At 42.2% G+C, this 144,179-nt stretch overlaps 1 long non-coding RNA gene across 1 annotated transcript; it reads left to right on the top strand.

Annotated features, from left to right (window-relative positions):
- The first annotated feature begins 130,163 nt into the window (after positions 1-130,163).
- Positions 130,164-133,183, top strand: LOC114208850 (uncharacterized). The gene is made up of 2 exons (XR_003609160.2): positions 130,164-130,486; positions 132,158-133,183. It is a non-coding gene; the product is annotated as an uncharacterized LOC114208850 (long non-coding RNA).
- The last annotated feature ends 10,996 nt before the right edge of the window (positions 133,184-144,179 follow it).

Below are 144,179 nucleotides of genomic sequence, written 5' to 3'. Positions count from 1 at the left end.
GATCTCTGCTGAGCACAGAGCCCAACATGGGGTTCTATCCCACAACTCTAAGATCAAGACCTGAGCCAAAATCAAGAGTCAGACTCTCAACTGACTGAGCCACCCAGGAGCCCCAGTCTTTTCCTTAAGAAAACAAAAAGCCATTGATAAAATGTCCCTAAGTGTCTACTTCTTAACCACTTTATATTCTTCCAATGTTCCTCCCTAGTTTTTTGTTAGGGTAGAGCGGTTTGGATATGTTACTACAGGGTCAAAGACAGGAATAACACAGACTTTCTGAGCATGTTCCACAATGTAATTTATTACTGGTTATCGTATGGTTGATACTATAGAAGGCAAGCACTGATGTGAGAGTCTGCCCCTACAGGTTCCTGCTGCCCAGATCTCCCTGTGTTCTTGCTGTGTGCCTTCCCTTGACCTGACCCCGTCTACCTCCTCCAGCTGCTCCCTCCTGAGCTATTTGCCCTTTTCTCATTCGAACTTATCAAAAGCATTTCTACCAACATTTTTTCTTCTAATTTTGATTTGATGAAATCAGGTACTTTTTTATTATTTTACCTGCAGTATTCTTTTTCTTGAACGATTTGCATTTTATATTCTTTCACTTTTGGTGTCTCAACTGGCATTTCTTACACCATGACCCTGTTCTCTCTCACACCGTGTTCACATTCTGCTGGACTAGGCACTATCAGGTTTTAAGATATAAAGTCAAGCTCTGGCTATCTCTGATGATAGGGGTTTATTGTAAAGACACCAAGGGAAAGAGTGACCATACGATATACTGTCCTTGTCCAAATTAGGGCTCTTCTGCGAGTAAAAAGAGGTGCTATTAACCATACCATGCCACATACGTAACTAGGACTATCCTGGCCAAATGGAGACAGGTCTTTCTTTCCTTTCTCCTTCTCTTCCTCCCCCAACACCTCCTTCTTGCCCTGCTAACTCCTGCTCATAGGGGAAATACATCATTTCTCTCTCTCTGGGTCTCTTATACCTATCTATCCATCCATCTATCTATCTATCTATCTATCTATCTATCTATCTATCTATCATCTATCAATCATCTATTTATCTCCCAAATGTAAACACTGGATCACCAGTCAATAAGTCCCCTTATAAATTTTTGATACTAGAACAACCCAATGCTGGGCTTACTTGCTAAACTCTTAGATAACTTCACAATGAGAAAGAATAAAGTTTTAGGGATCAAGTTAGGATATGGAGTAAACTGTGGAGACAGAAACACAAAACAATAGTGGCTTAAACAACGTAGAGATGCAGTCCTGTCTGACATAAAGATCTAAGCTGGTATGGTGGCTCTGCTTGGCGAGGTTGTATGGAGCTCAAGCTTCTCTGATTGTACCTTTTCACTCTCTGAGATTTTGTCCTCTCCGCATGATCCGAGATGATTCACTGTCATATGCACTTTCCTGCCAATGAGAAGGGGGAAGGGTAGGTGTGAGCACACTCCCTGTTCCCCAATGTGTCCTCTACCATTCGTGTGCCTTCTATTCATATCACTTGACTTCCATTCATACCCTGTAGGCCAGAATGTAGCCCTCTGCCCTCTACTAACTGCAAGGAAGCCTGGGAATGGTGGTTCCTCCTCTGAGAAGCCAAAATTGGCTAATTCCATTAATAAGAGAGAGGAGGAGCCAATAGGCACTTGGGTCAATCAATGGTTTCTGCCACATTTAGTACTAAGATGCTGGGGGATGTATTCCCATTGAGACAGAAAATTCTTGCTGTTTTTTTCCTCTCGGTAACTACGCTCTGTATTTTGCGGTCTTCAATTTACCATATTTTGATATATACTATGTAGCATCTACAAGAGCATTGCTATTTTAACTCAGCAGTTATTAAGAATCATACAAATCTCTAACTGTGAAAGTATTATTTTAGTAAATCACATGAAACCTTACCAGATATACCATTCATTTCCTTACCATGACATTTTATTTAACTTAACCACAAAATCTCAAAGTGTTTTTAAGAATCTAAGACTTCTGAGGTTCTTTTCATTTTGTACATTCTGCATTATAATTTATAGCTGAAATCCACCTTTTTTAGTCTAAAAGTCTGTAAGTCTGAATTTATCTTTTTTTCTAACCTTTCTAAACATTCCATCATATCAAGGAGATGATGGTGCTCATTATGGCCATTAGGATTCTGATGCAATTAAGTTGTATTCCACTTAAGTGATGGGGTGTGATCCCTTCTTGGAACGGGACACTTTTCTATAGGCCCACAACTGCTACATCCTCATTGATTTGCAAGGCTGTTTTAGGAAATACATTCTTGACCCTGAATGAAGTACATCTCCCAACTTTAAGCAAGTCATTGCATTAATGCTCTCAGATTATAACATCCATTTTAAAAAATCTCTCACCATTGTCCCCAGGCGTCTATAAAAATGCTTCTGTGCTTTGTTTGTGGTCACTTAGATAATAGGAGAGCTCCCCCTACTGATTGACATTGGGGAATTGTGGAGGAGGGGCTAAACTGAGGCCCTGAGCTCTTGATCACTTCGCTAATGCTCAAGCACAGACCTAGATGAAAATCAAAAGAAGCCTGTTTGACATTGGCTTTTGAAATACTTAAAAACATCAGCATTTGTCAGGTAGAAAGATTTTCATTTCAAAGTTCTAGCAGGTTATTATTATTCCAAGCAATGGAGAGTTAAAAAAGGTTGAACAACTATAATAATGATGGTGTCTGAGTGTGGGAAGTGATCAAGTTTTATTGTTTGTTTGCATAAAACTATCTCACTTAGCTTTGTTTGGGGTACTTCGAAGAAATGTAGGCTAATTAGACCATGCAAATCACTTTGTTTTCTGAAAATTAATTAAGCTTTCATGGCCTTCCCAGGTTACAGGGCCAGGCTCACATCCCACACAGTTCCTCTGGAGTTACGTAGGAGGTGAGCCTGTCTCAGGCTGAACTGTCAGATGATTCCATCATGGAAAGAATGGAGTTTAGTAATGTGGCGTTTGAAAGCTTGTTCAAGTTGTAAAATGTTAGATTCTATTTTTATTAAATCACTTAAACTTTCAACATAGTGAAAAGGATTTATTTAACATACATTTCACAAGCCATTTTGAATGCATACTTTTGGGGGAAAAGTACAGCAGGGGACGACGTTTTTAAAACTGAAGTTATTGTCCTGAAGGGAGAAGACAAATGAGTTAACCATTGAAGTCCTATTGTTTCGTCAGACTGTCCATAAGAGGATTTAAAATTTTATATTCGTAGCATTATGAGGAAGCTATGTCCATCTCCTTCAGATATACAGATGCAAATTCTCTTTATTATTTGGGAATATTGCATATAATCTACATAAAGTTGTAGAGATTGAAAAAAATGCGTTATTGTAAGAACCCCCAAGTAGAGAAACGAAAGCAAGCATCTGGAGAAGCATGTAATGTGTTGAGCTGGATAAAAATGCCAGATCTGTGTGAAGAAGGCTGTTTTTAGTAATCTCCTTTTTGTGTCTGTATGTTTTTTAAAGATATGATATTTATTGAGATGTGATTCATGTGCCATAAAATTCTCCCACTTAAAATATACAGTTCAATGTGTTTCCTATATTTACAGAATTGTGTAATGTTTCACCACAATCTAATTTTAGAAAATTTCATCATCTCCAGAAGAAACTCTGTACCCATTAAGGGTCACACCCTATTGTTCTCTCACTCCCGCGAACCTCCACCCCAGCCCCAGCCAGATACTGGGTCAGATCAGATACATCAGATCTCTATGGATTCACCTATTTGGACATTTCATATAAATGGAATAATATAATATTTGATTTTTTGTAACTGGCTTCTTTTAATGATGTAACGTTTGTTTATCTTTGTAGTCCATACACCTATTTCATTCCTTTTCTTTGTATTGCCAAATACTATTCCGTTGTATGGACATACCACATTTTGTTTATGCATCTAACAGTTGATGGATATTTGGGTTGTGTCCACTTTATGGCTATAATGAATAATAACTACTATGAACATTCATGTATGAGTCTTTGTATCGACATATGCTCTCATTTTCCTTGGGTAGTTACTAGGAGTGGAATTACTGGCATATATGGTATTTCTATATTTTACATTTTGAGTAAACTGTCTTCCAGTGTGACTCTGCCATTTTAAATTCTCACCAGCAAGGTGGGTTCTAATTTCTCCACCTCCTTGCCAACATTTGTTCCTGGCTTCTTTTTTTTTTTTTTAATTACAGTCTTTCTGATGGATGCGTACAGGTGTCTTGTGGTTTTGATTTGCGTTTCTCTACTGGATAATGACAGTGAACACTTTTTCACATGCTTTTTCACCATTCGTACCCCTTCTTTGGAGAAATGTCTGTTCCAAACCTTTGCCCATCTTATAGTTGGGTTATTCTTTTTTAAAAAAATTAATTGAAGTATAGTTGATATACAGTATTATATTAATTTCAAGTGTACAATGCAGTGATTCAGCACTTATATACCTTCCTAAATGCTCACCATGATAAACACAGTTACCATCACCATGGTTACCTTATTCTTATTACACTATGAGAGTTTTTTAAAAAAACATATTCTGAATATAATGATATTGAAAACAAGAAATCAATAGAGAGATTAAAAAAAACAAAACCTGGTTCTTTGAAAAGATAAATGAAATTGATAAGCTTCTAGCTAACTAAGAAAAAGAGGGCATAAATTACTATTATCAGAAACGAGAGGACATCACTTCAGATCCCGTGGACATTAAAAAGATAAGAAAGGGACACTATGATCTCTCTTCCTACAAATTTGGTAAACCTAGATGAAACAGACCAATTCCTTGTATGACAGATCGTGCCAAAACTCACATGAGGGAAAACGGGCCATCTGAATAGGCCTATATCTATTAAAATAATTGAATCAATAATTAATAACCTTCCAAGGGCAAAAGCACCAGGCTCAGATGAGTGCACTGGTGATTTCTACCAAACACTTAAGGAAGAAATGATACCAATTCTGTACTGTCTCTTTCAGAAGAAAGAAGCAGAGGGAATACTTCTTAATTCATTCTAGGGGATGAACATTTCCCTAACATCAAAATCAGACAAAGACATTACAAGAAAAGAAAATAACAGACCAATATGTCTTATGAGCATAGATGCAAAAAATCCACCCCCCAAATATTAGCAAACCAAATGCAATAATGTATAAAAAGAATTATACACCATGACCAAATGGGATTTAATGCAGGTATCCAAGACTGGTTCAACATTAAAATACCAGTTAATGTAATCTTCATATCAACAGGCTAAATAAGAAAAATCACATGATCATATCACACACTAGATGCAGAAAAAGCATTTGATGAAAATCCGACACCCATTCATGATTAGAAACCCTGCAAAACTAAGAACAAGGAAACAGTCAACTTGATAAGGAACACTAGCAAAATCCCCCTGCTAAAGTCATATTTAACTTCACTAGAAGTTTTTTTTTTTTGTTAAGATCAGGGACAAGGCAAGGATATCCCCTCTTACCATTTCAACACTGTCTTGGAATTCCTAACTATACAGTATGGCAAGAGAAGGAAATAAAAGATAGACATATTGGGAAGGGAGGAAAAAAAACTATCTTGGTTCAAAGGTGACATGATCATCTGTATAGTAGATCTGAAGGAATCAACAGGAAAACTGGAACTAATAAGCAATTATAACATGATTACAGGATACAAGGTTAATATACAATAGTAACTTGTTTTCCAATATTATCAGTGATGAACAAGTGAAATTTGAAATTTAAAACACAATACCATGCACATTAACATCACCTCAAAATGACAGAGTTAGATGTAAATCTAACAAAGTACGTAAAAAATCTACATAAAAAACTGCAAAACTTGAAACAAATAAAGAAGAATTAAATAAATGGAGAGATATTCTATAATTATATATAAGAAGAATCAATATTTTTAAAATGTCAGTTCATCCTGAGTTGATCTATAGATTCAATGCAAACCCAACCCAAAATTCCTGCAAGTTATTTTGTGGATATTGACAAAGTGACTCTTAAGTTTATATGGAGAGGCAGAAGACACAGGATAACCAACTCATTATTGAAGGAGAAGAACAAAGTTGGAAAACTGACAAGACCTGACTTCAAGGTTTGGTATAAAGCTACAGTAATCAAGGCAGCCTAGTGTTGGTGGAAGAATAGACAGATTAATGGAACAGAACAGCGAGCCCAGAGTTATGTCAACTGATCTTTGACAAAGGAACACAAGTAACACAATGAAGACAGGATAGTCTTCTCAACAAATGGAGCTTGAACTGGGCATCAACATGCCAAAAAAAAAAAAAAAAAAAAGCATCTAGACAAGACCCTGTACTCATTACAAAAATTAGCTCAAAATAGATCGTAGACTGAAATGTAAATGGAAAACTATAACTCTCCTGGAAGGATCATGCAGGAGAAAACCTGGATAACCATGGGTGTGGTGATGACTTTTTAGACACAACACCAAAGATACAATCCATGAAGGGAAGAATTGATAAACTGGACTTCACTGAAATGAAAAACTTAGAAAAAATATTTGTAAGTGACAAATCTGATAAATGACTATTATTCAAAATACACAAAGAACCCTTAAAACTCAAAATGTGAAAATAAACAGCACAATTAAAAAATGAGCAAAAAATCTGAACAGTCACCTCAGCAAAGAAGACATACAGGTGGCAAATAAGCATATTAAAAGATGTTCTTCATCATATGTTCTCAGGAGACTGGAAGTTAAAACAATGAGATACCTCTGTACATCTAGTAGAATGGTCAGAATCTAAAACGCTAACACCACCAAATACTGGTAAGGACGTAGAGAATCTGCAAGTCTCAATCACTGCTGGCGAGAATATAGAATGCTGCAGCCACCATGGAAGACAACCTCGAAATTTTTTACAAAACTAAACACACTCTTACCATATGACCTAGAAGTCATGCTCTCTGTAATTTATCCAAAGGATATGAAAACTTATGTCCACACAAAAACCTTCACATAGATATTTATAGCAGCTTTATTCATAATTGCCAAAAGTTGGAAGCAAGCAGGATGTCCTTCAGTTGGTGAATGGATAAATAAACCGTGGTCCATCCAGACCATGGAATATTATTCAGTGCTGAAAGGAAATGAGCCATCAAGCCATGAAAAGACATGGAGGAACCTTAAATGCATATCACTAATATCACTAAGTGAAAGGATCGAGAGTGAACAGGCTACATAATATATAATTCCCACCATGACATTCTGGAAAAGACAAAACTGTGGAGACAGTAAAAGGATCAGTGGTTGCCAGGGGTCAGTGGGGAGTGAGGGATGAACAGGAGGAGCACAGAGGATTTTTAGGGCAGTGAAATTATTCGGTATGATACTGTAATTGTGGATGCATGTCATTATACTTTTGTTCAAACTCATAGAACTGTATAACACCAAGAGCGAACCCTAATGTAACCTAACTGTGGACTTCAGGTGAGAATGATGTGTCAATATAGGTTCATTGATTGTAACAAATGTTCCACTCTGCTGGGGGCTGATGAGACTGTGGGAGGATACACATGTGTGCGGGGGCAGGGGGATCTATGGGAAATGTCTGTACCTTCCGCTTCATTTTTCTGTGAAACTAAAACTGCTCTAAGAAATAAAGTCGATTAAAAAAAGCTAGAGTCAAAGCATGATAGTTGACAAAAATAGTGGTGTTGTACGTCAAGTGCTTACAACTGTGGTGAGCACCGAGTCCACTCTGGCAATTATTATAATGTCAGTCTCCCTCAGAATTCTGTTGAAGCTGGCAGTTGAGGCCACTCCTGATGGCAGTTCATTTTCCCCATAACCCTGGGCAGAGAGAATTTGCACAAAGAATTAAGATGAAAAGTCTGATTTTGTAGCAATAAACCTCTTCTTTCTTCCTACATTTCCCCTCCATGTCCTTTCTCATAATGTATCAATGTAGACATATTTTTTTTCTGTTATCTTTCCTACTTAATCAACCATTTCCCTAGATTCAGCCCACTGGAAATCATTCCTATCAAAATTAATGACAATATATTTTAGCTATTTCAATGAACTCACATTTTTGTGAGTTTTTTTTTTCTTTTTGTCTGAGGATGTTAAAGCCTATATTAGCCATTTAATGGTGGACTAAACTATCAGAAACTAATTTGCATTAATAAGGGCCCTATGACAGATTTGGGGTTGTTGACAAAATTTATGTTGATTAGCAACATAGAAATCACAATACCTGCATTTACTTCTCTTCCTGTCATTACTGACAGTAATATTACAGACGTCTTGCCAAGCATTTCCAGGCTTTGGCTTCTACAATGCATAAAAACCTCCCATGGCTAATAGGAATATTCAAGGTGTCCACTGATGTTGCTAGATTACAGACGTGGGATTCCACACTCATCCTGTCCTGAGATGGTGGGCACAGAATAGGGAAAGAAAACAACGTTGTCACCTGCTATCAAGTGAGTCCAGGGCTTTCTGAGTTTGTCCAAAGCTTCACTGTATCGCTACAGTGTTGATGCACAGAAGTTCGGGTAGAGTAGTCATGGAGATGACAAAAGTCCCCTGAAATCCGGAGGAATGTGGGATCCCAGCTCTTACCTGAGAGAGGGAAGAAGATGAGAGAGAGCCCAGAGGAGATAAGCGAGAACTGCTGGCTGTGCATGTGGCAGCCCGAGGGTGCCAGTGCTCCCCCTGGGTGGTTGGGGTGCTGTGGTCCCTGCACACTCTCAGAGGTCCCTGTCCCAGCAGAAACCAACAGGGCAGCACCCCCTCAGCCTAGCAATGCGGGACCCTTGCCAGCAACGCCTCGCACAGCAGACCTTTGGTGGGTGGGTGATTGACGTATCACTTTGGTAAAGTCGAAGTTATTAATGTCTCTCAATCTTTTGTTTAGCTTTTATGTTCTGTCACTGTTGGTTTTTTTCACAATGTGTTGAGTCATACTTCATCACGGAGCTCCTGCTCTTTTAGGGCAAGAGAGACAAATACGCAGGGCGTGAGGCACTTCCAGTTAACCATGATCGTGGTATGTGAGCCCTACACACTTCATCCCAACCTACTTTTGTTGTCCCTAACAGCTACTTCCAAGTTTGGAGTCAGCTGGGTGGAAGAAGTCCCATCTTTTTAGAAGACTTTTCCTTGGTGTCACATGAGCTGTACCTTCCTTGCCCTACCCTTCCTTTTTTGTCATTAGTTTTGTGGTAATCTGTGTGTGTGTGTGTGTTTGATGCAATCTACTAGAAATGTGACAAAAGTCTTGGTTTGCTAGTAAGATAGTATTCGTGAAATTCCAACCCTGGGCTACAGCCAAGGGATGTTTTAATTGCTGGTTATTTCCTTATTGTGATAGTAACTCAGGAGACAATTTCAATGAGTAAGAATTTAGTGATGTCACCTTTTGCATTTGGCCTCTTCTTTTCTTGTCCAGGTAAAAATATATTTGGAATGGCTCTTTATAAACCATTGGTTAAAATAAGACACCAGATCTATTGCTTGAAATAAATTCAACGTTTTATGTTTCTTCAATTGTTTAAGGAAGAAGTTTTCCTTTGACTCAACATCAAATATGATGTACTTGAAATCAAATGGGTTTCTTTCTATACTGTATGAATAGATTATAAATTCTTTGAAGAAAGGGACCATGTCTGAATCATGACTTTGTCCCTAGTATCCAGCATAATGTATGTTTAATAGTATTTGCTTAGTGATTTCTGAATGACTGCATTATCGTAGCTGTAAAAATGCTCCTATAAACTGTATAATTCTGCTGTATGCATTATTTTCTTTGTTAATCAGTGATAGTAAGCATACTTACTGGTATGGTAAACTGGTAAAACTAATTTAAATTTAGTCATTAAAATACACAAATTTATTGAAAATTAAATTGACAAAATTTGGACAAAATGGCCTTAGATCTCTTTAGGAAAAAAAATGGTATTTATCTTGACAATAAGAGGATCTCAGTGTGGTCTAGCATATCAAACTTACCTTCCCCACTTTACATGGCTCCAATTCCTTGCCATTATCTATCTATCTATCGATCGATCTATCTATCTATCTATCTATCTATCTATCTATCTATCTATCTATTCTCCCTACCTGTCTATCTATCATCATCATCATCTACTATCTTATCAATTTATGACCTCACCATTATTTTGGTAAGAAAATACTCCAGAATATTCTCTTGGAAAATTGTAGAATCATGACGGTTTAAAATGAGCATTTTGTAATCTCACTGTAAGCAAAAGCAATATGATGAGTCATACATTTTGAATAACAATAGGCTGGAATTTCTAAACCAGATATTAAAATATTTATTAACATGCATCTGTGTCTGCCTATGGATCATGTTTTCATTAAGCATGACTCTTAATTCCCGCTCAAATATTTTTGGCTTTTACTAGGCCTAATAAAAGTCTAAAGGTATTCACACAGCTATTGCTGAGAAAAATGTACCAAAAGAGAAAAGTAAGTGTTCATTATTTCAGGATTCTGTGTAGCTAAAATGGTGGGGGAATGGCAGATAGTGAGGGGAGCAGCATCAGGTGGAATGAAAAACAGTTTTTTCATGAACACCTTACAATGATTTTTTTACTTCCTTCTTTATTTATGTCAAATATATAAGCATATTATTTATGGGAAATAATGGGGACAGGGTCAATAATATGTTCTATTCCTTTTTAAAAATTATTTTAAGCACAAATGTCATGATATAGACTGTCATTTACCAGAATATTATTCTGGAACACTAGAACTCAAATAAATTTGATGGTTTAAAATGTACATTAATAATAAAATTGTCTACATTTGTTCAAGTCAACGTTTCTCACACTTATCTGACCAAAGCTATATTTTTTCACCACACCTTAAATATCCTATAGATCCAGTATTCCAAGAACACAATCTGTGGAATGCAGGTGTGCAGCAGATGTATGCCTGCCTCAGACCCTTGTCCTTGATAATGTATAGTTTCCTTGGTGTGTGCATAACACACACACACACACACACACACACACACACATATCACACAAGGATAGATTTGAGTCAAATGTTAAATATTCTTTGGTAAATAATTTTCTCTAGCTCTCATGTCTGAAACTTTTCTATAAATGTCCTCCAAAGTGTCCCCTACTGAAACTTTCATCCAGTTTGATTGCTTCCTATCCACCCCACTGGGGAGGGAAGGATCCCCCACCCTCAATAGTATCAGATGGCCAAGTACAGGATGCTCAAGACTGCACAGATGAACTCAAGCAGAAGTTTATTAACTAAGCATATCCACAATATACCATGCAAGGCCACATGGGAGTTGCACTGGGGAGCAGAGAACCCGCGGGAACTGTACAAAGCAGACTTTGTAGTAACAAAAGGGTAAGGTGCCCCCTGGTTCCTGCAGGAGGATGTCATTGGCTTGTTGGAATAATTTTGTGGGCTGGGAAGGAGGTGAACTTGTTAGTTGAGGACGAGGGGGGTGCAGCTGGGTCAGGTGATAGAGGAACTAGCTGGGTGGGGAGGGTTTCCTGCTGGGTGTGGGTCATATCTGGTGAGAGCAGGTGAGCTCGCAGTTAAGTGTTTAGCGTCCCATGAGACTCAAAGGTGTCAGGGCAGCACGTGAAATGTTAGGCCTTACAGTACTACCTCCCCAAGTGTCTTGAGATCTGTGCTCAGTGTGCTCTGAACTCCTCTCCTTCCTTCTCCATGGCAGAGTGCCTCTCACAGGCTGTCAACTTTCCCCATACCAGATCGCAGTGTTGATTCACTTGGTATTCAAAGTCAGCCAGATTTTTCTCCAATATAGTGTTCTGGCGATCCCCTGGTACTGCTTCTTGCTGTCCCAATTGATGGTGGCCATTATCCTTGATTCATTGCATGCCATTGATCTTCGAAATTTTGATTAATGACAAGGAAACCTGAAAAGTTCAGAGTTTGGCTTTGGTTCAAATGAGCACCCAGAAGTTCAGATGCTTAATTCAAGCTGTCTAAGTCTCTTGGATAAGCAAATGTGGTTATGCAAAATTACTCTGAAAAATCTCCTGGAAACAGCCCCTCTCTTGGAAATTTCTGGTATTTCCTGCTTCTACTTAGACTACAGACTATAAATACTACAAAGACATTATTTCTTTCTTTCATTTGTTCTGCTCATTTACTTCTGGCCAGAGCCCAGGTTTCTCAGTTTTTGGGGGACAGGTAGCAAATCATGGTGGGAAAGTTCAGGGTGGCATTGTTTGGCTGTCGTATTACACCAGACATACATACATTTTCCATGCACCTGGGCACACAGAGAGATACAAGCCCATCAACTCCCGGGGTTCCGGCTAAAGAGTTATCTATTTATCCCTGGCAAACTGACTTCTTTTTCAAATCCATGAGAATGTGCTAGTACTGTGTGAATACTTGGGTGTCATCTAGACAAAGCAGGAGGTTGATAAATGACAGTGGGAGGAATTCCCTCCAAAATGCACAGTTAACTCTTCTCAGCATTCCCTGGCTTAGTTCAGGCAGGCAGGCCAATGGAACAGATAATCTGAGGGCTGCTTTCTGAAGGTAGAAAGGGATGCATACTTACAGGGTCCTAAGGAAGGACATTTGGAAAAACAGGCTCTTGAATGAGAATATTTAAACCTTACCCACTCCCAGCCTCTAAACACCCTCATTAAGTTCAAACCAATGGTTCATTAGCCAGAGTGCCCTGGTTTATCTGGGTCGTTCATCTCGGCATGCTGAAAGTTTAAGTTACCAGACGGAATATGGCACAATATAATTCCAAGGGGCTCACCTGGCATTTGATGCCAATCTATGTTTTGTTTGCAGTAAGTGATCTATTTCAATTCTTTTGAGATCAACCAGTATTAATAATGTGCACAATAATGTGTGCAATATAATGAGAAATTCAATTAGGATTGGGTTTATCCTGAATTATTTAGAAAATAAATTATACTTTCTGATCTTGGAGATACACATGTGTTTCGTGCATGTTGCAAATCCCAGGAAGCATTGAAACATGCATTGACCATAAACCCTGCAACTCAGAATTCTGGTTGAGTCTTCACTTTGCTCCTCACTCTCTGTCACAGACTGTTCATCTGGATGTAAATAATGCCTCGTTTACACCTGGGGGTAGCATAGGAGACTCGGTAATCCTATATACTTTCCCAAATTGCAAAAACAAAACCCAAAGTCTCCAGCTTCTGCTAATTAAAAAAGCAATCCCATTTGAAGACCAAATATTTTTAGTGTACTTATAATACTGCTGTTATGTCCATGTCATACTTCAAATTTGTTAATTGAACAATAAAATATATAGTGGCTTTGGATTTTAGGTACATGTTCTTTTAGAAGGGAATATACAATTCCATCACTCAACCACCAATTAGGCAATTCCGAATGATTCTAGACAGTTATGGAAGAGCAATAGAAAATTTTACATTGATCTTACTTAAAAATTTAGTTTTTAATTATTTTGAAATTAAAAGTTAATACTTGAGGACCATGCATTTCCAGTTTATTTTTATAAACATAAAAAACTTGGAATTTTATTCTTCTGTTTTGTATTAAAGTATAATTATTTTTTAATTATAAATGCTCAGAAGGCTAAGGCACTGGCAAACATTTAAAGAGACATTTCTGTGCCACACACTCAGTGGGCTCCATTCTATTATACTGAAACTGTATTTGCTTAAATTATTAGACTTTTACAATTTTTTTCCTCAGGGTCTTTCTATGGTGAAATTTATTTAAGTAAATGGACTCTTACTGGATTGGCATGTAGCCATCTTTTACACAAAATTACCCTACCTATTAGGGTGTAAATATGGCCTGTGAATGGTAAATGTCAATATTCTCTAAAAGTCTTATCGTTCTGTGGGTCTGGGCCGCTGAGGAACTGCGACCTCACTGCCTTTCCTTTAGAACCATGCTCTCCTTCCATAACATAACCTTACGGGGAGCTCGTGGCTAGCACGTGTCGGTCCATCCACAAAGAGCTTCGGGGGTCCCCAGGTGGCCAAAGAAAGCTTGTTTTGTCTGTTTTGTCTTGTACAAAGGCAGGGTTCTCTTTTCAGCCTGGTGCCCTTTGGCACTGACTTTCATGCTTGCTTTTCCAGGTACTGACCCTGTAAGCAGTGGATACCGAGTCGGGGAGGGAGGGCTCTGGGAAAGCATGCAGGAAAACAACCTTGTATTCAGAGGAAATATTACCCGAGGCCAACAACTTCTTTAAAATGGAAAATCAGGCTTCTTTTATGTAAGTTTTAGACCGAAATGAAGAAGTTGGGAAATAGATGTTTCTGATATTAACTATATCTCTGTTTCCAAGTCATTTCGTGGAAATACTAATGGCTTAAAAAAAAGTCATTTTTATTTTTGCCTCTGAAAACTCACTTGTTATTCAGGCAATGCAGAAGGGTCATAAGTTACTTTGGAACAGAAAAATGAAAATAATAAAGTATTTGTTTTTCCCTCAGCTGCTACAGCCAAAGAAATGGTGGCCATATGAATGTTCACAAGAGAGGAATCATCTTATTTTCACAAACATAATTACTGTTTTTTAAAACAGCGTCAGATAGACCACCATTGCACTAAATCTGTGGGAGGTTCTGAAAAGTATAATAACCGAGTTTATAGCAGGTTCATTTGTTCTGTGACACACGGAAAGACCTCTAATTCACACAGGTGAGCTCCTTCCACTTTCCTGAAAGGTCTCTGAAGAGACGAAAAATGGAATTGATCACGCATTTGGTGTCCAAATATTTTCTTTCATTGTAGAGGCCAACATGCTTAACTTTGGTGATTCCTGTTTTTTAATTTTTATTTAAATTCAATGAGCCAACATCTAGTACATCATTAGTTTCAGATGTAGTGTTCAATGATTTACCAGTTGTGAAAAATACCCAGTGCTCATCACATCACATGCCCTCCTTTGATGGTGATTCCATCAAAGCTTTTGGTGAATGGTTTCCTGGAACTGTAGATTCCTTTCAACGATGACTGCTGGAGGGGAGTTAGTTAGCAGAGGGGCTTCCCCGGGGGCAGGAAGAAGGCATGAAAGGGCGGGCATCTACCTGGTCTTGCTCCTACCCCTTACCCATCCTACCATTTGAACTTACGTCTATCTGACACTTCCAGAGTTTGCTAAAATTTTAGTCCTCGCTATCATTTCAAGGCTCAAAAGTCTTGCTTAAACAATCTGTGATTCTAGGATTGAGACTGTAAGTTTGGATTAAGGTCAATAGGAGATGAGTGAGCAACATCTATAAACCTCAGGGTCCGCGAAGTCCCCCAAAGTACTCTTTTCTCTGATTATGGACATAGAAATGACTATTTCTAGTAAAATACCCACACCTCTCTGTGTATTTCCTTGTTTTCCTTCCCAAAGGGTATGTTAGAAATGAAAGCCTGAGTCCACTTGATGGATGGCCACCCGGTATGGAGCAGACACAGGGTAGCATCATCTCCAGCATAGGGGACCTCTGGTAGCTGTCGTCCACAATTCTGAGAATTTGGTCCATGCCGTGCATTTCTTATGTGACGTTAGTCACACCCACTCTCACACAATGAGTTTGTTCCATGTTGTTTAGCATTACAAGATTTGGGGGAAAAAAAGATTTGGGGCACTATTATAGGTCTTGCCTTGATTTGCTCTCTGAATCTTCATGTGTCCTTCCGGAATTTCTTTTTTTCTTTCTACTAGTACATGGAAGTCTCTTTTTCCAGCATCAGCGTGACAGTGAACTCTGCCACAGAATGATTTGCATAGGAATTAATACACTCAAACCTTGAAACAAAGCTGAGGGAGCTTAAAATATCACTCCCAGTACCTGCTGACTATCACATGTATATAATTAAACACCAAACATTCCTTCTTTCGTCTCACTGATAGAACAAAACAGCACAGTATAAATTCATATTGTTAGAAACCCAAGAAAATGGTCAGGTAGCATTATGTTCGACTTGTTCCACTGTGCTATGAAAACTTTATATGTAATAAATGTTAAATATAAAAAACGACCTGGGTTAAAGAAATATAAGCTATTTCCAAATATCATTTGTGCCATATCCTGGCATCCAGGAGTGCATCCCATCCCAGCTGATGACTCCCCATCTTCAAGGAAGAAATAGCTCTCACCATTATTAGGAGTCTATTTTAGTGTACAATAACCTCAACCAGACGACGCTTGGATAAAGAATAATGAGGTCGTTCCGGAGAAACAATTTAGAAACATGAACACATGCTTAAATTTTACTAAAAATAAAGTGACCATAGGTTTAGTTTTGAATGGAACTGTAATAAAAAAGATACCAGAAAAACATGGTATAGTTTTCTGGTTTCTCCAAGTGTAAAGTTTTCTGTGGAAATCAGGACCATTCCAAACATTCCATTGACACTTTAAGGCTGCCAGTGTGCCCCTCAGTACCCAATGGAGCATTCTGATCCCATCCGAGCGTCTCTGGGCTGAAAGGGATGGTAAAAGCCAGCACTCCACACAACTCAGTGTCCGAATGTACACAGCGACTTGCCAGGTTTAGATAATGCAGCTGAGATTGTTTATATGTTATAAGTTGTCTGAATTAATAGGTCATAAAAGGAATTAATAAGACATAAATACTTCGCTCAGATCCCTGCCTTACCTAGTAAATAGTGAAACTTGGATAGTTGTAAATTCTCTCAAAAAATAAATTACATTACAGATGTGAATTTGAATGGCAAGACTGATTTATGGCTACTGCTGATTTAGAGCTTTTCTATATTGCTTGGTTGGTCCATCTGGTTATTTTGCAGATTCAAAGTTTTATCTTACTTTGGTTTGCGTGAGCTCCTTTATTCCTGGAAAATCAAATATAACATTTTAATCAAAAAGAAAGGAAAACAATATCATGTGATTTCTATACAAGTAAAGAAGAAGAGAAAGAGAAGCATATTCATCAACATAAAAGCCAATACTGAGATAAAATTGGAACTTCCTGGCACTCATGCATTTTAAGATGAAAAGAGAAGAGTTTTAGAAAAAAAAACTTTATGAAATAAATACGTTTGAGGATATTAAAGAAATAATGACATTTTACCAATGAGTTGGAAAAAGTTCAGGGTTATAAATAGAAATATAGTTTCTTAAATTAGGATTGAGAAAGTAGAGTGTGACATTATTTACTTTTCTTGGTCTTTCCAACACTAACAAATTTTTATCAGTATTCATTTGCATAAGTTCAATATTTTAAATTATACCTTATTTCAAATTAATTTGTGTGTGTGTTTGTGAGTGTGTGTGAGTGTTTTGTGAATAAAATGTGGGTATTGCCAATGTTGAACCAATATGATTCATTTAGTGGCTTTGGAAGTTTGAGATTTATAGGTAGTTTGCTACTTTAAAATTGAATATAAATCTTCCCTTGTTTGGTGCAGCCCGTACCTTTGGAAATGGTTTTCTCAGTAGGCTTGTAGTCACTCAGAAAAGGAGGTATGCCATGTCACAGTTGAGTATTTGTAGCTACAGAATTTCATAAAATATTGGTTTGAAGTTTTGAATTAATAAGATCAGTGAACACATTTTTAACAAAATTATTTGCCTGCCCATAGGTAACTGATTCTTGAAAACTGGGCCTTGATGTTAAGTTGTTTCATAGTGGGGGGGAATAGGAAAAAAAGTTAACATTTCCATTTCTCTATGAAAATTCAGTGCAGGTCATTTTGAAACAGAGTGGAATAAAGAGTTAAAACTAGATGAGAAGATGTTTGTGTAACATTTCATAACCATCACATATCTTTATCCTCATATATGATTTTCTAATAAGTGGATTTACAGTCTGACTAGTTTATAGATTTCAGATGTGTCTTTTGGGGAGCTCCATGATTTGGTGACGGTGCTGCCCTTCTTTACAAGAATGTAGTGGTGCCTGAGCGGGGCTGTCTTTGTCTTGACTTCCCTTGGCTGTGCTTAACACAGTGTGGTCACCTGCTAGTTGCATCTAATAATTTACACACTGATACCTCCAGAAAAGGTACTATTGGGGGAGCTTTCAATTAGAAAACACTTCCTGCCTGAAAAAGACATAAGAAGAGGAGGGGGAGGAGGAAAAGATGAAGAGCTGATTAAAAGATTCTCCGTGGTTTTCAGTGACATATATTTTAGGTCCGTTTTGGTAGGTGAGTAAAAATAGCTTTTATTACGCAAGTCTGTTCATCCAATCTAGAGTGCCAGCTCTCCGAAAGGTAAAGGGGTGAGTAAGAAACCTCACAGAACTGAGGTCCCAGAGTTAAACATCGCAAAACCTTGCAGTCACAAAAAGTGCTTATCATGCTTTATTTAAACCATGCTTCCTTGAACATACTCTTCAGACATCTTTGCATGTCCTAGCCCTTACCCTGCCGTAGTCGCTCTTTCTTCTTTTCTATGTCTGAATCATCCCATCAAGGACTCAGTTGGAGGTGACACCTTAGGAGACACGGAGAAGTCCAAACTTTTCTGCCTAAAGGGTGGTCCATGAGCCAACAGCATCAACATCCCCAGGGGGGCTGGTTAAAAACAGAGGCTGGTAACCCCACTCTGGCTCCACAGAGTCAGAACCTGCATTTCAACAAGATTCCTGGGTGACTCCTGAGCACATTCATGGTTGGAAGCACTGATCTCACTTCCTCTCATATCTTCCCCAGCAGGGATGCCTTCACCCAGAGATTGGCATTAATGGGAGAATTTAATGTAGAAACCAAGTTGTCTGATTGGAACGTTTAAGATGCACATGCCCTATTTCCAAGTCATGAGGTTGTTTTGTTATTTATGTGCAGTCATAAAACACAATAGGATTTTTAAAGTCTATTTATATGCATAAAGCTGGCATACATATTCACAGATCAATGCATTTATTTTCATTATCCTTGTTTGATAGCCAATAAGCCATAAATTATCAATCCTGACATTGCAAATTTTGCAAATCTTAAAACAGGGTATAATGAACTTTCTAGGTGATTAAAATGATTACCCTAATAACTTAATTAGTTTTATCTCTGACCCTTGGATTATAAATGATCTGCTTCTTCCCAAAATCGGTAAGAAAATCATGCCTGTAGGTGTACACACCAACATCAAATCAGAGCCTGTCCCATCCACTAGATTATTTCAAACCTCTTGACAATAAATCCTAGTTTCTGTGTCTGTGTCATGTAGTAATTTGTATGAATCATAAAGGTGATTTGACTGTGTCTGCTGCGATAACAGAGACCTACCCACGGAGATGACTGGTTGGAATGTAAGCACATTGTTGTTGAAAGGGTTACATTAGGCAATTTAAAGATTATTTAGGGATGGAGAAAATACATCCATTGTATTGCAAGACCAATCAAAATTCCTACCAGTGGATGACTTGAGGGAAAGGATGAACTGAATTCCACCATCAGAAATTCAAAGCTGAAAGCACCTGCAGGAGTTAAATAAAATGCATTTACATTTACAACAGCCCTCCCCCCCCACCACTATGTATAGAGCCCGAATGGGAGAGAGGATGCTTTGGTGATGGCCTGCTGTCTTTCAGACTTGCCAAGTTTTTTTTTCTCTGAGATGGTTTGGACCAAGTCTAAATTAAATAAAAAATGGCTATCCAATTAAAATACATAAACCATTTCTGTATTTTTCTTTGCTAGATTTCAATATCAATATAGTACCAAAATAATTGATGGATAATTTCCTGCCGAAGTGGAGAAAGAGTAAGTGATTGAAAATGGATTTTTTTTTTTTTCTGCTCCTAAGAGTGACCAGTTAGGAAGCTAAGGTTGTAGGAGCAGCAGGGAAAAAGTGAATAATGTATAATTGTCTTCTTATTGTTTTCTTTTTAGTATTGAGCCCATAGCTGGCATTCAATAATTACTTATTAACTGGATTACACCTCTTAGTTGAATTCCTACCGTTGCTGTATAGGCACAGACGTCCTCCGGAGGGAGAAGGCAATCAATGCAGGCTGTTCTCCTTCCTGGGTCCAAACGCTGGCATTCGTCCGGGGGGTAGAGAGGACAGCTACATGATTCCCTAAAGCCACATTTCTTTCTCATCTATTAAATGGGGCTACGCTCATAGCACAGGGTAATTTTAAGGATTAACAACTCTATATCAAAGTGCTGAATCAGACTATGGCTGGGATGTAGTTTGGCTCCGCACACAGCAGCGTCTGTCTTAATGCAGAGGTGTGCGCCAGACCAGCACCCACGCTGCCTGCCCTCCTGGGCGGCTGAGCAGGTGGGTGCATAGGAGGCCAAAACAACACCTGTGTGAGCATGTCCTAACTGTTCATCTCTCACTGTTGCCTTGCGTGTGGCCGGTGAGGGCAGCTCGGCAAGGGGAAGGGAATGTTAACGGGCGACTGTCTTCCCAGGACCCCAGGACACATGCCACCCACCCCCTCGAATAAGGCTTGTCTGCAGCAGCCAAATCCTGGCATCCCATTGACACAATTAAGACTAAATGGTGCCGCTGCAAGGTCTCTGCATCCTCAGAGATCTCAGGAATGTGCTCCAGAATTCAGTCCCATCTTCTGGCGTATTCAGGAAAACTTCCCTGGCTGATTTTCAAGTCCTGGAATTTTCTCAGTTGGCAAAAATGAAGAAAGTCATTTCGAAGAGAATGACTGGATGGATTATTTACAAAGTGAGGAGGTTTGAAGTGGAGGGAGGGGGGAAGAGGAAGGACACCCGTTCACTGCTGTTGGAGGAACACATGCTTTGTTTCATGTTTCATGAGAAGTAGAGCTCATCCATCAACCACCGAAGGTGTCACTCGGCGAGGCAGTTCTGTCCTTCTCCTTGGTTTAGAGTTTGGCCCTGTGAGGTACAATTATCTGTAGTTTGAACTCTGGGGACTCTATGTGTGGCTTTTAGAATGGCCTCCGCTCTACCAGGCAACTTGTATGGACCACCCGTCAGCAAAGCATTTTGAATCGTAGAGATAATGGCAGCCTTGTTTTTACTAGCCTTGGGGGAGCCAGGCATATAGTCCTATGGAGTCTGTGAAATGAAAATAAAGCTGCTTGAAATTATTATGTTGACATGTGTATGTTAGTGTGTGGCTCCGTCGACATGTGCATCTTATATAGTCATCTGGTAACATTCCAGCAAAATCATTACAATTCATCATATGTTGTCTTTCTCCTCTTACTATTTCAAGATGAAAGTTTTCAATACTAATGCTGTAAAGTGGGTATTATGTTGATTTATGCTAATCGGTTTCATGGATGCTGTCATATTACATTGTTAAGCAATGACAGTGGTGAAATATTCCTGTGTCTACTGTTATCTTGCAAACAGCCCAGTAGTGCCATAGTGGAGGGTTCAGGGACCTACCACCTTGCCGCTTGGTGGCTTCTGTCCGGAGCGGGTCTGAGAAGAGGAGTGGGAAGGGAGGCAGGGAGGGCTGTGTTGGCTGTTATCTGTCCTCTTAAAGAGCAAGCAGTGTGAGACAGGGTCGATGCACTGTACTTGCATGAGTGTGTGTGAATTTATAGTGACTTCATTGCCGCATACTGTTTTGACCGCAGTACTTCTGTAAATGGTGTGTTAGTACCTCCTTGAGGAGCTTCTGGTTTTAGGATTTTACCGTTTGCTCATAAACCAGTGAAACTCTACCGTTAGAGCTAAAGCTTCAAGAGGCAGTTTTCAGAGATAAGTTTATTTTAAAAGCAAAGTCTACAAGGGAGATCGATTTGGTGGTTTTAAATGCTGCTTCTGCAAACCTTCTTGTGCTGTGCTCCCCCACCCCTCTTTGTGAGCATTTGAAGCCACTTTATAGGGAGCTAGAGGGCTGTGTGGACAGAGGTATTCTACCTGGAAATAAAGATATACTGCCAATAGAGTTGGCCCACAGAAAGCTGTTGGATAGTCAAGGGTTGTCTTTACTGCCCTTCTGCCTGTGGGCAGACCCCACTTCAGAGCCTCTCCGTGAGGTGTCCAGCGTCCCCGTGTCCCTGGGGCTGCCCTGTGGGTCCGGACTCCCCCACAGAAGTGCATTCCATTCCCACACACTCTACCCATGTGCCATCCACTCAGGATCTATTTGGGTAATTGGCTATATTGAATCTAATAAGATAATTCAAAAGAAGTATTCATAATAGGTAAGAACTCAAAATGCTGCTACTCAGAGATTCCATGTGCCTTCGCATGACCTGTCCATGTCTTTCGAGCTGTGATAACATGGAAGAAAGACATACTCTCAGGCAGCCTCAACACCCTTCCCGTGTTACCATACGAGTGGCCTACCAACTAATCTGTGCCCGGAGCTCCCCCCGCCTGTCCAGGTGAATGTTCTCATCGCTGGACAGCATGGGACACCTACCAAATGCAAGTGAGCTCAGACCTGTGGGTCCAGGATGCGAGGAATAGCCTGTGTCTCTCAGGAGCTAACATCCAGAGAGTCGTCATGTTTTAGTGTGATTATCGGTCCATGTGTGTATGTGTATGTGTGCGTGCATGTGTGCGTGTGTGTGTGTGTGTATGTGTGTGAAGACTTGAATCATGTTTTCTTTATCTTTATATCACAAGAACCTCTATCCAGAGCTTTTGGCAAAGTGGATACTCCATATGAGTTAAACAAAAACCAATAATAGTGTAAAGAAGACGATGATAACTCTGAAACTAAGTAGTTGTAAGCTTCTTGCATATTCCCAAAACATGTACAAATATCTAAAGGACGGGCCTACGGTCTTTGGTAACAGTGGCTGAATAAATAGATATCAAAGGGTAAAACATAATGCTGTGTCATGGAAACATGGGTCCATGAGGACCTCTTCTTGGAATCCAGTTTTCCACTTTAATATTTTAAGAGTCATTTTCACACAAGATCTGTTAAAATAGCATAGTCATTCTTTGGTCTTCCTACCTGATGTGAAGTGTCACCTCAAAGCCTGGAGTTTAGTCACTCACTGCTCACACGAGGCAGCCGGGGATCAACAGTCTGACTGAGCTTGCTCCCGGGGCTCTCCTCCTGATCACTATCTTGTAACAAGAGAGCTTCCACTGAAAGCAAAGCCCCCTGGGACCCTGGACATGGAGGATGCCACAAAAACCGTGACTCGAGACCTCTTGGACAGAAGCATTGCCTGAAGAAGCTTTAGACCTTGTATGCTTCATATTCTGCATTTGGAGAGAGAGGGCAGCTTTTGGCCTCCTCCTCAGAAGTGCTCTTTGTTTAAAATTGAACTGAGTTTAATCAAAAGAATGCACTGATGGTTTAGTAGTGGTGACTTAACATTGCAAAACATAAAAATAATCATAGCTGACACGTCACTGCCAGTAATCTGCGGGGAAAATCACTGTCCGGCAGTGAGGGGCGCACTCCACCCCATTCCAGCGTCTTCCTTCCCTCCCCTCTGCCTCCTGCTTGGACTCTAAGAATAATCACGATGTGAGGGACCAACTGGAAATTAAACACACTACTTTTCTTTTGACATCCGTGATTTAGTTTCCTAAGGAACATGTTTTTGGGCGGTTGGTAGGGCTTGGGGAGGGGAGATTGAGGAATAGGGTCTGGTATTTACCTCACGGATAGTGTTATTCAAAGACCAGACAAGAAATCCAATGTTTGCTGTGGCTAAATGACAGTATTTATTATGTACTCACAAAAGGGTAAAAAAAAGCTACTGTTGATTATTTTGACATTAAATTGCTTGCAATACATGAGGGATTAATTATGACATGGCACACTTCATCCTGCCACCTGAATTAGCTAGAGTTTTAAAGAAGGGTCTGTATTCACAACATCATCTGTCACATGGGGAGAATACAGATTTCTCTGTGCTCTGTTTTTTACCAGAAAGTTTGATCATGAACTCGGGGGCCTCATGGAACAAAAACATTCCTTATTCAGATCAAAGAAAGGTGTATAGCTGGTCTTTATAGATAATCCTCTTGTGTACGGCCAGCTTTCCTAAACTCTGACCAGGCTTTGGTTGGCTTGGTTTCTAAAGGACACATCTGTGTAGAAAAGTTTCCATCTCGTGGTAGGAAGGTGATTAAGCCTCTTTGTCAAGTAGCCAGTCTCCCCAAATACACATGTTGGATTGTAGAATGGGAAGTACCTTTGGGTCCTGGATAGACAGCTATTGAGTTTTGTAGGTGGAAGTGCTGAGGTCTAGGTGTGGAAGACACGGAAGAAGGGAGAAGAGCGGCCACCAGGTAGTAATGGATGGTGATGGCCAGAAACACCTTTAGTGCCCGCTGTGCTGTTGGGCCCCAGAACGATGCTTGCCTCTGTCTTGCCACTCTACAGACAAGGAGATGTTCTAGCCTGCAGGCACGGAATAATTGTAATATCCACAGTTCCCAAGGGAGAGTATAGAGCAGCCTCGAAGATTTGGCATGTCATTCTCAACATGAAGAACCAGAATGCCAAAATCATCCCCCAAACAGGAAAGAATGGCCACGTGGAGTGACATGAAATGCATGGGCATTCCCTTTCCTGATCCTGAGTCTCCTTCTCCTGCAGAAATGAGAGCGCAAAGACCTTGGAAGCAGCGGGAGAGGGTCGTGTGGTTGAGGTTGAGGGTAGGTATGAGGATGTTCTGGGGCCTTCCTTTGCTACAGTTAGGACCTGATGCTTTCTGACCACTAGACTTTATGGGTTCTTCCAGATTGCCTCCTGGTAAATATGCCCCTAGTTCACTGAAAGAACCTAGTTATTAAACACAAAAAACAAACACACCAAACTCCTGAAGTGCTGAACTATACCAAATAAACATGATGAGGGACTCAGCTTGTAGCTGTGGTGTGAAATACTTATTTATGGCTTTTAGAGCACTCTACATTTGAAAAATGCTTTCCAATCCTTTTGAGTAATTTTTCTTTGTGACAATCCAGCGAGGTCACCTAGGATTGCTGCTGACTGATAGATGGTGACACCTGGGTGAGGGGACGTTGCAAGGTCACGTGACAGGCAAATAGAGAGATGTGCGACCAGGTCCACAGTCTCTGTGGTCCTGAATGTGTTGGGTCCCATTGAGCTCAAGGTCCCTCTTCTGAGAGGGCATGGGATACTGTGTTGGGAAGAGCACGAAATGGCTCTTCCAGGCAACTCCAAGTTCATTTTATAGAATGTGACAGAAGCTTCCCTACAAGCCAGGTTACTGTGCCTTCTGATTTCCGAAGCCAGTGAGAGGGTGAAGTGCAAACTTGCCAGCTCAGAGAAGGGGATTCTAGTTCCAGGATTGTGCCGGGGGCAAAAATCCTGTGTAACAAAGAGCCTGAGCCTCAAAATAGTTCTCAGGGATCCAGTGTGGTTTGTTCATTCCACCCATGGGAATTTTAAATCTCATGGAAAATGTACTTATTGTAAATGTGTGGGGTCATTTATTTAGCAAGAAAAATGATCTTTTGTTTATGAACTCTTACTGCTTTGAGGGAAATACTAGAGCATCTTACCTTGGGGTCCAAAATAACTTTGATCCTTGAAAGAATTTCCCTGTCCCATTTCTGTGCATCTGCACAATTTCTATATCTAACATAAAAGAAAAATCCAATAGCATTGAAGTTAAATAATACATTTTTTCCCTCCTAGAACCAATAAATCTGTTTAAAGATGCATTACTACTTTTCTTGAGGGATAATTTAGACTATGTATCAAAAAAGGAAAATCAATAGTTTTTTCTATTACAAATAATTGCCTGTTTGAGTCTTTTCCACTTTTTCTTTTTTATTTATTTTGTCTTCAAAATATTTCTACAGAAAACGTCTCATGCTTTAAGTCTAAACTAGCATGAGTTTTTCTACAAGACAATGTCTATCTGTGTCTATCTCTCCTGGATTTAATAAGATCCCCATGTATTGTATCAAGGGAATAAGAGCAGGCCCAGGCACTCATGGGAAGCAAACTAACAGAGCATGCCCACGGGGGTGCACACATCCCATCTGGCTAATGCCAGAGTGCAAGGCTTCAGTTGTCTGTGGTCCCATGAGCATGAAGGAGATTTATCCTTTGTACCCAGGTTTGAGATCGTTAATTATAAAACTGCTTCTTGTGTAAACTTTGGTCTGACCAACGCAATCCAGGGTCCCTCTTTAAATAATTAGACATGACTAGATGGTTATCTGAGAATATCTGGTTTGAAATACCAGTATCCATAGGAAGTCAGGTTTATAATACATAATGGAGTTCTTTAATTTCTGACTTTTTTTTAAAAGAGAAGGAATTATTTGAGAAGAGCCAACATTACACTGGCTGAATTATAGAGAAATTGACTAGACTAGATAGATGTTCACCCGTTGAACCACAATAGAAATTTCTAGGTGTTCTGTGCCAGGCCCAGAGCATGACAAGACTGCTTATACACAGGTCATGGTGGGTAGCCAGGGGAGACTGAAGGAAGGCCTGTCTGAGGAAGGTGGAAAGGCTTTATTGAGGAAGTGACAGCTGAGTGGAGCCTTGCAAGGCAGATGCGTGTTGGTTAAGTGGAAAGAAGTGGGACGGGAGGCAAAGGTGTCTCCAGAAAAGCCTGCAGGGCAAATGCTCAGGAGTGTGAGGTAGCATGGAGTGCTTAGGGATGCAAGTAATTCAGCGTCATTGTTCGGATTATTGTTTGGCCAATACCCCTTCTGCATTCTTCTCACTATGGGCAGAGTGTATGTTCCTGCTTCACAGATGCTGGGTTTGGCCATGTGACTTGCTTTGGCCGGTAGATTAGCAGACATGATGTGGGAAGAGGTGTCAAATAGGCTTGCTCAGTTTGGCAGATCTCCTGCACTGTAGTGATCAGCCATGAAAAGAGCAGGCACCAAGTTGTGAGCCTGGGCCCCAGAACACACACAAATGGAGCAAATTTACACCCAACCGTAGCTTGAGGCCCACATATCAGTCAAGCCTATCCTAACCCATGGACCCAAATCAGAGTGAACCACACACAGACCTGTAAGCATGGGGATGATTGTTACATGATGTTACTGAGGCAAGGGCTGACAGCTGCATCTGGCCAAGTTGAAACATGGCCTAGGGATAGTGAGACCACGCTAGAGGGTATACAGCCTACTCATGGATAGACTTGTACTATCCGAGGGTGTTTAGACAACTCCTACAGTAAAGGAGACCAGGTTCAGGGAGAAAAGCAGTGATCGGATTTGCATTTTAGGGAGAGAATTATGGCATCGGTGGCAATTGGCCTTGTGGATGCGTGAAACCAGAAGTGTTGTGAAAAACAATGGTTGACATCCACTGGGCACTACTCTATGCCAGGAACCCTGTGAAGTAGCTTACCTATTTCATCTAATTTAATCCTCAAAGTAACCACATGAGTCAGTGCTCACATCACTTTTGTTTTATAGGTGACATAACTGGGGATCAAAACGGACGTCTGTTCACTGGATACCATGAACTTTTAACTGGGAAATCAATCTCCTCGTTGCTAAGTTGGAGTAAACATAGGTTGGAATTATGGCATGGTGGTGGAAGGGGAGGAGATCGATATGGGAAACTGAGAAGGAGGAAGCAGCCAGACATGCTGTTTCACGGGTCACATGTGACACATGGGTTTGGAGAAGGCACTGTGTCTGCGGAGCTCTAGAGTCCCTAGATTAGGGAACAGTGCAGAAGATGGTGGTTTGCTCCAAAGGAGAGATTACAGGAAGGGAGGCAGGTGGGTCAGGGTGCCTGTGGGATATCTTTATGAAGATACATAGTGAGCAGCTGGGGGCTGGAAGTCTGGAGCCATGAGAGAGGGTGAATTGAAGATGTGGTGCTTAAGTGGACAGCACATCTTTTGTGGAAGTGGGGCAGCACTCTCGGAGAAGTGGTAGAATGGGAAGAGAACAGAGCCAAAGGCAGAGCCCCGATGACACCCATGTCAAAGGCCAAGAAAGACAGTCCAGCAATGACGTGTCCTTGTAGGTCCATCCATTGTAGCAAGTGTCCTGGCGGCAGGGGTCTGTGGGGCATCTCTGTGCCCTCCTCTCAATGTTGATGAGAACCTAAAACTGCTCTACAAAAATATCTATTATGATGAATGAATGCATGTGGCAGGAAAACCAGGAGAGGGTGGCTCCCCGGGGAAGCAGGCAGCAGCGAACGGTCATGGAGACCCTTCGGTTTGGGGCAGTGGGGGAAGCTGGTTGCTAGGTTTTGTAGAGCAATGCTAATAGCACATTCAGGGAGAAGACTGAGTGGAGGGGGTAGAAAAACAACTGGGTGGGGGGTGGGAAAGGTAAAAAGAAGGAAAAATACTGATAGGTTTGATCCTGTACAAATTTTTAAAAATCACTTCCGTAGATAAGAAATGGAAAAGCAAGAGACAAACTGGCAAATGTACTCTTAACAGATAAACTGGAAAAGAGTTAGTATTCTTAATGCATAAAGAGTTTTTTCTTTTTCTTTTTTTAATGCGCACATAAGGAAAAGATAAACACTTTAGAAGAAAAGTGAGAAGACACAAACAGACTTCCGATAAAGGGAAAGAGACCAATGGCAAATGCAAACATAGTAACATAAAATTAAAATGCTAAACTGTTCACTTAGCAAAGTAGCTATGATTTAACAAGAATATAGTGAAATGGAAAATGTTGCATGTTGCTCTTGGTAGTACATGTTGATTCAACCATCTTTTGAAAACAATTTACCAATATGTTTTAGGAGCCTTTAAAAATGTGTGTGTCATTTAGTATGGTGTTTTTAATTGGCATTGATCTCACATAAGTAATCAGAATGTATATAAGGGCCATGATCCATGAAGTGCATCCTATTATTTCGTAGATCTACAAAAATCGAAATGCCTGGAATGCTCAGCAGTGAGGATATGGCCAAGTAAGTCTTGGCATTTACATAAGGTAGGACACCAAGAAGCCACTTAGAAATCATGTTTTTGACAAGTTTCATGACTTAGCATTAACTAGAAACAACAGAAAACAGAAGTGTCATCCTCATTTTATTCTTAAAAAGTGCACATATAAAAAAATTGCACCTATGGATTAAAACTACTAGTTACCACCAAGTTGTAGGATTACATGTGATTTTTATTTCCTTTCTGTATGCTTTGTTATATTTTTCAAATATTTTATAATGAATGTGTGCTTTTCCTTTGTATCTAGAAAAAGGTGAGCAATAAGCAGTATTATCTTCAAAAAGAAATAACAATGAATGTTTGATTTCTACATCGCTTGACTGGTGGTGGGGGAAGGGGTAGGACGGAGCTGGGTCTCAGATGATGAGGGCAGAGGGAGGGTTCTAAGAAATGGCTAACTGTTCTCAGATTCATAGGCTTTTAGAAAACAGGCATTGGAGAGGAAAGGCATTGAAAATACTGGAAATAACTCGTGTCACACCATCCGAGATGGAAGGGAAGGGAATGGAGTCAACCAAATGGAGGGCTTGGCCTTAGCAGGAGGAAAGGTGGCCCCTCCTCGGAGGGGTAGGGTGTAAGTGCAGCAGGCAGCTCATTGAGGGAACTCATGGCTGGGTTGCTCACAAGTTTGGCACAGCGGCTGTGCCGAAAGTGATTTCGTCCACAGAACCAGGACCCTGAGGCTGGGGATGAAGACCATGGACTGAATGCAGGACTGGGGATCTGGTGCGGGGTGGGGAAAACACAGGGAGGGGCACTGGGGTGATGGCAGGCAAAGGGTTCAATGCAGCTTGGCCACTCCCTCCCAGTGAGAGAGTGAGGCTCTGTGTCCAGAGACTCTGGGAGAAAAAGGGAAAGAGGCATGTTCTCTAAGTCAAACTCGGAGCACAATGAGAGAGTGGGGTCAGGGCCAGTGGAAGAATCTGTGGTCAGACCCTGACATGCTGGAGCTTGACATGGCAGAGAGGGGGGCCATTCACAGAGTGGAGGGCAACCCTTAGTGACCTAGCCCATTCATTAGGGCAGGTGCTCACATAGCTCCCCTAGTCATTCTGTGGGATGTTCCTCAGTCCACAGTACTTCTGTAATCTTGGTTATATCTGAATTTGGGGCTGGACACGCTCACCGTGAAATTATATGGAGGAGTATATACGTGAAGAGTCACATGTTTCATACTGCACACATTAAGGTTGGGCATTAAGTAGAGATTCTAGGACTTGCTCAGCCTGTCAGGGTCATTCTCTTCTGCAATCAGCAACTATTGATGCTTCATCCCAAGGACCATAGACTCAGAGGCCTTCAAGGGCCAGACAGATCACAGACAGGAGGGACGAGGCTGGAGTGATTCAGGAAGGAATAGTAGGGCCGGTGGCAAGGTGGGGTGTGAAGGATGCCCTGCCTAACGTCCCTGGAACAGAAACCACTCCAAGCACTGCACCCACCCTACCACGTTTTGGTGGGCTTGGAGCACTTAACTGCTTTCCTGGGTGGCCCGTGAGCTTCCACCTCTCAGCAAGTTACTGTGGTCTGACTGCCATTCCCTTTGAGACTACACCAAGTTCCTCGGCATTGGGAACTTGACGATCCAGAAAAGAGAGCTAAGTATGTATTTTCCAGCAGAGAATAAGTTCTTTGTAAGGTACAGCAGTGGGATGCTCATGATTTTGGCCATAAGAGGTGAGCAACACTTAATCCCTAGGGTCACAATCCATGTGTGAGCTCTATTGTCCGAGAAAGAGGGCTTCCAGTCCAACCTATGACCAATGTTATGCCCACACTGTTGACAGGTTGACCACAAAGTCATCATGATCTCCACTACTCTAAGTGTATCCCTGAATTGTTGCAATTTCTCAAAATAATGCTACAGCACCTTATGGATTTGGGCCGGGAGGACCAGAGCTCTGAGCATCCTGCCTCTGCTTACTCTTCTACTTGCGAACTGCGTGACGGGAGTCCCATGGGCGCCACAGCTGCTGGAAACCTCCCTGCCCTAGTTAAAGATGAGTGTACACACTCGCAGTGGAGCTGCGACATGGCCGCAGGTGCTTTGCTCTCTCAGAATGACCCTGCGACTGATGTGGGTGCAGGTCTGGTTTGGCAGCCCCAGGGCAAGGACAGTTCACCCAGGGGCCAGGGCTGAGTAGAGAGGAGGACACTCCCTGAAGCTGTGCCAACACATTTGGAATGACCCTGGGGATCAGTCCAGGAGGGTGACGGCCGCATGCTGTCCTCCCTCAGAACGCAGAGGGCTGCTTACAGTGTACTTTGTCCTCTCTTCCAGGACCATAGTGACCTGGTGATGGGGTGGGTAAGATGAGGGACATTCATTCTGAGATGTGCTCAGCCAGAAGGCAAATCCTGGATTCTCCTTGGAAACGTGGCAATAATCTCATTCTTCCTGTATGTTCACTTAAAAAGAGTGACCATTCATGCCAAAATGTAGCACTTGGGAATGAACTGAGATTTTTCTATTCTTCTAGAAAAGCAACAGATGTGTTTGGTAGCACAACACGCCCCATATCAGAAATCAGTTTTCAATATTCCATCAGGCAAGTAGGGGAACTTCTGAATATTCTGTTTGGGGGTGCAATTGAATGCTGAATTCTCCCTGCGGGACACTCCCCCTAGCAGCCTGATATTGGGCACTGTGTCTGGGCAGTCGTAATGGGGGGGGGGGTGTGAGTCACCTACTCAGAATTATCACATGAGCAGTTCACAAAGACTGGAGGAAGATGTGTGTGCTTATTTTCAAGGTCTGCACAAAAGCCCTGATCAGAAAAATCTCCTGGAAATGGAATACACTTTATTCTGGCCGAAACATCTAATACTTTCGATATACCTCATGGGAATATATGTTTTACAAGAGAGATGAATATTACCTCACAATCTGCCACAATACCTAATATCTATCACATTTCAGAATGAATACAATTACTGCATAAAGCTCAGCATTGGCAATTTTCCTCTCTCTCTGGAAATGTTTTTTAATTGAAGGCATTTTAAGGTTTGAGAGAAAATGCACCATTTATTTCCGTTAGATACTTTAAGTGTATTTGGTTACTTGGGAATAAAGTAGCTCCTCCTTCAAAGAAAAAAAAAATCCTTTAGGCTTATGTGGCAAATGTATTTGGTAGAACAATGAACTGCAGTGGGAGTTGCCAGAGTTTGCAGAGTGAATGAATGATAGCACAGTCTATATAAGAAGATGCAAAGTCAAATTCTCAAGAGAGGGGGATTTCTTTCACAATTATGAGAATGAAAGCATTTATGTAGAAGACAATCTACATAGATGTGCCTTCCTATTCATATTGTTATAGCCATGCAGTGTTAGAAATCTTGGAAGAAATAGTAACAAAATAAATTTCAGTCTTAGCCATGAAATTTCTACATGAGAGTTTACCTTTCTGATAAAGATTAACTCTTATTCCTTTGGTAAGGTTGAGCTGTTAATACAGAATTCCCTAATTTAGGCAGAGGGAATTCAGTTCTTGCCATGATTCCAACATCAGCCATATTTCCTTTCAACCCAGTTGAAACTGTATTTTTCTTTGAAAATTGCAAATTACTCAAATTGTAAAACTATAGAAACTACTGAGGTATCTTTTTTTTTCCCCTTACAGGAAAATAATACTCAGGATACACAGAGCAATGTCCTTAAGTTAGACAACTCAATTTAAATTTCAGGTGACAAATGAACTCACAATTTCACCTGCTACCCTGGTTTTGGCCACGACTCTGGAAAGTACTGCAAATTCTTTGCTCTCCCATAGTTGATAAACAATCACTCCACTTTATACCCAGGCCAACAGAAGCTATTTTGATTCATAACAACCACTCCTTGGCCCCGGGGTGTTGAAAAGGAAGGGAAGAGAGAGCAGTGAGCTGTTGGAAGAGTGGTGTGTTTGGAAGCCTGCGATGCCAGAGAGCTGCCTTCTGGAGTCACAAGCTGGGAGGACCAAGTGCAGCCCGTGGGAGGACATAACGAAGGCACACGGAAAGCCCTCCTCTCCTTTTCACCTCCTGCTATCTCTTTTGATCCCATCTTTCATTCATTCTTCACAACAAAAGTACTTTCAGAGGAATAATGTGAGGATTAATAGGCAAAGGGAAGCATCAGAGTCCAGGAACACCTCTGGAGGATTGGCACTTCGCAGCAGACAGAACCGTGTGGAGTTCTGGTCTACCAGATTGGCCCACGGACACTTAGTAGAGGCGTTGGCACTTCCGTTATGTTTCTGACTTTACATTTCTTCGACTGTAAAGGGAAAATTCTAAAATCTGCTTTTCAAAGATCTTTGGAGATTAAATAAAATGATATGTAGTGTGCCAGATACTACCAGGATTATTTTTGGAACTCTGTAAAATAATTCAAAAGTGCAGCTGGAAGAAAAATAAGAGATGTCTCCATTAGTTGAAGTTCTCCATAAATCAAAAATTAACATCACAATGGAAACATTTTTTTTTTTTGGTAAACAGATTAAAAAACTGAACTTGAGAAATTTAAATGAAGATCTAAACTATGGTAAAGGATGCTTTGTAAAAGAAGAGAAAACGGGGATTATCCAACAAATAGCATTGAGAAATTAGCAGTTCAGGGGAGACCAATAAAGTTGTGTCTTCTCCTCCCTATGAACCACATTCCCAAAAATTTCTAATAAATTGAGGATTAAAGTGAAAAAAGAAAACCATACAAATATAAGAAAAAATATGTTAACTATTTAGCAGGGTCCAGGACGGGGAAAGACTTTCAATCACATAATTAAAGGATACAATGAAAGAATGACTGATAAATTTGTGTGAAGGATAATTATTTTGTACATCAAAAGTCATAGCCAAAAATAAATACACATGACTCATAAAGAAAAGATCCGCAGCAATCATGCAACTAAAAGTTAACATCCTTAATATATAGATAGCAAATCCACAGGGAAAACACAACCATTTTTTTTTTTAAAGAGACATAAACTGATATTTTCCTGGGCAAGAAAATGGAAATTTATTAACAAGTGGAACACCCATCATTTAGGGAAATTAAAACAACATGCCATTTAAACTCATCAAACTGGCAAAGAGAAAACACTAAAAATCCTCGGCGCCAGAGTGGGTGTGGGGCACAGGCACTCCGCTGCTTTGCCGTGGCGGTATGTACAAGCTGCTACCATGAACTGGAAGTGCTGTTGGCCGAGTGCGGTCAGAACCTGGACGCGTTCCATACCTGTGGATCCAGCACTCCCACTCCTCGGGTATCCCAACATCCCCGACCGCTTGGCCACCCAAGCAGGAGCAACCCTACCTGTACCTGCTCGCATACCACCTGCATACAACCTCCGGCCCTGTGCAAAGCACCTTCCACCAGCAATTATTCCTTAAAGACCCCAGAAACCCTGCACCAAACCAGCTAAAAGCCACAGTTACAGTTACCATGGAGACCATAAAACCTCTGCTTTCTCCTGTGCTCAAGAGGCGTCTGAAAGGCTGCACGCCACTGCAGGCCTCACTGGAGATGCGGCTCCCCTGAGAGAATGCTGCTGTCCGGCTAGGGACACGGTCTCCAGAGAGAACGTGCAGCTCAGACCCCAGGGGGCACAGGGGTACCTGTCCCCGGAGGCCCTCTCAACAGCAGCTTTCTCTGTGGACTCCTGTTGGGAGTCAGGGTCAAGTTCACGGGGCTAGGCAGACAGGCTGTGCTACCCAGGCCCACCTACCCCACTCCCAGGAATGGGACCTGAAAAGTACTCCTCGCTCTCCCTCAACCCCGACCTCTTCCAGCAACAGCACCCATGAGGGGCTCGGTCCACCTGCATCTGAATTCCAGTCTGGGCTCAGGCTGTGCCCTCCACCGTGTAGGGCCCTGGTAGTTCCCTATAATGTCAGAAATGCCAGATAACCTAAACGGCTAACAACGGAGGGATGACTATTCCCATCACGGCACCATGTATCTGCTTATAGTTCCTCATTCTCTCTTCTCTCTGCCCCTCTGCTCCTTCTTGTTCCGGGCACCAGCTCCAGGACCCAGCCCAGGACCTGGCACCTAATGAAGGTGGATTATCGGTTGACTGAGTTAGCCAGGGTATCCACGAGACAGAATATTGCATGACATTAAGAGAGTGTTTAAAAAATGTTTAATGATGGTAGGCGACATTCAAAATGGAAGGTTGTTTTAAAAGTAGAATAAAAAGTATATGTAGTGTTATGCTAATTTCATTAAAAATTTGGCGCATGGAAGGACTGGAAGAAAATGCACCAAAAATGTTGGAAGTATTTATGTGCAGTAGATGAAATTGCAGGTATTTACAAATTTCATTCTTTATAATTTCTGTATTTCTTGTTTAACAATAAATAAGTATTTTATAGGGAGAGAATTACATATGCATCTGTATAAAGCCTATTGATGTACCAATAGAATTTAAGACATGTACCTAAGGACGCAGGCAAGTGGCAAACAAGGATCAGGGTATTCTTTCACTGCACTGTTGTTTTCTTCCTTCTGCAGTCAGCTGCCATGACCCTACCCAATGAGTCAGCCTTGAATCTTCTATACTCTCTGCCAACTATAGCCACCACTGTCTCCTATCAGCTCCTTCCATCTACCGGAATGCACCTGATTTGTAAAGATAATCTTCTGTCCCTTCCAGGTCAACAGCGCTGGATGGTATCCAAGTGGACGTCACTGTATGTGAGCCTCGGGTCGGCTCACGTGGCTCCCCTGGAACTGGCACAAAGAAACCCTTTCTCACCTTCCCCAGTTCACAGCGCAGGAGAAAGCGCGCATTGGAAGGAGGCTCGCGGGTGAAGATGGAGCCCTACCTTGGGGGGCAGTTCACGCGTCTCCATGCTCTCTGCACGTGCTGTTTTCATACACATTCTCTTATCAGTTTTGGGGGTCTCCTGTGATGTTATCCACCCGATGTGCATGGCACTGTCCTTTGTCACAAACTGTTCTGTATTAATTTTGCCTAAAACACTGCATATGTGCTCTGTCGTTGTGGAGCATTATTTTTTCTGTTCTCATCAGTGATTTTTTTTTCCCCCCATCAGTTTTCATAAATCCTGCTTCACTGACCTCTGGAATGGGAAGCGGGCCCTACACCATTCTGGTCTTTGTAGTCTTATTTTTTGAACTGGAATTTTCTCATCTTCCAGATACCTCTGCCGGTTTTTCTGGCTTCCGAAAAACTAATTTCAGCTTTGCCATTGTGTACACAGAGAAGGCGCTGTCCCACCCTGTGTGTCTCGGCCTCCCTCTGATGCTGCTGGCCGCTTTCCCTCTCCTCCCTGCGAAGTCCTGACTCTTCATAGACTTCAGCTGCCTCTCTCCAACCTGCGGCCCTGGAGATGAGGAGGAAAACATCTGGAGCTGAGAGCGCAGGGCCTGGTGGAGGGCTCTGGGCTTTTCTGCGGCTGTCTGTGTAAGCTTGGCCACAGCGAGCAGGAGCGAGCCATCCCGGGCTGCAACCCTCTCCCCCAGCAAGGGAGAGGCTCAGTGTGTTCATGCATCAGCACGTGGTCTCCAGCTCCAGCTCCCCCTTTTTCCCAGCTAACCATGTGCCCGCTGCGTCCTTTGTCTGTCTACTCACGTCCTCGGTCCCTCTGCAAATGCCTGTTGAACTTGGGATTACTGACGGCACGGATAGTGGGGAAGGCGGGCCATACGCACACGCAAGCATAGCCCACCGTGACAAGTGTTTTAATGAGGTTGTCCTCCACATGCTCATGCTATGCATGGGGCGCGGAATGGAAGAACTTGTTCTGCAGAGGATTTGGGAGGTCGCTTTATAGAGGTAATGGGCCTTAGAGTGTTGGGTAGGAGCTCACCATGCAGAGAGAAGTGTGTTCTGGTCGAGGAAGATGCCTGTATGAGTCCCACAGGAGGGAAGTAGCCAGAACTATCAGAGACCGACGAGGGAAGATGAAAACTCAGGAGTCCACCCACTCCCGGGAAGCAAGGCCCCCTGCTAGAAGAGAAGCCCCATGAAGGAGGGTCCTGGGTCAGCAATTTCAGCCACAGTGCACCCCGGTGCCTTGCATGTAAACAGAACAGCACTCCGTGGATCCCTGGTCCCTCATGATCCAGACGCAGGGGACCCTTTGTTTGTCGAGGGGTCCCTGGTTCCCCACCCCGCTCCTTCTATGTGGAATGCCCTTCTCCCTTCTTTTCCAGCTCCCACTTGTCCCTCAGAATGCACCCAGACATCAGCTGTGTGCCACACACCCGCGATCCCTTGTCTCTGCCCGCTGTCCCCGTGGGGGCTGCCGTGGGTCTGCCCGTGGATTTGGATTCGTATCAGCCGGGAGCCTCTCCCTGAGACTGGCACGTGTCTGGAGGGAGCAGTGGCCCCAGGGAGAGGGGTGCAGGTGTCCACCATGGCAGGGATCGGGTTCTGACGTGGGACCCCCACCTGCCCGGGCCCTACTCTTTGCTGCAAACCTTCCATTCCTGGGGGCACATCCGCTTCCTTTTCCCATCGGACCTGCGGCAAAACACCACAGGCTGGACTGCGGAAGCAACAGAGATGTATTTATTTGCTCACAGTTCTGGAGGCTGGACGTCCAAGGCGAAGCTCGCTCCTCCTGAGGCGTCTCTCCCTGTGTCCTCACGGGGCCAGCACTCCGTGTGGGTCTGAGTCCTAATCTCCTCTCCTCAGAAGGACACCCCGATGACCTCATTTTAATTTAATGATCTCTCTGAAGACCGGCTCTCCAAACGCAGCCCCGTTCTGAGGTCCTGAGAGTTAGGGCTTTGACATATATGTTTCGAGGGACACCTTTCAGCCCCTAACACCTGCCGGTGCTTGTTACTGATTTTGCTTTTTCACTTATTCCGAGTCCTTGCTTTGTTCTTTTGAGGAGCTTTCCAGAATCTCACCCTGCCATTTCCCGACCACGTCCCAGCTCAGGGTAGCCACGCTGCTTTTGTTCGATTCTTATGTTTGAGTCCACAGCTTCTGTTTTCCTCCCTCATCTCTGATCCCCGTCTCACTGCTTCCTCCCCTTTCACGGCCCCAGGTGACTTCCCTTCATTTATTTATCTTGGCAGGTGTTACCAGCTTATTTCTTTTATTTCCCCTTTGCCTCTGGTACTTAACACCAGACCATCTGTGCCAGTCTCACTGATTATTTATTCACCAAACATTTCCCAGCCCCTACTATGTGTCGGGCACTGTGCCGGCAAGGCCCTGCAGTCAAAGATGAAGAAGACCTTGATGCCGGGCTCAGAGTGTCACCGGAGTGCTTAGACCTATCACCAGGCACAAGGGAGGCTCTTGAAGTGGTGCGATTTGCAGGGCTCTCAGAACCTGGCCGCTTCGCCTGGATGCTTGGGAAGCACACACCTCATGCCTGAGCCATGCAGGGGGCCGTACTCTGGGGTCCACATGGGTACAAGAACTGCAGGGATCGCCGTGCATGGTAAATGTTAACTATGGCTTGACTGCCACAACCAACGAGGGAGCAATTGGTTGATGCCACCATTGTGGCGGCAATATCCAGAGGAGATGCAAAGAGGTTTGAGGTTGAAACGTGACCTTGAAGGACAAGTAACAGCTCACCAGGGAGGCAAGAGGTAGGAGGAAACCCTAGAAAGAGAATTAGCAATAACATATGCCTATGAAGATGCATGGCGAGCTTCTGGACCAGCAAAGGGTCTAGAGCTGGAGAGAGGCCTGGGGAGGAAGGAGGGAGGTGGCCGATGGAAGGCTGGGCAGGTGGACCGAGCAGGACTGGGCAGAGCTCTATGCGTGCTCCGGGTAGCTGGCAGGCTCCCAGCTGAGGGGTATCTAGGATGGGTCACAGGTCACCTCCTGGAGGCACATGTCCCTCTTCTAAAACCCAAACCTGCCACCACTGCTCCACCTGCACAATAGAATGGCCTAAGGAGCTTTCTAGAAAGCGGAACACCTGGCCCCACCTCCAAAAGTTCTGACTCTGTAGGTCTTCAGTGGGCCCAGGTGTCTGTCCACGATGGTGGTAAATGACAAATGACATAAACTTCCGCTAGCTGCCCCCCTCTACCTCCTTTGTCCCTAGTGATGCTTACACAAGGTTGCCCTTCAGAGGGATCTGCCTGTTGCCCTCTGCTCTCCTGAAAGCTGGGCCCATTCTCTCTCTCCCTTCTGCCCTTTCCTGCAGCAGCAAAGAGGAAATGAGGACATATAGTGGGAGCCACATGAACACTTGCTTCAGATACCATCAGGGTACATCCCCGCTCTCCCTGGAAAGGGAGGAAGTTTCTTTTAACCTTCCTAATCCTTCCGTGTGAGAACATCTCGGAATGGGACGGCTTCTCTTCCCACTCTTCTCCCTCTGCCTGAACATTCTTCTCCGTGTGCTTCTACTTTCCAGATTCCCTCTGAACCGGGCTCCTAAGCGCATCTTTCTCTGGCGCACTGTGAGGGAAGTTCGTCTGTCTTTGTATGTCACCTTGCACTGGTCAGTGGCTGTTAGCTCCGGCCATGCTGCAGCCATCCCCAGCTTCCCTCTGAGCTCTGCACGGTGCAGCCTCAGGCCGTGCCCTGCTCCCCTTGCTCCCCTGGGAACTTCCTGACCTCAGCCTCCCCGGGTGCTGCGCACGTGAAGTTTGTGCAACTCTGCCACCCCCAGGAAATACACTGGATCGTTCCCTGTCACGGGAGGGAGGCACAGTAGCTATTATGTCCCATTTTAACAATGGAGAGATTGACTCGATGTTACGTGATGGCTCTATCCAAGGCCACACAGTGAGATTTTCTCACTCTCTTTCCTACTCTGGGTGCTCAGAGAAAATTTAGCATTTCTCTGTCTTATTTATGAATGGTTTTCTAGAGGATATTCACCACAGGCACTGTTGCCAAAATGGAAATCCCTGGGGGTTTGTAGTGAGGGTGCTTATTTTCCTTTCTTTAATAGAATACCCGCATAAGGAGTGGTCCACGCCAGAAGACGGGCAGCCGTTGTCAGGGCGGGGTCTTGGAAGGCATGGCTCCGTTGGGGAACTCCTCCAGCCATTCAGCAGACACCTTGCTTCCTGGTGGTCCTTGCTGAGCCCCAAGAAGAGCGATGAGCTCTCTGATGTGCCGTTAGCCCATACGCCTGACCCAGGCTCATTAGGCAAGACAATTACTCCTGGCGGGAGCAGGATTATCCTGTTGGAGGTGATGCATCTGGAGCCACACATTTCAGCACATCTGGAGAGTAGAGAAAAAAAAAATAACCCAGAAGCAAGGCATTGGTAAATGTCAGCTGTTTATTGACTTTCCTATTTGGAAGCAAAATACTAAAGCAAAACAACTGGAGTTCGACTCTGAAAGCCCACGGCTGGTGGCCGGCAGCTGTGGGAAAGTGGCCCAGGCTTGGAACCGTCATCACCTGGGTGGCTGAGCGTTTCCTGACTCTCTTGCCCGCGAGAGCAGAATCCTGTGATAATGAACTCACTGCTATGGTTACACTAAACACCAACAGTACGGGTTATTTTAATGGACATATTGCTTTAAACTGAGCGTTCGCCATCTGTTCAGTCCCTCATTTTGAATGCAAAAAGAACATATTTCACAATTACATCTGTAAGTAATGATATAAGTAATTTAAATGCATGTATATGTTCACACAATGCAGTAGACAGCTGGGATATCTCCCCCCCCCGCCCCCCGCAACTCTTATGTTTCGGGCACAAATCAAGGGAGAATATTCACTGTTCCTTATATAGTACATTTTCCCGTTTATGCGAAGGAAACAAGGTTTTTCTGCCCTCACTGTACCTGGGAGTTCAAGGCAAGCTTCATAAACTAGATCACAAAGTCATTTTTACGATGCTCTCCTTGTCTCTGTCCAAATCCCCCCTGGCTTGAATGACAGCTTGGCAGATGCGAGGCATTAGATCAATCAGTTTCAATAGATGTTCATGAGGGGCCAGGTCGGCTGTGTGGGCCAGCCTTTCTTCCACTTCTTCCCCTGGAGACCAGCCTGCGAGAAGGGCCTGCACAAAAGGAGGAATCTGAGGCCAGTCAGCGTGCCCACTGGATGGGGCATCCAGGACAGGGGAGCACAGAGACCCTGCCAAGAATAGCCAGGTTGCTGGGCGGAGGCTTGGCACACTCATGGGAATGAGCACTCACTGGGGCTGGGGCTGGGGGTGGGGAGAGTTGGGGGGGGTGGGTGCCAAGAGAAGATTGTCGGGAACCGGAGGTGAGGAGACGTTGCACCAGAGCCCTAGAGGTGGACGCCCCGTGGCTCACGAAGGCCATCCGCTCGACATCGGGTCCAAGCCCAGAGGGTGACGCCCCAAATGTGGAGCACTGCAATGTAACTAATGCTCACACAGGATTCCAGGGTGACTTGGACAGGGAATCTGCCAGATGGCAACTCTGATACCTACTTTTCTCTTTTGAAAACTCGGTCTTTGAATACCAACGTGTTATAGATAATGCAAACTGCAGTTGCTTTTTTGAAAGAGATTTTCTTTTTTTTTTACCCGTCACCAACACAAACAAAAAATATTTGCTTTTGTGATGTCCCATGACCCCGTAAGAAGAGAGAATTGTTTAAAGGCTTTTGCATTGTCCACATTCTAAGCAAGGAATGGAGGAGCTTATAAATCCTCCAGCGTGACATCATTGCCGTTTTATATCTATATACTCCATATTTATTGTGCCTGCTTTTTTTGGCATCTGTGACATAGCTGACAGAAGTGGATTTGCATGGGGACTTATGTTACCATTTGCAAGGACTCCCTATAGAGATGCTTCCTGAGCTTGCCGTAGTTTTGATTTTTTAACTGCTTGTATGCGATGCATTTATTATTTTTTTTCTCAGACAAAGGTGCTAGCTTGAACTGATGGAAGGTTTATTTTTGGAACATTATTAGCAGCTTAAAAATTTGGAAATGTTGTGCAAAGGGATAAAATTGGATTAAGTATTCTGCATAATACATTTTTATTGACTGTTTCTCACAAGGACCCATGAGAGAGGTCAACCCTATTTGCTTTGATTTAACAGATGTTATTGTGGGCATATATTTAGATAAAAAAACGTTTATAATCTTGGCCATTAAAGGGCTACCTGCTTTTCCCCAATATTGATTTATTTAGAAGAACTTCCAATTGCGAATTCATTGCTAATTTAGTATTTATTATAAACTGGATCAAAACTGCCAATGAATTGCCTCCTCAAAAAAAAATTGAATTTACTGTCTAATTAGACAGTCCCCACAAACGAGATCTAAACCACACAGAGTTCTAGACAGTGACAATGCAAGCATTCCTCAAGGGGCTCTAAATCGAGTCATAACTCGGTCCACAGTCAGCTTGCCATGAGTTTTCAGGTGAAGGCTGCCTCAAGATGGTTAGAGAAATGCAGCCATAAAAGTTTGCCAAATTTTCCGCCTTTAGAAGGGACGTTGCTGATCCCATGTCTTGCACAAATCCTACTGGGTGCTCCATCTGCTGGTGTGGCCATTAAACGTGTACCTTTTTGCACTAGACTCTCCAGGTTGGTTGATCTCATCTGCCTCAGTTTTCTCAGCTGCAGAATGGGAACAAATGGGAACACTGGAGTCCTGTGTGTGCATTACTTGGGAAAGTCTGTACATCATGGGGGCGGGCTGCCTAACTATTGGTCATTGTTGACCCATGAGGTGGGGAGCGTTTGTGGTGAGGAAGCTTGATGCTTCATCACTGTTTCAACACTGACATTTTAAGAAATTCTTATCAAATCCAAAAGTTTGCCCTTCAGCTCAGACACAAAGGAAAAAGGGTTGTGCCTTTGGTTTGTCCGAGCTGCCATCGGTAACGGGCGAAGACGGCAGTTCCTGCGGCAGGACATGGGAATCCCATCTGGTTGCATGAGCTGTTGAAATGCAAGGTCCACATGCCGCAGACCTGGGGGAGGAGGTCACAGGTCTGCACAGAATGCTTGTAGGGCTGAGAGGCCTGGACACCGTGACCGACATATTGCACCTGTCACTCAACGTCTGCCCACATTTGAAAAAAAGGCAGAAGCAATGTAATCAAATTAAGGAAGTGAATAAAGCAAAGAGTGTGAGTGAAGGTGGAGGAAAGACACAGAACACATTTCCTCTCTGTATTTTAGGCAAAAGGAAAAAAATATGCTTTTTAAGACCTCCTGAATGATGTCAGGATGTCCGCGCTCAGGTCAGGCCCAGGAAAATCTCACACTTAACATCTAGAAGTTTTTGCAGTGTGGGAGAACGTTCTTCTGGGTGAAACAGAGCTCAAACATCAAATTAGTCCTTTCTGATGTCATGCTTTCGACTTCAAGAGTGGTCCTCATGTGATTTTAGCAAGGTGAGACAACTAAGCAGGAGTATTTGTGAGTTTGACAGTGACTAATTTACCAGTTTGTGGAGAAGGTAAGCCATCAACAGGGGCATAACTCTTTCAGAGTGAATATTTGCCTTGTAGTTTAATGTTTGATTTGGAACTTACACTATATCCAGAGTATTTAACATTCTGAGTTTAAGTGTGTTTCTCTCTGCTGCTGTTGAATTGAGATGGGATTTTCTTTCTTTCTTTCTTTCTTTTATTCTAAAACATAAAGGGAAGGTGAAAGAAATTTCTAAGCTCTGGGAAGAGCCAAATCCTAGAAATCCTGTGACCTCCCCTGAAAGCACATCGGATTTGTTGCTGGCTTGAGGCCATGATGATAGTGAGCTGATACGAGTTTATCCAGACATTCTAGCTGTCTGGCCTTTTAAGCCAGTGACAACAGAGAGCTTGGAGCAGGTGAAGTGTGAGTCCCTGTAGATGGCAGAGCAGCTGTGCCTACTTACCAAGTGTGTCAGGGCTTGTGCTGAAGTCCGGGGAAATGATGGATGGCTGTCTGAAGGGGAACCCACATGAGATGGTGGCCCCACAAGGTCAAGGACCCACTGACTTCTGTGCCCAGGGAGGGTGGAAGGGAAAACAAGCCAGAAACAGACTCAGTAAATACGGGCATGAAAAGCACACTAACAAACAGCTGAAGCCCTCACCAACACCCAGTAACCCAAAGCTGCCAGGGAGACAGGGTGCCATGTAGGCAGTAGTGAGCCAGATGCAAGTTTACTGCTAGAATGAGATGCTCACTCAGGGACCTGAGTCGAGTGGGATTGTCTGAGTTTACTAATTAAGCAGCCATTAAGAACACCTACAGTAAATAGTGGATTCCATACGGAAATCTGGAGCTGCCTGCCACAGGGCAGCTTCTTATCTCCCACGGACACATCCATTAGTTTTCATATGGCAAATGGGAGAAATCCATGGGGCAGGATGCCGCGCAGAGTCGTAACCCACATCACCCTCCGCGTTTGTGCTGGCTTAAATATGTGTGGTTAGGGGTGTGGAGGGCCATTTGAATAATGAGTTTAAGGAATGTGGTAAAGAGCTGTAGAGGGAATTTTGGTCCATCCTCCCCATGTACACAGATACTCAGATCCGATGTAATGAGAATTTCACATACATAAAGGGAACAGAGGATGGTATTGACTTGATGGCATTCTTCTTTTGATGGGAATACCCACTGGTTATCTTAATAAAGAATGATCTTAATGATCCCTAAGTATCTCATATGTCCCCAATTTTTAGATTTCTTTTAAGATTTATTTATTTGCTTTAGCAGGGGAGGAGCAGTAGGAGAGGCAGAGAGAGAACCTGAGGCAGACTCCTCACTGAGTGTGGGACCCAGCCCTGAGATCATGACAAGAAATCCGGAGTTGGCCACCTAACTGACCATGCCACCCAGGTGCTCCTTCAGTTTCTTTCTTTTAACAATCTCTGATTGTCTACACTCTTCTAGATATATTGCACACCATAATTTTAATACTGGTTACAGAAAAAAATGATATCAATGAAGTTTAAAGAATTTTCTTCTTCTAGTCAATGGATTGGTACAATTTAGAATAGAAAATACTGCAAATGAATTCAAATATTTATGCTTAACTACATGTTGTAAAAAAAGATAGTTTCAGATAATTTTGCCTTTGTTTTAGGCTTTGGTCAATAAATAGGTCATAAAATTCATTCATCACTCAAAAATGCAGGTAGTGAATGTCCGTCAATTGTAAAAGACCATTGATTGAAACCAATGTGAATGTGTGTTTAGGGGTGGGGTGGGGGAGAGATTGAGAGAAAGCACATTTAAAAAAAATCAATGAAAATTGTTCTGAGATGGAATATTTTGGGTAGTATCGGGAGATCTAAATACAGGAATATTACCACTGAACCCAAATATGACAAAATGATATTAGCAGGGAATAGAAAATAAACAGATTGTTCCTGCCAAGCTGAGAGAAGCAAATAATAAACAAAATTATTGGTAAAGAGGAAAGGGATTTCGAATAATTCATGTTCTGAGCGATAGAGGGACACATGACATATTTTCCCCGTCCTGGCTCCTGTGTTGAATTCTAGGTCTGCAGTTGAAGAAAGGTTTAGTGGAGTGAGCCTCTGAAGGCTCCCTACATGTGGGTTGCCAGGAGTCCTTAGGATTGCAAAGGCCCTGACCACTGTGGGTGTTGGAAAAGTCCTCGGAGGGGGCTCCAGGGTGGCTCAGTCAGTTAAGCATCAACCTGCAGCTCAGGTCATGATCTTGGGGTCCTGGGATCAAGCCCCATGTGGGGCTCCCTGCTCAGAGGGGCGTCTGCTTCTCCCTCTCGCACTCCCCATCCCCCTGCTCTTGTTCTCTCTCATGCGCGCTCTCTCTCTCTCAAATAATAAATAAAATATTGTTTTAAAAAGAAAAAGTCCTTGGAGGTGGTCACTTTCTAATAACTAGATATTAGAAGATTGTGATCAGATGCTGAATATTAATTATATTAGTACCTTTACTATATTTAAAAATACCCACTAGCTCTCCTTAGTCTCAAGATTAAAAATGCCATCAAAACCCAAACGGCCTCAGAAAAAGCATCAAGCATATATGTCTTTTATAACTTTGCATTGTCACTATATATGCCATATACATATTACATATAGATATTCACATACCAGCACATATAGCCATATTTATATCATAAGTATACTTAAAAAATGCTCAAAAATTTGCTCTGTGATTTTTTTTTGTTGTTGTTGTTCTAATGATAGTTTTGGATGGTTCCTCAAACTCAGGGTATGAAGGAATTCCCTGTAAAATGACATCAGAGCAAGCTTGCACGTGAAGGGCCTGACAGCTTGCACTGGCCACGTTCCCTCTGTGCACACATCAACTGCTTGTGCCTCCCAACTAGCCTGTGTGGTGGGTGTATAACGGAAATGCTTTCTCCCTAAGGCAATTCTTATAAATATTGGACTTGGCCATGTGGTCAAACAGAGCAAACACTGAAGATATTTATGCTTTTTGTTATAACTTGGGCCTTTTAAGGGTACACTGAATGATTTTGTTGTTTGACTTTCCTATCCTGTGCTACTTTTGGCCAAAAAGTAACATTTCAAAGCAATGAGCAAACAAACATTGGATGAAATACACTTCTAATTTGTTCTATTCCAATAATCGTTTAAAGAACAGAAGCTCTGCAGGGGCAGGTGTGCTCCCTTTTTTCACTGGTATACCATGTTTCCTGGAAAAACACCTCTACCCATGCAACCCTCCATAAGGACTTGGAGAGGGAATGCATGACATGAGGTTCAGTGTACTCATCACCATGAGATCTGTGAAGGACATTCCTCTTTAAGACAGCGCCAGGTAGAATTTGTTCAATCTTCCTCTAAATTTTGAGCCTCTGGAAACCCAAACAGACTTGATGTTCCCCCTTTACTCAAAGTACGTACTTAAAAATATTTTAATTTTAGGGCATTCTCTCTATTTTTTCAGTCACTTGTTGGGACCTGTACCACCTTATGCTCCCTTGTGGGAGAGTCTCAAGCAGGCTTGAAGGATTCTTCAAGAGGAATAATGGCCCATGCTCAGCAGCATTTGGACAACCTCTGTGTCTTTCTCCAAGTTTCAGAAGTAGAAGTGGGGGCTGAAGGATGGGCAGAAGAAACTCAGTAGGGACTGGTGAAATGGTTGGCTGGAATAAATATTGGACACAGGATCAGGGTCTTCAGCCCGGGAGGTTCTTTGGCTCCCAAGAGCAAATGGACCACAGCATACAACGTGTGAACTTGGATAATAATAGCTTAACGTCCGCAATGGCTTTTCACACCCATTACCTTATTCAATTCTTGATCCAGTTCTGTAAGGGAGATTGAGCATTATTATCTTGGGATTCATAGTAGAAATGGAGACAGAAAGAGATTAGCTTGTTACTGTCCTTTTAGAGATGGGGGAAGCACATTTACTGTTTCCTCAATATTTGTTTACAGAACATCTATTGTGGGCCAAGTCCAGGTGGAGGGGGGATAAAAAGACTGTCTTTTAATTTGTTTTTAATTTAAAAAGTCAAATTTATTGAGACAAAATACAGTTTAATTCACTTTTCTAGTTGCATGACTTTTCATGAATGTGTCTAATTCACAAACATTCCCTCCAACCCCACTGTCACCAATGTTCTTCCCCACCCACCAGTCCAGGGACCCACTGATCTGATTTTTGTCCTTATAGTTTTCCTTGTTTCAGAATGTCATATAAATAGATCATATAACAGGGAGCCTTTTGTGTCTGCCTCTTTACACTTAGCATAATGCTTTTGAAATTCATCCAGGGTGTTGCATGTATTAATAGTGGATTTCTTTTTATTGCTCAGTAGTATTCCATTGTGAGGAGGTGCCATGAATTCATACATGGATCTGTTGATAGACATTTGGGTTGTTTCTAGTTTTCGTCAACTGTGAATACAGCTGCTGTAAACGTTCATATATAGTTCTTTGGGTGGGCATATGTTTTTATTTCTCCTGGATGAGTCATAGGAGAAGCACAGATTTAACTTTGAAGAAAGAGCTAAACTGGTTTCCAAAGTTATTACACCATTTTACATTCCCACCAGACATGTATTAGGCTTTGTGTTGCTTTGCATCCTTAATAACTCTTGGGGTGGTCAATTTTAGGCATTCTAATAAGTATGCAGTAGTATCTCTTTGTGGTTTAATGTGGTCTAATGATGAATGATGTTGAACTTCCTTCCATGCACATATTTGCCTTCTGTATTATCGTCTTCTGTAAAGTATCTGTCCAAATCTTTTTTTATTATTTTAAATTGGATTATTTGTGTTCTTATTACTGAGTTTTAAGAATTTTATTTTTTTAAAGTACATTTTGGACATGAGCCCTTTAACAATTATGTAATCTGAAAATATTTTATCCCAAACTGTGGCTTGTATTTTAATTCTGTAAACAATTTATTTCAAAGACTAGAAGTTATTAATTTCAATGAATCCAATTTACTGATATATTTTTTTCTTTCATGGATCATGCTTTCGGTATTGTAATTAAGTACTCTTTTGTAGCTGAAGAACTGAAAGATTTTATTCTGCTTTCTTTTGAAAATTTTATAATTTATGTCTTACTTTAGATATATGATCTAACTGGATTTATCTTTTTGCAAATAGTCTAAGGTATGAAAAAAACTCTCTTTTTCAATATGGCTCTCCAATCTTATAATACCATTTGTTAAAAAGTATCTTTTCTCTGCTGAAAACCAGTTGGCTATAGATGTGTATATCTATTTCTAGAAGATTTGTTCCATCGATCTATTTGTCTATCTTTAGGCCAATACCACATTGTTTTGATTACTGTAGCTTTATAATAAGTCTTGAAATCAGGTAATGTAAAGCTTGCAGCTTTGAAATTTAGAAACCTTCTGTCAATTTCTACAAAAGACTGCTAATATTTTGTTTATAATGGAATATCTCTTCTTATATTGATTATTTAATTTTTCTAAGCAGTAACATGTAGTTTTCAGTGTACCCATTTTGTATTTATTGACATTATTATAAATTGTTTTAATTTTAATTTCTAACATGTGTAGTTAGTATTTAGAAGTACACGTGCTATTTTTAAAAATTTTTTTATTGTTATGTTAATCACCAAATATTACATCATTAGTTTTTGATGTAGTGTTCCATGATTCATTGTTTGTTCATAACACCCAGTGCTCCATGCAGAACGTGCCCTCTTTAATACCCATCAGCAGGCTAACCCACCCCCCTACCCTCCTCCCCTCTAGAACCCTCAGTTTGTTTTTCAGAGTCCATCATCTCTCGTGGTTCGTCTCCCCCTCTGACTTACTCCCCTTCATTCTTCCTCTCCTGTTATCTTCTTCTTTTTCTTTTTTCTTAAAATATGTTGCGTTATTTGTTTCAGAAAGTACAATTGCTTTTTGTATCTTTATTTCATATCCTGTGATCTAGCTAAACTGACTTATTAGTTCTAGCGAGATTTATTTTATTTTATTTTTTAGATTCTATAGGATTTTCTATATATATACTTTCATGTCATCAGTACATAAAGATAATTTTAATTCTCCCTTTCCAGTTTGGGTGTCTTCTACTTCTTTTTATTGCCTTATGATTATAACCTCCAGTACAATATTGAATAGAAGTGATGAGTGAATATTCTTTCCTTGTTACTAATCTTAAGAGGAAAGTATTCTGTTCTCTATTATGAGGTCTGAGAATAGCTATATATTTTAAATAGATGTACTTTATCAGTCTGATGAAGTTCTCTTTTGTTCCTAGTTTGTTTTATGTACCAGAATTTGGTTTGTCTTAGTAAATATTTGTGCACATTAGAAAAAATGTGTACTCTACTTTTGATAATGCCAATTAAGTCAATTTAGTTGATAAAGTTGGTCAAGTCTTCTGTATAATTATTGATTTTTTTGGTCTGCATTCTCTCAATTACTGAGATAGGGGTGTTGAAATCTCCATTTATAATTTGTCTATTTTGCCTTGCAGTTCTTTTAGTGTTTGCTTCATGTATTTGAAACTCTATTATTAGATGTATAAACATTTAGGATTCCTATATCCTCTTAATGAATTGATCTCTTTGTTATTATGAAAAGACCATTCCCGAACAATCTTTGTTCTGAGAGCTACTTTGATATTAATATAGTCACTCCAGTTTTTAAAAAAATAATGTGTGTATGATGTATCTTTCTCCATTTTTAAACTCCTCCAATTTTTGTCTTTATATTTAAGCTGAGTTTCTTGTCAGCGGAATATTGTTGGGTGAGTTTCTTTTTATTATTTAATCTGACAATCTCTGTCTTTTAATTGGAGTGTTAAGATCATTTATACTTAATATAATCACTGACATGGCTCAGTTTAAATCGACCGTTTTACCATTTGTTTTCTGTTATACTATTCATCATTTTTTCCCTTTGTTGTCTTTTTCTGTCTTCTTTTGGACTATTGGGCGTTTTTATTATTCCATTTTATATTTTTTGTTGGCTTATTAATTATAATACTTTGCTTTGTTTTTCATGGTTGCTGTAGGATTTGCAGTATACATCTTTAACTTATAAAAGTTTACTCTCAAAGGATATTTTCTCACTTCACATAGAGTATAAGAATCTTATAAAAGTATTATTATTTTCTTGCAGCCTTGTGTTGTTGTTGCCATGTATTTTATTTCTACATATGTTATAATTCTCTGACTACATTATTATTTTTGCTTTAAATAGTCAATTATCTTTTGAAGAGATTTAAATAAGAAGAAAAATATCTTTCATATTTACTCACACAGTAATCGTTTCCAGTAGTCTTTATTTTTTTGTGTGTTGACCAGTAATTCTCCACCTGAACAATTTTTCCACCTCCAGGGGACAACTGATAATACATGGAGACTTCAGTGGTCACAACGGGGGAAGGGGGAGTGTTGCTGACGTCTAGTGGGTAGAGGCCAGGGATGCTGCAAAGCAGCCTATAGTCAACAGAAATCCTCCATAATAGACTGTTTTCTGTTTCAAACATAAGTAGTGCTACAGTAAAGAAACCCTAATATATAACCAGATTTCCACCTGGGATCATTTTCTTTCTGCCTGAAGGACTCACTTTAACATTACTTATATTCAGTTCAACTGGTGATGAATTCTTTCAGTTTATGTATTTCTGAAAAAAAAATCTTTGTTTCATCACTGTTTTTTGAAGGCTATTTTTATTGGTACAGGCTCTAGGTTGACCATTTCTTTCTTTCTTTTTGTTCTTTTTTTTTTTCTTTGCTTTTCTATACTTTAAAGATGCTCCCACACTCTTTTCTGGCTTGCATTGTTTTTGACAAGAATTTGGCAGTAGTGCTTATCTTTGTTCCTCTGTACATTGTCCCACAACTCACCAATGCTCTTGTCACTTAAAAAAATCTATTTGCTCTATATGTTTTATTTTAGATTGTTTCTATCACTGTGCCTTCAAGTTTACTGTTTTTCTCTTCTGAAATGTCTAATATGTTGTTAATCCCATCCAATGTATTTCTAATTTCAGACACTGTGAAGTTTATCTCCAGAAGTTTTATTTAGACTTTTATTTAATATCAATGTCTCTACTTAATATACTCAAACTTTCTCTAGCTCCTTTAACATATGGAATATAGTTATACTAACTTTTTGTCCTTATCTATTGTTTTTACCATTTGTGTCATTTCTAAGTTTTGATTGTGTGAAATTTCATCTTAATATTGGTCATATTATATATCCGTTTTTCTTGGCTTGTATTATTTTTTTGTTATATACAATATAGTGTAAATTTTACTGTGTTTACTGTGTTGAGTGCTGGATATTTTTGCATCCCTATAAACATTCTTGAGTTTTATTCTCAGTGTAGTAAAGTTACTTGGAAACAGTCTGATGCCTACCTCTTTTATATTTTTATTTTAATCTTTGTTAAGTAGGATTCGAGTAGCATTTAGTATAGCATTTTCCCCAATACTACCAAAGAAATCATTCTGAAAACTCTTCCAATGCTCATCTAAAATCATGGATGCCAGAAGAAAGTAGAATAAAATTTTCAATTGTGAAAGAAGAAAACTGTCAACCTAGAATTTTATATCCAGGAAAACTGTCCTTTAAGAATACAGGGGAAATAAATATATTCTCAAAGAATTGAAAAACTAGAAGATTTTTTTGTTAGAAGGCCTACCCTTAAATATTGACCAGAGGAAGTTCTTCCAACAAAGAGAAAATTTAAAAGAAATGTCTCAGATCATGTGGAAGGAGGAATGAACAACAGAATGAGCAGCAATATGGATACATACAATAGATTATTTTTTTCTCAAAAGCTTTCAAATCTTATTTCATGACTGAAACGGAAAATTTAACACCATCTGTTATTGAGGACAATGATATTTTAAAGCGTGGGAGGTTAAAAGGACCTAAATGGAGGTAAGATTTCCCCCCGTTAAAGAGATACAATGTTGATACCAGTATCATCACCAGACTGTGATGTCACATATGTGTATTTTAAAACCAAGAACTACCACTACAAAAGCTATACAAAGAGATAAATGAAAAACACTATAAATAAATAGAGATATATTTCCAAAAAACTGTATAATTTATAGAAAGTCAAGAAAAGAGAAACAGGAACAAGGACTAGAGAAATATTAAACAAATAACACAATGGCAGGCTTAATCTCTAAAATATCAATAATCACTATAATGTACATGGACTAACTGCAGTAATAAAAAATCAGAGATTTGTAGAGTGGATGTGGAGTGTTATTCAAGGCTAGTTCAGCTTTTGAAAATTAATTAAGGCATTCTACAATGCTAAAAAGCTAAAGAACAATCATCTCATCATGTCAATTGATGCAAAAAACCTAGAAAACCAAAAACAAAACATTCACATTTGGCAAAATGTAACACCATCCATGATTTTTAAAAATACTCTCTGCAAGTTAAAAATAGAAAGAAATTACCTCATCTTGATAAAAAGCATGTATATGAAACACCAACAGCTAACATCATACTTAGTGGTGACTTAATGCTTTCCTCCTGAGATCATAAACAAGGCGAGGACGTTTGTTCTCACCACTATTATTTTACATAGTACTGGCGATACTTTGCACTGTAACAAGACAAGAAAAAGAAACAAAAGACATTCATATCAGTAAAGAAGAAGCTAAAATGTCTCTATTTGAAGATGAATGATTGCCTCTGTAGAAAATCTGAAGGAATTTGTGCATATACATAAACTTATATGATAAGTGAATTCAGCAAATTTGTAGGGCACAAGATCAAAACACAATTCTCTATATGAACAATGAACACGTGGAAATCTAAATTAAAAATAAATACCATTTATAATTGCCTCGAAGAAAATGAAATAATAAAGCATCCACCAAACAAAACATGTACATGGTCTGTATCTTACATATTAAAAAATGCTGATGAAAGAAATCAAAGGAGATTCAAATAAGTAATAAACCATACTACATTAATGGATTACTCAAATCAACATAGTAAGTTGTTACTTCTCAATTCATTCTTGGGTTTAATGCAATTCCTATCAAAATCTCAGCAAGATATTTTGCAGATATAGACAAACTCGTTCTAAGATTTATGTAGAAAGGTACACGCTCTTGAATAGCTAAAATAATATTGACGAAGAAAAACAAAGTAAGAAGAATAACTATCCAATACCGAGTAGGAGTTGGTGGAAGGATAGGCACATACATACATGGAACAGAATAGAGAACTTAGAAATAGAACTGCAAATATACAATTAACTTATTTTTGAAGGTAGAAAAACAATTCAATGGAGGAAGGAGAGACTTTTCAAAAAATTGCTTGAACAACTGAACAACCATGGGCCATAAAAAAAGTGTCTTGACTTAAGTCTCACACCTTGTACAAGAACTAACCTAAAATGGATTATGGACTTAATGTAATACACAGAATTATATAACTTCTTTATAGGATGAAATCTTAAGATCTAGGGAGAGACAAAGTGTTCTTAGACTTGACACTAAGAGCTCAATTCATAAAAGAAAAAATCGATTTATTCGTCCTTACCAAAATTAAAGCATTTTGCTCTTCAAAATATTGTATGAAGAGGATAAAAAAACAAACTATAGACTGTTAGAAAATATTTGCAAACCACATATCCCACAGAGGACTAGTAACTAGGATATAAAAAGAACTCTCACAACTCAAAGGTAAAAGGGCAAGCAATCCAATTAGAAAATGGACTAAAACATGAATAGACATTTTACTGAAGATGATATTAGGCAAACACAAATTAAAATAACGAGCTGTCATTACATGCTTATCAGAAAGGCTAACATTAAAAACAGTGATAATATCAAATGCTGGTGAGGATGTGAGTCATGCATGCATTGTTGTGGAAAGGTAAAATGGTGTACCCACTCTGGAAATGAGTTTTGCAGTTTTGTTTTTCTTTTAAAGCTAAGTATATAATTACCATACAGCTCGGCAATTGAAATTTTCAGCAGTTGTCTCAGAGAAATGAAAAAAAATGTTCAAAGAGCAGTACATAAATATTCACATCCCCTTGATTTTTTGGATAGCCCCATACTGGAAACAGCCCTGATATCCTTCAATAAGGATATGGTTAAACAAACTATGGCACATATATCTCATGGGATACTACTCCTCAATAAAATAAACAAACTATAAGTACATAAAAGAACTTGGATGAATGTCCAGGTAGTTATGCTGAGTGAAAAAAGGCAATCTAAAAGGTTACATACTGTATGATTCCATGTATATAAGCACTTTTAAATGACAAAATTTTCGAAATGATAAAAGATGAGTGGTTTCTAGTGGCTAGATATGGAGGGGGAGGTGAGGAAGGGGTAGGTGTGGCTATTACTGAGACCCTTGTGGTGATGTCTGTTCAGTATTTTGACTGTGGTGATGGAAACAGGGACCAACACATGCGATAAAATTGTATAGAACTAAACACACACACGTGAATGAATATGAGTAAAATTAGCTAAGTGTGTGGTAATTTGTTATGGAAGCAATAGGAAACCAACATGATACTATATGATTCTGCATGAAGTTAAGAACAGGTGAAAATCATCTGAAGGAAAGCAGAACAGTGCATGCCCATGTGGATGGGCAGGGATTGGTCAGGAGCAAGCATGACAGAATTCTCTGGGTGATAGAAACACTTTTTATCTTGACAGAGTCTTGGGTTACACAGATGTATGCATTTGTCAAAACTTATCAAACTGTACACTTGAGATCTGTGCATTTCAGAAAATGTAAATTATACCTCAGCAAAAAAATGATCTCATTATAATTTGAAAATTGGATGAAATGTTCTGAATATTTTGTAGCTAAATGAAGTCTGGTAGACCTATTTCTCTAACTCATAATGGATATCGAATTCAAATTTAAATGCTTTCACTCAATTGTTAATATTTGTGTAATAATTTTGTAGGACCAAAATATTTAAATGAGAACAAGGTGGTGGTGAGGACCAAGTACCTGCTTGCACTTGATTTGTGGTTCTTTGATGTATGGGCTCTTGGTTTTCAGCAAGTTACTTAGCTTCTCTGAGCCTCGATTTCTACCTTGACGAAAGTGAATCTTAGTGCTGACTTTGCAAATTTATTGTGAGGGTAAAGGAAAACATATGCAAAGCTCTTAGTATACAATAGGTCTTCAACAGGCTGGATGGCTCTTGTTATTTCAAATCATAGGCATTTCTAACAATTATGTTAGATAAATAAAAATTAATTAATCTAATGGAAATCTAATGGGGAATAATAGGTGAGTAAAAACTCTTATCCTTAGGATTATATTGGCTCTTCTTCTTAAGGTACCATCTAGTAGTGAGAACGTCTTATGGTCAACTATAGACTTCCATAGACAATGGGATTCCCACTCAATCCATTTTGGGAGTTGCAAGTAGTCATGACACCAGAGTGTTAAGTGAAATGCCTACATGACTTACAGCTAACAATGGGGTAGTTCAAATAAAACATGTCACCACTGCTGGAAATAACAGAACATATACTGGGACTCTGATAGAAGACAATCGGATGTCCACAGCTGTTATAAAATAACTTAGCCATCTATGTGTGAAAAGAAGGAGATATATTTTGCTGCTTGAGACTCTGGCCTGTCGCAGCATCGACTGGAGGGTGGGTCCTAAACCCTCAGTCCTCAAGAGTGGTCTCTCAGCAAACTCCCCCTGCAATTGGGCCATTCTCAATTGGAAAGCCAGCCAGCAGGAACCTGTTACCTGTTTCTCTGAGATAACTTGGCAAGGTTGCTGTGTTATCATCCAAAAAGGAATATGACTTGCTAACTCCAACCAATATTTTATATTTTATTCCAATTGTAGAGAAATACATCATAATGTCTAAAACACCTGACTTATTTAGATGGGTCGCACACTTCCCTCAAGGAGGGCCCGTCCTTTACGAACGTCTTGGAGTTTCAAAAAGCCCACCAGCCTCACGGAGACACAGATGTTCGTTTGCAAACTCCCCGCTTTGCTGTGCCTGTATGGGCAGTTAATAAATATGCTGAATTGGAGAATTAAAATATTTTCCCTCTATGTGAAATGAGGACTTTAAGAGAATAAACAATGGCTATTTCTTGTACCATTAATTAGCTACAGAATGAGGCATCTACCCGCAGATGTGTCTGTGGGTCTGTCTCAGCACCAGTTTCAAGACTTCAATCAGCCTGTGACTCACAGTTAGTGAGAGAAAGACCATTGAGGCCATACAAGAGGAGCATAAATATTACGTGTCGCTTGGTATCATAATTAACTGCATGCTTCAAATATTTCTTTCATGTCTGCTTCTACAATAGGTAATATAATTTACCGTTAATAGGATTAAAATGTCTTTTTTTTAAATAAAAAAGGTAAATACTTCAGTGGCTTAAACTGTTTTCTATTTGTTTTGTACTGATACATATTTTACTGCAGGCAATCTCTTTATACCCTGCAGAAGAAAATAATGAGGAAAATTGGAGATAATTTATGCGGTCCAGAAGCAAAAGCTTTTCACGATTATTATTTTTGCTTTTGCTCAATAATAAAGCAGTCTCTTTCCATGAAACCTTTGGGGAAAGCCATCCTGACTCCCTAGCTGTGGTGCAATTTTAAAGATCTGAGGCAAAGGAAGAAAAAAACCCCCATCACTGCATGAAGACAGGAAGTTTACCCTGGAGAATTAATGCTAACAGTTCAGAAACCTCCAAACAGAAGAGCACCCATGTTCAGGCTACTTTTCAAAACTGATAATTGAGAGAAAGGGAGGCTTACTTAGATTTTTTTTAAAGGCCGTTCCATTCTCTATCTCCCGTGGCATGCTCAACACACTGTCACAGAGGCTGACACAAACCAGCGCAGGTTAGGAAACTCATTACAACTCTGAACTTGTGCAGTGTTCCAACGGGTCAGAAATTAAAACCCATAACCTGTGGCATGATATCTCCCAAAGAGGCAAGTTTTAATTTTATCTGCAAAGGATGAACCATTATTTAATGAGACAGATGTCTGAATATAAGATATCATGCGATGGAACATATGTAAACACTGATAACTCTTAGAAAGGGATGGGTGTGTGCTGGGTGGGGAGGGAGAGGATTTAATTACAGATCTCGGGAGAACGTTAGGGGTAAGCCAGCCGACTCGCCTCCTCTTGCAGAATACTTGCTCAAGGTCACCCAGCCACCCAGTGGCAGAGCCAGGTGTACAATCCCAGGCTGCAGACATCCGCTCTGGTGCTTTTCCCATTCCACGATACTGAGTCCAAGTGTCTCTTTGGAAGTGATCTCGTCTTTCCAGTCCTTACAGCCAAGCGGAATTTGGCATCAACGAGTGGATGTGCTCACTTCACTGCCGATCTATCTATTGACGTTTCATTAGGGAGCCATGTGCATTTGCCAAGGATGAATGAGTTCATTAGCACTGAGACTAATAAACTTTAAAAAGTTAATAATGTGAATATGTTTGATTTGGAATTATGCACACAAGCATTAGGAGTTACAAAAAAATGGCTTGCTTCATATGCCCAGCTTTCTGATTTCAGTGGCGTGACAGACTTGGATTTTCTGAAATCTCAGGCTAACCCTCATTCTCAAGGAATATATATTACATCCCACCCTTTGCCTTCTCAGCAGTGTCTCCAAAACAACCAAAATTAACAACAAAAATGAATAATCACACAACAAAACAGTGAATCTCAACTATCATTTTCTTTCCGCATTGTTTTGGTTTATATTCTTATTGGACTCTACCCCTTATTCTGTTTATTGATTTATTTAGTGAGAGATCAGGGATGGTGGTGATGGAGTCTCGATCTAAACAGTTCAGGAGGGATATTTATGGTTGGCCTCGCTAGGACACTTTTGTGAAGGGTAGGCAGAACTGTCCCAAACCACCACACTTGCCCCAACTCAGGTGAATACTGAACAATTTGGTAGCGGCTAGGGCTCTGGGTTGGCAATGCTCACGAAGTACGTTGGATCTTCCCTGCTCTGCTGCTAACACCTGGGTGGTGGGAGCAGCCCCATGAGGCATGTAAGTGAACCCCATGAACATGGAGGGGTTCTTGGGATATGGTACTCTCCTCAAGACCAGCACAGGCTATACTTGCTCTCCCAGGGTCTGCTGACTGTGCCCCCTGTCACTTCTAACCCAGCACGCGGCTAGGCCCACGGGTAGTCCACGTGGGCTCTGACATCAAGTGAATTGGAGTGCTACCAGTTACCGGCAATGGACCAGCAGCAAGTTTCTAAATTTCTCAGAGCCTCCGTTTCCTCACCTGTAAAATGAGGGGAATGTTAGTACCTGCCTCAGAGAGTGGAGTTGTGTGCAGGAGGAGAGACAATTTATCTGAAGCATATGCCACCGGTGCTGGGTCTATGGAAAACACTCAATAAATTATTATTATTATAACTCCCATCATCACAACCACCAGGAGCCTCTTAATTTGTCTGCATCCAGACTCTTGCCCTTCTGTTCTCCCAATGCACCACTGCTGAGCTTAATTCATCTAGAGCACTCTGGATGAATCTTATTTTGTCACTCTGCTGCTATAAGCTTTACTCAGATGCCCATTGTGATGCAATGAAGTCCAGACTCACTAATCTGGTCTGACATTGTGCGGTATGTGGAATACACTGCAGGTGCACAGCATCCGTTCCCACTCACTCATTCATTCGTTCCATGACCCTTCAAATGGGGACCGGGAACCTGCCAGATCCTGCATCCTACAGATGCCCTGATTCCATAGAGTATTTCTGCTGAGGAGTTAAATGGATTACCTATGATGATTTTGCATTTGCACCCTTGCCCAGCCCACCTCACCCAGCTCTGTGCCTTCTTGCCCTCCATCCACTGTCTCCCTTTTGCTTTCTCCTCCCAGCTCCTGTGGGGAGGTGAGGCCCCCTCCAGCACAGCTCCCTGAGGCATAGGCTGGGGAGCCCGTGCCCTCTCTTCATTCCTCCAGACCTTGCTGTAGTTAATGTAGTACCGGCTCTGCCAGTTCTAAGACCTTGGGCGCTGCACCATCCTGTTTATCTGCTGGTCCCATACCTCATCAAGTGGCCTCTTCTCTGAACTGTTTCCACTTCAACTGTCTTGGGTGTGGCCTCTGTTTCCCACCTCACCACCCCATTCCCAGTTTCAGAGAAACTTTCTCTGTTTTTCTCTCTGTCAGTTCTCTGCCTTGACCAGGACTCAGCTCAAGGGGTGACTTCTTGGTGAGATATTCCCCACGCACAGGCCTCCCATGTGTCTCTGAACTCATGGCTGTTCCCCTTCTGTAGTTCTCACCCACAGTCAATCAAATAGAGCTCCACAGCATCTAACATGACCTAGTGTTGTGATTTTGCTATTGGATAGTTAACTTTCACATGTTTATGTGTTAACTCTGCAACGTGGTGGTGAGCTCCCGGAGGCCAGCGTCTCTGTCTGCTCATCATCCTCTTGTTCACTGACCTGTAATTATTAAGCACCATCTGTTGTCCTAAACTGTGCTGGTCCCTGGAACACAGTTTCCAACAAGATGATGCAATTTCTGCCCCGTGCATCTTCTGTCCTGGTAGGCAGTCAGGCATTGGATTATTGATTATAATGCAGTAGGATGACCATTTTGATAGATATGAAAATAAATAAATGGGCGCTCTAACCCAGTCTTAGGGAGGTAATGCAAAAGAGACCTGAAGGGTAGGGACAAGCCTGGTGAAGACAATGGTGGGAGGAAATGAGCGGTTGGGTGACCCCCATCAGCTCAGTGCAGCAAGGGCAATGGGAACCCAGGGAACCCATGGGAAGGCATGCACAGGGAGGGACATGATCATATTTGCATTAGGAGACAGATGGCTGCACCATGGAAAATGAACTATAAGGGCGAAGGGCAGAGGAGCCCCTGTGATGCTTTCTGAAGCAGGACTAAGATGATGATGGTGGCCTGACCTCAGGCGATGGTGAGGACATTGCAATGATGTGAATGGAGCCAAGAGCCATTTCCAAAGGAGAAGAAATAGGTCTCACTCTCTGGATGACCGATCAGACCCACAGGGTGAGGGAGAGGGCGCCTCAGAAGTGATTCTAAGGTTTACAGCTTGGACACACCAGGTGGAAATGCCAGGCAATGAGATATGGAACCCTGGAGAAGACGGTCTCAGGAATGAAATGGTTAGTTCAGTTTTTGGACATGTTGAATTTGTGGTGCCTATGAGACTTCCAAGCATAGGTAACCAGCAGGCAGATGGGTAAATGCATGTGATGCTCAGTGGAGAGTCTGAAGTAGAATTTATCAGCATAGATTAAATGATGTAGAAAATGTCACTGTATTAACAGCTGTCCCCATAAGGCTCCCAAGAAAGGCACTGGGTTTATTTAGAAAGAATTCTTGGAGAGGCCCCCATGGGTTCCACATTAAAAGCTGGAAGAACCTGGCCATGGGCAGAGCTGTCCCTAAGGCAGAGAAGGCAGTGTGCTTTGTGTCCTGGCCCGCCCCTTGGGAGATAACCCTTCCAGGTTATCCATATCTGCACACTTAATTCTACTGGGGTTTGGAGAAAACACTCATCAAGGGGCAGTGCATCACACACACATTGTTTGCTGCCTAACTGAAGAACCAGAAGGTTGGTAGCTAGAGAGAAGCATGAAGGAGGAAGGTGGGAATTTGCATAAATCTTTGGGTGGTCTCTGGACCCCAGGTGAAATTGGGCCACGCAACCCCAGCCCATTCTCATTGTTGAGCTCCAACCATGGGCTGAGAGCTTTTATCCAGATTGAGGGGAAAGCAGTGAGCAAAACAGACAGGCTCCCTGACCACATGGAGCTTGCATTTTAATGGACGGTGTATCTATGGCTGTGTTACTAGTTATCAAAATCTTAGCAGCTCAAAGCAAAGTCCATTTATTGTCTAAGTGTCTGTGGGTCAGGAGTCTGGTTACCTGTTGGCTGTGCTCTCTGCTCAGGGTCTCACAGGCTGAAATCCAAGTGTTGGTCAGGCTATGTTCTCATCTTGGGCTCGGGGGCCTCATCCAGGATCATCCTGATTGCTGGGAGAATTCAGCTCTGCCAGCTCCTTAGGTCCTTGACACATGGCTTTCTCACAACATGGAGGCCCACTTCTTCAAAGCCTGCAGGGAAATCTCTGTCCAGTCTGCTATGGCAGGCATGGCTATCCCACCACTTTGTCAGCATAACCAATCAAGGAGTGACCATCCCCCTGCATTTAGAAGTCCCTCTCATCCAGGGAGAGGATCATAGCTGTGTGTACATCAGAGGCGGGAATCTTGGGGACCAGTTTAAGAATGTGCCTGCCACAGGAGGATTAAAAACAACAAAGGAATAAACAACAATTATGTAATATTACAGGTGGCGTAAGAAGCCAGGAACCCAATGAAGGAGAGTAAAGGGAAAGTGAAGGGTAAAGGGATGAGAGCCTAGGGGAGGTGGCATCATGGCAGACACCTGATGGAAGAGGGGAAGTGAGTTTTTATGTGGGTATCAGGGGAGAACCTTCCAGGAAGAAGAAACAAAAAAAGCAGTTGAGTGGGAGGCAGCTTGAGCTTCCTTAGGGATTGCAACTGAAACCAAGGGCATCATCACGTAGGGAGCATGCAGAGAATGAGAAGCTCAGAAGGGTTCCTAGTCAGAGAAGTTACCGGACTGACGAAGGGCTGGGAGAGGAATGAGAACACCAGGCAGTAGTAGACAAGCAGAGAGCAGGTGTGCTGTGATGTTTGCAACGTGTATGGAGAAAGGGGTGACCGACTGCATTCACGGAAGAGCAGACATCCAGCAAAAAAGGACTGGAAAATGCCTATCAGACCCAGAACATTCAAATAATCGGTTCTTCCTACGAACATCGGGGGAGCGTCAGGACAGCTGAGGAATAAGACTGGTACCTCTGATCCTCATTATTCATCTGCAGATGTTTTCCACATTTTTGTGGGGTTTCTGTGCTGTAATTTTGCTGTTTAAAATGCCCCCCAAATGGCCCCAAAACAGTGCTTAAGCACCGTCTGCTGTTCCTAAGGGTGCCTGTGATGAACTGTGTTAAGTGAGCATCATTGAGGCGTGAGTCAGAGTCCTGTTGGCCATGAGTTCAACGTTAGTGAATCGACAATATATAATATATATTAAATAAGGTGTCTCTAAGCAGAGACACTCATAAAGCAAGGCTATATATGGGTTGGTGGATAAAATGCTGTGATGAGAGAGTTGTAGGAACCTAACCCTGTAGTTCTCCTAGAAGCAATGCTTCAGGTTTTGCTAGCTCAGCTTCCAAGGTGGCTTTAGACAACTGTATATAGACTTCACAGAACCACCGTGAATAATAAATATCAACTATATTTTGTTGTGTTCTCTATATTGTCTAATAGGTTTCACATATTGGTGTTTAAGAAAGTTTTCACCCAGTAACAGAAGCATGGAATAGCAGTGGTATCCACACATCGCCTACAGACTCCGTTCAGTGTGGAGAACTGCAGAATGGTGTGGAAAGGGAAGAAGGAGGAGGGTGGCCTACGGCAGCAGGGACCAGGTGACCGCCTTTCAGATCCCACTCCATCACGTAGTCTGCTTGCTCTCTGGCGGATAACTAATCTTTCTGTGACTCGGTTCACTTGGCCATATTATGGGGAGGGTGGTAGCATTTATTCCTCAGCCTGTGTTAGGATTAGGGGAGAAGCGGTATGGGCACACTTAATCCAGTGCCTGTATACAGTAAGGATTAATAACAGCCGTTGCAATTAGACCAGGTTCTCAGAAGAATGGAGGGGTGGGTCAGCAAAAAAGGGAAAGGCCGTCCCCGGGTGTCTGTAGCGGGAAATCCAGTTCAGCCGTGCAGGAAGTAGATAGAGACTCGGAGCAGATGCTCTGTGCAAGAGGAAGATCACATAATTAGCTTGTGCTTCACCTTCACTGGATCTCCTAGGAACCAGGAAACCACCAGGCAGATGCGGATGGAGGAACACTTGAAACTTGCGTTCAAAAGAGTCATTAAAAACGAAAACATGGCCCCTAGCCTCGCTTTCCTATAAGAAAGTATTTAATAAAGGAACTTGGTTTCCTTGCTTTTGAAGCCTTAAATATTGTCTTTCCTACCTGGAAGCATTATCTTACCTGGGCACTAGGAACTGTCAACTTCATATTGATCTATTGCCAATGAAGAAAATGAAGGGCATCATTCTTTCCCATATTGACCAGCAACTCTCCTCAAATAAAACAATACGTTCTGCAATTGACTATGTGCTCAGCACATAATCAGGTTTTTTCCTTTTAAAGAATAACTGTAATGTGATCAGAGACTGACGAAACTTTTGTTTTACTGGGTCCCTTCCTGGTGGAAATGTAATTTAATGGGAGCCACACAAATCTTTAGCAGAGATGTGTAGCCAATATTACTGTAGTATTTTTTTTAAAGATTTTTATTTATTTATTTATTTATTTGAGAGAGAGAGAGAATGAGAGATAGAGAGCACGAGAGGGAAGAAGGTCAGAGGGAGAAGCAGACTCCCTGCTGAGCAGGGAGCCCGATGCGGGACTCGATCCCAGGACTCCAGGATCGTGACCTGAGCCGAAGGCAGTCGCTTAACTGACTGAGCCACCCAGGTGCCCAACTGTAGTATTTTTTAAAGGATTTTTTTTTTCATATTGCCTGGGATCCTCTGTTGATCTAATTTCAGAAGACTCCTGAAGCATAGCTTAACTCCCATACAGAAATGGCTAAGCCTTCAGAATCTACAAAGGCTGAAACAGTTGTTATAAACCCCTGGATTTCCATTTACCAAAACGGGTCTGCCAAAGTTATTAAAATATTGGTGCTATTGTCCCAGTACTTACCAACTTGAGCATGCTTAAGAATCATCTGGAGCGTTTGTTCAAACAAAGCTTTCTGGGCCTCACAAGCAGAAATTCTGATTTAGGGGACATGGGTGAGACCTGAGAACATGAGTTTCTGACAAGCTTGTGGATGCTGCTTGTCCGGACCACGCTCAGAATTGCAGTGCATCAGGACAAGTGGTCTCAGGGGGAAGAGCTCACCTCCGCCTTCTTTACCATCATATCAGCACTGCCCGCTGGTGCCTGGTGCATGTGGGGGTCCCATTCATTCTTGTGGAGAGACTGAAAATGGAGTGATCTGAATCAGCAAACTCGTGGTGATGAAATCAGCCAAAAAGCCTAGACCGGGAGGACCAGAAGCTATTGTTCCGATTGTTTTCTGGTACATGTGCCTACCTTCTGCTCTACTATATGCACGTGTGTATGTGTGTATGTGTACGTGCCCACCTGTGCCCAGGCCGGTGGAGCTGCAGTCAGATAGGCAGAAATCAGATTTTGGCAATCTTCTCAAGCACTGAATCACTGATTTTGCTGTTTTCCCCCTTCTATTCTTCATTTCACTTGGGGGTCCTTACACAGTAAACACAGTTAGAAGGTTTCAAATCTCAGGGCCTGACATGCTAATTCATAATTTGCCATAATCAGCACCTTCCTAAGAATAACGTTTGCAGACTTCAGGCATGGAGTTGGGAGATAATTTGCATCTTCCGTGTTTGCTGGTTAATAGGCCTGGGTCCGTCCTGAAGGAATACCATAGGGTCCAGCTCTGGCAGGAAGGGGGAACCACAATACGATGTGGTACACAGCATGGCCAACTGGCAGAAATCCAGGAAATTTACTAGCCAGTGGGAAGAGGTTGGTTTCCTTTCAAGAGAGCTTTGTTTGGAACATCTTTTCTAAGAGTCTCATCTGATTATAAAGTGGGACTACAGAGAAACCTATTTCCCTTAAGCACTGTGTATATTGTGAATGTAGCATTGCAAAGAATCTTGCCAAATGAATCGGGAGGGAGATTTTGGGGGGGGAAAGGGGCCAATGGTTAGAGACAACGTCATGAGTATTCTTTTTCTCTGTATTTTTTGATGTTAGACATGGCTTGATGACGGCTATGCATTTCCATCCTTGCCTGCGTACTTGTGGAATTCCCATTGTGGTGTTTCCTGTGTATATGATATCCTGGCTGCTTGCTGGATGTGTTCTTTATTATAAAATACAAATCCAGTCCCAGTGCTGTAGAGAACAAAAGCTGTTTTGATGTAAATAGTTTAAGAGACTCCTCGGGAATACTGACATTAACCCCACCATTAATTAACACACAAACCTCACCCACAGGAAGCAGTTGGTCAAAGATAACCATTCTGCATTTTGCTAATAGAAACCTGGTCAGTGGGTTTCTGGGGTTGCTTAAGTCATGCCTAGGCCAAGTTCAATCTTGCTTTAAGACTTCAGTGTGAATGGCTTCTCCCTCCCTCGACCCTTTCATATCCTGGTAGAATGTGTGTTGCATGGTCCTGGAGACAGCGAGTACACTATGATGACAAAAATCTTAGCTTGGAGTAAAGAAGACTTGGACGTGAATCTCTGCTCCTCTTCTGACAGCTGGGCAGTGTCTTCAGCAAGAAGCTGAAACTTTGTGTCTACATGGCGTCAACTGCTAGGAGGATTCTGAGCTTCTTCATGAAACCAAAATATAGGATGCTACCAAGACTGCAAAGCACATCGGGGCAGAGCCTGGGATTTGGGTGGCCCTGGCTTTCATTGCTGGTGAGTCTGCTTTCTTCCTCAGTGCCCCTCACCTTTACAGGTGGGCCTTCTGCCCTGCCATGGTCTACCCAACAGAAGATGTAACAACTCACTGTTCCCAAGCTTTACATTTCTCAGCCCAGGCACACAAAGGGAGACTGATTTGACTTTTTCAGGCCCAAATCGAACACATTTCAGTGAAGGACTCAGTGGTTAGCTTCCCCCTTACACTGATCAGCTATAGCTGGTGTCTGACACATTGTAATATTGCTACTTCCACTGCAACCACACAGGTGAGGGGCACTCAGGTGAGTCTTGACCAAAGGATTGTGTGCAAGCCACGCCACGGGTGCCATGTTGTGAGTATCCAAAGATCTTATAAGTATAATGTTTTAAAATACCTCAATGAACAGTGTCCTTTATTAAAAAGACTAGGTATTAGGAGGGGAAAGGAGAAGTGTTCAATAACCACAAACAGAGCCAAATCTATGGTTTTAAAACTTGCAGACAGATCTCTTTAATCTTTAACTTTATATTTCCTGTATCTTTAGTCTTTAACATTATGACTTTGACCTATCTCACTTACAGAGAAATTACAAAGAGGTAGATGTTGAGTTAGCTGAAAATTAAAGATTTTTCTGAGATTACCCAATCCTGTTGTTAATAAATGTGCTGTCTGTGTCCATATGTAACAGCTGGTAGCTGAAATGTTCACTGATGAGACACAGGGCAGGGCAGACTTGGTAGATTCCACGCCATATTCTTCCTCATCCCCCCTCCCATCTTCTCGCCTCCTCTCCATCTCCCCCTCCTGCCTAGGAGTGGACAGGACTGCAAGAAGAGGGCTCATTGTGTAAGGTGGCCCAAGGACATCTAACTAGGAATAATGGGATGGAATTCAGCAAGGGACAATTTATGCTAAATTATAAGAGAAATTTCCTAACAGCGAGATCTATTAGACTGGAGAATAGGCTCCCAAGGGAAGTAAGTGCCATTGCTGGAGTCATTTAAGCTCTGGCTCAGGTCCATAAGTACAAATAAATTTGGTTGTCTCATTTTATTCTCCATTTGTGTGGAATCTGCATCACCACTGAGAAGTTCGGTAGAAAAGACATCAAATAATTGGCTTAAGGGAGGTCTGGCAAACTGGAAAGGATTTATCCCTCATTTTCCTGAAGAGATATATCTCTTCAGGAAAATGAGAAAATGAAAAAAATGAGAAAAAAAGACTTTACCAAATATATGTTTGGTAGCCCTTGTAAAGTCTCATCAATTAATTTTAGGTTATTTCAGCAGATGTCTCTGATGTCTTCAATATGTGGGCCCTACAGCTCAGTTTCCCTGACCATACCACTTCCGGTGATGTCCGAAGGTCAACAAGCAAGAGTTAAGTGAGCTGAGAAAGAACTGAGTCTCTGATCCTGGCTGGTGATGTCCCACCAAAAGTACTGCCACTCTGAAAGTCAGAGTCCCCACCTTGTGCTGTCTCTCTCCGAAGGCCATGGCCTTTGCCTCCATCTCTTGGAAATGGGTAGAAACAACACATCCAGAATTTGGAGTCAGGAACTGTTCTCATTAATTATCACTCCGGTTATGATTTTTTATGAAGTGACACACATAATGCTTCTCTCTTAAGCATTTTAACATGATGGGAAATATTTTCAGAGCTTTTATACATTAGCAAAGCTCCTAGATAATTTAAGGCAGTCTAGTCTACCAGTTAACCAGTTAAATCTACTGGGCACCCAAAAGGTAAAAGAACTTAACAACATGGAGAAATGGAGGTGGGTCTGCCTAATTCATTTGCAGCTTTCTACACATTTAACAAACTTTCACCAGGAAGGTTACACTCATGTAACCATATTCTTGAATATTGGAAAATTCCTTCTGTAGAATTTTTACCTATTTGTTTTTTAGGGTTCCTGGAAGTGTCAGAAACACAGGGAGATGAAGAAAAAACCAGCTACCTTTCTCATTCATCAGAGCTCTTATTGTAGAATTGTGCTTTTGATAAGTGTTTTTATTGATTAGGATACCAGTTTGTAAGCATGGGCAGAAATCCGAAATAATAGTGGGGTAAACAAGACAAATATTTCTCCCATGTAAGTTTCCCTGTTGATGTGGCTGCTCTAAATGTGGAATTATCAGGAGCAGCCTCCACCTTGTTGTTTTATGTCCCCAGAGTGGCCAGCATGGTCCACCCTTCATGACCTGGCCCCATGGTTCACACCTCCTAGCTACCATTTCTGTGTTCTGGAGCTGGAAGGGAGAACAACCAGAAGGCCATACACTACTCCTGCCATATTCCTTTGGTCAGAGCTACTGGATACGGCCATACCTAGCTGAAAAGTAGACTGGCAGGCAGCATAATTTTTATTCTGTATAACCATGTGCCTAACCAAAAATTCAACTATAAAACAAAGGGACACTTACCAGTCTTCCAACGGGTTATGGAGACAGCATTTTTGTTTGTTTGTTTGTTTATGTCCTCTGGAACCATCCGTTGGTAGGGTGGCTGAAACCATATTTTATAATATTTCTAACATAACTTGTGGGGGAAAGGTATTAAATCATCAATTGCCACTTTTTATAACATCACATAGAGTAGTTTTATCCCAGAAAACCAGAATTCTTCATGCTCATGAATTGCCAGACCAAGTCTTTCAGTGTTTTGTAATGATATTCTCAGATAAAAATGTGTATCCAGGGCCTTGGCCATTTGGATACAGCTTTCCTTTCTGTATTTTACAACTTCTGTTTCAGGAGTGAGAGCTGGGATTTAACCAAACAAGTACAAATATAATAGGAAGTACAAATCTGGCTTTCTAATAGTGGGTCTGCAGCTGCCGGAACTGTAAATACATCTGTTTTCGAGCTGTTTGGAACAACAAAGTATCCATTATGATGATTTGACATAAATTCTAGCATCTCCTTCTGGGGCTGGCAGGTCATTTACAAAAACTCAGGTATCTGAGGTTATAAATTTGCTAAGCTTCAGTTAAATGAAATGTCATTTAAAAATATAGTTTCCTATTTTTTTGTTATTTAAACAAGTGTATTGAAGTCAACAATATCTTAGCTACAGGGATAAATGGTAGGTGTATTGGAGACATGGGTTATTGATGGACTCACTGCAAAATACCCAACATTATTTCCCAATAATCACATAGTAACTGCCCGGTAATTCCATTAAGCACAATGGTAACTGTGGCGTAGGTTGCACATAGGACAACATGGCAAATTGCGGGAGTCACTGCTCTAAAATCTCCTCACAGAAGGAATGCATCCCCCAAGCTTGTTAGTGACAGAAGAGCGAGCATGAGGAAATAGTGAACTGCACTCAAACCAGAAGTGACCTCGTAAAAGTGCTCGATGGCTCTAATCAGCATTTTTTTAATTTTAATAAAATACAGATTGATAGTGCTGTAGAGAAAAGATTGGCTTCCAGAAGACTGTATTTAAGGATTATTATTATCCCCAAGGGCCCCAAGCACTGTGTTGGGGTAGAAAGCTCACAAGTATGAAATCATGCACAACTGGGTTCAGATCCCAACTCCAACTTAGCAGCTATGTGAGTGAACCCCTCTGGGCATGTGAAATGGGGATAATAATACCTAGAGGGCTATGAAGTTTCAACTGATAACAAATGTGCAGCATCCACCACGTGGCAATTATTTCTAATACATGTAAATGTACCCTACACCTTATCGACGATTTGTTAATGTTAAGCAGTAATATCTTTAATTCTTACTGCCAAGGAGTTGTCCATAGGAGTTGCATAACAATTGTTATGATTTTGCCCAACCAGATGTTAAGCAGGAATTAATTCTTTCCACCAGCAGGCGTTTAAAATATTGCTCCCATTACCACAATACACAGATTCTGGGGGAAAACGAAGCAGGGAGAATAAGCAGAACCAAATACCAAGAGGGAGAGCTTCAGGGCTGGCCAAATGGAGGGAAGGGAAGAAAGGGTCTGTAGAGACTTACATATTGGGAATTGCAAATTTCTGCTGATGCAGAGCCCACAGCAATTGACAAACAGTGAGGTGGAAGCAGGAATCCAAGGCTGGAACTGGGACGAGGGGCTCATTAAGGTGTCTACTAGAGTGAGGGCAATTAAAGGGTTCTGGTTGGGATGGAAGAGATCATCATGACCTTAGTCTTGCTGGCTTCGGGTTCTCACAATCATGTGGTCAGAATAATGTTAGAGTCCCATTGGGATGTTTCTATGGTTTGTTGGCTATAATCACGATGAAGTCTTATGTATAAAAAATATACACGTTTCTAATTCCAGCAAAAGGGTTCAGTTATTCTTGATATATCCTGCTAGAGTCTGAATGTTTGTATCTCCTCTCTAAATTCATTTGTTGAAATTCTAACTTCCAAGGATAGTATTTGGAGCTGGGGCCTTTGGGAGGTGATTAGGTCATGAGGGAGGAGCCCTCACAAATGGGATAATGTCCTTATAAGAGAGGTCCAGAGAGCTCTCTCACCCCTTCCACCACGTGAGGACACAGCAAGAAGTCTGTGACCCAGAAAAGGGCCCTGACCTACCAACTATACTGGCATCCTGATCTCAGATTTCTAGCCTCCAGACTGTGAAATAAATTTCTGTAGTGTATAAACCACCCAATCTGTGGGACTTTGTTATAGAAGCCTGGATGGACTAAGACAAATCCTTTTCCTATTTTTATAAAGTACAAAGTTGAGAAAGCCCTCCAAGATGGGAAAGCTAGGCTGGTACCTCCCTTGTAGCTTTTTCCTTAACTGGGCTTGTTTCCCTTGGAATGTGTTCTGTGGAATGAGAAGCACCATGCTAGCAACCACAGGCCCCAAAATGCAGGGGACAAAAGTTCTCCTCCCTGCTGGTTACGGGGGGTGGTGTAAGCATAAATTACTAAAATACTAGGCAGGATTTGTCACCATTTCCTCTTCCCAAAGTGTCTCTCTTACCATATTATCCTGGCCAATAGCATTATCATCCTTATCATTTTTCCAGCAAGATTGAGGGCATTCCCATGGAACTGGCTCAGCTCCCATTCCCTCATAACCAAGGACACATCAAGTCTGGTTGTTTTTACCTTCTTCAAATATCTTGCATCTGTTTCTTTTTGTTCCCTTTGCTGAGCCCTTAGTTCAGGGAGAAACCACCCTCACATACCTCAGGGACTCCTTCAGCAGCTGACTGGCCTCCATGTCTCCTGTTTTAAGCAACTCCAACAACTTATCCAGTGTCACCTTTATAAGAGGTAAGTCACATCATGATTTTCCCCAGTTAACACCCTTCAGTCAGCATGGCTTAGGAGCCCTGGATCATCTGACTTCTGTGCTTGCAAGTTAAGTCTTTGCTGTTTGGGCTGCAGCCATAAAGACCTGCCATTCATGGAAAGTCTATTTGTCTCTCTGTCTCTCTCTCTCTTGCCTCTAGGCCTTCGTACATGTGGTTACATCCTGGATAATTCCAACAAACGTTTTTTGCTCTCATCTTATAAGTGGCTTCTTCTGGAACTGTACTTGACTCCTGCAATATTAGGTTAGGACCCTCCCATACAATCCTTTTGTATTTTTTTATTTAGCCTAATTATCGCACCTAACTCTCTCTACAACAATTATCCCATTATGCAGGCGCTCTCATTGGCTAGACTGTATGCTCATAGAGTCAAGTGCTGTGGTCATTTCCAATGTTTACCATCACCTAGCACAGGGCATTGCCAATAATCACGATGGTTGAATGAATGGGTGAATGGGTGAAGAAGCATTGGCAGTGTCCCAAGAGCAATGTGGATGAAATGCTAACTCAGCATAAGGATGACTATTTCTTACTGGGGGTGAGGAGGGGTGGGCATGTTGTGCCTTGTGGGTAGGATGGGGGGCAGACTCAGAGGTTTCAGTGAAATAGGAAGGGCGCGTTCAGTGGTCAGTCAGGAATGTGGAGATGGACAAGAGGTCTAGACGTGTGATGTCAGTGCGTATTACCCCTGGAGGGTAATGATGCTGCAGAGTAAGTGAAGTATTCATGGCAGAGGGAAGCGGGTCAACATCTAGTTGTGAAATACCTAAATTCATCAAGTGGGAGGGGAGAGCGTGCAGAAGAGAAGACAAGAACTGATAGTAAAATGTAAGAGACGTGTGCATGTCGTTGAAGCCAAGGGAAGAGGAGTGGTCAGGAATTCAGAACATACTATCAGTACAGTGATCAGAAAACAGAGGGAGAAATACTGGAGGGGTAAAAGAGAGCGGGGGGGCGGTGGGGATAAAAATAGGGATTCATTTAGAGATGGAGGGAAGGCGAGTACTACCCTAATATGGCACATCTTTTCTTTCTGTGAAGTAGGAAGTAAAATGATTTGACAAAGTTCAAGGCTGAGGGGAGTGTACAAGGCTCTGAGAAGTTACCAGAAGTGTTGATGGGGAGGGTATGGGGCTGAATCTCCTGTTGATGACCAGCAGTAGACCCCATGGAGGTGGACTGCATCAGCTACGGCAGAGCCATTTGCATGGCCCGCCAGCAGGTCAGTGGTCCTGGTGGTTGAGGGGACAGCCCATGGGCTAGTCAGGCTGAGCTAGGGCAGGTCCAGGAGGCCAGGCCCACAGCCCAAAGGGGTTTTCAAGAACCACAACTTTATATAACAATGTACCCATGTGCTAGTTGGGTGAGGACAAAAGAGTTCCAGGAAAAAGTATTACTTAACGTTTAAATCAAAATAATGAGGTATTCTTCTATTTTCAACATTTTTTATTAATGTGGGCTGGTTATTTCCACAACTGTTTGCCTTCTTAGAGAAAGCATCATTCCTGTTGTAATTCTTCCTGTAACTGGTTTGTATTCATTTGCCTCGCTGTGCTATCAATATGTGTTGATAATGTGCATTTTATAAGTCTTTCAGCAATGTATGTTGGTTCTTCTGGTCTCCAAGGTATGATACTTAAATGTGATATGTTAACTATGCAACTCAATTTTATTCCTATGGAAAACACGTTCGATATACATTTCCTTGCAATTTAATGTTCTCGAAGGATATTTGTGACCCCGCGCGCTTCTTTATGTTGACATATTGTTCATCGAGTTTCATTAGTCAGATGATATGTCACATCACATATGGAACATGAGGAAAAGTGACATTAATGACAATCTGGTGACATTCAGTACTCTGCAACACATCAGGTTAAAAATAAAGCAGGAAAAAAGGGTCTTTCTTATTTTCAGTAAGGTCTTCCTTTTTACTTTTTCTTTTTCTTTCTTTCTTTCTTTCTTTCTCTCTCTCTCTCTCTCTCTCTTTCTTTCTTTCTTTCTTTCTTTCTTTCTTCTTTTTCCTCTTGAAAGAGCTGGTATATGTTTGGATCAGGCAGTGATGATCATTGGGGAGGTTTTGTGGGTAACTAGTGATGTAGATATCAAGACCCCTGCATTTGTAAGGGAAGAGAAGGGGGATTTCTGCTTAAGTGTTCACTGCTTCTCAGATCTCGAGGTGCTCAAACCACTCGAGGATGACACTTCATCCTGTGTGTGTCAGCTTGTGTGGCACTCGGCTTAACAGAGGGTTGGTGCTGCGAGAGGTAGGGGCACCTCAGACCAGAGCAAGGTTGTCCCACAGAGCACAAGCAAGGAAGACAAGCGTGAGTTCACAAAGAAATCCCGGGCACACGGAGTATGGGCTTTCTTTAATGTGAGGGCGCTAGTCTCTGGGATCAAGTGAAGCAAACCAACAAAACGTGAAGACTTCAGCTGCGGGCTGCCCAGTCACAGAGCCAGAGTGCGGGGAAGTAAAGGACTTCTGGAACATCTTCCTGGAGAGGACATTCAGTTCAGTACAGACACCCCAGACTCTGGGGACCCCACAGGAAAGAGCTGCCCCTGAATGAATGAATGAATGAATGCACTATCGTTCAGAGGATTTCTGTGTAAAAAAATGTGACATCTGGTTAACTGGAGATTGGAAAGTGAGTGAAAAGAATAGAACATTATATTCTGAATGTAAGTCAACCCCTTAATTTTCAGGTTGTGTTTTAAAAAATGCAGAAATAAATTGAGCTCTTCATTTAAAATGTAGGTATACTGTAATTTTCTACTTTTTAAGTCCATGTACCTCATTCTGATACTGTATTTATGTTCATCACAATGTGGTTTGGACAGCCTTTAAACAACTGGTGGTTTGGATTTCTGAATGCCGCTTTGAAGAAGCAGGTTCTTGGTTGTGTTTACTGCTCCTGCCTACGGCCAAGGAAACGCTAACATGCTCCACACACCCCTCTGCTCCTTCTTGGGGGCTGCGTTGTCTCCATCGTTTCCTCCACCTTCTTGTAGGAGACGGCAATAAACGAATACTTGGATTTTTCTTCATTGGCCATGGATACCGGCAGATAGATCCACTTTATACATTCGGTTGTAGCTGCCAACCTCTGTTTTCCCCTTTTCTTAGAGATTAGAGACTTGAGATGAAGAGGGACAGGAATCAAGTCATAACCTGGAGGTCCCTGGGCCTTTGTGAAATTGGTGCATGTGTCAAGGCCCTGTGGTTTGTCACTAATGCTTTGGTTCCCTTTTGAATCTCTATAGTCATGTGCAAGTCATCTGGGGGGAGTTAGTTCAAAATCATGTTTGTCTCTTTACATTTTGTTTGTTTGTTTAACATCTACTTCCTGCTGACAGCCTCTTTGGTGGCTACAGACACCACGAGAACAATAAAAATGGTTTTTAGGGGGAAAATTTAGGCCACAACAATATGTAATTTAATTGATTATAAACAGAGAAATTATAGACTCAAAACAAATATTAAGCTAGAAAAAATAATATTGTCTACTTCTGTGGTTTGTGCCATCCCATAGCCGAGTCCATGCGTTGCCTTATCAGAAGCTCTGAGATGTCCTCCTCCCGGTGTGCCTGTTTTCTAGGGTCGCCGTAACAAATTACCACAACCCTGGGTGTAAAACGTTGGACGGAGTTCAGGAGGCCGGAAGTCTGACATCAGTGTTATGAGGGCCATACTCCTATGGGAGAGAATCCTTGTTTTGTCTTCCAGATGCTTGCCGGTAATCCTTGGCCTGCAGGGGCTTGTAGCTGCATCCCGTCCAAGCCTCCTGTCCTTGTCACGTGGCATTCGTTCCCTGTGTGTCTCTGTCTTCCTGTAGGGACACCAGTCACACTACTGTCAGGGTCCACCCCACTCCAGCGAGACCTCGTCCTAACTAACTGCCTCTGCAATGACTCTATTTCCAAGTAAGGTCACGTTCTGAGGCTTGCGGCTCAGGATAGGGGGACACGATTCAGTCCGCGGCGCTGAGTGCTCTGCTCGTCCATCCCCATGAGCAACAGACCCAGGAGAGAGCAGGTGCCACTTACCCTATGACATGCAAGCTCTCCCTGAGCCTGGCAGGTATCCACATCGGCCACAGTTCCTGACGGACCCTAGGGTCCACTAGTGTCAAGATATTTTGATTTCCAAAATAACTGAAATCACTGAGTTCAGAAGAGTTTATGGAAAACTAGTAAGTGCATAGTGGATAGACTTGTTTATAAGTTTACAAAACAGTTAGACTAGACGTGCAGGTGAAGACCCGCTTATCCTCAAACCTGGGGGCAAGTCCTGTTCATTCTCTGTCCTTTCCTCCTTCGCCGTGGGCAGGTGTTGTGTCTCCCCAGCTGGAGGCTGTCCAGGTCTCCCACTCTCGTCATCTCCTACACCGACTGTACAGCCTCCCCCCGCTCCCGCTTGCTTCTCGGAGCTGGCTAGGCGGGGGCGACCTAGACTCTGGCTGCGAACAAGGACCCACCTAACTACCTCTTCTTTCTACCATCCCGGCTCTTCCCTCTCATCCAGCTATACCGTCCTACTTTGGCCAATGTCAAAACCATGCTGACCACAGAACAGGGGACATGCGCTGACCTTCCCCTCACCAGGACCACAGGTTCTGTTCAGTTAGAGCTAGTTTTCAGCGTTCCTTCCAAGAAAACTAAGTAAAACACAAGGCAAAGCATAAAACAAAACAACAACCAGATAAATTTATTTACTTATTTTTTAAAGATTTGTATTTATTTATCTGACAGAGAGAGACCCAGCGAGAGAGGGAACACAAGCAGGGGGAGTGGGAGAGGGAGAAGCAGGCTTCCCGCGGAGCAGGGAGCTTGATATGGGGCTCGATCCCAGGACCCTGGGATCATGACCTGAGCCGAAGGCAGACGCTCAATGACTGAGCCACCCAAACGTCCCATATTTTTTTTTTTTAAGATTTATTTATTTATTTGAGAAAGAACCTTCGAGCAGACTCCCTGATGAATGCGGTGATCTAGATGGGGCTTGGTCCCAGGGCCCCAGGATCGTGACCTGAAGTGAAATCAAGAGCCGGCCACTTAACCGACTGAGCCACCTAGACACCCCGACAACCAGAGAAATTAAAAATGCGACTATTTCTCTTCTTTATGCACAGATCTATAGGATACCAGGGAAGGGGTTTATAGTTGTCGTGACTGGGGCTAGGTCTTTTAAGGACTTCTTGTCCTCGGTGAGTGAGCTCTATCTGCTATGTCGAGTACTCCAGTTGAGGTGCACTGGGACAGATATGAACTTGCCACCATGGGTCATGGGTTTTCACTTGCCCAAGATAGGGCCAAAGGAGCAGAGCAGGCAGCTGACACTCACTGCGAAGGTGAGTTAAGACCGGCCATGGGGATGTCTATAACCTCAGTCAGAGTGTAGCCAGTGTGGCCAACACTGGCCAGAATAAGGTCAGAGGTTCCAGGAAGTGAGAACTTAGTAAGGAGAATCCAGGGCTGGTGAACCTCAGAAAGGTCAGGGTCATTGGTAGTTCTTCCTCACTGGGCTGTTTTGCTTCTAGGGATGACCAGCACCCAGTGGAGCCCCTGCTGTTCCTAATGAGGAGCAATGGGACATCTGGGCAGTATTGGGATGGGAGAAACTATATCTTGGGGTACAGTATAGGATTTTAGTATCATACACCTAAGACATTCTAGTGTCAAAAAAAAAAAAAAGGCTTTTAAAAGGTAGTTCACAGTTCACTGGGAGTGCCAGAGACACAGCCAGGAACAGTGCCCAAGCTCATTGCAGGGACTTCTAGTAGCAACCGTGGTCCCTTGTCCCTTGGCTTCAAAGATTTCAGAAGTGAAGTGCAGACACACCTTAAAACATTGCTTCCATACCTGTCAGATGGTGGGTTCCTGTGCTTGTTGCTGCCTCTACCTAGCACCATTTCCTTTCTGATTGGGGGCACCCAAGTCACCGACAAACACACATGCTAGCCTATGAGGTTTTGGGCTTCTGCCTTGAGAAGGTGGGATGGTGTTGTAACTAAAATTAAGGGAGCGTGGACAAAGATGTTGGGTCCCAAAGATGAGAGTCATCTTCTGCAGGGGCCCCTTCCCATCACCCCTACTGGAATCATGACTGTTTAAAATTGCTGCTATCCATTTCAGATTGGTCTGGGAACTGAATCTTAATTCATGGGCACTTTTAAAAGCAGAGATAGAGAGAAAGAGGTGTGAATAACTTTGGCACCCCATAACTACTACTACAGGATAGTACAAGGAATCCCTGATTTATGAGAGTCTCAGTGCCAGAGTGAATTTGTGACTGAACTATTTAGGACCTAAATTTATTTTCTTATAGAAACAAAAATATACAAGGCACAGGTTTCCTTAGCCAGCCCAGGTATATTCATCTAAGCCACATACTGATAAGACAGAGTTATTAATGCTAATCAAATCATAAGATCGATATTTATATTGTAAACACGTACAATGTAGTTATGCCGTAGTTATGTTATATTATTTCATTCTCTATTTATATTCTGGGCCAATCCCAACCAGCAGCTCAGATTTCTAGGGAAGACTTGTTGCTCAGTGTGAGTGAGATGAAGAGACTCTGGTGCACACTCACCTCCTCTCCCTGACCTCCTGATGTTGTTGCTCCTCTGGCCTGTTTTCCCTGATCTCCATATGACACAGCTGCCTGCTAAGAGTAGGGAGGAAGTGCCATAGTCCTTATGAGACAAGCCTGACCATGTGGGCTGGAAGCTCAGAGCAGGCTTCCTAGACAAAGTGGTGCCTGCAGAGAGCTCAGGCGGCTGAAAGGGCCATGCCAAGAAGTCGGTGTGCAAGGGGAGGCACAACAAGTCCTCTCTGTGATGGAACCCACCTGCCTTGTTTGTTGCTACCTTCAAGACCTGGCACAGGGCCTGGCATTTAGTTAGCACTCAGTGTGTGGTTTTTGAATGGATGAACAGATTTTTTTTTCCCTTTTGGTGTATTCTTACTTTGGATATTTTGGGATCATTATGAAGTCAACTGTAACCATATATCTACCAGACATTTTCTCTATAAGCGACATCTTAGACATTTTGGTGTGGATGAGGTCTTCCTCAGGAAGCAAAGAGTGAGGGACAACTGGAAGCCTAAGCTGGAAGTCTGAATCTATTGGATGTTACTCACACTTGAAATATAAAACCAGTGAAGGGAAATGAAGGGAGAACTAACGTAAGAATTTTCATGGAAGCAAGCAGGGACATCACAGTGCCCAGAGGTAATAAGTGCAAGTTACAGCCTTGGGATTCACTGCAGCAACAGGAACTATAGGCCACCCACGAACCCTCTCCTCGTATGTCCCCTGGAATGGTGACCAACCATCCTAGTGGGGATGTCATGCAGGATAAAGTGAGATTACTTCAAGTGGGTTTGAAAGAAGCAAGGGGTGGACCGTAATAGATATTGCCAGTGCTTCTCGTGGATTCCTGAGTGCCTTCCTTATGGGCTCTTTGCCAGCCGGGATGTTGTGCCTTCAATGACCACTATCTACACTACTTCTTTGGACAACTGTCCTTAGTCCACTGGGACCATTTTGACCGCATATGCAGATAGCTGGAAGTACCTAGGAGTTTATGTTCCCTTGATGCAGAACTTAGCCAATGACTGCCATGTACAAGAGTATGAAAATCCATTCCCTTTGCCTTAGATCATTAGGTGTAATTTACACTTCACGATCATCCTAGGGATCAGGCTGATGCTACTTGCTGCAAGATTTTGCCTGAAATCATACCCTTGCCTGGACTTGCCCTATTCTACTCTGCTTGGTTCACTCTCATCAGCTTCCCTGGGACCACTTCCTTCACAAGCAGATCATTGCTTATGTGGTCTCACCTCACGTACTGCTCTGGCAGGCCTGATCTTAGCCAGAATGTAAGATCCCAGGAAGTTGAGTTAGTTTTTTATAATCCTTGGTTTTCTAGTCATTGCATGCAGCACACACATAGACAAAGTAGACCATGTAGATTCTCAACAAAATTATTGAATCACTTTAACAAATTGTAAGTGACTATATACATATATATAATTTACAGAAAGTGGAATATTTGCTTATTAAAATTGAAATATAGTTTGCCCCCCTTTTGTGCAAAATTATGGGAATCTCTTCTTTTTTGAAATTTTCATTTTATTTTGACATTTCCAGCATGATTCAGATACTACTCATTATGAAGGGTCCATCACATTCTTGTTAAGGTGAAGAATGACACATAAAGAATACCTTATGGCAATAAAATTTATTTTTAAAGTAAAGTTTGATTTTCAAAGATCTCACAGCATACAAATGAATTTCCCTTTCCTCTTGGCTATCATAATATTCACAGGAAATTACAATAAGATGAATCATTCACATCAGTCAGAAATTCATGATTTTAAGATCTCATACAATGCCTCTGATAAGATAATGTATAAGGAACGAACATAATTGAAGTAGCAGACAAGACTCTCTTTGATAAAGATGACAAAACCCTCACATCGCAAATATGGAACCCATCATTCACCGTGCCTTTTCTCATTCCAAACATACTTAAAAGGTATGTTCCTGACTTACTTTTGTTCCTATGGTACATCTGGGTGATGAAACAGAAGCTGACCTTCTGAAAACACGATGGTTTTAGAAAGCAATATGGAACAGAAATGGTTTTGGAAAGGCAGGTGCACTACTAAGTATAAGGAATGCCAAGCATGGGCCGTGTGGAGAAGTAGGTAAATATTGAGAGATGTTCATTGGCAGAATTTTTATGAATGCTGCCATAGAGTTTTCTGGTCTTCTGGGGTCTGTGCACATAGGAGTTTGGCAATTCCTGGCCCCTCTGTGACTGGGTAGCATCACACGTTTAGTTCTGGTCAATGCAGTGTGAAGAGAATGCTCCCTTGAACTTGATTGGAGCACTTGCTCACCTGCGTGGACCCCCAAAGCTCTCTCCCCTTCTACTATGGTGGTGGGTGTTTGAGATTGTGTCAGCCTGGTGTGGAAAGGGGGAAATAAAATGAGTACGGCCCCACCTTGCACCTATGAAAAACATATCATGTGAGTAAGAAATAAAACTATACGGTCAAGCTCTTGAGACAATGAGATTATTTCTACAGAATACCAGCCCATCCTGCCTGACAGGAAAGGGGATGTTTACCTTCTATTTTCCCTCTGACCACCCTTTCTTCCACAGCTCCTTAGCCCTCTACAGCTTCTCCAATCAGTCTTCCGGGCTCCCACAGGTCCTGTCTCTTTTTTACCGAACCAAAGCACATTGAGAAATTAATTCACACTAAGGCACGATGAGACTTAATTTGAGGCATTTTTTTTTTTTAAGCAGGGAAAAAAACTTAAGGTACATAAGTAAATAATGGATAGTGAAGATTCAAGACTGAAAAAACGTGGGGAAAAGTTCTGGTGTTGTTGTGAAAGTCTCTGTACAATCCCTAGGATACTGTTTCTACCATAAGCCCCAGGACAGCATTGGGATTAAAAGCATGGGCTCTGGATTAGACAGAACTAGTCTCAAATCCTCTATCAGTGTTTTGACATTAGCAAAACTACATAAATTATCTGGTTCTCAGTTTCCTCACCTATAAAATGGGGTAAATACGTGGAACTTACGGTTGTTGGTAAGATTTTATTGAATTAGTGGATAAACACTTTGTTGAATATCCAATAGTAAGCTATGAATAAATCTTTTTTATTATTACTCTCACTATTATTCTCCACATAACTAGCTTTCTGCTCCTTTGTCTGGTTAGAAACTTACAGGGTGCTGTTGTTAATATTTTTATTAAATATTTTAGGAATGTCCCTTCCTCCCCAGTGGTAATACTGAGTTCCCTTATCCTCATTCTTCTCCTGTTCTGAAGAGGAGAATCAATCCTATGGTTTTTAATCTGTAGTCTATATGCCTTATATTTGCATTATTATTATTTTTCTTCCATAGAGGACTGAAGGCATTGCCCCTATGTCCCCTGGTCATCCTCAGCACTCAAGCTGATGACACCGTCTCTCTGGTCACAAGATGACTCACTGCGGTGTTAGTTTTATGCCATCCACTAGCCAGAAAATGAATCCACACAAGAATCTGAGAAGGAAGACAGTGTCCATTCCATTCTAAATGTATCTATACTTTACGTCTGCTCTACTTGAGCCTGGATGTGTGCCCACAGCATGGAAGAGTAAGTGGAATCAGGCTTGATTTTCATGGAGATTCAAAGTGATTCTGACATTAGGGTTAAGATTTTAAACATGGGGGGCTATTGTGGAGGGTTTCAAATTATCAAAACAGATTGTGATTCAGAAAAATCATGGTTTACTCTCTCTTACTGGCTTTGTAACCTTGGGTAATTCAGTTCTGTGAGTTTGAATTTCTTTACATTTTTCCATGGAATAATATTTCTCTTACAAATATTCTAGGTTTTCTTGGGTATCAAATGATATAATATTTTGGAGTACCATGCAAATTAGGCAGTTATAGTAACGCTTTTATTTCTAGGGGACCTCACATTGTATGAGCAGCAAGAGGATGACGGGTTGGGTGTGGTTAGAATCATGTGAATTCTAAGTCCCATTCTGGTTGTTCCAAGTCAGAACATTAGTCACTGTTTCTAAAATTTTTAAATTTAATTTAATCATTTTCTATTAAAACAACTCATTGTCACAGGCTCACAATTTCCATGGACAATATTTTTCCCCAGTGGTTCCTTCTTTCAGATATAAGGGTTGCTCTTAACCAGTGAACTGAAAATCCATATAATGTTGGGAAGCCTCACAAGGGAGGAAATGGGACCACTGCGCATTTTTGAGGGGTATTTTCAAATTAAAATATCACTGAAGTTTATTTTAAAAAGCAACAGATGAGTTTATTGTCCTCTTTACTGAGGACTGCCACACTCTAAAGTGACTTTCCTTTTACAAGAAAGGTTTTTTAGTTTGTGTGTGTGTGTCTAGAACGTTGGCCAAACCACAGTTGAAATCCATGAGAGACTATTCTTTTATTATGACCTAATTCAACACAGGTTTAACTAATCTAAAGCCTTTTTTTTTTTTTTTTGGTTTGTTTTTCAGAACAATCCTAATAAATTTGCACCCAAGCCAAACACTTCTGTGTTTTTAGTCGAACAGTGGTGAAATATTCTCTCCAAATTGGCAGGGGCCTGTGATGACAACATAAGACCCTGGCTAAGGGACATTAGCAATGGTCGTGGGAGCTTGTCTTTCATATGACTAAAGATGAAAGCAGAGGATTTCTCAGCTGTAGCTTCTTGTTGAAGACCAAACACAGACCAAGGGGCATCACTGCGGCAATGTATGATTGATGATGAAGAAAAATCAGGAAACAACAGCTTAATGCCCATCCCTCAAGGGGAGGCTGGGCAATCATCCCATGACGTCCGTGGATGCAGTAGATGGGCCATGTGTCCCCCCACCCCACCCCGGAGTTCCCATGCTTGGTTGAAGGGAGCATCACAAAGGCCAAATGGATTCTTAGCATATTTTACAGTATTTTTGAAACAAGTTTTCATTCCCAATCAATCTGAACTCCCTTTGTATATATTTTTCCTTCTTCCCAAAATCTTTCTGAAAGGGCTGCTGGGGGAGGGTTCACAGGTCAATTCTTTTCCTGATTTTCTTTCCATTCTCATGTATTTGGAGCATCCTTCAAACTTCCAATTTGAATGGAAATAGAGCTGGGCAGTCTGGGATGTTTGTATTGCCCACAAGAATGCCCAGCGCAGTGTTTGCTATGTCAGACCTGGTACATCACAGCAGTCTCAAACCTACAGAAGGAAACTGGCTAAAGCTAGCCTCCAAGTGCAGTGTGGTGGGTGAACGTCAAAAGTTCATTTGCCCAAATCGACATCCTAAAACCATTTGCACCCTTGAAAACACAACCCACCCCAACAAAAACAGAAAATGCTAAAGAAACATAAGATGCAAAGTCATCAAAATAATGTTCATATTATTTCCACCAAAAAAATAGCATCTTTACTTGCTGGTCAGTTTAATCATTTAAGGTTGAAGGCATGGAGTTAGGAAAATAAACTTGAACTCTGGCATGGCCGTGGTTCTGCCAGCCTGTGGTCAGGGTGAGCCCCATTTTTCATGACTCTGGGTGGACACAACCCCGTTCCTCTCCAGCCCTCTGACTCAGAGTCCCTATTTGCCTTAGTTCATTGTCTCTTCATCTGACCCAAAAAAACACCTTTTAAAGCATTGTTACAAAAAGGAGGCATTGAGGTTTTTATTTCTGTTTGTTCACCACAGTATTTGTCCTCTTCATATTCCCACCAAAATTATAAGAATAATTTCTTATTCTGGGACTTTTGCAGGGACCAAGGCTGGCCGTGCTGGAAGACAACCACGCTTTGTGAAAACCATGAAGTGAGTGGAGATCATGGCTGAGGAAAGAAGGGAGGACCCTGAGGGTGGCAGGAGGGGAAAAGGGCACATTTTTTTTTTTCAGGTTTACAAGGGGCCAAAATCCATGTGGCGAGGAGCCATGTCTCTTCGGAGCGGTGGCTGGCACATGCTAAGGCTTATGGGCACGGATGCTCAATTTGCTTTGGGAGACAGGCCCAGCCCTGGCATTTCTGCTCTGAAAGCAGCTCCTGGATCCCAGGCTTGGCACGGGCAACACAAGGGCCTAGAGCATCCCAGGGGAGCATCCTGGACAGGGTGTAGGTGGGGAGACCTCGGGATGGCCAGGCGGAGCATCCTGCCTGCCATCCTCAGAGTCCTGTATACTCTGACATTTGGACAGTGATTGCATACTTTTCACACATTCTGTTTTTTTTTTCCTGATCAAAAACGCATGCATATCCATCTAAAATTCATGATATATTTGAAAAAAACTGAAAATTAGAGAACAATTAAAAAGTCATTATGAGTCTCACTTAGAGACAGTGAGGGTTAGCGTTTGGGTATATTTCCTCCTAGTCCATTATTCCATACATAATATATAAGTCTATCTATCTATCTATCATCTATCTATCTATCTATCATCTATCATCTATCTATCATCTATCATCTATCTATCATCTATCTATCTATCATCTATCTATCTATCTATCATCTATCATCTATCTATCATCTATCTATCTATCTATCATCTATCTATCTATCTATCTATCTATCATCTATCATCTATCTATCATCTATCTATATCTATCATCTATCTCTTCATAAGTAAGATCACACTACTGAAATCCATCTTCACATAAGATAATAAAAAGAACATTTTTCCTTTATTAAAAATAGGTACCATTGGCAGCCATATGATATTCCATTATATGATTTTAATTAACCTATTTTCTATGATACCTTTTTTGGCTCTTATTGCAAGTGTGTGGATGTCCCGCCAAGAGCCTAAAGAGCCAGCCACACTTCACTTCCACAAGGGACTGAGTACTTCACTCAGGGTCCAGACTGTAGTTCTTAAAAGAGGGGGATGGTCTGTCTCAGGTGGCATCTTTCACTTGGGTTTCCCTCTTTACCTGCCGTGGACCCGTGCATGGGTTGTGGGACAAAGGGGACTGTGGCAGAGCCTTACCAGAAAGGCTTTCACATGTAACTCGGTAAGACCTGGATAATAAAGTATAATCTAAAATGGTAAAGATGATCCTATTTCCTACTTCTCTTTAGCAGTCCCCCCAGCCATGACCCCACGAGGCAAGAGTACCTAAGAGGTCATTCTTTGTGAAAAGGGCGGTGGTGGACACAGGACCACACAGTGGGCACAGCCGCCTCATCTAGCAGCCACACCCAGCTGAAGCAGGACATCTGACCACAGGACAGTGATGCTGGGAGGAACCTCAGTAGCAAAGAGAGTAGCGTTGAGACAACTCTTGATACCTGGAAAATGTCTTAAGGAGGTCCCAGAGAAAAGGGACAGATATGGATACCTACAGATAATTGAGTAGATAAGTTCACAAAACAAACGAAAGATGCCACTTAGGACTCCCCAAAATAATGGGAACAGATTTTGCTCATCATTAGAATTTTGCATTAGCATGAAGACTTGGATCAAAGATGTATAAATTAAATAAATAGCTCCGAAATGGACATCTTTGTGTAGACATTTGATACTTTCAGGTGCATTCTTTCAAATAAAATTATTGGGCCCAAATAATGTATTTATTTAAGGCTCTTGCTTCATCTTATTGTTTTCCAGAAAAATAACCATTTACAGTTTTCCAAAATTTTGAGAGATTTTCATTTTGTTACACCCTCGCTAGCCCTGGCAGCAGGACTGGGAGAAACAGACCAAAGGGAGCATCTAAACGTGATGTTAGCAGGAAGGAGAAAAAGGAGAGCAAGCATGAGCTGAAGTCCTGAGAAGGGGTTGGAGACCAGCGCACCAGGACCCACTGACCCAGGGGACAATGTTGGTGGTGGCTCACTGGTGTGGTGCGGGCTCACCGTGGTGGGAAAGGGGGCTTGAGTGGAAAGGATGTGTAAAGCTAACCTGTCATAGAAAATATGTACCCCTACCCTTATCTGCACTGGAATAGAATTTCTTAATCATTCAGAAAATGTCTAAAATCAGACACAATTGAAATACTTTGTGTATGCGGTAAATTTGTAGAATGAGCATCTGCTTTGGACATACCTGATTATGTATTTGTTTCCTATGGCTGCCATAACAGATCACCACAAACTCAGTGCCTTAAAACTACAGAAGTTCATGCCCTTTCATGAACTTTTAACCTTCAGAAGGAGGTTAAAAGTCCAAAATCAGTGGTGTTGGTAGGCTCAGGTGGAAAATCCTTCCCTGGCTCATGAGACTTCTGATGGTTCCCAGCGACCCTTGGCCATCCTTGGCCTTTGGGGCCATCCTTGGCCTTTGGGGCCCTTTATACAAGGACACCAGTCACTGGATTAGAACCCACCTCAATCCAGTCTGACCTCATCTTAATTTGATGGCATCTGCAAAGATCCTATTTCCAAATAAGGTCACACTCGCTGGCAGGGTGGTTGAGAACCACAACGGGTCTGTGGAGGTGGGGCAAACGGCTACTCAGTAAGACTATATGTATGTATTTCCTTCATTTAGAGAATAATACCACGTTATTTATATCGGTGTAAAGTCTTTGTAGGTAGGGTCTCCTTCTTTTAAAAACATGAAAACATCTCAGTAGGAGCTCATAGTACACACGTACAAGAAAATCTCCTTATGTGCGGCCCAATAATCAATGATTAGATAGGTCCTTTTTTTTTATCACAACCAGTATTTTTGTATATTCTATTTCTACCTATCTTTATAGAAACTCTTACAAGGAATAAGGAGGGTCTGTATATTGTGTTCTAAGCCACACTCAGCAGAATGCTGTGCGCACCTGGGTTTTTATTATAAATTTTTAACATGATGATAAAAACTAGTTCCAACAAGGCATTCAGTTATTTTCCTCTCATGTTCACATTGCCGATTCTGCATAGTGAGCTGCAGATGTGTCCCTCATGTTTCTGTTGTTGTAAGCTTCCTTTGGCTTTCTGCATTTTTCCACATTGACTCTTACCTTTTTCTCCCCATCTGCCGATGTGTCGCACCCACGTTTTCTTGCACAATGCATGCTTTATCGCACTCCCATAGACAGTCCTTACCTTCCCTGGCACCTCCATCGTGCACGTCATTGGGCTATGGGGCTGGGAGATGGCTCACATGGGATTTGCAACTCTGAATCCCAGGCAAGCATGTGGGTGGCTTTGCCCCACAGCCCTCGGTCTTCTCCAGCCTGTGACCACCGGCTGCTTCCAGCTCTCGTTCTCCCCTTTGTCTGTTTGGATAGTCTCTCTCGTAGAACACAGCGTGACAACCATTTCTGGCTGTCAATAGGGGGAGATGACCCGCCATCACCCTTTCCTCTTTGTCTTTCAATAGACACTGTCCTTACAGTTGGTTGCAAGCAAGTTTTACTCCACTCTGGTAAGTGGGCTTTGACCTCCCCTGCCACTTTGGCCAGAATGTGCACTTGGACTGGGGAGTGGTTTTCTCACACCTCTGGTTTCCATTTCCTTCCTCCCGGCCCTCCCCTTGTGATTTTACTTGCAAATGTTCCCCGATATGCTAACTACAGTACAGCACCAAAGAGCAGGGCGATGGTGTCCCGTGCGATCCTGAGACAATCTAACAGCTTGCTTATGCATCTATTTGGCTTGGGTAGAAAATTAGAACAGCTTTAATCTGCTACCAGCATCAAGCAGGGAAGCACTCCCTGGAGTGTGGGGTTAGAAGCATCACAGCAGGCTCTGATGAAGGCGGCCTGCTGTGGTGTCAATACAAGCACTGCGCACACTCCTCGCAAGGAGGGTGCTGGCTTGCTTTAAAAGGAGCATGTTATATTCGAGGGGGAACCATCTTTAAGCTGAACTGTTCCAGAGCTGAGTCGCTGCATAATGGAAAAATACAGACAGGGGATTTTTTTTTTTTTTCTGGGTGCCCACATCAGTGTGGATAATTGAATTGAGGTCTTTAAAAATGGACACATAATGCAATTCAGTCAGATGAGCATTTTAGATTTTAGTAATTAGTACTTAGGGGCTTGATGAAGTGTAGGAGGTAGGAGGGAGGGAAGTCTATTTTAGGAGATTAGAGTGATAAGGCCTTTGCATGTTTTTATCAGTTCATGTAGAATTTGACATATGGTAAACAGGAAAAGATAGTATTTAAAAACCCCATAAATATACAGGGTTGAAAAAAAATACCAAAGTAGAGAACGAGAATGCCTGCCAGCACCACTCCCCTTGGCTTCAATAGTAGGGTAGCATAAAAGGGCTACATATCATTGTGAGAACCAGATCTAGTAATACAGAGAGTCAGCAATGTCAAGGGGAGCAGACATGAGGCTCTGGGTGCACGTTAATTAATTCCAGTCAGTCGTGCCCAAGTTCTCTGGCTCCATTTTGCATCTCCTACTGGTCTCTATATTTAGAACCATGAACTTCCATAATACTACCCACTCTAAGAGAATCCAAATTCTAGGTTGACTTGATTTGGCACATTCTTTTGTTTTATAGCTTTCTGTCAAAACCCCCAAATTAATGCAATGTTATGTTGACTGTTTTGTTTCTTAATGCAATGAAGCTGTCTTGAAATTACAGTTAGATAGAGCTTTTTAGAAATTTGCATTGACATCATAATCATATCATAATAAAAATGTAATGGAGCCTCATAGCTTTTGCATGGACATGTCTATTGTCAAGGTATGGCATTAAAAGAGCCTTTTATGTGATTTTTAATGTAATTTTTTACTGAAGTATTTTTAAAAAGTGTCAAGGCAAACATAGTCATCATACACAAATAACATTTGCCTCTGTCACTTAAAAAATATCCTACTTAGATATTTGATTTGCTATGTGATGAAACAGTGTTTTGTTTTGTTAATTTTCCCCCCAAAAGCTTAGAACCAAAAGTAAGGAGATGTGGATCATAATCCTAATTCTGTTGACATTCACTGCCACTCACTGTTCTCCAACACTTGCCCTAACTCTGAGGCTTATTGTGAGCTTTGAGAGATATTTGATGAGAAAGTGCTTAGAAAAGTTAAAAGTATTAAGAAAATATTAAACCCAGAACAAAGTATTTTTGGTAAGTGAGTAATAATGGCAGTGTAAAATAGTTCATTTTGACTGGAGCTAATTCAGTCTTACAGGAAATTCTAACTATATATCTTCCAAGTAAAAGTTTCCATCTTTCTTCAAGACAGGAAATTGTACCACGATGAAATATGGGGGAGAAAAGATTTTATTTTTAGTCTTAACCAAGTCATGCTAAAGCATTGTACTAATATTCAACAGTGTCTTCACATTGTGTGTTTATGGAAATCACTACACAGAATAGGGGGTAGAAGCAAATGCATATTCGGTATTTATCTACCTAACATGATTATAGCCAACATCTTTTATTCGTCCCTTTTCTTTTTTTTTTCTATTCTGGAAGGGGTTAGCCAAGTTTCCTTTGGTTCAAAGGGAAAAGAGCCTTCTTGCAAAGTCTTCAGAAGGATGCATCTAATATTTAGTCGCAAAGAGAGAAGGAATGGGCCATTCAACCACTGTAGTCCTTTTGCATGATGTCAGTGATAACCTGAACCAGTGTGGACCTCCACCTTGGGCCAAGGGGTGAGGGTGGAACATTCTAGACAACTCCAAGGGGTCTCATCCTCAGCACATGCCTCTCACAAGCTCCATGTGGCCTTTCCCCCCAACTATGTCATTTCTCAAGCAAAATGATGTAGGTAGAACATATGATCCTCCTTTTCTAATTTCCAAATGTTTTTGTATCATTACTGATTATGTGTGCAAGTTACACCTTTTGTGTATGTTGGTTGCCAGCAGGTTGTAAGAGGTAGAGTTCTAGTTGTTTTAAGATAAACAAGTGACTTGGGTCTTGAATGGCTGAATGAATCTCAGGTAATCCCGTAGACCACGTAAAACCATTTTCTCTAGCTCAGGAGAAGCCTGAGGTGACCAGAAATGAACAGCTCAGGAAACTAATAGGAAGTTACATTGGAAAGAGAAGAAAGTGACAGAAGCAGAAAGGCATCACTCATTTGGGGAGGGGGTAGGCAGAAGGACAGGCAGGCTTTAGGGAGCAAGCTGGGCAGACGCTACAGAGACAGATTTGTCTCCGTGTTGATCCAGGCTGGCTGTGCGGTATGTTCAAGGTAGAGGGTGAACTCCAGCATCATGGAGAGTGGGAGCAGTGGAGTTTAACTGTAACAAAGAGCTCCGATCTTTGGATGATTTGCTGGGCTGAATACAGAAATATATATTTAAATGGAAAAAGCAGCTGCTTTAATTTAAGATGGACGCATTTTTTTTACCCTCAAATTGAATGAATTTGATGAACATTGAAATCTTAAATTAGGAATTAGATTCTCAGGTTACATCTGCATGATATCGAAGCATCTGATCAATTCCACACATTCGAATTGGTTTGATATCTACAATTAGTTCAACAACTTATTTTGACTTGACTAGCTTGTCAGTTGTTTTTAAAAACACAGATTTGTTTTTTAAGAATTAATTTGTCAATTAAAGTTGTGACTGCATTCCTCATGAGGAAACATGCATCCCCTAAAATTGACATTACTCATTTATTCACAACAATCCTGTAAGTTTTAGGACCAAGCACCAATATTGGAGCATTTATTAATTCAGAAAATAGTATTTGTTGAGGGTTTGCTATATGAGGCACTGGATAATCTTAAGACACCTATACTTATAAATCAATATTCACTCGGCAACTATGCTAACCATTTTTTACTTTTAAATTTAATTTTGAGACATTGTCAAATAGTACTTTATAATTGGAAAATAGCCTATAAAACCATACATAAAATTATATTAAAATCATAGCCCATGCAACTTTTTCCAAGGATCTATCCTTATCTATTACATCATTAAGAATCAACAAAATTCACTGATACCTTGATACAATTTTTAATGTTTTTGTGCATTTGTGTATATATTTTTTATTATAAACACATTAATACAAATAGAATAGTGCAAAAAATCTCCATGTGTATCTTTCACCTGTCCTCAACAACTATGCACCTTTGACCCACTCATGTCATCTATATCTTGTACCTACTCTTCTCTAAAGATTTTTTTAAAAGATTTTATTTATTTATTTGTCAGAGAGTGAGAGAGAGAACACAAGCAGGGGGTGTGGCAGGCAGAGGGAGAAGCAGGCTCCCTGCCAAGCAAGGAGCCCAATGCAGGACTCGATCCCTCTCTAAAGATTTTTTAAAAACTTTGTCTGTAGAGGAATTATAATATTCACTCATTCTTGCCTTCCTAAACTCCTAGGAACAACAAATCTACTTTCTGTCTCTAGGGATTTGATGACTGTGGACATTTTATATAAATTGAACCCCAGGATGTGTGGTCTTTTGTGCTGGCTTCTCTCATTCAGTATGCTTTCTTTTCTTTCTTCCTTAAAAGACTTATTTATTTATTTGAGACAGAGATAGAGCGAGAGTGAGTGAGCATAAATGGAAGGGGCAGAGGGAGAAAGAGAAAGAATCTCAAACAAACTCCCCACTGAGCCCAAAGCCTGACATGGGGTTTGATCTCACAACCCATGAGATCACGACCTGAGCCAAAACCGAGTGTTGGACACTTAACTGACTGTGCCACCCAGGTGCCCCAATCACTCAGTATGTTTTCAAGGTTCATCCACATTTTAGCAGGTGTCAGTACCGCATTCCTTTATATGGCTGAGTAATATTCCACTGTGTGGTTGGACCACCTTTTGTTCATTCATCAGCTGATAGGCATTGGGTTGTTACTACCTTTTGGCTGTTGTGATTAGTGCTGCTGTGACATTTGTATACAGGTTTTTATTTGAACACCTGTTTCTAATTCCAATATACCCACAAATGAAATTTTTGGAATTTTGTACAGGATGTTTTATGTTTAAAAACATATATGGTAATTCTATGTTTAACTGAAAAGGAGCCATCAGACTGTTCTCCACAGTGGCTACACCATTTTATGTTCTGGCAAACAATGTGGAAGTTTCCAGTTTCTTCACATTCTCACCAACACTGTCTATTTCCCATTATGATTTCTTTATTATTATAACCATCTTAGTGGGTGTGAATTGGTATCTCATTGCGGTCGTGATGTACCTTCTCTGATGGCTATTGATATGGAGTCTCTTTTCATGTCATTATTGGCCATTTGTATATTTTCTTTGGAGAATTGTAGAAAGACAATTTAGATTCTTTTGTCCATTTGTCAATTGTTAAAAATGGGCAAAATGAGTTGTTTGTTATTGTTAATTAATTGATTTAAAATGGGCAAAATGGGCCATTTATTTTTGCCCATTTATCTGAAACATCTATTTAGATCCTTTGCCCATTTTTTCATTGGGTTGTCTTTTTATTGTTGAGTTGAAGGAGTTCTTTATATATCCTGGATATTTGGCCCTTATCAAATATAGATTTTGCAAATATTTTCTCCCATTCTGTAAATTGCCTTTTCACTCTTTTGGTGTATCCTTTAAAGCACAAAAGTTTTGGGGTGCGTGGATGGCTCAGTCGTTAAGCGTCTGCCTTCGGCTTGGGTCATAATCCCAGGGTCCTGGGATCAAGGCCCGCATCAGGCTCCCTGCTCAGCCGGAAGCCTGCTTCTCCCTCTCCCACTCCCCCTGCTTGTGTTCCCTCTCTCGCCGTGTCTCTCTCTGTCAAATAAATAAAATCTTTAAAAAAAAAAAGCACAAAAGTTTTTATTTTGATGAAGTCCAATTTATCTCATTTTTTCTGCGGTTGCTTACGCTTTTGGTGTCATGTCTAAGAAACCTTCGATTAATACAAGGTCATCCAGATTTATGCTTAGATCCATTTTGAGTTTATTTTTGTATGTTCTTGAAGCAGGAATTCAACTTCATTCTTTTGCATGTGGATATCCAGTTGCCCCAGCACCATCAGTTGAAAAGACTGTTCTTGATTAAAACACTTCAAAGTGTAGGGATAGAGGGAACATAGCTCAATATTATAAAAGCCATCTATGAAAAGCCCACAGTGAATATCATTCTCAATGGCAAAAACTGAGATCAGGAACACAACAGGGATGCCTACCCTCACCACTCTTGTTCAACATAGTACTAGAAGTCCTAGCCTCAGCAATCAGACAACAAAAAGAAATAAAAGACATTCAAATTGGCAACAAAGTAGAAGTCAAACTCTCACTCTTTCCAGATGACATGATACTTTATATGGAAAACCAAAAGATTCCACCCCAAAACTGCTAGAACTCATACAGCAATTCAGCAATGTGGCAGGATACAAAAATCAATGCACAGAATCAGTTGCATTTCTATACACTAACGTTGTGACTGAAGAAAGAGAAATTAAAAAATCAATCCCATTTACAGTTGTACCAAAAACCATAAAATACCTAGGAATAAACCTAACCAAAGAGGTAAAGGATCTGTACTCTCAAAGCTACAGAACACTTATGAAAGAAATTAAGGAAGACACAAAGAGATGGAAAAACATCCCATGATAATGGATTGGAAGAATAAATATTGTTAAAATGTCTACATTTCCCAGAGAAATCTACCTATTCAATGCAATCCCTATCAAAATACCATTGATATTTTTCACAGAGCTGGAACAAACAATCTTAAAATTTGTATGGAACCAGAAAAGACCCCAAACAGCAAGAGAAATGCTGAAAAGAAAACCAGGGGCTCCTGGGTGGCTCAGTTGGTTAAGTGACTTCCCGGGGTCCTGGGCTCAAGCCCCACATTCAGTACCTTGCTCAGTGTGGAGCCTACGTCTCCCTCTCTGTCTGCCTGCCACTCTCCCTGCTTGTGCTCTCTCTTTCTCTCTGTCAAATCAATAAATAAAATCTTAAAAAAGAAAAAAAAAGAAAACCAAAGCTGGGGGCATCACAATGCCTGACTTCAAGCTCTATTACAAAGCTGTGATCATCAAGATAGCATGGTACTGGCACAAAAACAGACACATAGATCAAGGGAACAGAATAGAGAGCCCAGAAACGGAATCTCAACTCTATGGTCAACTAATCTTCAACAAAGCAGGAAAGAATATCCAGTGAAAAAAAAGACAGTCTCTTCAACAAATGGTGCTGGGAGAATTGGACAGTCACATGCAGAAGAATGAAACTGGACCATTCTCTTACACCATACACAAAGATAAACTCAATATGGATGAAAGACCTAAGTGTGAGACAGAAAACCATCAAAATCCTAGAGGAGAACACAGGCAGTAACCTCTTCAACCTCGGCCTCAGCAACTTCTTGCAAGACACATCTCTAAAGGCAAGGGAAACAAAAGCAAAAATGAACTACTGGGACTTCATCAAGATCAAAAGCTTCTGCACAGCAAAGGAAACAGTCAACAAAACAAACAGGCGACCCACGGAATGGGAGAAGATATTTGCAAATGATATTACAGATAAAGGGCTGGTATCCAAAATATATAAAGAACTTATCAAACTCAACACCCGAAAAATTGAATAATCCACATTCAAGAAATTGGCAGAAGACATGAACAGACATTTCTCCAAAGAAGAAATACAAATGGCCAACAGACACATGAAAAAATGCTCCACATCACTTGTCATCAGGGAAATACAGATCAAAACCACAATGAGATACCACCTCACACCCGTCAGAATGGCTAAAATTAACAACACAGGAAACAACAAATGTTGGGGAGGATGTGGAGAAAGGGGAACCCTCCTACACTGTTGGTGGGAATGCAAGCTGGTACAGCCACTCCGGAAAACAGTATAGAGTTTCCTCAAGAAGTTAAAAATAAAGCTACCCTACAACTCAGCAATTGCACTACAGGGTATTAACCCCAAAAATACAGACATAGTGAAGAGAAGGGGCACCTGCACCCCAGTGTTCATAGTAGCAATGTCCACAACAGCCAAACTGTGGAAGAAGCTGAGAGGTCCTTCAACAGATGAATGGATAAAGAAGATGTGGTTCATATACACAATGGAGTATTACCCAACCATCAGAAAGGATGAAAATCTACCATTTACATCGATGAGGTTGAAACTGGAGGGTATTATGTTAAGAGAAATAAGGCAATCAGAGAAAGACAATTATCATATGGTTTCACTTATATGTGGAATATAAGAAATAGTGCAGAGGATCATAGGGGAAGGGAGGGAAAACTGAATGGGAAGAATTCAGAGAGGGAGACAAACCATGAGAGACTCTTGACCCTGGGAAACAAACTGAGGGTTGAGGAAGGGGAGGTTGTTGGGGGGTTGGGGTAACTGGGTGATGGACATTAAGGAGGGCATGGGATGTGATGAGCACTGGGTGTTATATGCAACTGATGAATCAGTGAACACTACATCTGAAACTAATGATGTACTATATGTTGGCTAATTGAATTTAAATTAAGTTAAAAAAGAAGAAAAGACTGTTCTTTCCCCATTGTATGGTATTATCATCATTGTCAAAAATCAATTGATGATCGATGTATAGATTATTTCTGGACTTTCAAATCTATTTCTTTGATCTAAGACTGTTCGTTAAACATTATATAAATATGTATTTTCTTGGGCACCTGGGTGGCTCTGTTGGTTAGGCGACTGCCTTCGGCTCAGGTCATGATCCTGGAGTCCCGGGATCGAGTCCCACATCGGGCTCCCTGCTCAGCAGGGAGTCTGCTTCTCCCTCTGACCCTCTTCCCTCTCGTGCTATCTCTCATTCTCTCTCTGTCAAATAAATAAAATCTTAAAAAATATATGTATTTTCTTAAGAAAATGCATCATGAGCTCTTATTATTTCCAATTCAAGTTCAGCACAAGATTTTTGCTCAAGCTCATCTGCAATATCTGTATCCTCTGTCTCTAATGCTGATCGTTCTTGTTCTTAGTGACACCAACATAATGATTCATTTGCTTTATGTGACTATACAAATACAAGAATTTCAGAATAACAATATAAAAAGCACCACCAATATAATACCTAAAAAAGTTTTTGAAATATACATTCACTAGTAAAGAATTCCAAGTTGACACTTTTTAGTGTCAGTACTTTGAAGATGTCACTCCACTATCTTCTAGCTTACATGGTTTCCAGTGAGAAATGTCCTGAAATGTCCATTTTTGTTCCTACTCATGTAATGTGCCTTTTCCCCACTGAATTTAATATTTTCTATTTATCCCTGGAGATAAGCAATTTGATTAAGATGTGCCTTGGTGCAGTTGTTTTCATGTTTCTTGTGTTCTCACTTGTTCACCTTCTCAGATCTATGGGTTTATAGTTTGAATCAAATCTGAAAAAAACTTGCAGTCATTTTTTTCAAATCTTTCTTCCTCATCTTGCCCCATCTCTGCTGGGAACTCAAATAACACTCATATTAGGTTGTGCTACTAATTAGCTCGCTGATACTCTTTCCATGTTTTAAAATTATTTTTTGTATGTTTCATTTTGGAACTATGTTGCTATGTCTTCAAGTTTGTTAATCTTTTCTTTTGCATGTCTAAAATGCTGTTAATCCCACTCAGTGTATTTTTTTTTAAATCTCAGATGTTTTTATCTTTAGAAGTTTAATTTGGATTTTTAAAAATATCTTTCATGTCTTGAGTTCAGGTTTTCTCTAGCTTCTTGAACACATGAAATAAAATTAGAGTAATTCTTTTAATGTCCTTGTCTACCAACTCTATCATCTGAATCACTTCTGGGTCAGCCTTGATTTGTTTTTTTCCCAATTATGGACTGTATTTTCCTTCTTCTCTGCATACCTGGTAATGTTTTATTGAATGACTTTCACTGTGACGTTTTCATGTTTGGGTGCTGGGTATTGTTTGTGTTCCTAAAAATATTCTTGAGCTTTGTTCTGCTATCTGCTTAAGTTACTTGGAGATACTTTGATCCTTGTGAACCCTGCTTTTAAGCTTTGACTGAGAGGACTAGAGGGCTGTTTAATCTAGGGTTATTTTTGCCTTACTACTGAGGCAAAAATCCCTCCTAAGTACTCTATCCAATGTCCATGAATTATGAGATTTTCTACTCAGGATGATGGGAACAGGCACCATTCCCAGTCCTGAAAGAGCCTCTAGGATTGTTCCCTCTTATCCTGTTGAGATGTTTTCCCCTCAGCCCTGGATAATTTCCTCTCATGCATGCAATGATCAACACTTAGCTGAACACTCAAGCAGGAGCCTCTGCTGAATACTTTAGGGCCCCTCTCCAGACCTACGGGGTTCTCACTCTGTGCATCTGTCCTCTCTGCAACTCCATCCTGCAAATTCTAGCTGCCTTGGCTTTTGTGATAGATTGAATTATGATCACCCACCCTTCAAAATGTCTGAATCCTAAGCCCCAGAATCGGTGAAGATGTTACCTAATATGGCAAAAGGGACTTTGCAGATGTGATTAAACTAAGGATCTTGAGATGGGGAGATTATTCTGGATTTTCCAAGTGGACGCGTATAATTCCATGGGTCCTTATATAAGAGGAAGGCTAGAGGGTCGGAGACAGAGAAGGAGAGATTCAAAGATGCTATGCTGCTGGCTTTGAAGATGGAGGAAGGAGCAGAGACCCAGGGAATTGAGGAGAGCTCCAGGAGCTGGAAAGGACAAGGAACAGATATTTTCTTAGAGACCCCAGGAAAAACACAAAGTTGGTGTCCCATTTTGGACTTCTCACCTCAGGAATGGTAGATAATAAATTTGTTTTGTATTAAGCTGGTATATTCACGGTGATTTGTTAACACAGCAATGGGAAGATAATGCAGGTGCTTTAAAGCCCCCGCCGCACCTCTTCAGCTCGGAAAGACGACCAGGCCCTCCTGCACTCCTCTCCAGGCAGGAAGCTGGGGTGAGTTTGCTGCTCACTACACTGATTTCCCAGCCCACGGAGGTCCTTGTCCTTCACAACCTGATGCCCAATGTCTTGAGCATCCTTTTACCCAGCGGTTCAGCTACGCTGTCACTCCATCACGGCCAGGAGTGGGAAGTTGCCTCTCTGTATGCCTATGAAGCCAAGTTAATAGACAGTGAGATTCATTTAAAAAAATATTTCATTTCTATGTTTTTGGTGCTTTTTTATTGAATTTTACTTAATAATATAAAATGTTTTAAAAGCTATTCTATTTTATTTTAAGATGAAATCAGAGAGGGAGACCAACCATAAGAGACTCTTAATCATAGGAAACAAACTGAAGTTTGCTGGAAGGGAGGTGGGTGCTGTGGGGGGATGGGGTAACTGGGGGATGGGCCTTAAGAGGGCACATGATGTAATGGGCACTGGGTGTTATATGCAACTGACGAATCACTGAACTCTACCTCTGAAACTATTAATTCATTATATGTTAATTAATTGAATTTAAATAAAATGAAAAATAAATAAAAGCTATTTTAATTTCTAGCTTATCTTTCTTGTACAAGATAAAGTTTTTGAGTGCAAGAAATATATTTACTCTTTTTCTTATGTCTAAATACCTAAATCAAAGGAGAATAATCTTCTGTTGCTGAAGAACATCAAGACTCTAACATGGTGCTAACTTTGGAACTTATGAACGAAGACTCTTCCTTTACAAGAGATTTGTTATCCTTGCAACTACTTAGAAATAAACATTTCTGAAAATTGTCCGCGTTCCACAGATAAAGTATTTCTACATTAATAATAGCAGATTCTACTCTCTTTAGCAGAAATATCATTTTAAAGTCCTTTTCTGGTGGCTCCTGGGTGGCTTAGTCGGTTAAGCATCTGCCTTAGGCTCAGGCCATGATCCCAGGGTCCTGGGATTGAGCCTCGTGTCGGGCTCCCTGCTCAGTGGGGAGTCTGTCTCTCCCTCGCCCTCACAGCTCCCCTTGCTTGTGCTCTCTCTCTCTCTCAAATAAATAAATAAAATCTTAAAAAAAATTAAAAAGTCCTTTTCTGTGCTCAGCAAGACCACAGGGCCAGCTTGGTTGGTATGTTTCGCTTTGTCTTCTCAGTCTGCCTCCGTATGCCCAAGAATGCTCTAACCGCTCTGATGAACTTGCCCAGGGGGTGCAGACATGTGGTAACCACCCTGTGTGTGTCACTAGCGGACTGACTCACGCATCTCAGTATTTGTGAAGGTGCCCCAGCCCTCTTGGTTGAAGCATCAAGGACCTGTAAAGATGATGTCAAAGCATGAGCATCCCTGATGCATTTCCACATCATGACACCGAGCTTTATTAACTTAAGTAACTAGAAAAGGACCACATGAAACTGTGTGATCGCGTGAGGAAGTAAATAGTGATTTTGAAGCAAACACAGTTCCAGCTTTATGTGATTTCAGACGCTAGGCTGTTTCACTCCTACATCCTCAGTATTCTTATTCCCTAGGTGTTTTTTTTTTTTTAATTGAAGTTTGGAATATTTTCTGATAAAATAAATATGTATCTAGATATTATACCCTGTCTTTTTGCTTTTTGGGGGGGAGAATGCACAAGACTCTATCAGAAATTATGTGCAAATTGGAGTAAAGAATTAATGCCATTTTTAGTACACTAATATTGTTAAAATGTTCTAAACAATGCTCAATTGAACATTCTACAAGTAAATGGCAGAAAGCAGTAAAATGCATTACTGCTGTTGATGTAACTGAGGAATTGCTTCTGGTCCATTCAAACTGTGGGCTTCTTCATTTATGCTTTAGGAAGAATGAGGAAGACTATTGCCTTTGGAAAGCAATAGAAAAAGGAAGATATATCCTTTCTGTCAGATTCGTTATATACATGTAGGCATTAACCTATATTTGTGGTCTGCAGACCTCTCTGCAACCAGTTTAGGGATGCCTCTCTTTACAATGTGTTTCATTTATAATCTGATGGAATCCTTAGAAATTAGCTGTTCATGTTCCTGTCTTATCATGTGGTTCACACTCTCATCTTGTTTGGAAAGTCAAAGTTAGACCTTCATGGCACCAAAACGAATCTCTGATCTATGCAGCTCTTAAGTGATGCTGAGATGCATGATATTAATTTCTTTCTTGCATGAGTTTTAATGTTCTTAGAAATTTGTTTGACAAATTGTTCTAAGTGTAATTTTCAACCAATAACTGAAAGTCTTATGTAAGCTTTTGGATCGGTCTATGTGCATTATATTTTTTGCAAGATCTCACTAAAATATTGGTAACTATGATTTTTGAATGCATATTTTTAAAATTCGCTTGCTCTTTTGTGCTCTTATTTGGAAAAGAACTTAAAATGAGTTCCCTTCTTTTCCTTAAACATAAATTTTAAACTATTCATTACGCTCTTTATGTTTTTCTCTCCTATGTTGCACTAGTGTGTCACTTTAACAAAAATGATTTTAGTTTTGTGTATCATAATTTTTGTCCATGATAACTTCTTTTTCTTAAAAAACTTCAAAACACATGATAACATTTTTTTTCCAACTGGAAATCTCTGCAAGCTACTTACATAATCATCTACTCAGACTACCTTGGTTATCAAAACAATGTCATGTCAATTGTACTACCTATATCTTTACCATTAAACAACACATTTATTATTATTTAACACCATGATCTTCTTGGAATTTCTCAATTTTCGTTTTATACTACAATACTGAGTTTAGAGTCCTATAAAAAAGAAAGAAATTGGAGAAATCTGAGTAGAAGCCTAAATGTTATTTGATGAGAAGGACTCGTGTAGGAAGCTGGAGTACAAAATATTATTTAACATTTTTAAGAGGAGAGCATCACAATAACAAAATAATTTCCATCAGTACAGGGATGGGTACCCCCCTCTAGCTCACTGTCCCCTAAATCCACTCACATGTCATGGTATACACACACACATGACATCAACGTGCTTCCCTGCGGACACGCATGTCAGCATGCACCAGAGAGCCTGCTTCGGGTAGAACGTTGGCACTCTGACAGTCCACCTGTTATAACTTTAAGTTCCTTCCTGCTTGTTGTCTTTCTTCCACGATTTCCTCCCCGTGCACTATTTGAGGGATTATTTTAATTACATACTGACTAATGTTATGGTGGGTTCAGAGATTAAAAAAAGAGAGAGAGAGAGAGAGATTCACTAGTTTTTGTGAAACAGAAGGAACAGGTTTAAATAACTGAGTGAAAATTTTAAGTTAATAGCAAAAGAAACTTTCAGCCCACAGAAGTGGTTTTCTTCCATTAAAGTTGGGATATTATTGTCATCTCTTTCGTCCTGGTACCACACCACCGCCCGTGGAAGGTGAGAATAGGAGGCCTTCTACCTCATCACAGAAACCAAAGCTGTCCTATTGACCTTCATATGATTAACTTATTACATCACTTATTTTGCTATTGAACTATTCTAGAAATGGGAGAATTAAGGCTTCTGCCTCCTAGGGTGCATCTGGGCAAATCAGAAAGTGACAGCTTCTCGCATTGGTGAAAATTGGAGAAAGACAGTCTTCTATCTAGACTGGAGTGCTGTCATGTCAGGGTGCTGGGGGCCGCTGGGCCAGGGAGCATCCTTCTTGTGTCCCCAGAAACCCTCTGCAGAGCACAGCCTGGGGAGATCATATGGCTTTAGGAGTCAGTGACAGGTGGCATACACACTTATTCCTGCTGAATCTCAGTTTTCATGGTGCCATTTTGCCATATTGTTAATAGTGACTCAATCCATCTGTGTCCCAAGTTAGAACGGGCTTTGTGGTTAGGGCTTTCCCCCATCATACCCTTTCGTACCCTCTCCTTCCCTACTCTCCTCTCCTCTGTGAGCTATCAGCAGCAGCTCAGACCTCGGCGCCAGTGGAGAACTGTGCAGACAGAACACAGATGTGGTCATACAGCAACCCCGTGAGTATAGAGTGAACCCCCGCCTCTTAGCCACACCAGTTGACACATTTTTGCTCATTTCAAAAGCTAAAAGGCATGATTACACATTGCAATACACTAATCCTAGGCCAATTCTGGAAAAAGCACATGCAGGCCGCGCTATTAAATCTCCTTTCGTGTTGTGGTCGTCGCTGTTGAAGCCAAAGTTTGAGTGATGAAGAGCAGCACCTGTGGCCCTCCCCCCATCAAGGCGCTGAAGGGCACTTAACAGAAGCTCCAGAAGTAATTCATACAGCAAGAGGAAGAGCTGTGTCCAGAACCGGAACCAGGAGCTGGCGAGAGACATGATGTGAGGATTACTTTGTCGACCTTTGTTTTTTCCTCTGTTGAGAATAGCCTTAATATGTTTGTTAAACACTCAAACAGTACAAAAAAGCAAAAAGCAAAAACTACCACAAGTGAGACTCTGCCACTTTGAGATGACTATTGTGGACACCGGGTACAGACTCTTCCAGACCCCTCTGTGCATACATACACACGCACATACTTACTTACCTGGACGCATGTTGTACATGCACTTCGATTTTCCATGTCAATAACTAACCCCTTAGGTTGCAAATTTAACATAATTGCAGATTTTTAAAAATAAAAATTATTGATCTATTTCTATATCACCATTTTGCTATGTTAATTGCTAAAGCTTCACAATTTATTTCAATAAGCTTTTTTCCCTGAAGCTCTCAATATTGTTAAGTTCCAAGAACGCACATAGAGAATCTTATGTAGGATATTTACTTCATTTGCCACAATCTTCATAGATACCTACATGCTACATTTGGGAACTGGGCACATTCACCAGAAAATGGCTCTGTTTTTCTTTTGTAAATGTAATATTTTCAATCACTCCTGCCCTTATATAGCCAATTTTATTCTCTTTCCATTCTTAATTTCTTTAAAGCTCTTAATAATAATAGATGAATAAAAATGTTAAACAAACAAAAATCAAACCAAAAACAACAAAAATGGGTGTGACTATTGTAGAAAAAAATAACTATTTTGTTTTCTGCAAAAACTATCACATATTTTGATGACATTTTGTACTCATTAGTTTTATTTATTTTTTTTTAAAGATTTTATTTATTTATTTGAGAGAGACAGAATGAGAGATAGAGAGCACGAGAGGGAAGAGGGTCAGAGGGAGAAGCAGACTCCCCGCTGAGCAGGGAGCCCGATGTGGGACTCGATCCCGGGACTCCAGGATCATGACCTGAGCCGAAGGCAGTCGCTTAACCGACTGAGCCACCCAGGCGCCCTGTACTCATTAGTTTTAAAGTGGATTTTACTCCAAAAATAAAATGACCAGAGCGATCAATATGGTAGTATTGTGAATAATTTTCTAAAGGCTATAAAATAATGTGGAGTCAGTGAGAGAACACCTTTCTCAAATTTTTTAAGAATTGGGAATGAGGGGCACCTGAGTGCCTCAGTCCGTTAATCAGACTCTTGATCTCGGCTCAGACTGTGATCTCTGGGTTGTGGAATTGAGCCCTGCGTTGGGTTCTGTGCTCAGCACTGAGTCTGCTTGAGATTTTCTCTCTACATATCCCTCTGGCCCTCCCCCAACTCTCTCTTTCTCTGTATCTCTCTGTCTCTCTCTAAAATAAAAAAAAAAAATTGGAAATGAGTCAATACTCTGTACTTTTCTGTCCTTATAACAGAATGTAACATTCAGGCATACAATGGGATTCTATTTTAAACATGAATGAATTTTAGGATAAGAGATTAATTTATTTTTTTAATTTTTTTTAAAGATTTTATTTATTTATTCATGAGAGACAGAGAGAGAGAGAGAGAGAGGCAGAGGGAGAAGCAGCCTCCCAAGGAGCAGGGAACCCGATGTGGGACTCGATCCCAGGACCCTGGGATCATGACCCGAGCCGAAGGTAGACGCTTAACCATCTGAGCCACCCAGGTGCCCAAGAGGTTAATTTATAAATAAAGTTGTGTCTAGGGAACTCAATGATACCTACTTTAATAGAGCAGGTAGAATAACTGCCCAACCAAAGATGAGGTATTTCACTCTGACGCACAAACTGCCCAGAAACTCCCTTCACTCTTGACCTTGGAATTGACTGAGCCCATGCTCCTCTCTGAGATGCATGTGGGTGTAAGGGGCTGAGACTCAAGAGACCCCTCTCCACATCCCTTGAGTCAGTTCCACCCCAGCCCCACATCCTCCTGCTGAGCGCGCAGAAGGCACGAGGAGAACTCCAAGGTGCAAGGGAGTCCGGTGGGGTTTGAACTGAGGGGCCTCACGTAGGTTCTGTCTTGGGGCCCAAAGGGGTGAGTTTGGGAATTGTCACAGGATAGCCTAAAGATGTGTTCTCCCTTCAGGGAGAATTCTCAGATATTCTAGGGTAAGAGAATCCTACTCTATGTGTGAATCCTGAAGGTATTTGGCAAGAGACAGGTTAGGACCAGCGATTCCATTGTCAGTTCAAATTCCCGTCACACCTACCTGCTGGTGTGTTCTGCTGTGAAGCATTCTGCTCCACGATCACAAAGAGGGGCAACATTACAGTTGGGAGAACAGGGTGAATATGGTGGGAGGTTCTCCCTCCTGTTTATCTATATGGCAGTCTTCTTTCAAAACCTAGCCCAAGTCCTAACCCCACGAAGACTCTTTCGCATTTTTGGATTTCTTTGTCAGTCAATGTAAGTACAACAGACTCTGCCCGTATCTATTTTTCAGCTGTTTAAATATGTCGGTTTTATCCTTCCACTTGGATTATAAGCCTTTGAAGACTATTTTCTACTTTGCATAATGCTCAGCTTTGCATCAGGCACACATAAGGTGCTCAATATATGCTTATTTATTCAAAGATGTGCAGAAATGTTAAGTGGTTATATTGAATGGATACTGATGTCCCTCATTTTCAAGAGAAGAGATAGAGGGGAAAAAAACCCAGAATGAGTTGATTGTGACCAATCAAATATGGTTGTACGCCCAAGAGAGTCAGTCAATCACACTTATTGATTGAGGATTCATTTGGGGAGAAATTTTGTAGACTATTAACGCTATCATTCCTTCCTTCTGACACCTAAGTGTAAGTCGTTTTAGTAGCCCCTCCTTTATAGAACCCTCTCTCCACCTGAGAGCTGCTACCGGCCTCCAGACCCAAAATGCAACCATCAGGCCACATGGGGGTTGTGGATGAGGTCAGAGAAGTTGTGTCTGGAGTGACTCCTATTATAATGGCGGATTTCTTCCAATTCTCAACAGCCCAGCATAGGAACAGAGGAAGGAGATGTATGGATTTATCTAAAATTGGATGCTTGTTTGTTTGTCTGTTTTTGGGGGAGATGCAATGGAAGGACGAGGAGACAAGACATTTGTGCACTGGCAAAACGTGGTGAAACAGATAAAGTACTAGGTGTGGGGCACACAGGAGGGAAAGCAAGGGGAGGGTGGTAGAGGTTTCAGATATTAGGAATAGGTAAAGTCAGGGTAGAGAACGTGCTCTATAAGGAGAGGAGGTTTCGGTGAAAGGGAGGGATGTCTGAATTTAGGATTTCAGACGTGGAGTTGTTCTGGGTGAGGGCATGACCTGGGTGGGGATGCAGGGGAGTGAATGGTGCCCCATGAGCCTTGCAGGCAGATGGAACATGGAGTGGAGCCCGTGATCTAGAAGAGGAACTTTTCTGTGAATGCAGGAGGCACGCAAAACATGCTCCTGCCCCCTCAGGGCCCACAGAAGGCTGGTTCCATCCTGGCATCAGGCTGGAGGTCTACCTCTGGTCCAGACTCAGGGCATCTTGATCTAGTGACCTGTGACCCATGACCTACAAAAACCAGCTACCTGCTCACCCCCTCCCCAGTCAGACAGAACGGTGGGGCAGGGTCAGGACACTCCTAGTGAGCACTCGCATAGCCAAACGGGGACATGGCCGTTAGTAAGCCAGTAAGTCCTGACTGAACTCAGCTCAGTACTTGAGAGTGATTCTCGCACACTCACAATTAATTTGCACACTCCAAAGTCTTCCAGACATCTCAAGTCAGAATATCGTTATTAAAGGATGCCTTCGGGTGCCTGGGTGGCTCAGTTGGTTAAGCGACTGCCTTCGGCTCAGGTCATGATTCTGGAGTCCCGGGATCGAGTCCTGCATCGGGCTCCCTGCTGAGCAGGGAGTCTGCTTCTCCCTCTGACCCTCTTCCCTTTCGTGCTCTCTATCTTTCATTCTCTCTAAAATAAAAAAAAAAAAAAAAAAAAAAAAGGATGCCTTCACCTCTTGTGGATTTTTGCACTTAAAAAAAAAAATTGTATTTGATAATTGCAAAGCAAATTCTTGGCCCACATTGACCCTGGTGAATCGGCTGACCATGTGACTAGTGCAACTTGCACAGGTAAATGGTTTCTGTGAACGAGCGAAGTCCAGCATCATATGCCACCAACGCTCCTAAATTTGACATGTTTAAAAAAGAATGGTTTTTATATACAAATATTTAATCAGTATATTGCATACCTAAAATTAATACGTTATATGTCCATTGTATCTCCATAAATAAGAGAGTGATTTGCAGTTATCAGAAGAATAATTTCCACGTATCGCAGGGACCTGGCAAACGCCACGGCACCTCCCACAAGGGAAAGATCAGGCCCTGAGGCTTTCTCCCCTCCGGAAGTCGTCCCAGCGTCTGTGTTTTAGTGATATGATAATATTTTACTATGATACTGTAGCTATAAACGTAACGATAAAATATAGTATTGTAGCAGGTATCTTTATAGTTTAGCTTCAGTATTTCACACTGACTCACTCTTGGGCTGATGGAAACCCGTCGTTTACTCCCGGTGGTAAGGCACCCGTCGCCGGGGAGGAAACCAGGTCGGAGTGCTGGCGAGTGGACAGGCAGAGGAGAGCCCCTGTTTGTGCTTGCCTCTCCTTTTCCCTCCTGTTTCTCCAAGCCTCCAAAAGTCGCGTGCGTGCGTGTGCATGTGCGTGCGCGCGCGGGGAGGGCTTGGATTGCAGCGCAGGGTAAGAAAGTCATTACAGGGAACCAGCAAAAATCTAATAAAGCAGATCTTGTCTTTATCAGACTTACTTATTTCGAGTCACCGGATGTGCTGGTAAGCCTTGGCCAAGTTTTGGCGATCTGCCTTTGTAAATGTGTCTTCATCTCTCCCGGAGGTTGCGAAGGGGGTGCGCACGGGAACCCGGGGCAGGGAGGGCTGTGGGGAGCTGGCCACACAACCGCAGGCAGACGCACGGGGGCTTGGACATATGGGCAGGGGGAGTCGGTTCTCTGACCAGAACTTCCCGGTTGGGTGCCGGTGGGGTGGGTTCCGAGACAGACGGGCTGGGGACGGAAGCTGGGTGCTGTGCCCCAGGCCTTCTAGGGTAACAGAACTGTGAATCCCCAAGGGGCAGGTTGTTCCCAGAGTGCGATGCACCCTTGGAGAGTCACAGCGGCAGAGCTGAGGCTTACAAACAGGGTAATGAAAGTCACGATGGAGTGCAGCTCCCACCCCAGTGAGAAGTAATTGGGCCCAAAGGTGCCTGGAGGAGGGGCTTCCAGGGAATGCAGGCTTTCTAGGGCATGAAATATAATCCTAAGGAAAAGAACTGCATTGGAAGTTGGCTCTGTTACAAAAAGTAGGATGTTTAACAAAGTGATCGCTTTTTCCCTCTGACCCTCCTCCCTCTCGTGCTCTCTATCTCTCATTCTCTCTCTCTCAAATAAATAAATAAAATCTTTAAAAAAAAAGTGATCACTTTTTAACATCACGTCTACAAATGGCTTTTCTTCAAGGGGAATAAAAATGAGTAATCGACCCCATGCGTCGAATGCAGCAACACGTCGTGTGCAGATAGCGATCTTTAAAAAGCAAAGGTCTGTTGTTCTTTTTCTTTCAAACAGAAACTTTCTATCCTAAAAAGATTCTCCAAAAAGCTTTCTCCTTGTGCTGCTTGGGAACTTCTTTGTGCCCTGCTTCCCCTTGGCTCCCGGTTGGTTTGTGTGGTGGGAGGACATAGCAGTGAACAAACACCGATGCCCCAGCCCACGCAGAGTGGGGAGCGTGAACTTGCTTCCTGAACCAGAGCTGCGCTCTCAGCTTCTCCTTTCCCCCAGTTCCTCACACCCGTCCCTAACTCCAGAGCACTGTGTTCCAAACAATGTTAGCAGTATTTACAGGGACTACAATGTGTATGAGACCTGCCATGGCTGCTCAGTGTACAACAAGCACAACTGTACGGGGACTGTCCTGGGAGGGGAATTTTTGAATTTCCCAATTCTATCCACTCTCCAAAGATAAGGCTGCCCTAAATAAATAAATAAATAAATAAATAAATAAATAAATAAATAAACACAAAATTAAAAATTAAAAAAAAACTTGAAATAAAATTATCCTAATTATAAAAGCTATAGATTTACTCACGCTTTAAGTAAGTATTTATCAAGTGGTCCCACTTTGAGACTGGGAAGACTTAAGCTCTGGAAACTAGTGTAGGGAAAAATTTGTGTTTTAGTGGAAAACTTTAGATTATCTAGACTCTAGAGGAGTCTAGAGGAGAACCCTCTGAGGTATTTGATTTTCATTCTGTGGGAATTATTTTACAACTTCCGAATTGTAGATACGGATAGCAATGCAAAATAATTCTTGTCAATAGACTCAGAAATTCTGTCTAAAGAAGTTCAATTGAATTTTATCTTCTCCTTGTGGAAAAACCGGTTTTGCTTTCATTTGCACATTTATTCCAACATTCTGTCACTTCATAAATATTTATGTTTTTAAAATTTCTTCTTTGAACTGGTTATGATAATCTGCTTGGATTTTTCATTGATTGAAAAGTAAAATATTTAACATGTGTTCATTTTCTATCTCTTGTTATAATTTTACCTTTTATGAACTTGCTTTATATACAGATTATGTCCTCAACCTCATAGAGCAGAAAACTTGTGGAACAAAGAAAAGGAAAAGAAGTTAAAAAACCAGATGGCACTTTTTTTATGTTATGTTAGTCACCATACAGTACATCATTGGTTTTTGATGTGGTGATCCGCGATCCATTGTTTGCGTATAACGCCCAGTGCTCCATGCAGGACGTGCCCTCCTTGATACCCATCACCGGGCTAACCCATCCCCCCTCCCCCCTCCCCTCTAGAACCCTGTTTGTTTCTCAGAGTCCATCGTCTCTCATGGTTCGTCTCCCCCTCTGATTCCCCCCCTTCATTTTTCCCTTCCTTCTCCTAATGTCCTCCCTGCTGTTCCTGATGTTCCACAAATAAGTGAAACCATAGGATAATTGACTTTCTCTGCTTGACTTATTTCACTGAGCATCATCTCCTCCAGTCCCATCCATGTGGATGCAAAAGTTGGGTATTCGTCCTTTCTGATGGCTGAGTAATATTCCATTGTATATATGGACCACATCTTCTTTATCCATTCATCTGTTGAAGGGCATCTTGGCTCTTTCCACAGAATTTGTATGGAATCAGAAAAGACCCCGAATCGCCAAGGAAATGTTGAAAAAGAGAAACAAAGCTGGGGGCATCACGTTGCCCGATTACAGTCTCTATTATAAAGCAGTGATCACCAAGACAGCATGGTACTGGCACAAAAACAGACATATAGACCACTGGAACAGAATAGAGAGCCCAGATATGGACCCTCAATTCTATGGTCAAAGAATCTTTGACAAAGCAGGAAAAAAATATGCAATGGAAAAAAGACAGTCTCTTCAATAAATGGTGCTGGGAAAATTGGACAACCACATGCAGAAGAATGAAACTAGACCGTTCTTTAACACCATACACAAAGATAAACTCAAAATGGATGAAAGACCTCAATGTGAGAGAAGAATCCATCAAAATCCTGGAGGAGAACATGGGCAGTAACCCCTTCAACATCGGCCACAGCAACTTCTTTCAAGACACATCTCCAAAAGCGAGTGAAACAAAAGCAAAAATGAACTTTTGGGACTTCATCAAGATAAAAAGCTTCTACACAGCAAAGGAAACAGTCAACAAAACAAAGAGGCAACCCACAGAATGGGAGACAATATTTGCAAATGACACTACAGATAAAGGGCTGCTATCCAAGATCTATAAAGAACTTCTCAAACTCAACACCCAAAAAACAAATAATCAAGTCAAAAAATGGGTAGAAGACATGAAAAGACACTTCTCTGAAGAAGACATACAAATGGCTAACAGACACATGAAAAAATGCTCATCATCATTAGCCATCAGGGAAATTAAAATCAAAACCACATTGAGATACCACCTTACACGAATTAGAATGGCAAAAATGGACAGGGAAAGAAACAACAAATGTTGGAGAGGTTGTGGAGAAAGGGGAACCCTCTTACACTGTTGGTGGGAATGCAAGTTGGTACAGCCACTTTGGAAAACAGTGTGAAGGTGCCTCAGAAAATTAAAAATAAAGCTGCCCTATGACCCAGCAATTGCACTCCTGGGTATTTACCCCAAAGACACAGATGTAATGAAAGGAAGGGCCGTATGCACCCCAGTGTTCATAGCAGCAATGTCCGCAATAGCCAGATAGCATTTCTAACCTGATCATCCAAAGTAAAAACACTGATAATAAATCAAAGCCCTGTGATATTGCAATGAGCATATAAACGTCGATTTCTTTTTGTAGAATTAGACTTCTTCTGCACACAGTGGTTTGTGCCATGTTTTATTTTTATTTTTAGCAACATACTAACTAGTAAGCCTTCTTGATACATTCATCTGAACTCCAGTTTGCTTTAGAAATCAGCCTAGAGTAATTGTGACTCACTCTGAAACAAAGATGTAAGGGAGGTCTGGATCTGCAGGAGACAGGATCCAACAGGTGCGGTAAACACAAGGGCTCTGTAGGCAGGGATGGTCTGGAGAAAGGTATCAACCCTCGGCAGGTACTCAGCTGGACTTCTGCAAGGACCTTATTTTCTCTTTTGTTTTCATAAAACTTGTTGATTGAGTTGACTCAGAAGAGGGGCTTGCTGTCTTGTTTTACTTTTGGGATCCACTTCGCTGAGTACACAGACATGGGTTGCGTGTGGGACAGAGTAGCACGGGCACAGATGGGAAATTCTAGCGTGTGTCCCATGGAGTGGCCATACCGTTCAGAAGAGGACAGTTTGCTTTCGTGTCTGTTCCGGTCACTCCAACGCAGCAAGGCCCATGATGGGACAGCTGTCAGCCTCAAAGGTCGGAGCGGCCCCCCAGTGTTCCCACCTGTCTTTCCAGAAACCGACATGACGTTTTTGGTTTATTCGACCCATGGGGATAACATCAGTGCACGTTCAACCAGAGAGTATGGTTGTATCCAAAACGTCTTTGCCTTTCTTAGGCGACTAATGTGGACCTGTTATTCCAGATGGATCTAAACCCTTCTCTGGGTTATTTTCAGCTTTCGCTGCTTTTCAGAGGTATTGGGCTACAATTTACCTGCTATGAGAAGTCATATTTCTCTCTATCTCCCCAATCATTCTTTCAGATTCAAAAATTAAATTGATTCTCTCGCGTCCTTGGATTCCGGGAGTCTCTGAGTTTACTCCAACCATTTCAGTTAGTATTCTAAAGTCCATATGGTGTCTGTCCTTTTACTTTTATTTTTAGGATCACTTTTTTCTTTGTTCTATGGTGAATTGCTAGATGCCGCATCTTTTTGCTGTTAGAAAGGAGTGACTATGCCTTAGTCACCAGGACACGTCTCATAAAACCTAGCACACTGCCTGCATGTAATCGGTACACAAGAAAGGTTTGCTGCTTTAAGCTGATTGATTGATTCGATAATTGGTATTGAGAATCTGCCTTCCTCTTTCCAGAATGAGAAGAGCTTTCCTCAATTATTTCATGTTTGCAGAGACACTTCTCTTTTTAAAGACTGAGGTGTTCCAATATCAGCAGAGGCCACTGCCCGATTGCCCCTGGGGGTTCACCTCATCGTCCACCAGCTGGCCTTCACAAGGTGCAACACTTCAGCCAGGGCATTGGGCCAAGGCCACCAAGCCCCACCCCAGACCCCTTTTCTGAGCCTGGAAGACAGAAGAGCGGAGGCGGAGGCTGTCCCACGTCCACTTCTGTGATTGCTAAAAACAGGACAGGGTGTGTTGTAAAATGAGCTTTCTTCACTTTTAAGCCTGACTTGGAAAATCCCAAGTACCCCTTGGAGGAAAAAAAAAAAAAAAGATAATAGAAATTTTGGAATTACTAGAAGCGCTATATAAGTTTCCTTTGACAGAAATGTATTTTTAAAAGAAAGCAATCCATGGTTCTCGCCACTAGCTTATTTCGAAAGGACTAGTTTATTTGGAAAGATAAAAGAAGAGAAAACACGGAACGAGGATTAACTGCATTTTGCTTTAGAAAATGACTTAATGCGTTTGCTGTGTGCAGATCCGTGCATAGAGATCCATCGAAGACCCCCGGGAAGAAATACGCAAAGGATATGCTGGTGTGATGTGGAGCTCTTGATAAACACACTTCTCGGTTATCTTCAGTGAAACCGCCCCTTTCTCAGGTGGCCTTGTTGACCGTTCCCCCAGGGACACAGGGGTACAGGGACACAGGGATGCTCCTGTAGGGATTGGTGGAGTCCGGATGGCAGTGAGCTCCACCCTGTGCATTAGCGGCTCTGCAGACAAGGGGAAGATGTGGTCCTTCTGAAGTGCACACAGAGGTAGCCACCAGACAGGGTGCTTCCTGAGCACTCTGAGCCCTGGGGATTTTGAGACTGCCGAAAGGTCTTCTCATTAGGGTCCTTTGCACTGTGGCACAGCCATTTGGCCGGGAAGATGCAGACAGAATGTAAAACCTTGTCTTGTGGGTGGATTGGTCCAGGTGTGGGGATTAGTCCCATCAGGCTGGTGGCTACAGGCTGGGCAACTTGAACTTCGAAATTCACTGGATTTCACGATTTATGCAGAGATCGAATCATTATGTTGTACACCTGAAACCAATATAATGTTATACGCCAATTGTATCTCAATAAGTAAGCCGACAATGTGTTAATTTGTCCTTTTTCCAACTAAACTTTAAGGAAAGACAGTAAAAGTTAAAAGAAAAAGAAAGTCGCTGAACAGGATGAGGACATTTGTTTCTTTATCCTGATACTTGAGGTTGATACTCAACCTTGCATCCAGAGTGGACTCTTTCTTCTTGAAGTATTAGGATCCACCACACCAAACGTTATGCCCCGGCCAAGTGTGTGCACTCACCCGGTATAGCCGGCACACATAGGGGGCACGGCCCCAAGTCTTGGTGGGCGGTGCGGGCTTCAGGACTCGATGGAGCAAGGCGATGGCACATCTCGGCTGGGCAAACCCCGGCAGACCAAGGCCTCGTGGAACCCATCACTTGCAGCACCCTATTCTTCATGCTCCTTCCCAACTGCCTCTCAAAATTCAGCTGTGAAGATCTTTAGCTCGTCTTTCTCCTTTCCCATCGCATAAGGAAGTCACTGATCCTTGCTCTCTCCTTTTGTTATGGGTTTCCAGAAGGAAGAAGGATGGGAGGCAATCCGGGTGGATTGGGAGGCACGCCCGCCTATCACATTCATCACGGCCGCCTCGGACCCGGTGTTAAGCGCCGCCACCACCGAGAGCCCCTCTCTGCTCTGCTCTCCTCGCTCTCTCAAGTTTTAAATTTCCCCAGCTAGTGTAAAACTTAATGAAAGCCCTGGAGTATACAATAGCATTTTGAAAACAGGAATTTGTGACTGCTGTGAATCATCACTCACAGCAGGGACCCAGAAATGTGAATTGTAGGAGGAACACACAGAGGCCCCTCTCTTTTTTACTGGGAATTTATTACAGGCGGGTCATTATTTACAATGCACCATTCACATCCTCTAAAGAGCCAATAAACTGGCTGCTGAATATGCATTTTGCTCTGTGGTGAACACAGATGTTTCCAGCTAATATCCATTTCGTTTAATTTCTTTTCTCCTTTTTTTTTTTTTTTTTTTATTCTATCTTGCTATTTCTGTAGCAGCTGGGTAACTATTTGCCCGTCTTCGGTTTGGGAATCACTCCTCATATTTATTATCACTGGTGCCATTCACGTTGCTATACTTAAGGGTCTGTCAGCATTTCCATGAAAAGCTACTGTTTCTCTAAGTTCAAAACCAAGCTGGTAAAGTTTTCTGCGGTTTAAATGTTGGGCATATGAGGTCCCAGCTTGGGATCAAATCACTTTAACAAAGTGCAGAAATAAAATCAGTTAGGATGTTTTAGTGTTATGGTTTTGCAAACCAAATGAAGGGGGGGTTGGGAACATTGATTTCAAAAGCTATTTTGATGTGATACTGCTTTATTCAACTGAAGTGATGATGATGATGATGATCAATTATTATGATTTTGCCGGTCATCTTTAAATTTCCCTAAGGTTTGGTGGAGAGAGGTAAATTGGCGGTGGGAACCGAATGACGACTCTTAGAAGCAGATTGTAGGTCACTTAAACTTCAGGTGACAATTCTACCTTAGAGTCTTTCCAACAGCATGCTGAGACGTGTGTCCTGTCTCTGCGCGGTGCTCAGCCCAGCACCTGTAACGTGGTAGATAGTCAACATGGTGGTCAGTGGAGCTCAGCTGGACCTCTATTGTCTATGTCAGATATTTTAGCACTTAATTTTATTTACAGAAGCACTACTATTTCGTGCAGTAACAGTGCTTTCTCAACGGACGGAACCTCTTTCTGGCAAGGACAGTAAAACAACAAACTAGCAAACATGTCTTAAGCACTTGCCATATGCCAGGTGCTCTGCTGGGCATTTTCGTGAGTCCTTTCCTGTTCCTCCTCACAATGACATCATATGGTATAGAAGATGTTGGTGCTCTGCTAACTACGGTGGGGACCCCTTTCCACAGGGCTAGGAGCTAGGAGCTCGTAAATACTTGCGGACTTTTTACTTTTATTTTAGTCATTGTTTACAAGTCATATGAAGCCAACCCATTTACTCCACAAAAAGCAAGGAATATTAACAAGAGAGGCATCTCATGAGAAACCCTTGTTTCTGACTTAAGATACTACCATTGGCCCTGAAGTTCTCTTTTTACTTTGAACCAAAAAGAAATAGCTACGCTGGAACCAACCCAAACAGTGTATAAGAACCTCCTCTCACTTCAAGTGAACGAGCTAAGGAAATACAGATTTCAGTTTTCACACTGATTTTGTACTTCTTTACCAATTCATTTCCTAAGCCAAGTCTACACGGAGACGCTCAGCTTGGGTGTGTACACAGGCCGTCTCTCTGCGGGCATGGCCATATTCCATGAGTACTGAGATTATTAATGCAGTATTAATGGAGGATTAATGGAGGAGGTCGTTCTAAATAGTTACCGCAGAGGGAGGGAACACTGTGCAAATTCAGATGTTCAAATTATTCTGGACTTAAGATCATCTTAGCCCTCATTTTCATAAGAAATTGAAATAGCTCTTTTAACTTGATTAAAAACAGTCAAGTTTACATTTAAAAACATCTAATTTATAACTTTCACTGATACTCATTAACCTTGAAAAAGCCTTTCAGATTGAATTATATTTGTGGAAGGTCTTCCAATGTATGTTCCTAAGATAATCAGGGCTTTTAAAATCTCTCTTCCATTTGAGAGATGGCCTCTAACTTCTGTCTTTGTGTCTCGGATGGTCTTTGGAGCAGTAATAGTCTTTTGTCTACACTGTCTCGAATGTCTTCCTCACCTCGGGGAAATTTCTCATTTTCTGTCTCTGTTAAGCAAACATCAGAAACAAATGAAAAAAAAATCCACTCCTGTGCCAAAAATCAAGTTAAAGTAACATTAATGAGGTGGCTTAAACCTCCAAATCCCAGGGTGTTCATTGACTGAAAACTGAGATCCTATCCTTCACCCGCCAGGACGTACCTGGACATTTCCCAGGACGGAATTCTCTAGGCTGAAGGTGACCTCACCTTTGGTAGGAAACTGGATAGCGTGGGGTCCCATTCTGGGAGACGGCCTCTTTTTTCTTCCTCCTCCTGTTTCTCCAGCCCTCTGACCCTCCCTGCCTCTTTTCTTCCTCGTTCCCTACTCTGTCTTTTTCTGTCTTTATGCTCAATGTTACCAAGAGAACAGATTTACTTAGTCACTCTTAATTAATATGTATACATGTATTAAACGGCAGTTTTGTTCAAGTGTTGTTTTTTTTTTTAAGGTCCTTTTAAACTCTCCAATGATTTGGCTTTTCAAATTTTCAACTCTATAGGCCATTAATTAAGTCTAGGAGTTAATGATGATAGCAATAATGTTTATTTTAAGAATCGTGTAATTATGCAAAAACTCAGTAGGGGGCAATTGACAGGTAATAGGTACAAACTGGAAAAAACCGAAATTTCCTACAGCAGGCGAGTGGTAAACAAACTTTGGTCCATCCACCTGTCAATAGTGAAACAATAAAATGAAACAAGATACTGATATACATAGCAACTTGCTTGATCTCAAAGACAGGGTGGTGAGTAAAACAAGCCAAATGAGGGGCGCCTGGGTGGCTCAGTCGGTTAAGCGTCTGCCTTCAGCTCCGGTCATGATCCCGGGGTCCTGAGATCGATCCCCACCTGGGGCTCCCTCCTCAGCAGGGAGTCTGCTTCTCCCTCTCCTCCCCCCTCATGCTCTCTCTCTCTCGAATAAATAAAATCTTAAAGAAAAACAAAACAAACCCAAGCCAACTGAAAAAGATATATTATATAACACATATACCTTTCTGATACCCCCAAATGATAGCGGGAGGTGGAGAATTCGAAGTTGTCAGGGTGATCAGGGATGGAATGGTTTGGCTCTCAGCGGGTAGCAGAGGGGAGATCTGTGTGGTGATGAGCAGTCCTGTGTCCCGATTGTGGTGATGGTTATACAAATCCTCACACATGATAGATGACAAGGGACTACGCGCACACACACACACAGTACTAATGCCGATTCCCTGGTTTCAATGTCACATGATAATTTGGGAAGATGTAGTTCATAGGAGAAGCTGGGCAAAGGGTACACAGGACCACCATATTACTTTTGCAACTTTCTGTAGATTTATATTTTTTTCAAAATAAATAAGTTATAACACACATGCACAAACCAAAACTCAACATGATATTTAATGGTGAAGCCCTGTAAAAATTCCCATTAAAATCAGGAATGAGACCATTTTATTTGTTATCAACAACAATCTCTTAATTCATGCAGGAGGTTCTAGCTGGTGCAGAGGAAGGAAAAAAATATTAGAAAAATTTTTTGAAGTGTCTACAATTATATACCTCCAATACCAAATTAATTTAAAAACATCTTAAAATTTTAAAAAAGTGATGTAAGGTTAAATAAATATAAAAATGCTTTCAAAATTCACTGGTAATAAGAAGCTTGAAATAGTTACCATAAAAAACATTTATAATATTAATCAGAAGCAAATGAGTGAGTCTAACCTTAAGAAAAAAATTAATGAAGTAAATGTACAATGTGACCCTTAAGCAATACAAGGAGAATTTGATGGAATATCTGGAAGGTTGCATACTGTATGATTCCGTTTACATAACAAAAAAGAAAAATATATATGATGTTTCTAGATAGCAAATTATCAGTGTAAATATAGTAGTTTTCCTCAGTGAAGTTTTAATGTAATACTGAGGGAATTTTGGGGTAGACGCAACCCATGATCTTACCATAATTTGACAAATAAATAGTGAAAATGATTTTTGACAGCTTTATTGAGGTATAATTTACATACCATAAAATCCTCTCATTTTAAGTACAATTCAATGACGTTGAGCGTCTTTACAGACTTGTTCAACCATCCCCACAGTGTAGCAAGAGGGAGCCAAGTGCCTCCAGCCACTTTGGCTCGGCAACCGCTAACCTACTTCCAGTTGTTGTGGGTCTCTGTTCTGGACATTTCTTTAAATGGAATCATAGACTATGTGGCCTTTCATGTCTGACTTCTCTTACTTAGCATAATGTGTTCAAGGTTCATCCCCACTGTAGTGTGCATTAGAATTCCTTTATATGGCTGAATAATGTTCTGTGATATATGGGTATACCACATCCCGTTTTTCCATTCCAGTTGGATAGACATTTGTGTTGTTTCTATATTTTGGGCTATTATGGCATTTGCATGCCAGTCTTCTGTCAACATACGCTTTCTTTCTTTGAGTAGGTACTGGGGAATGGAATTGCTAGTCGTCCGAGAAATTTATGTTTAACATTTTGAGAAACTGACAAAATTTTCCAAAGTGCCTGCACCGTTTTGTGAAAATGATTTTAAAAATGTACCCAAAATATGATGGGAAACAATTTATCAGATGTAAAGCTAATATATTGTATTTATTATATTATCTAAATATATAGTATATATATTAAAAATCACATTGTAAAACTAACATAACAATTAAACGAATTTGTTAATCTACAAAAATATGCAAACAGATTTGTAGAAGAGGATATAGTGTCCAGAAAAAGACCCTGGAATACATCAGATTTTGTGGCAATCTGTGGAAACGATGGATTGTATACCTCAATTGTGCCACTAACTTGGCTAATTGGGAGGGAAAATCAAGTTAGGGTCTCTCATTGCTCTATATGCTCACTTATGTTTTCATGACATTAATAAGTTAAAAACATAAAAAGACACCAAAACACAAGATGTTTTTTCTGATGAGTTATATAAAATTATTTTGAAAAGGTGAAGAACTTCCATAGAATAAATGAAGTAAAACAAATAAGAAAGTAAGTGAGTAATAAATTTGACTCTCTAACAATTTATATCATCAAAATTATTTCAAATATCAACAAATGTCATGTACAAAATTATGACAACTTAGAAACTAGGAAAAAATAATCCCTTGATGACAACAAAATACCATTAACCTTAATAACACAAATACAGCTTCCAAATCTTAAGAAAAAATACTTACACCCTGTTTTTAAAAGATAGCAACTTGCAAATTGCAAAATAAATCCAAATTGAACACAATTTATATTAACAGTGTTCGTCTCTTTTGTATTAAATTAAAAGACGTATTTTTCACCTATAAAAAAGGCATATATCTGTTGGTAAATTTTGAGGGGAATGCTTCATCCTGGGGAAGGTACAGAAAGAAGGACGTTTCATGCATTTGGGATATGGGGCATTTCACGCAATTTGCAATATGGAGACATTGCCTCAAGAATGTTCTCTCTCTTTAACTCAATAATTTCACACCTAGGAACGTACCCTTAAGAAATTACCAGAAATGTGTTCCAAGGCTTATGTACAGGGATAGTCATTGCAGCATGATTTGTGAGAGAAAACAAGAAATTATCTAAATATCCAAAAATAGAGAAACAGAAGGAGAAATTATGGTACATGCATTGAAAAATATTTCATAGCCCTTAGAAAGCACACTTTCAAAGACTACTTAGCGCTCTATTAACATTCTTACAATGTAAGTTTATAAAACAGTGTACAGTACTGTATATAGAATGATCTTTTTTAAAAAGATTTTATTTATTTATTTGAGAGAGAGAGAATGAGAGAGAGCACGAGAGGGAAGAGGGTCAGAGGGAGAAGCAGACTCCCCGCCAAGCAGGGAGCCCGATGCGGGACTCGATCCCGGGACTCCAGGATCATGACCTGAGCCGAAGGCAGTTGCTTAACCAACTGAGCCACCCAGGCGCCCTATATAGAATGATCTTAACTTTATAAAATAAAATTGTATTCCCATTTACCTTTATTTTTCTTTTAGATCAACTATAATAAACATAGAAACAAATTTTCTAGAATAGAACTCTGGCCATTTCTGGGGGGAAGAATTATGGATACATTTTACCTTCTTTATATTTTTCTGCATTTTCCAAATTTTGCACAGTGAACACGTGTTGCCTTTCTACTACAAAAAAAAAAAAAAGGTTGTGGGGGATAAAGAAATGATCACTTTGCAAGCTCTTCCTAAGGCATACGTGCTTTTTTTTTTTTTTCCTGCAAACTTCTTGGAAAATTACAAAAGAAAACGAGCTTTCTTTAAGCCCTGACAAATAAAGAAAGGTACAAAGCATAAATATAATTAAGGTGTCATGGAAGCCAAATCAAAGTTTGGCTGGAGTGGAAAGGCATGAGAAGACCAGAAGGAGGGACCGAAGTCACTGCATGAGCCTGCTTACGCTTGGTGGGCATTTTTATTTTCCGTGTGTTTATTATCTGTTTGCGGATGATGTGGCTGAGGCCTCCTTGCTGCTCTTTACATACTTCCTTCTGTTTTCGTCCCCGGCTTTACACCATCCAGTGTGGACGGGGCTCCTTGCTGCGGCGTACGCTCACACTGCACACTCGGGCGGGGCACACTCAAGCTGCTCTCGCATTGCGTGCCCTCTGAGTCGGTAAGTACACACAGCAAGCACCCTGGCGTGGCTTTCTGGGGAGAGACTCTGGTTTCCCCTATAGATCTTCATTAGCCGGCCAGGGCTTGTGTTCCCCACAATTAGAGTGCTAACCACACTTTGTGGGAATGAGCCCCGGCTCAGCCGTTCCCCTAGGCCAGCAATATTTAATAAGTCCAAAGCACACAGTTTAACCAGGCCCCTCCAGCCTGTAAATCGTAGGAACGCCAATAACTCACGGAGGGTGAGGGAAAGCGCAGGGGTGTGCTGGCTGTGTGCCAGGGGGCGAGTTTGATGCGGACCCAAGTCACCTGGCTCAGAACCCGGGGCCACAGCCCACGCCAGGGGCTGGCCCTAATGAGACTAAGTGTGACCCCCTGGGGGCTGAGGGCAAAGGGTCTGGGTCATGGTCTCCACTCTCAGAAGAGATCCCTCTGGCAGCAGAAAGCAAGGCTTGTGTCCATGTTTCAGATGACTTTTCATCTCTGGGGACACTGTGTTTTTGCTTCAAGTGCGACTCCCCTTGAAAGGCGCATGCTGATGACCCTAGGCAGTGAGTCACAGAGGGACTGAGCAGTCAGGAGCCCAGGCAGGTGTGGGAGGAACTGGGAAGACCCTCCTCTGAGGCTCTGCTCCCGGGTCACCCACCACGGGGCTGACCCCAGGACTCTGGGCCCCATCTGCATCTCCCACACCCTCCGGTCAGAACCCAAGCCACACAGGCTCTGATTGTGGGAGGGGAAGCATCTGATGGGAGGGCTTCCCTGTAGCTGTACTAACAATGGAAATACATTTTGAAAAATCAGTTTTAATAAAGCCCCAGCCCTGACCCCAGAAACGTAAGTATTTATATTATTGACTTCTGTATGGGGTAATTTGTTAGGAGGGGAAAAAAAAAAGTCTTTCTGCTCTTGTCTTGAGACCTGAGGAAAAAAATAACTAAAATTAGAGAAACTGGGGATATAAACGCAGTGAGTAGAATAAAGCAAAATACCTCTGGGGTGTTCATCTGCCATGGTAGTCATTTCATATCTCATCTGTTATATGGATGTGATAGTTTTTTCCTTTTTGATAGTATCATTATGTAGACGCTACAGATTCAATTCCATTTACAAGTCAATGGTGTGAGATTTTACGACAATTCTTTTTTAGTGGGTTGATTCTGTATGATCCTTCTCAGTAAGAAAAAAAAAAAAGATTTAAAAAGCAAACTTAAATGGCTGCCTTTCTGAGCTCTCCAAAGAAGGGTTGGAACTCATTGGACATTTTTTATTGCAGGTCTTTGGCTTTATGCTCATCGGGAATGCCTGGAAACCAGGTCTGGTTAGCCTCGCTTTCAAGGAGACAATAATTTGTAAATTTAAGGGCCTGGAGCCTGCAGCGCACAAACATTTTGCATGCCATGTGGAAGAACTGTGGATCCAGTTTTGAAAGGGGAAGTAAAGTGAAAAACATGGAATAAAGAGCCCTTATTAGACACGGGTGTGACTCTGTCTAGGGCAGTGACAAAGGGTTTTTAAAAGGTAGGTAATTAAATTCCTCCAACAGACAGACCAAGATAGGAGCCTCCAGAATGAAAAGCAAGCAAACAAACAGAAATCTAGGAACTGCGGGATTTCAAGGAAAAAGAAATCACATTCTTCATGGAGGGAGCTGGGTGTCACAGGAGGAATCCACCCCTCCCCCCCACCCTCAAATGCTTGTGAGGAATCCTGGTCCCTGGACACCAGAACGGGCCTGCATTTGGAGAGAGTCACTAACGAGGTAATTAAGTTAAAACGAGATCCTGGGGTGGGTCCTAATCCGATATAACTGGTGGCCTTATAGGAAGAGGAGGTTCCGACTCAAAGGTACAGAGGGAAGACAAGTTGGACAGGGTGACATAGGCTGTCCCCAATCCAGGGATGAAGGCCTGGAGCAGGCCCACCCAGAGCCCCCGGGGAAGGCTCCCAGCTAGCCTGGGGGGAAGCTGGGGCTCTGGGTGCAGCCCCAGTTGCAGCAGACCCTTAGGAGCTCTCCGGGGCACATTTTTGGGGCACCTGCGTCCCGCTGCTCCTGAGGACAGAAACAGATGCCCTCATGGCTCTGGTGAAAGCAGGCTCACGAATAAATTGTGAACCTCGAGGGATGAGATCATATCTACAGCAGGGAAGAGCACCGAGGCTCCCAGGAAGGGCAGGAGAATTCCTCCTTGAACTCGGGCGAGTGCCTGGGAAGGCTCCTGGAGCCTCCGGGAATAGGCAGGGGCAGCCCAGCCCCGGGGGACACGGAGCTCACAGGGAAGAAATGATGGAAGAGGGAAAGGAGCTCGAGGGAAGGGCAGGTTAGCAGAAGACAGAGTACAGAAGCCCAGGAGAGCCACTCCACACCAGGGAGGGGATGAAGCTTCCGGTTGGGAGGACACTGGATTCCAGTCAGAAGCACGCAAAATTCACAGAATTTAAAGTTCTAATAATGACAGATTTGTATTACAGGTTCATTTCTCTTAGTTGACAACGTTGGCCCCAAATTTATTTTTATGACTTTTAGGTATATTTTAAATGGAAAGAAAATGAAATCAAATGAATTCATTCATTGTTTTACCCTTGTAGAAAAATTTAATAATTTCCACTAAACTGGAATTTAAGACAGATTTTTTTTTTTTTAAACAGGACTTGGAGTTTTGGTAGAACATTGGCATTTTTCCCTAATAAAAAATTATTATATTGTTACTTGTGCCACAAAGTATTTCTTTAATGAAGGAAGTGAGTATGTTATAGAGTGACATAGTTACATGTTTCCATGACTAACAAATTGTGTTAGGGTTTTCCAACTCAGTGGTTGTGGTTTTCCCTGCTATTTCTAGCCAGTTAGCTTTTTTATTTCCCTTTCTGTGGGCCTTTCATCTTTTGGTGGTAGAAATTTGACTAATGTGCTGCCAAAATCTCCAGAATGGAGGCATTTTGTCGGGGTAGAAATCCAAACTGATAAACTGTCTTAAAATATCATATATTTGGTCTTGGAATATGATCCTTAAAAGCATCATTAATTATATGAACATTGTTATGTTTTCACTTTTTAGTTGACATTTTATACTTGATACATTTAGTCTTTTCATGCGTGTTTCACACTCAACACGGGTCTGCACCCGCACCCGCCTGCGGTCTGCACACAGCGTCTGGCTGGCAGGAGCAGTGCGCACTCTGCGAGGCTGCACCCCACCCTGCCTGGGAGTGGAGGGGCCACGGCCAAGGCCCCCCATCAGGGCCCAGGGGGAGGAGGAGGCCTGGCAGAATTTGCCAAGTGACTCAGTTTCCAAATCCTACTCTGTCCCTGCATGCTCTCCTTGAGCATGAACTGCCAGGATGATCACTTTGGACGTCCCTGAAGGAAGGAGCAAGCCTCCTGAGGGGCTCCTAGTCCTCCCTTCTTCTCTACCATAATGCTTGTTCTGGGGGTGAGTCACCTCCACCTTCCTCTCTTGAATTCTCTGTTGCTGATCTCACAAAGCTAGGAGATTGTCATCATGTGTGGGTGTACTGGGATGAAGAGTGTCCCCCTACCTTCCTGCCCGCCTTCAGCCTCAGAAGGTGAGCTGATTTGGAGATGGGGTCCCTGAAGATGTAATTGGTTAGGTCATGCTGGAGTGGGGTGGGCCCTACCCCAATGACTGGTGTCGTTCTCAGAAGAAGAGGAGACACGCAGAGACACAGAGGAAGAGGCTGACGTAGGAGGGATGCAACCACAGCCCATCTTCTGGGACCACCAGCGCCTTTGGGAGGGAGTGTGGCCTCCAGATGTGAGAGAACACGATTCTGTTGTTTTAAAGCCATCGGTACATGATGATGGGTCATGGCAGCCGTAGGAAAACTCACAAGTGGGCACTGTGTCATTTCCCTTGTTTCTCCTAGCAGGCTGAGAGCTCCGGGCTTAGCTTCCCTTAGGCAGCACTGAAGAAAGAACCCCGACCCCACACCCAGAGGGGTGTGTGCACAGACAGCCCTACCTCCTCTCTGACCAGCCCTGCTCTTCTCTTGAGCCCACCTCTCATCGTCTCCCAACTAGTGGGTAACCTTGACCAGACCGTTGAATTCTACAAGACCAGGTAGTGTCCAACTAGACAGAAACTGGCTTCACAAGAATGGGACAAATCCCCCAGTTTGTCACCTATGCAATGGAGAAATAATATCAGTGTCGCTGGGCTGTCCTTACCCACCTCCTTCCAAATGGAACAACAGTCAGTTATGCAACTTTCCGTGTCTAGTGTGTTTTGTAGAAGCGAGAAAACGCTTGGGTGCAAATCTCAGCTCTGCTGCTTATAGATATTTCCCTTTGTGTTAACTTCGTCACTGTGCTTCCTCCATACACACACTTGTAAAAGGATTAAAAATAACAGAACTGACTTCGTAGTGCTGTTGTTGCTCTAAAATGAAGGCGTATGAAAGGCTCAGATGGATGCTTAGTGGATAATAACTGCTCAATATACATTAGATTGTATCCTAGAAAACCCCAAGATTGCTCATCCCACTGACTTGTGAGCTATGGCCTACGTGGAACCCAAATGGAGCCCGGGTTGTATTCTTGATCAGCCTCTGGCATGCTAAGCTAGAAGGTGGTTATCTCCATTTTAATGAAGCCAAATCATGCTTGCCGGTGGCACATATAAATCTTCTCTTGGCGCTGGACAAGTGTTTGGCAACACTGAATAATGAGTACCCTCCAGTTGCAGGGTCCACCTGCTGCCCGTTAGACCTGACTCAATTCCCTGCTCGGTCCCCCACTTCTAGCTCTTTCTCCTGGCCAAACACTTGAGCTGAAATGCACTTGCCCTGTGCAACCAGGTTCAAGAAGGATTAACTGGGCCCATTTGGAATGAACTGGCCCGCATAGCCAATGGATAAGCTCCCAGATTTAATCATACAACAGTCTGGCTGGAGGGAAAACCAGTCGCAGGGCCAGGTATGAGACTACTTGAAGATCACAGGCACTAGTCCAGCCAATAATCCCCACGGATGTGGCTGAGCAGTCAGGGGAGGGCTCTAGTTTTGCTCCAAGCAGCTCAGGGAGCCCGTTAGGGGAGCCCCAACATGCTGCTCTGGAAAGCAGACCAGCTGCATTATGACGGTTTCTCTTGCTGCTGATGGCCTTGGCCACATCCTTCTAATTGGTGACCTAAAAAGAAACCCTGGCTGGCTTGGCTTAGCAAAGCTTGCCACCTCAGCACCTTCAGGGGCAAACCTCCAGTGGAATCTGGCTGCATCTGAGGGTCAAAGCCGTGGGGCTGGAGGACCTTCATTGGGAAGGGTGCTTGAGAGTGGCTGACTTGCTGAAGGTTCTGTTCTGACTTCCTGGGCTTCCACTCTGCAATCGCATTGGCGACCTCAGGGATGTGTGAGGGATCTGGCGGCTCAAGAAAAACCCACCCATCTGGCCAAGGACCCTGACTATGAATCTGGCAGCGGCAACAACAAAATAACAACAAGAAAAACCACGAGTTCTAGGAAAGATAGATTGAGGTTGAATCCGAACCCAGGAAAATCACTCAAGCTTTCTGAGCCTTGATTTCCTGATCCATGAAGTTGGGGGTGATGACACCTACGTAGAGTGACTGACAGGAAACAGCTTGATGGGAGGCCCAGTACAGAGTCAGGATGGGGCTCCAGGGAGGGGGCCCCCCAGTGGGTCCTGGCTCTGTCTCGAGAAGAGCTGGCACTTAGTTACGTCTTTAAACCTCAGTGACATTATCTGTAATAGTCCTTGCCTTTTAAGTGGATTTCCCCATTATTACTATTGTTAATTCTGTTTTATCGTGGTAAAAACGCTTAACATGAGATCCAAAGTCATAACGAATTTTATGTGTTCAATAGAGGATTGTTAACTAGAGATACTAGAGATTGTCTAGAGTTTGCTGCAAGTTTCATCCTGAATACCTGAAATTTTATACCTTAGATTTCTCTTAGATTTTTCATGGAAGTGCAATCATGCAGTATTTGTCCTGCGACTGACTTATTTCATTATTATAACCCCCTCTATCTTCATCTGTGATGTCATGCATTGAAGGGTTTGGTTTCAGGCTGAATCATATTCCAGTGCATGCATATGCCGCATACTGTCCACTCATTCACCCATCAGAGGACATTTGGGTCATTTCCGCGTCTTGTCTACTGTGAATAGCATCGCACTGAACACAGAGTACTAGCATCTCTTCAAGATCCTGATTTCATTGCTTTTGGGTGAATACCTGGAAGTGGGATTACGAGATGATATGGTAGTTTTATTTCTAAGTTTTTGAGGCATTTCCAAAGATTGATAAGCTGCTTAAGGTGGGAGGCAATGCCCCAAGGACTTGCCCAATTAATACACTGTGGTTCTCAGCTCCCTTGGGGGTCTGTGTTGCCAGGTAAGCGCAGATCACACGCACTTGCTGTCTGCCAAACTGGGGGTAAAACAACAGTATACGTGCGGTCTATGAAATGCCAAAGATGACAGAGAAGATGTCACACAATGGTTTGTGGGAGGGAGGAATTACTCCACGTGGGAGATTTATGTGGCACAAGACCTGGCCTAGAAATAAACGTCTTCAAAACAAATAAAATGCTTTTTGTATAGTCCACATGGTCATGGACTGAACGTTTCTCTCATGAAATCAATCCAGTCTGGATAACCAGTATCTTTATGTTAAGCCTTAGTTCTCAATAAGTATATTACAACATCTACCTGTTTATTCGGGAAACCTATAATCAAGCAAAAAGTTTGGGAATACAATTCAATTGGTCCCAAATCTCCTCTGTAAATAGAAAGGACAAGGAACACCTTAACTGTTTCTCTTGGGCCTGAACGGCTGGTGGCAGATGTTTTATTTTTCTTTAAATTTTTTATTGTTATGTTAATCACCATACATTACATCATTAGTTTTGGATGTAGTGTTCCATGATTCATTGTTTGGGCATAACACCCAGTGCTCCACGCAGAACGTACCCTCTTTAGTACCCATCACCGGGCTAACCCATCCCCCACCCCCTCCCCTCTAGAACCCTCCGTTCGTTTCTCAGAGTGGTGGCAGGTCTTTTGACTAACGTCACGGTCCTGCCATGACTAACATTTGCACGTTCAATACGATACACAAAGAGGGTGTGGAAAGTATGTTTTAAAGTAGCACATTTATCATCCACAGAGAGGCACTGGTGTGGATCTGGCTCCATGACTTTGATGGGAAGCTATTTCAACTTTGTTATTGAAGTGATGAGGTTTCAACCTCCCATTGTGCACATACCAGTCTGGACACATAACTTCTTTGTAATTCTTTGGGTTTCCAGCACTATTGTAATCATGAACATCTCCACAGCTTTTGCCAGACAGTTCCTCTGATAACATTATTACCATAGTGAGGGAGTTTCTACTTGGCCCAACGGTCATGAGTGGGGAAGGTACAAGGGGCATGTTGGATTTGGAAGATCTGAGGTGTGCTCTGCCACTTCCATTTCAGGAGATGTACTCAACCACTTAACCCTCATTTATTAATGTCTGAAAAGATGTCAGTGGTCCACACACTAACCACCCGAGGAGGATATTATGAAAACCAGACTAGATGGCATATGCTGGTAGATGTTTTTAAAAATATTTTGAGGACTATATTTTTAGAGTAGTTTGAGGTTCATAGCAAGATTGAAGAGAAGGTACGGAGATTTTCACATGCCCCTCCCCCCGCCATCCACAGCCTCCTTCATTACCAGGGTCCCCCACCAGAGTGGTACATGTGTTGCAACAAATGGCTCTGCATATGCCTCCTTCAAAATCACCCCAAGTCCATAATGTATGTTATGCTGCACTCTTGATGTGGTATGCTTTATGGGTTTGGACAAATGTACAATGTCATATCTCTGTTATCAAAGAGAGTATTTTCAGTCTTGTTGAGATTTTTTAAACTATAAAATATAATTCTAAAGCAAGATGATTTGATGCTATGCATAGATATGTGTATACATACAGCATATATTAATCTAGTGCATTTGATCAGATAACTACTCTGTTAAAAAAAAGTCATTTGAAGTGCTTTTATGTTTGATGAACTAATTTGGTCCAATTGGAATACTGATTCGAGTGAGATGGTCCATGCGGTAGACCATGTGTCTAGTCTGAGTTGGGCAGACTCTGCTGTTGGCAGCCTATGACCCATCCTCCATACTCTCACATCCCACTGAGCTGCCCACCCATGTGCCACCTATTCTCTTGAATTTCTCTTTAACTACAGCCTAGAGCTCTATACACCCTTTCTCTACAAATATTCTCATGGAAGGAGGAGGTAGAAGAAGGGTACCATGGATACAAGATGAAAATAGTGCCTCTTGCTAGAGATTCAATTTCACAGGAAGGTTTTTGAGAAAGTAATCCACCAACATATATCCATTATATATGTATGAACATGTAAAAATTTATGAATTTATAGACATCATAGAAATCTCATACTTATAGAAATCGGTCCAGACTGTAGAGCCCTATTCATGCACCTGTCCTAATAGAGTAATTTCAGTGCGTACTAGCATGAGACTGGCCTGTGTAGTCCCATCTTTGCTGGGCTGAGACTTTCCCTCATACTGCCTCCAAATCATGAGATGTCAGTTCTGGGACTTCATACTGTCTAAGACTTAGGACAAGAGGTTGTCCCCTTGGGAGGGCGCCCTGCAGGTCCGTTGCGGAGAAGTGTCCAGAGCTCAGAGTGTCCAACAAGCCAATTCCCAATGAGCATGTGGCTGACTGGACAGGCAACTAGGCGTGTTTTGGATGGCAGCATCGCATCTGCTTGGTGTTACCTCAGCTTCATCCAGCCTGCAATGCTCCTGGGGGACTTCTCCAAGACCTCCCTCCTCCCCTCAGTACCACACGATCCCCTCCTCCGGCTCACATTGTGTCCGCACTCTGGGGGCACAGGAAACTCTCTTGCAGGAGTGTGTCTTATCCTTCTGGTTCTGCAGTGTTGTCTCTCTGTCTTGTTCTCTTTTTGTTCAGTTCTACTGGGACTGAGGAGCCGGGAAATGATCTTTGGGGTGTAGTCACAAGAATTCAGTGAGTGGGGGAATATTAGAACCCACAACACCATCCTCCATGATTGATGATGTTTGAGAAGAACCTCTTTTTCAATGTTTTGTTGGTGTCTATGTTCATGTTGGGGGATTTTTTTCTTTGAACATTATATCAAAAACCAATGATGTACTATACCTTGGCTAATTTACTTTAAACAAAAAAATAAAATATTATAAAACTTGTTTATATTATTACAAATTTTTATTGATACCAACCAACACTTGTGGAGTAGCTTCCTTATGTGAAGCCCCAAGTTAGGTTTCTCTGGGAATATAAAGGTAGAAAAAATGGAGTCCCTTCCTCAAGGAGTCTGCCTCTGGCAAGAGCACAAAACACACATGTGACTATGAACAAGTGAGGTAGGGACAGAATGCTGAGAGAGTTGGGGTCTGGGAAGAGCTGCCCAGGAAATGGGTGGTGCTGGGGAAGTCGTCTAATAGGAAGGGCTTTGGGATGAGGCCTAACGTTTGAGAAGGATTTCTCTGAAAACTTTATACCCTCTAATTTCTACATTTCATGAAAAACGGGCAGTATCCGTGCTGACATGAACAGATACCAGTTTTCATTAATCACCTCCTTACCCTTCTGCCTCCGAATACTCTCCTGTCCATTCCATGAGTTCCTGGTGCACATTTCCCTCTAAAGTGAGTGATTTCTACAAGCATAGCTTGGTCTTCCCATGCCAATCCAACTGATAGATTTTCTGTCTTTACATCAGATTGGGCAATAGTCAACTTGTCTGGTCTGCTATCATCAGGTGGCCCATGGGAATACTAGCATTTTGGTGGTAAAGGCCTTATTTGCCCCTTTGAGGGGCATCACCCCATGCTATGTTGACTTTCCCACATGAACCAATCTCTTCTTCTTCTTTGTTTCTCCATTAAATTCAATCATATCGGCTTTGGAGAATATTTCAGGCTAAGGGGTAGTGAACATTCTTGAACAGTTGCACTTATGGCCAGTGTCTCTACAGAGGACCCTGGGTTCTCCAGAGAAACAGAACCAACGGGACACATGTAGATATATAAGGATATATAGGAGATTCATTAAAGGAGTGGGCTTATGTGGAGGCTGAGAAATCCCAAGATGCACCATCTGCAAGCTGGAGAACCAGGAAAGATGATGGCATAGTGCCGTCTGCCTCTGCAAGCCCGAGAACCAGGAATATATGGAGGTCCAAGGGCAGCAGATGGGTTCTCCCGCTCAAGAAGAGAAAGAATTCACTTTTCCTCTGCCTTTTTGTTTGATTTAGGCTCTAAATGGACTGGATGCTGTCCACCTGCACTGGTGAGGGTGATCTTCTGTACTCTGTCTACTGATTGGAATGCTCACCCCTTCCAGAAACACCCTCACAAACACACCCAGAAATAATGTTTTCCCAGCTATGTGGGCATCCCTTAGCCTATCAAGTTGACACATACAGTTGACCCATCACACTCTGAAACCACAGTTATAATCTCTGTCCTGCAGACATTGGACGGAGGAGGGCCAGGGAGCGTGGTCACCACCCTATACCCTACTTTTAGGCTCAGTGCCAGTGGATCCCCTGGGTGTATCCCCCAACTGGTCAATCTGCAGCCTAGAAGGGATGCTCTAGACTTGAAGTTCTGGGAGAGGAAAAAATTCCCCTTCTCAGGACTTCCTTCCTACAGGAAGCAACGAACCAGGAGAGGAAAATGTTAGTATCTGAAACAGTCTTCACGGTCTGATCATGAGAGCAGAAAGATCTCTTCAGAGTGCGCTGGGAGCAGAGCCTAAGCAAGCAACCATTTTATAGTCTGGCTGACTTGGTGCTGTAGCTGTGATCTGTAAGTCAATTGAAAAGTATTGTGCTGGTCTGGCTGTGGGGTTTCTTCAGAGCCTCTGGAAAAGGCAGCAGTGGCCTTGGGCTGTCAAGGGTGAGGGTGTCCACATCAAGAACTTTCCTGGTCTTGTGTCCCTCAGGATGTTTGCTTTTCCCTTTATTTTCTCTTTATTCTCCTCAGCACTTTCCTATCTGTTTGATAATTCATGAAAAAATTACTTCCTGAACTATTTCTAATTTTCCACCCCTTGACATATATACCATAAAAATTCAAACCCTTATTGGCTTGGGATGGCAAAACAATAGTAAATTATACACAACAACAACAACACACACACACACACACGCACACACAAAACAGAAAAACAAAAAAGGAATTTAACAAATAGACTGCATTGACTTTCTTGAAATTCTGCCACATTTTTTAAAAGTAGTCTCTACGCTTTAGTAGAGTTCGAACTCATGACCCTAAGTTTAAGAGTTGCATGTTCTATCGACTGATCCAGCCAGGTGACCCTGGTTGAAATTCTGAAGACTATCATTTACTATTAGCTTGAAAATACACCTCTACTTGCTTTAGTCCTAGAACATTTCAGGTCTTTGCCAGTTTTATCCTTTAATGACCACAGAACAGATTACCATTTTGTGCACACATACTTCACCAGCAGTGTGCAGAATTTTCTATGCACAGAAGAGTTACTGGTGTGTATTTTTTAAACACAATTACAGGCTGCTCCTCAGAGACAAGCATTTTATGTCCTTGGGGTTGACATGTACTAGAAAGATACACATTAAAAAACAAGGGATAAATATAGATGGGAATTCTGCATTTTTATGCTAAGGCTGTCTTGGAGTGAGACTCAGGATGCTATGGAAGTTATAATAATATAAAGCTATCACACTAACCATGTGACAACTTATTTCTAAAATCAAGACGACATTAATTTTGATCAGGCTGTTGAGAACTTTAGGATACAATTCACAGTCCGGTGACATCTGTCACTTAGATAGGAAAACAATGCAGATTCTTTTGACATACTGAAAATAACAGCCTTTTCTTTTGTCAGTTAACAAAGACGGGAGACAGAGAAAGGAAATTATAACATCCAAGAAAAATGAACACTTTGGGGCTGGCCACATGGAAAGCTTCTAGACGAAATGTGAAATTTGTTGGTGGCCATCGACAGCAGAATTCGTTGAGTCACTCATGCCAGGGTTCATTTCATTATCGTCAGGGGGCCAGTGAAGAAGACTAATCCTCTCTTGAAAAATTCCAAAGCATAAAATTCAGCTGAGGTTCCTACAGCTATTAAGGAATGATGTGTGGCCCTTCTGCAGGCTGTTGGGGGGGAGAAAGGGCAAGCGCGCATTTTGCACAGTCACCCGGTAGATGCCGGGAAGGTCCGTGGTGTGGCACCCCCAGCTGGGGACCCCCAGTCCAGGCGCAGGAGTGTCCCCCCAGGCGTGGCCCTGAATGAGGGGAGTGGGGCGGAAGGCACACTCGCCCGCGTGCTCGCCGCGCTCCCCGGGTCTGCACGCTGCTCCCGCTCCGCAGTTCACGCGTGTGTGCAGCATGTGGATGGCTCGACAGGGAGAACAGAAGGATTTGGCTGGCGGTCAGAGCCGCAGGAGCAGCCGCAGATGCTGCTATTTACACTATTTTCACATTCTGCAGAACAAAGAGCAGGAGGCTGCCAGCAACTCCGGGGAACTCGGCGTTTGCCCTGCTCGCCGGCTCAGCCAATCCAGGGGCCGGAGCACACAGGGTACCACTCCTCGGACACAGAGCATCTCTATTCTGATGGAACGCTCTGCCAGCACCCTGGGCGTCAAGCCCGAGGAGGAAAGACATCAAGACTGTCCCCTTGTCACTGCTTCCAGATCTTCTTCGGGGGACAGTGCCGAAAGCCCCACCTCCAGCTCGGCCTGCAAGCGGCAGACAGGACAGATTGATGACCTCAGCCCTCATCCCTGCATTTGAATTGTAGATGCCCTGAGCAGGGTCTCCCCACGGTCATGTGCAAAGTGCCCGTTGTCCGGGCTGCATATAGCTCCTTGGGAAACTCAAGGTGCCGTATAAAGACAAAAGTTATTTATTTGGGGACCAGATTACCACAAATTAATTCCTGGACGGACTCCAACAGAGCCTGTGCAGGAGAGTGGGAGGAGGGACGGGAGCATCAATTACTCCCCGTCTGCCGCGTTACTGGGAGGACACGCGCTATATTTAGCCAAACGGGCGCATCCTAGGAGACTGGTATATTACCGCGCAGCCCAGAAGCTGCCGGGTCTGGTTGGGAAACGTGCACCAAAGTGCAACCATCTCAGCTAGACTGGAGAGATGAATAGCCCTCTGGGGGATTTTATTGGGTACTACTCACCAGTCATATCACTAGGCAGAATCCGTTTGTTTTCCCTGTTAGGAGATCTGTTGAAAGCATTACAATAAAAGTTATTTAAGTCACATAGTCTTTAATCTTCCAGCAAAATATTGTGCCCATGCCAGCAATGAATCATATTGTATTGTTATGCCTTTTTATAGTCTGATAATCTGTATTGTGTGTTTATAACCCTTGTATGCTGTATTTTATGGGGGGAAAAATTCCTACAACCAGCAATCCACAACCCATGAATTTACCACCTTAACTATTTGGGTTGATGGTGAGTCATGGAACAAAGATTCAAATTCATAGAATGAAAAGTTATCTCTACACCACGTTGCTTACCTCAGGGCAGGGGTGAGGCCATCTCTCACTCCCCTGCTCCAACACAACCCTTAACCAAGCGGAGTGTTTCCCCAAGTCTCAGCACTTGGGAGGGTGTTGAATGAGATATAAATCAGAGTTTCTGACCACAAACCTAAGGACCATTGTCCTTGAATTTCCTCTTCCGGGCAGGGACAATCTTGCTTGGAGATGGTGCTGGAGATGCTCACATAGGAGCCACCCGTTGGAGATGCAGAAGAGACATTTCTTCCCAAATCCTGATGGTCAGCTTCCCAGGTCCCAGGCTGGTCCTCCAGGGCTCATGTTGTTCTGCACTAGGGCACAATTCGACCTCCCCGTCTGACACTGTTTCTGGATGAAAATGACTGACACAGCCCTGTTTTCTCTCTCCTTTCACCGTGGCTTGTAAATGGAACAGACCCTGCTGTCCCCACATCCCAGCGTGTCTAACAGTGAGAAAGGGACCCCCCTCCCCGGACCACAGTGCTCTCTAAAGTTTGGCCCAAAGATGGCAGGCTGAGGGCCATGGTGCCTGGGTCTCTTGTTTGTACAAGCCAGGGCATGATTCAGATGGGGCACCTCCCTGCCTAGTGGCATTAGATGTCTCCTGGGACCTTGGTGCTCAACAGACTCTTCTGCCTCTCCTCCCCACTGTCCAGTGGTGACTGCAAGGAGTCTGGCGTCCCATGCCCCATGCCTGGTACATTTTGGTGATGTGACACTCATTTGCTGCAGTCCCTGTTCCCAAGAGGCCTCATGAAACATCCCCTTGCAGAACATGGGTTGATCTGCTCTACCAGAGCTTCCCTGGCCGGTTCCTCCAAAGAAACTGAAGCCTGGCTAGAATTCGGCTCACTAACTTGCTTCCTACAATATTTTTTCTTTAAGCATGGGTTTTTTTCCTGTCAATGTGCTGATGTTGTAACACTGGTTTCCACATCCCCAGCCCACTCTCAAAAGCCCATAGACTAGATGTCTGGTATATGGAGGTCAGTTTGAATTAGTCACTTTCTCCTAAGCTTGGCCCCTCACTGCTCCTGGTGTGGTCTCAGCTCATGCTCCCATGTCTGGAACAAAGTCCCAGAACGGCATTGCTAAATGTCATCCCCACCCCATGGCCCCCCTTCAGGACCTGGGATCTGCCCACCTGCGTCGTTACCCACCACCACCCAGTTGCCTTTGATCAAGGTCCTCCTGCCTCCTTCCTGGCATGTGAACCTTCTAGGGAAAGACACAACGTGATCATGGAGTTGACTCGGGGTCCTAAGGACTGCGCAGATGCACATCCACACTACCTTCTGCCTGAGCGTAGATGCACTTACACATCTCATCCATCAGCGTTTGAGCCCCTGCGACGTAGCAGGCACCACTGAGGCTGAGGAGGTTACTAGGAATCGTGAGACACAGTTCCTGTCCTGCAAGAGCATGCCGTCCATCTAGCAGGGCAGGCACCTGGTTGCTGCCTAGGTGACGCATTGACAAAGCAGCTAATTCAGAGAAGGCTTTCACTACAGATCACAGCACATGAACTACGAGGTCTGAAGGCACGGGGTATGACTGTGCCTCATGGGACTCTGTAGCCAGCGGTGTGAGGGCTGGACCTCACTCAGGTGTGCGAGCGTGAGTGTGCAGGGGAGTGTGAGTGTAGAAGGATGGGCTTGAGGTAACAGACGGGGCCTGCGGGGGTGGGCGTTGGGTGGTGGGAGCTTCCTTAGGTTTGCAGCCATGTCCACACTTACAAAAGGAAGCAGAGAAGTCTGCTGGGAACTCTTTTTCGAGGCAACCAGGTAGCAAGACAAAGGAGAATCTATACACTTTCTGAATGCGGAATGCACTTAATTTGGTAACTTTCTTTCCTATGACCTGCTATCGCTTCCTTTGTCCAGCTCCAAAATGGAGTTGGTGGGGGCACAGAGAGACTGCAGGAGAGCAGGGCATTTTCATGCCGTTCTATTAGTTAGATTCGGGTTAAAATATAGATTCTTCTCCCCTCACCCAAGGCCCTTCCTCTTCCATGGACTTCTACTTATCCTACGTGAATACTTGCCTCTATCTTGGTGCTCCCTCTGCCTGGACAGCCTCCCCAGAGGGCTGCAGAGCTAACTTCACTCCTCCAGGCCTCTGCCTACTTACTGACTTCTCCACGAGACTGACCCTGACCCTCCCATCTCAAACTGCAACCAGGACATCCCTGCTTCTCACCACAGTGGATGTCACCTCCAATACACCTTCCAATAAGTCCGTCTGGTTCCTTTGTTTGCTATGCTTATTATTTATAGTCTGTCTTCCTAGCTAGAATTTAAGCTCCGGGAGGGCAGGATTCTGTGTCTGTCACAGCGCCCGGTGCCTGGTGGGCACACAATAAATCTTAGTTTAAAGTAAATAGAAGAAGCAAATGACTTGACTTTTCTCAAAAATTGAGATCCATATTACAAAGCAAAATGAATTGCTGATCATTTAAAAGGGACCAGTTCACACAACCTTTGAAAGGCAATTGCGCAAGGTAAAACAAACTGTAAAATGTGCTACCTTTGACTCTGCAACCCCACTTCTAGGATTTAACTTGAAGAAATAATTGCTTTAGGGCACAAAAATGTTAGCATGAGGATGATCATTGCAAGGCTGTTTATAATAGTGAAAAATTGCGGGGTGGGAATTGGCCATTAGGACGCTGGTTGCTCAGGAGCACAGTCAAATGCGTGGTAATAACTAAAAGCACTGGGCCTTGAACCAAGGTAGTGACAAGAGAGGTGATGAGAAAGGGGTCAGATACCGTGTGTGTGTGTGTGTGTGTGTGTGTGTGTGTGTGTGTGTGTGTGTTGATGGGATTTCTTTAGGGGCTAAACAAGGGATGTGAGAAAAGAGAGAAACCAAAGATGACTCCAAGATTTTTGCATAACTGGTAAGTAGGCCTGACATTACATGGGGAGAGGAATTGTCAGTGGGACCTGTTTGAATTGGAAGAGACCAGAACGGCAGTTTGGACAAGTTAAATTTAAAATATCTAGTAGCCTTATGCTGTGAATTGAATTGTGTCCCCCAAAGATATGTGCAAGCCTTATCCTCAGTACCATGAAGGTGAGCTTATTTGGAAACTGGGTCTTTGCAGGTATAAGCAAGGTGAGGGGCAGGGTGGAGTAGGGGGCCCCATCTATGAATGGTGTCCTTATTAGAGGAGAGGAAGACACACGGAGGGGCCGTCATGTGCCGATGGAGACAGAGAGGGAGACAGAGATCTGTGTGTGTCTCTGAGCCAAGGAGCACCAAGGATTGCCTGCAGAAACCAGGAGAGGGATGTGGGACAGAGTCACATTCAGCGAGGACAGAGGCTAAGTTTTGGACTCCGCCAGGTGGAGGTCACCCCTGAGCACGGGGACAGCAGGGACAGCGCAGTGGTGGGGATAGGCGTGTGCCGAACTGTGTTTAAAGACAATGGGAGGCGGGCTATGAGGGGTGGCATCAGGAAGAACTATTTCAAGTTCTGCAGCAAAAGGCAGAAGAGAAATGGAGCAGTAGCAGGTGGGAACGTGTGGGCATGAGAAAGTTGATTTTGCTTTTGCTTTTAAAGGAGAAATAGCAGCACGTTTGTATGTTTTGGGCGATGAGGCAGGAGAGTGAGGGGCTCTGTGCTGGGTATTGTCCTGCGAAGGCAAGAGAGCACACAGTCAGTCCATCAGCCGAGGGACCGTCCTGACGGGGACCAGCAGGCTGCACCTGCCAAGCAGCAGGCTGCCGCGGCTGCCAGAACAGAGGCAGAGGGGGAGTCTGTGGAATGCCCTTCTGATCACTCCAGTGTTCTCAGTGGAGTGAGAAACAAGGTCATCAGCCGAGAGGGAGAAAGGAGAGGAGGTGTTGAAAGTTTGTGGGGAGAGGAAGGTGTGAAATAATTGTCTAGAAGACTTAATTTGCCTTTCACTTAATGTGAAAAGGATTTTTTTAACTATACAAAATTCAAAATAGAAAAGAGTACAGAGGCAATACAACACACACCCATAATGCAATATAATAAGCATTAACAAATGCTAAAAATTTGTCATTTTTTGCCCCAGATCTATTTTAAGCAATAAAACATTAGAAATGAAATTGAGTTACTGGAATTTGAACTTAATTATTTCTCTGTCCTCCCCCTGAACAAGATGAGGAAATTTAGAAAGCTTTAACTCTTAACTGCCGTTGTTGTCTTTCCCGTTCTTGTTCTCAGCATCTTAGTTGTCTTATTTTTACCTTGCCAAAATAGATATTATTTTCTTTTTCTGCTGTCAATACTTTTGACGGATTTGTCAAAATGTTTCCCAATTTATTTGCACACCTTTGCTCTGTGCATAGCTCTTCCTTGTTTGGATCCAGTTTCATGTTGTCTGAAGTTCGTCCTGCAGTAGTTCTTTCAGTGGGTGTGTGACTGGAAGAATCCATGCATGTGTGAAAATGGTTTGTCTTCAGTAATACATAAGACTTTATATTCCTATTTATGATATTTAGCTAGGTACAGAATTCTGGGTTGGCAGATTTTTCTACCAGCACTTTTAAAAGACGGTTCCAGGGGTGCCTGGGTGGCTCAGTTGGTGAAGCACCTGCCTTTGGCTCAGGTCATGATCCCAGGGTCCTGGGATGTAGCCCCACATTGGGCCCCCTGCTTCTCCCTTTCCCTCTGCCCACCCCCCCAACTTGTGCTCTCTCTCTGTCAAATAAATAAATGAAGTCTTTTAAATAAAATAAAAAAATAAAATAAAATATGGTTCCATGTTCCTCTGGCATATCTTGTACCTCATATATGTGAATTTGCTTTGATCTTTGATGGTATTCTGGGTATTTTTTTCCCCAGTTGTTTTTAAGATAGCTTCCTGAGCTTTGATGTTTGAAATTACACGAAGGTGTATCTGGGTGTAGATTTATTTACCCTGCGTGGACTAGTACTATTTTCTAAACAGGAATATTCATGACCTCTTTGGTCAGTCCCAACCTCTTAAGCCTTCTGATAATTGCCTTTCCTTCCTCTTCTTCAGTGTCTGCTTTTGGAGCTCCCAGACTTAATGGCCCTTTTCATTATGTTCTCCATGTTTCCCTCCTTCTCATTTCTATTTCTGTATATTTCTCAGATGCATTCTGAGTTTGCTCTAGCTCTTTTCCTCAATTCCCAAGTCCTAGTTTCTCCCTTCAGCTCTCTCTTCGTTCTACTATAATATCCCAAGAGGTAGTAAAGCCTGCTAGTGCAGAGCTGAGACTTGGGATTCAGACTTCTGAGTGTGAATCACGGCTTCCCCACTTACTTTGTGTGAGCTGGGGCAACCCACTTCACTTTTGTGCTCCAATTTCTTCATATGAAAAGTGGGAATTAAAATAGTTTATACTAATCTCATAGGCTTGGTATGAGGATGAAATAAATTTAGGTATATGTACTATGCTGAGAGAACACTTATATGAGAATAGGCTGATATTACCATTGAATCTGCAGGTTAAATTTCCGAATTTTCCTATGACTACATTTTCTTAGTACATTTCTAATCATTTCTTTTATCATAATGTTGTGTTTTTAATTTATGGTCTCTAGTCCTTCCTTTATTTTATTGAGAGTTTTAAACCTGTTCTTTTAAAGTTGACTTTCTGTTGTTCCCCGGGCATGAACTCTCTAGTGGGTCTTATCTGCCGTTTGGGCTTGCTGACATGGTTCTTGTCCTGCTGTGTGATTTTGGACCAGTAGTCCCTCTGCAGCATCTTGTTTTCCATGAGATTTTTGTGCGCCCTAGGCTTGCAGTGTCATCCCTGGGATGTGGTTTGGATTCACCTCTTCCAGAGCCCTACAGATGTCATTCATTTCAGATCAGGTTTCTCGTCAATTTCCTGGCCAGCAGACCCTCGCCACCTGCCCGTGTAAGTCATGCAAAACCAGCCTCCACCACCAAGCTCAGTGGAAGTTTACGGTTATGATTTCTCATTCCTGATGCTTTTAGACCTTGTGCTGAGTCCCTGGGCTGGTGAGCGGTTTTCCACAGCACCGGCTCAAGATGGATAAGAGGACTGTTTCAGTAGGATTCCCCTGCACAAGGGGCCTATAGCTGTAGTGTCTTCTTTACACAAGTATCAAAATTTTAGGGCCAAGTTCATAAAACTCTGACCACCTCACCCCGCAGGTCTTTGGCTGTTACCTCAGGTTTACTATCCTTTTACAGATTTCCTCTGCTTTCCTGTGATCTGCTGAGTTTTGCTTCTGCTTGTGCTATTTCTTATTTGGTATGTCCACCTATTAGAGGTGAGGCAAAGAGTGTGACCAGAAGTCTGAGTGTTTGCATATATATATATATTTTTTTAGGCTACTATCTCTGATTTTCTCCGTTGCTGGTTTTGGTTATATTTCCTTATCCAGTCACCTGAAAATTTTCTTCCTTTTCTCTCTTCCTCTCTCCCTCTCACACTCCCTTTCTTCTTTCTATCTTTCTTGTCTCCTTTCCTATAACACAGTTTGAGTGCCCTCCGAGATGCGCACAGGAGTAGAAAGGTGATTAAGACCCAGTCCCTTCTTTTTGCCATTGTGTGTGAGGTAATAATGCTCATGCAAGAAGAGAAAAGAGCTCTTTTGCTTTTAGACATGAACTTTTTCTTGTATTACCATCACTCCCTGATCATCGCCAAAATTCACTGAACACGTATTTGATTCACAGCTAACACATACCAGGCATTGTTCTAGGCACTTGGGAAACAATGTTAGGTGAGTAAGTGTGGTTCTGTTCTCATAAATCTTACAGTCTAACATGAGAAATATACCGAAAACAAACAAACAAAAAAAAACCTATGCCCTAAATACTTAGAAATCACAGTGCTTGGCCAGGAAATGTGCAAGGATGGATAGAGACTCACAACGCAGGAGGAGGCACCACTGGACAGGTGTTCATGGACGGTAGAGGTGGTGACGGAAGCCTCCATGAACGCTCAGAGGTGAGGAGTGTCCAGTTAAGAGAAGAACAGGGAAGGTCATTCTCTACATCTTGACTTGATGGATTCATGGAGGTTATCCACTCACATCATTTTTTCTCACCAAAACAATGGATCTGTGGTTAAAAAGCATTCTAAATGTAGCGCAATGTCCAGTACATAGGAGCTTGTAGACTGATGTCCTAAAACACTTGCTTGAAGCAGAGTGCCCATGGGGATGACAAGTGTGTGAAACTGTGGTCTCTGAATTCCCTCCCTCCCTTCATTCCTTATTTCTTTCCTTCTTTCCTCCACACCCATCTCCTCTTTCCCCCTTCCTCTCTCCCTGGCTTTGTTTTTCTGGAGCAAAATCCCAGGAAAGCAGGGAAGGAAGGGAGTTTGCCAAGTTCCCACCTTCTCTTGGGCTCAGCAATAGGACACTCCGAAAGGGAGCTCCCGCCCGACAGCCTCACTGAGTGACTTTGGTACTGGTTCCCTGGCCTTTGTCCTGCCTCACCCTGTCTCCTCTTCTTCTTAATCATTCATTCATTTATTATTCATACCTAGACTATCTCCAAAAAGAATTAGAAGCAGTTTCTTTTCTTATTCCATTTTCCTTCCAACCATTTTCCTTCTCTGTCTTCTTCTCCTGTTCCTAATCACTTCCCTTCCGGCAGGACAATGTCAAGATAATTAAAGGATGCCGCGTCCCGAGCATTCCACTAAAATTGCCTCTACAAAATACAACTCCCTGTATATTCAATGAGATTGCGTGAGAAAATAACTCACCGTATGGCTCAGCTGTTTCAGTGTTCAGATTCAATTTGACTATCCATCCCAAAGTTGGGATTTTTAATAAAAGCTTTTACAAACCACTTGGGTATTCAAAAGTTTAATACATAAAAAACAATAAAAATCATACTTGGAAATATGGGAGAGTAGAAATGCTCCAAATACTCATGTTTGTGTATAATCTGTGTTCCCTTGGATTTGGTATTGAAATTTGAGAAACACATTTTAAATTCCATTAAGCATATCATATTTACTTAAGTTAGTTGTTGTCAGAACAAGATTTGGAGATAATCTGAATTTTTTCATAGTTTAAGTAGTTCACATGTTTCCTTTGCTCTGTGTGGAACTGGAAAGTCCGACACAATTTTGCGTCCTTTGGGCAAGGAGGGACGGTGGGCTTTGTCAGTTGTTCGGGAAAGGATCTGGGAATGGTAGAAAGAAAACTGGCCTGGTATCAAGTCTAGTCCTCTCCCTGACTGTAATAGTTATTATGAGAAAGTGATTCATTTCTACCAGTGTCTGTTTGCCCCTCTGTGAAATGGGAATAACACCTTCCTCAAATTTTGTATTGTTTGGATGATTAAAGTAAAATGTCTTCAATTTCCCGATTCCACCTGAGAAACTTCATTCCCTGCCTTTAACAAATTTGCGATATGTGCAAAATACTAGTGGAGGGAGACAAGTGTGTAATTATGTCTAATATACATATCAATATATTGACATATAATATTTTCTTATTTATATCTCCTGTTATTCCTCATTAATACCCCACCATCCCTTTGGTATTGTTGTGCTAGGTTGCCAGGCTTTTTCATTCATTCTTTCATTTTTTTCAACACTTATTGATTGAACACTATTATATGTTAGATACTATTTTAAGCCAAGACCAAGATCCCTGCCCTTATTGCACTCTGTCTGGCAGAGAAGGGGGGCGGAGTCGGGTGATGCAAGGCCAAATTGTGTAGAGGACCCTTGTCCTGACTTTTCTGAAATCACTATGCACAAGAGAAAAGGGAGAGAGATAAAGCCTTTGGAAGAAGCTAGAGAAGAACAGGAAGATAGCTCCCCAGACTGGGAGGGGTTCAGAGCAGCATGGCTGTACGGTGTGTTGGCTGTCTATTTTCTGGGTTCCTGGTGTCACTCCAGAAAGATGGTGAGAACTCAGGGTGGGGGTGGCTAGGCTCTGAACACTGGGTTCCTCAAACTTCTCAGAGTCTCGTGTCCCCAGTGTGCCCAGAAACAGCCAAAGAAATTCTTTCCGAAGGGACACATCAGTTGGGCCATTGCACCTCTCACGGGTAAACCAGGGGCTAAGCGGTGGTGGGGGCTCTTACAAATCCTTGGGTGGGAAGGAAAGAAGATCGGCAATAGATTTCTCACCAGGCCAGGCCTTTGTGTTAAATTCCACGTTAGTTCTAAGGAAAAGAAAAGACAAGTAACCTTTCTTGCCTAGCAGATTTATGATTGTGAGTTCATGCAGCACTAAGAGTGTAAATGACTTGTCCGTGGTCACACAGAGGAAAAGGGTCAGAGGTGGGGCAGGAAGTCACATTTTCTCATTCCAGGACAACACATTTCTTCTGTAACATTGTCTTATGAGATCATATAGGGTTTTGTTAACGGGAAACCACATAGCATATGGAAGTAATAGGATTTCAGGGCTGGTTCAAAATATTTAAAGATATAGTGTAACCACACTTCTGCCCCCAATTTCTAAAGAAAATAGGCAGTTCGTTCTGTCTTAGACAAAACTTTCTGGGGTTTCTCCTGGATTCAGCACATTCTGTAGAGAGAATAGAAAGGGACAATGCCCTTTTTTCTATTACATTAGCTGTATTTTAGAAGAAATGCAATGACTGGAAATCTCAGGCATTCCATAATCAGGTTCTTTACATAAAATTATAAGAAAGAGAGCATTACTGCACCAGCTACGGTAGGTACAATCAGGGGAGATGGGGACAACGTAATAGTAATAATATTTTCCAACTTCATAGTACATGGCCATATCCAAAGGTAATGTAAGAGAGTGCTTCTCTTGCAGGGCTATGGATCTAACTTCAGATCCTTTTTATAAATACTAGGAGTCAGTACACATTTCCCCCACCCTGCCGAATTTCCACTGGCTAAAGCTTCACTTGTGAATACCTTTTCCACCTATCCCTACACCTCTCAGAAGAACTACCGCAAATCCTCTAGCTCTGTCCCCTGCTGAATTCTCCCTGCTGATGCCTCTTGAGGAACCCCAGGGGTCATCTCAATAAATACAGTTAGTTTTAAGATTTCACGTTAATAAGTAAACCCTGAGTGGTGCACAGTGTCTTCTACTCATGGTCTCGCTACCATTCATTGATTACCTTGTCCAAGAGCAGCGAGGTCTTGTCTAAACAGGGTAAATAAATGTGGAAAAGCCAGAATTCTATAGGAATTTGATCAAGTCGTCATCAGTAAACAGAAAACAAGGGTGGTACTCAGGAAAAGTGCCTCTGTCCTTACCCTTTATGTTTGGTGCAAAAACACCTACACACCTTCCAGGAGTTTATAATCGAACATAGATGAGTAAGTGGTGAATGGGAAAGGGGTACTTTTTCTCCAGGGAACTTTTGGAAATTCACCTCTTTCACAAAGTTTGCCTGAACCAATTACAAATAAAGAGCTATTTTTCTACTTCCAATCTACCATTTTATTCTAATGAGCTTTTTTCATTACGTGGAAATTTCTTGCACTAATACTTTTACAGATTGGAAGTATGCAATTTGTTTTCAGCGTGACAACAGCTGCAAGTCTTTACGTATCACCATCTCCAAGATAAGATCAAGAATCCTGCTTGCTTCCTTTTGCAGAACTTCTGCAGCTGCTTTGAGGGAGTGGCAATCCAGCAGACAAGGGAGATGCATTCAGGGCACTGCTTAGAGATTTTGCCATCTTCCTTCATTCTTGGTTCACTTCCATTATCCTGCCCATTACTCTCTAGGCTTCAAGAAACTCCACCAGTTCGTACTCCCTAACTTGTAATCTTCCTCCTCCCCCACCATATTTCTTAGCCTCCGTTTTTCCTGTTGGGTCTCTAAACCCACATCTTTAAGGATGCTTTAGGCTACAAATAACAGAAGATAGAACTAAGAGTGTCTTAAGTAAGACTGATATTTCTTTTTAGGCCCAACAGGGAGCTCAGAGGCAGGGGGATTTCAGCACGGCAGAACCCAGCTTCTTCTCCCCCTTCTGTTCTGACATCCTTGGGTTGTGGACCTGGTCCCAGGACGGCTCTTACAGATC

This window comes from Eumetopias jubatus, unplaced genomic scaffold, assembly GCF_037043125.1.
Source record: "Eumetopias jubatus isolate StellerSeaLion01/CBP00866 unplaced genomic scaffold, mEumJub1_p1.0 scaffold_16, whole genome shotgun sequence".
Lineage (NCBI taxonomy): Eukaryota > Metazoa > Chordata > Mammalia > Carnivora > Otariidae > Eumetopias > Eumetopias jubatus.
Note: the sequence above shows the minus strand (reverse complement) of the source record. Positions and strands in the feature narration are given on the sequence as shown.